Raw genomic sequence first — 139,494 nt, forward strand, 5'->3', positions numbered from 1 at the left:
CTGCCTGTGTGTGTGTCTCTCTCTGCCTGTGTTTCTCTCTCTGCCTGTGTCTCTCTCTGCCTGTGTGTCTCTCTCTCTCTCTCTCTGCCTGTGTCTCTCTCTCTCTGCCTATGTGTGTCTCTCTCTCTCTGCCTGTGTGTGTCTCTTTCTCTGCCTGTCTCTCTCTGCCTGTCTCTCTCTCTCTCTGCCTGTCTCTTTATCTTTGCCTGTCTCTCTCTGCCTGTGTCTCTCTCTCTGCCTGTGTCTCTCTCTCTCTCTGCCTGTGTGTGTGTCTCTCTCTCTCTGTTTCTCTCTGTCTCTGCCTGTGTGTCTCTCTCTCTCTCTCTGCCTGTGTGTGTCTCTCTTTCTCTTTGCCTGTCTCTTTCTCCTTTGCCTGTCTCTCTCTCTCTGTATGTCTGTCTCGCCCTCCCCATCCCTAGCAGGCTAAAGCACGTGGTGAAAATGGTGTTTCTCCCATATCTTACATGTTCCTCCTAAGCGTTCCAGAAGGCGAGACTTGAGGCACTCTCTCCCCATCCCTAATTTACAATATTTATGAGCCTATATGGCCTGGGAAGAAGGGGGGCAAGTCGCATGTTCCCCCTTACTTGTAATTACTGGGCCCTTCACTCCCAGAAACAGAACAGAGCAGTAGAATAGGCAAAGGAAGACTAGTAGGCATTGATTCTCACTTTCCTGGTAATATAACTCCACATGTATCTGACTTCCATCTTCTTTCTACAGCAGGTGGGGAATGTGTCTGAAGAGTGGACTTTTTATCGAGTTCCTGGATCTCAGAACCGCCTAACGCTCACCAAACTGGACCCAGGAAGCTTATATGAAGTGGAGATGGCAGCTTACAACTGTGCCGGGGAAGGACAGACCGCCATGATGACTTTCCGGACAGGTAAGGAGTACATGCTAAGTTGACCTGAACGATCAGCTGTGATTTTCTGGCCAATGGAGGTATATCAGGTATACATTCTTTTTGTTGTATATTGCAGGGCGACGTCCGAAACCTGACATCATAGCCAGCAAAGAGGTGCAGATTCAGAGGGACGACCCAGGGACCAGCACGCAAAGCAGCAACCAGTCCGACAATAACCGGCTGTCCCGTAAGTGCCCCAGTTTTGTCAGATCTACTGGTCTATAGATTTTTATTTTCAGGAATTTAGATAGCGCCAACAACTTATACAGCACTTTATATATTGTACAGTTCATTCACGTGAGCCCATGCCCTCAAGGAGTTTACAATCTAAGGTCCCTACCGCAAACACGCATATTAGTGCCAATTCATACAGGAGGCTTCTGTAGGGTTAGGGTTTCCCCTTTGAAGAATAAGGCTAGGACTCTTTCCCTGACTTGTTCATTCCCCAACTTGTTCATTCACCGACTTAGTTGGGGTAGGCTGTACACTTTGGTGGGGGTGGGTAAGCCACGCCTCGTGACCATTGACTGGTGGCAACCCGCTTTCTGACCTTTGACCTCTGGGGGAGGTCCCTATTCCAATTCCTGAGTCCTAGCCTTATTCTTCAAGGGGAAACCCTAACCCTACAGGAGCCAATAATCTAACGGCATGTCTTTGGAATGTGGGAGGAAACCCAGGCAGGCACAGGGAGAACATGCAAATCCCATCATATAGAGTTCTGGAGAAGGCAAAATATAAGAATTTTAAACCCGTACATTTAAGTAATTGGGACACTAATGTAATAATGACGTCTGTTATCTTTACAGCTCCGGAGGCTCCGGACCGACCTACCATCTCCGCAGCCTCGGAAACCTCTGTTTACGTGACCTGGATCCCTCGAGGAAATGGTGGATTCCCCATCCAGTCTTTCCGGGTGGAGTACAAGAAACTGAAGCAGCAGGGCGACTGGATCTTGGTGACCAGAGACATCCCGCCATCACGTCTGTCTGTAGAGATCACTGAGCTCGAGAAAGGTGAGCGAAGGCGCATTGGCTTGGTAGTTGTGGACAAAAATTCAAATGAAAAGGATTGGCACAATTGAGTTTAGACCAGGTTTATGTTTTGTAGGCCCAGGTTCAGGCCCTCAAGCAAATAAACCCTTCTTCTTTAGACCCAGGTTTCAGTCCCTCCTGAGAAAAGAAACCCCTTATTTTTTAGGTCCAGGTTCAGGCCCTCAAGAGAACAAACCCCTATTTTTTTTAGACCAAGATTCTGGTCCTCAGGAAAAAAAAACGTATATTTAAGGTCCAGGTTTAGGTCCTTGGGAAAACAATACCTTCTTTCTTAGGTCAAGGTTCAGTCCCTCAGGAGATCAAACCCTTCTTTCTTAGGTCCAAGTTCAGGCCCTCAGGAGAACAAACCCTTTAGGCCCAGGTTTTAGTCCCTCATGAGAAAAAAAACCCTTCTTTTTTAGGTCCAACAACAGGCCCTTAGGAGAACAATCCCTTCTTTCTTAGATCCAGGTTCAGATTCTCAGGAGAACGACCCCTTCTTCTTTAGACCCAGGTTCAGGACCTGAGGAAAATAAACCCTTTTATATTAAATTCAGGTTCAGGCCCTCAAAAGAACAAACCCTTATTTTTTAGATCAAGATTCAGGCCCTTAGAAAAAAAAACATATTTTTTAGGTCCAGGTTTAGGCACTTTTTTCGAGAACAATCCCTTCTTTCTTAGGTCAAGCCCTCAGGAGATCAAACCCCTCTTTCTTAGGTCGAAGTTCAGGCCCTCAAGAGAACAAACCCTTCTTCTTTAGACCCAGGTTTTAGACCCCTGTGAGAGAAAAAAACTCTTCTTTTTTAGGTCCAGGTTCAGGCCCTCAAGAGAACAAACCCTTATTTTTTAGACCAAGATTCAGGCTCTCAGGAAAAAAAAACGTATTTTTTAGGTCCAGGTTTAGGTCCTCGGGAGAACAATCCCTTTTTTCTTAGGTCCAAGTTCAGGTCCTTAGGAGAACAAGCCCTTCTTTTTTACACCCAGGTACAGGTCCTCAGAAAACCAACCCCTTCTTCTTTAAGTCTAGGTTCATGCCCCCAAAAGAACAATAATTTTTTTTTTTTAGCCCCAGGTTCAACCAGAAGAACAGCCCTTTATTCTCTTTGGCTTCCTATCCCCAGGTAATAGCCGGGAAGACAAAAAGGTGGAGAGACATTCAATCCAGGCCGCAGCCTGGGGGGTAAAGAGCTTTCTAGAAGCCCACCCTGAATATTTGTCTTCTTTCTCAGCACCCTTCACTGAAATAAACCTCTGAAAAAATATTCATAATCCAATGCATTGTAACTTCGCACTCGATCTACTGGAAAACACTTCCCAGCAGCAGTCAGAAGCAATCAATGTCCTGGGTTTAGGAGAAACCTAACAAGCACAGATAACATGAAGCTCAGGCTGACTACAGCCTAGTTTCCAACACACTAAGGCTCGGATTCTCAGAGGACTTACAACGGCGTAGCGCCATGTACGCCGTCGTAAGTCCGAATCCGACCCGTTGTATCTATGCGCCTGATTCTTAGAATCAGTTACGCATAGATATCCATTAGATCCGACAGGCGTAAGTCTTTTACGCCGTCGGATCTAAACTGCATTTTTTTTTTGACTGCTAGGTGGCGCTTCCGTCGAATTCCGCGTTGAGTATGCAAATTAGCTAGATACGCAAATTCCCGAACGTATAGTTGCCCCTGCTATATGAGGCGCAGCCAATGTTAAGTATGGCCGCCGTTCCCGCAAAAGTTACGTCGTTTGCGTAAGTCGTCCGTGAATGGGGCTGGACGTCATTTACGTTCACGTCGAAACCAATGACGTACTTGCGGCGTACTTTGGAGCAATGCACACTGGGAAATTCCACGGACGGCGCATGCGCCGTTCCGCAAAAACGTCAATCACGTCGGGTCACAGTAGTTTTACATAAAACACGCCCCCCTGATCCAAATTTGAATTAGGCGGGCTTACGCTGGCCGATTTACGCTACGCCGCCGCAACTTACGGAGCAAGTGCTTTGAGAATACAGCACTTGCCCGTGTAAGTTGCGGAGGCGTAACGTAAATCAGATACGTTACGCCTGCCCAAAATTGCGCGGAGGTACGACGATCTGGCCCTAAATTTACATGACGAAAGTCAAATTCAAGGCAACGCAACCCTCCCTGGTCTAGTGTAAGCATGCTATGGGGTGAAAACGGAGGGTATGAACAAAGAAGCGAGGCTGCTGGGTCCGGGGGGGGGGGGGGGGGGGGGCATGTTTTTACTTTTCCATGAAAAAGAGGGGAGATTTCTGATGCGTAATCTCAAAAGATCAGATTAAAACAAATTGCAGACAAATCTAATTCATTGTCTCATTTTTTTTGCCCCCCAGGGATGTCATACAAGTTCCGGGTCAGGGCTCTTAACATCCTGGGCGAAAGTCAGCCAAGTGCGGCTTCTAAACTGTATATGGTGTCTGGATACACAAACCGCATCAACGATCGTCCAGTCACGGGACCGTACATCACCTTCACTGAGGCCCTCAACGAGACCACCATAATGCTGAAATGGATGGTGAGATTACGATCCTACTCTGTAGTATATGGCAATAATACCTTTTATTAAAAGACCACTTAGGAGGGAGCTGCGGTGGCTCAACGCGATTGGCACTGCGCTGACAAGCCATTCACCTCTAAAGCTAGAGGTTCGGATCCCGGTCTCGGCTACATGTGAATTGAGTTTGGTGGTCTCAGCCCGGCTCCCGGTGGGTGTGCTATGCGAGGTAAGCCTGTGCTTAGTACGCCCACCCCCCTCCCACAAAAACCACCACACTTACACACGCACTCGAAATTGGGTTAACACACGCACTTTGACCACTCGGTCTCTAAAGAGAGGCGAAGGACTAATGGGGCTGGTTGAGCGGGCTAATCCTCTCACTCCCTCTGCCCCGTTGGGCTTCAAAGCGGAGCAGGTAGGGCAGGCTGTGTGGGAGGACCCCCTCACACACCCGCCATTGCCACCCGGGGCATGGAGAAAGGTGGCAGATTGCCTCTGGGGGAGGCCTGCCTACTCCCAACTCCTGCAGTCCGGCTCCTCTCTCGAGTACACGCACAAAATACACTTTAAAAAAAAAAAAAGACCCCTTAGGCTTCTGCCTATGGGCATCTGGAGGCCGAAGAATGCAACCAGGTGTGATGTTTCAAAATGTACATATTGTTTTAGTGACCCCTAGTGGCACCAGCCTCTAATTACAAGCTCCAATGTCCCCAACTAGCATGCAGTACCTAGGTTCACTTAAAGTGAACCTAACATCAGACACATTTTTCCTGTACACGCATGCTTAGTAAAACTTTTAGGTATTGATTACCTCTTACATAGATCTGTCTTTAATGTTGATTGGACCATGGGCAAAAAAAATCTTGCCCCCCCCCCCCCTCCCTATGCAATTTTGCTCTCCACCTGCTCTGAGACATACAATAAATATCAGCTAGACTTAAAATCAGTTTACTGTATCAGATCAGGCAGCGATTACGATTGGTTGCCAGAGGTTGCAGCATATCATTACCACTTACTGACTGGTTGCTAGAGGTTGCAATACACATTACTGCTCACTGATTAGTTGCTAGAGGTTACAGCACATGATTTCTTCTTGTTGATTGGTTGCTTTGCGTTAACTGTACAGTGATACTGCTCACTGATTGATTGCCAGGGGTTCCAGCATATCATTACCACTTACTGACTGGTTGCTAGAGGTTACAGCACACATTACGGCTCACTGATTGGTTGCTAAAGGTTACAGCACACATTACGGCTCACTGATTGGTTGCTAGAGGTTACAGCACATGATTTCTTCACTGCAGAGGGGCATGATAGACATATGAATGCTCCCGTTATTTACATATGAATGACGGTTATTTACATGTAAACACAGGGTCTGCAGGTGAGTCACCCAGCGGAAACCCACTGTAATCATTATAAAAAATAGGGGCTCACCTCCAGACAGCAGTCATGGTGTTCCACTGCCCTTCACTGTAAGCAACCCAGTGGGACCATTTGCCTCAAACTCCACCTACATCTCTACAGTGATGGGCAGCAGGACTATGCCCCTGGAATACAGGACTGTTGGGGGAGGTCTGTTATTTAAAGAAATGGGAGGGGAGAGGGGTTACTACACAGATATCTTCATATCTTAAAATGCCCTACTCCTGCTATTAGTCACTGTGTGGCCTAAAGTCTGACCAATGAAATGCGCTGGCTCCCAAAGAAATCCATTTAATGTCATGGGTCAAGCTGCAATACTCTATTTCACCAGCTGGTGGCAAATTTTTAATTGGGGCAACACTGTGGGCCCTGGACACATGGGTTATTTCCATTTTCTCCTAAAATACCCCTTTATTGTCTTCTTTTTTTATTATATTGCTTTATTTATTTCAATATGGTGGCCCCCTGCCCGCCTCTGACAATGCAGCCCTGTGTTTCTGCCTACTATAGATGGATATATATATACGCTTTCCAGGGCGTTTTTTCAGGGGGAACTTGGGGGAACTCAGTTCCACCACTTTTGGCTCAGACCCTTTGGTGCCTGCTCACCACAATCACTTGTAAACACAGAAGTCTGGTTTCTGTGTTTACAAGTGACAGCTATGCACTCTGTGTGTAACCCCTCTGAACTCTGCCCCTTTAAGACCCTTCTACTGTTTGTGAAATCTGAACGGGGTTGTGGTTGAGTTCCTGCACCTATTTTCTGAGAAAAAAAGCTCTGACGCTTACTATGATACTCAAAGATGATTTTTTTTTTGCAGTACATTTCAGCGAGTAACAACAACACTCCAATTCATGGCTTCTACATCTACTACCGACCAACAGACAGTGACAACGACAGCGATTATAAGAAGGACGTAGTGGAAGGTAAGTGGTGACCACCTGTACTGTGATAATCCCAGAGGGTCATTCCTCATATTGGCTCATCTTAGCCAAATTTCTAGTACATATAAAGCAGCTAAAGGGTTCCTCCACCCAAAAGTCACATGTCAGAGGTGGTGGCTTTCAGTATGGTTTGGGTGTTCTACTCAACTTGGCATGTTCACACTCAATGTTGGGAATTCTTACTTAATTGTGGGTGCTTCTACTAAATTTTGGGCGTTTCTACAAAATTTTACAACATTTTGAGTGTTCCTACTTAATTTTGGGTGCTTCCTCTCAATTTTGAGTGTTCCTACTCAATTTTACTCACAATGTTCTGTTCCTACTAAATTTTGGGTGTTCCTACTCAATTTTACTCACAATGTTGTGTTCCTACTAAATTTTGGGTGTTCCTAATCAATTTTGAATGTTCATACTCAATTTTGGGTGTTCCTACTCAAATGTATTCTATTTTGAGTGATCACACTAAATTTTGCGTGTTACTACTCAATTTTTTGTGTTTCTACTGAATTTTGGGTATTCACATTTAAGACATTTCCAGGTCCCCTTGGCAGGTAGTCATGTGGCCAGTGAAAACATTCTTAGGTGGCCAGCTAAGAAATTGGTTCCATGGTGTACATTGACAGTTACGTTATCTCTTCCTCCTCAATTTTGGGTGTTTCTACAAAATTTTACAAAATTTTGAGTGTTCCTACTAAATTTTTGTTGCTTCTTCTCAATTGTGAGTGTTCCTGCTCAATTGTGGGTGTTCCTACTGAAAATTGAGTGTTCCTACTCAATTTTGAATGTAAATACTCAATTTTGGGTGTTCCTACTCAATTTTGAGTGTTTCTACTCAATTGTATTCAGTTGTGAGTGATCACGCTCAATTTTGCACGTTACTACTCAATTTTGGGTGCTCCTACTCTATTTTGAATGTTCATACTGAATTGTGGGTGTTCCTACTTAATTTTGGGTGTTCCTCTCAATTTTGAGTGTTCCTACTCAATTTTACTCACAATGTTGTGTTCCTACTAAATTTTGAATGTTCATACTCAATTTTTGGTGTTCCTACTCAATTTTGAATGTTCATACTCAATTTTGGGTGTTCCTACTCAATTTTATTCAATTTTGAGTGATCACACAACATTTTGCGTGTTACTACTCAATTTTTTGTGTTTCTACTGAATTTTGGGTATTCACATTTAAGACATTTCCAGGTCCCCTTGGCAGGTAGTCATGTGGCCAGTGAAAACATTCTTAGATGGCCAGCAAAGAAATTGGTTCCATGGTGTACATTGACAGTTACATTATCTCTTCCTCCTCAATTTTGGGTGTTTCTACAAAATTTTGAGTGTTCCTACTAAATTTTTGGTGCTTCTTCTCAATTGTGAGTGTTCCTGCTCAATTTTGGGTGTTCCTACTGAAAATTGAGTGTTCCTACTCTATTTTGAATGTAAATACTCAATTTTGGGTGTTCTTACTAAATTTTGGGTGTTCCTACTCAATTTTGAATGTTCATACTCAATTGTGGGTGTTCCTACTCAATTTTGGGTGTTCCTACTCAATTTTGAATGTTCCTACTCTATTTTGAATGTTCATACTCAATTGTGGGTGTTTCTACAACATTTTGGGTGCTCCTACTCTATTTTGAATGTTCCTACTCAATTGTGGATGTTCCTACTCAATTTTGGGTGTTCCTACTCAATTTTGAGTGTTTCTGCTAAATTTTACAAAATTCTGAGTGTTCCTACTCAATTTTGTGTGCTCCTACTTTATTTTGAATGTTCCTACTCAATTTTGAGTGTTTATACTCAATTGTATTCAATTTTGCATGTTCATACTCAATTTTGGGTGTTTCTACAAAATGTTATTCAATTTTGAGTGATCACACTCAATTTTGAGTGTTCCTACTCAATTTTATTCCGTTTGGGTGATCACACTCCATTATGGGTGTTTCTACTAAACTTTGGGTATTCACATTTAAGACATTTTCAGGTCCCCTTAGCAGGTAGTCATGTGGCCAGTGAAAACATTCTTAGATGGCCAGCTATGAAAATGGTTCCATGGTGTACATTGACAGTTACGTTATCTCTTCCTCCTCAATTTTGGGTGTTTCTACTAAATTGTACTACATTTTGAGTGTTCCTGCTCAATTGTGGGTGTTCCTACTCAACATTTAGTGTTTCTATTCAATTTTGTGTGTTGCTACTCAATTTTGTCTGTTTCTTCAAAAATTTACAAAGTGTTCCTACTCAATTTTGGGTGCTTTTTCTCAATTTTGAGTGTTCGCGCTCAATTTTGGGTGTTCCTATTCAATTTTACTCAAAATTGAATGTTCCTACAAAATTTTGAGTGTTTCTACTCAATTTTATTCCATTTTGGGTGATCACACTCAATTATGGGTGTTTCTACTGAACCTTGGGTATTCACATTTAAGACATTTTCAGGTCCCCTTAGCAGGTAGTCATGTGGCCAGTGAAAACACTTAGGTGGCCAGCTAAGGAATTGGTTCCATGGTGTACATTGACAGTTACGTTATCTCTTCCTCCTCAATTTGGGTGTTTCTACTAAATTGTACTAAATTTTGAATGTTCCTACTAAATTTTGGGTGTTTCTACTCAATTGTATTCAATTTTGCATGTTCATACTCAATTGTGGGTGTTTCTACAAAATGTTATTCAATTTTGAGTGATCACACTCAATTTTGCGTGTTACTACTACATTTCGAGTGTTTCTACTCAATTTTATTCCATTTTGGGTGATCACACTCAATTATGGGTGTTTCTACTGAACCTTGGGTATTCACAGACATTTTCAGGTCAGTGAAAACATTCTTAGGTGGCCAGCTAAGGAATTGGTTTCATGGTGTACATTTACGTTATCTCTTCCTCCTCAATTTTGGGTGTTTCTACTAAATTGTACTACATTTTGAGTGTTCCTGCTCAATTGTGGGTGCTTCTTCTCAAATTTTGAGTGTTCCTGCTCAATTTTGGGTGTTCCTACTCAATTTTGAATGTTCATACTCAATTCTGGGTGTTCCTACAACATTTTGTGTGTTTCTACAAAATTTTACAAAATTTGGAGTGTTCCTACTCAATTTTGGGGGCTTCTTTTCAATTTTGAGTGTTTCTACTCAATTTTACTCAAAATTGGGTGCTCCTACTCTATTTTGAATGTTCATACTCAATATTATTACATTTTGAGTGATCAGTGCACACAGTTCACACTCAATTTTGCATGTTACTACTCAATTTTGAGTGTTTCTACACAATTTTTTTTTGTTCAATTTTGAGTGATCACACTCAATTTTGGGTGTTCCTACTGAATTATGGGTGTTTCTACTGAATTATGGGTGTTTCTACTGAACTTTTGGTATTCACATTTAAGACATTTCCAGATCCCCTTGGCAGTTGGTCATGTGGCCAGCTAAGGAATTGGTTCCGTGGTGTACATTGACAGTTACATTATCTCTTCCTCCTCCAGGTGACCGACATTGGCACTCCATCAGTCATCTGCAGCCGGAGACCTCATACGATATCAAGATGCGGTGTTATAACGAAGGAGGGGAGAGCGAATTTAGCAATGTCATGATCTGTGAGACAAAAGGTGAGTCTGGCTTTACCCGGCCTATTGGATTATGATCCTAGATTTGTTGTAAAATACCCCAGCATACCGTGAGGTTTTTTTTTTAAATGTTTAACACCTGTCCTTTTCTGATGTTTTCCCTTATCTGCAGCTCGAAAGTCATCCTCCCAGCCAGGCCGGCCTCCCCAGTCCATGGTACCGACACCCCCTCCTCCCCCAGGCAGGGGCGGGGCATTGGGTACAGCCACCGTTGCCCGATCCAGCGACTTGCCTTACCTGATAGTTGGCGTGGTCCTAGGATCCATCGTCCTTCTCATTGTGGCGTTCACCCCCATCTGCCTGTGGAGGGCGCTGTCCAAGCAGAGTAAGTCCTGGTTCTTAATCCCAATAAATTGCTAAAATGGATTTAATAGAATTAAATCTATATTAAATTGATCAGAAGCTGCCAAACAATCTGATAGAAAGTGATTGGACTTGTTTGATCGGTTTCTTCAACTTGATTGGCCACAGGTTGGTAGTGGATTATTCATAGAGGATGATCCATCCATTATAATAATAGTGAATTATTTTTCAATTATTTTCTGTATGGTCCAATGAGGGACACAGCTTTGATAGTAAGCAGACAATGGTTATACTGCCACCTATAGGAGAAATGGGCACTAGGCAGTATAACCCTAGGTTGCTTACCATCAGGTTGTGCCCCTCAATGGACTCCCGAGAAAAGGATTTTACAGAAATCGTATTTTTCAATTTTGGAAATTAAAATTGAGAATGAATGAACGGATTTCCACAAAATTGTGTTTAACTTGATAGAGCATGTAGTTTATTTTTTTACCTGCTCTTTATACACTCTGATTCACTTTTTATTTTATTTTTTGTTTTTTGCATTATTTTTTACTTTATTTTATTACTATAATTTATTTATACATTTTATTTTACCTTATTACTATGTATTATTAATAATAATAATAATAATAATAATAATAATAATAATAATAATACATAGTAATAAGGTAAAATGTAATTAATCATTGTAATAAAATAAAGCAAAAAAATAATGCAAAAAACAAAACAAAAAAAAACCTAATGCTGCGTACACATGATCGGAATTTCCGACAACAAATGTGAGCTTTTGGCTGGATATTCCGACCGTGTGTAGGCTCCATCGGACGCTTGCTGTCGGAATTTCCGACCACAAATATTTGACAGCCGGTTCTCAAATTTTCCGACCACATAAGTTGTGGTCGGAAATTCCGATCGTGTGTATCCGATGCACACAAAAATCCTACGCATGCTCGGAATCATTGTACTTCAACTTTCTCGGCTCGTCGTACGTGTTGCACATCCCCGCGTTCTTGAAGTTCAGGAATTTCCGAGCAACATTTGTGCGACCGTGTGTATGCAAGACAAGTTTGAGCCAACATTCTGTCAGAAAAAAAAAAAAAAATCAACGATTTTCTTTCGGAATGTCCAATCGTGTGTACGCGGCATAAATGTGAAAAAAAAGTAAAAAAAATTAATAATAAAATAAATACATATTATTATTATTATTAATAATAATAATAATAATAATAATAATAAATAGGTAAAATAAAATAATAGCAATTAAATAAAATTAAATAAATATAACTATTGTTATTTATATTTATTTGATTTTATTTTATTTTATTACTATCATTTTATTTTACCTATTTATTAATAAAATAAAATCAAATAAATATAAATTACAATAGTTATATTTATTTCATTTTATTTTATTACTATTATTTTATTTGACCATAAAAATAATACATAATAAATGGGTAAAATAAAATAATAGTAATTAAATTAAATTAAATAAATATAATTATTATTTATATTTATTTCATTTTATTTTATTACTATTATTTTATTTTACCTATTTATTAATAAAATAAAATCAAATATAAATAACAATAGTTATATTTATTTCATTTTATTTTATTACTATTTTATTTTACCTATTTATTAATACAATTAAATTAAATACATAATAATAATAATTATATTTATTTCATTTTATTTTATTACTATTATTTTATTTGACCATAAAAATAATAATAATAATAATAATAATAATAATAATAATAATACATAATAAATAGGTAAAATAAAATAATAGTAATTAAATAAATCTAATTCTTATTTATATTTATTTAATTTAATTTTATTACTATCATTTTATTTTACCTATTTATTAATAAAATAAAATGAAATAAATATAAATAACAATAGTTATATTTATTTTATTTTATTTTATTACCAATATTTTATTTTACCTATTTATTAATAAAATAAAATAAAATGAAATAAATAATAATAATTATATTTATTTCATTGTATTACTATTATTTTATTTGACCTGTTTATTAATAAAATAAAATGAAATAAATAATAATAATTATATTTATTTCATTTTATTACTAATATTTTATTTTACCTATTTATTATGTATTATTAATAATATGTATTTATTTTATTATTGTTTTTTTTTTTACTTTTTTTTCACGTTTAGTTTATTTTATTTATTTATTTTTGCTCTATATACACTCTAATGCACATTTTGCTTACCTGCAGAGCAAACCACGGACATCACATTTCCAAGTACCGGCATCCTGAACTCTTCCTGCCAGTACACGATGGTTCCACTAAGGGGGACCCCCGCTGTCAGCACCATTCCGTATTCCAACGGCGCCTTTGTAAACGGAACCTGTCCACCCGCCAAGCTGATTTATTCTGGAGGGAAAGAGCGAGATTATTGCGCCAAGGCTCTACACCAGGTACGGCTCTGTTCTTCCCAGCGGCTCACCTGACCCTTTGTGGTATGGCTTAACCTTTCGGTGGATCCTCATATATCAGTTTATTTTACCGAATTTTATATTGAGTAACGATACGATTAGGATACAGGTTGGGGACGTGGTTACAATGTTGACTGATACAAGGTTTACATGCAAAAGCAATGTTGGCCATCGCATATCATTTCATGGTAAGTCCATGAATGTTTAGTAACTTGTCAAGGTTACAATGTTACAGTTTGATCTTTGGGGGTGGTAGACTGAGGAAATGCTTCCTCCTGCCTGCAGCAGACTAGGTAACAAGTCTATAGACTTTAGAGTAGGCATCCTCAACTAGGGTTCCATGGAACCCTAGAGTTCCTTCACAGGTGGCTAGGAGTTCCTTGAGCTGTGGCTAATTAACCTCCCATTTAATGGTGCCTACTTAGTTCCGGATCCAATGCCAATTGGAAGAGCCAGCTTTTTGGCACCAATTACCCAATTTCGTTGTCTATAGCAGTGGTGGTCAAAATACCACTATAAGGGTATTCCTTTGACTGACCACCAATGTAAGGGACATTCTTATGACTGGCCACCAATGTAGGGGGCATTCTTATGACTGGCCACCAATGTAAGGGGCATTTTTATGCCACCAAAGTTAAGATCAGTCTTATGACTGGCCACCAATGTAGGGGCATTCTTAGGTCTAGCCATCAATGTAAGGGGCATTCTTATGACTGGCCACCAATGTAGGGCCATTCCTTTGACTGACCACCAATGTTAAGGGCATTCTCATGACTGGCCACCAATGTAAGGGGCATTTTTATGACTGGCCACCAATGTAGGGGCATTGTTATGACTGGCCATTAATATAAGGGACATTCTTAAGACTTACCACCAATGTAAGGGCATGCTTATGACTGGCCACCAATGTAAGGGACATTCTTATGACTGGCCACCAATGTAAGGGGCATTGTTATGACTGGCCATTAATATAAGGGACATTCTTAAGACTTACCACCAATGTAAGGGCATGCTTATGACTGGCCACCAATGTAAGGAACATTCTTCCCACTGACCACCAATGTAAGGAACATTCTTCTCACTGATCACCAATGTAAGGAACATTCTTCTCACTGATCACCAATGTAAGGATCATTCTTCTCACTGATCACCAATGTAAGTAACATTCTTCCCACTGATCACCAATGTAAGGGACATTCTTCTCACTGGTCACCAATGTAAGGAACATTCTTCCCACTGATCACCAATGTAAGGAACATTCTTCTCACTGATCACCAATGTAAGGAACATTCTTCTCACTGATCACCAATGTAAGGAACATTCTTCTCACTGATCACCAATGTAAGGAGCATTCTTCTCACTGATCACCAATGTAAGGGACATTCTTCCCACTGATCACCAATGTAAGGGACATTCTTATGACTGGCCACCAATGTAAGGGACATTCTTATGACTGGCCACCAATGTAAGGGGCATTCTTATGACTGGCCACCAATGTAAGGGGCATTCTTATGACTGGCCACCTTCATGCAAAGTTATGCGCACATTCTACAGCAAACAATAAATATCTAATTTTATGGAGTCATTGTAAACCTATTGACAGGTCAATGAGCATTGTTGGGGGGGTAATGAGATACATTATCATGGCGCGGTACAATAATAACGTCCTGCCGTGCGTACAAATATTATGCTGAATTCTTCTTGTGTTTGGACGCAGGATGAGGCCAGCACTCTGCTCTCGGGAAGTGAAGCCGGACCCCCAGAACCAGCAGACCATCAACAGCCCTGCGAGTAAGTTTCCCTGATGTCATCTGTGATTACAATGGGGGTGTTAGGAAAAGCAATGACGCATGATAGCGACTATGGAGGGCGCAGGATCTTCTAATAATAATAATGACCAGTTTAGTGTCTTATTACTCGGCTTATTAGAAAAGCTTTTTGGTGAGGCTGCTGCACACATGTACCCCCCAAAAAAAGGGAGAGGGTCTTCTGAGAAATCAGAATATGTAGAAAGCAATGAGGGCAGCAGACCAATGGTAGGAGAGTTCAGAGTGCGTCACATACTGGTGATAATACATAATGTGGCACTTATAATGTGCCTGTTAGCCACCTTCTGTAAAGTGATCCACCACGGCTCCCTTTTCAGAGGGGTGGCAAGGCCTACTGCCCTTGTGAACGAGCCCTAGTTACAAGATATATAAGCCCTGATTAAGGCGGAATGTGAACCCTCGAAACATGTTAACTCTTTTATACTATTGATTATATAATTTAAAAAAACTTTAGATTCTATCATATCTATCTATCTATCTATCTATCTATCTATCTATCTATCTATCTATCTATCTATCTATCTATCTATCTATCTATCTATCTATCTATTTATATTAGTGCCAATAATATTAATAATACACAATAATTTAATATAATAATAATAATAATAATAATAATAATAATAATAAGAAGAACATTATTATATTTAATAAAAAAAATATTATTCATTTAAAATAAATCTAATTTAAAATGAAATCAGAATGGAAGATTTGCTAATACACAATAATAAATTATTATAATTAATAAAAATACAATCAATGCTTAAATATGATTCAAAATCAAATAGGTGTGAAAGATGTGCTAATGTACATCACTAATGTTAATAATAATAATAATATAATAATAATAATGATAATAATAATACACATTTAAAATCATATTTATTAATAATAGATTGTATTTTTTATTAATAAAATTATTATTGTGTAATATTAATATTATTGACATTATTATAAAAAATACACACATACATATACAATAATTATTATTGTCATTAGCACAGCTTACACTATTTGATTTAAAATCATATTTATAATTAATAGATTATATTTTGTTTGTGTAATATTATTGACATTATTATAAAAAATACACACAAACACATATATATATATATATATATATATATATATATATATATATATATATATATATATATATATATATATATATATATATTTATATTATAATTATTATTGTCATTAGCATAGCTTACACTATTTCATTTAAAATCACATTTATTATTAATAGATAGTAATTTTAGTAATACAATTATTTGTTATTGTGTAATATTATTGACATTATTATAAAAAATACACACATACACATATATATATATATATATATATATATATATATATATATATATATATATATATTTATATATATATTATTATGGTCATTAGCACAGCTTACGCTATTTAATTTAAAATCATATTTTTTATTTTTTTATTAATAGATTGTATTTTTTAAGAATAAAATCATTTATTATTGCTTAATATTATGTATATATATTATAAAATTATAATTATTATTGTCATTAGTGATGTACATTAGCACATCCTCTACTCCTATTTAGTTTAAAATCATATTTATTAATAAATTGTATTTTTACACACATATACATTAATAAATATGAATAGAAGATGTGCTAATGTACATCACTAATGACAATAATAATTATAATTTTATAATATATATACATAATATTAATATTACGCAATAATAAATGATTTTATTCATAAAAAAATACAATCTATTAATAAAAAATATGATTTTAAATTAAATAGCGTAAGCTGTGCTAATGACAATAATACAATAATAATTATAATATATATATATATATATATATATATATATATATATATATATATATATATATATATATATATATATATATATATATATATATATATATATATATATATATATAATATGTATGTATGTGTGTATTTTTTTATAATAATGTCAATAATATTACACAATAACAAATAGTTGTATTAATAAAATTACTATCTATTAATAATAAATGTGATTTTAAATTAAATAGTGTAAGCTGTGCTAATGACAATAATAATTATAATATAAATAAATATATATATATGTTTGTGTGTATTTTTTATAATAATGTCAATAATATTACACAAACAAAATACCATCTATTAATAATAAATATGATTTTAAATCAAATACTGTACATTAGCACATCTTCTACTCATATTTATTAATGTATATGTGTGTAAAAATACAATTTATTAATAAATATGATTTTAAACTAAATAGGAGTAGAAGATGTGCTAATGTACATCACAGATGACAATAATAATTATAATTTTATAATATATATACATAATATTAATATTACGCAATAATAAATGATTTTATTCATAAAAAATACAATCTATTAATAAAAAAATGATTTTAAATTAAATAGCGTAAGCTGTGCTAATGACCATAATAATTATAATATAAATATATATATATATATATGTGTTTGTGTGTATTTTTTATAATAATGTCAATAATATTACACAAACAAAATATAATCTATTAATTATAAATATGATTTTAAATCAAATAGTGTAAGCTGTGCTAATGACAATAATAATTATTGTATATGTATATGTGTATTTTTTATAATAATGTCAATAATATTAATATTACACAATAATAATTTTATTAATAAATACAATCTATTATTAATAAATATGATTTTAAATTAAATAGTGTAAGCTGTGCTAATGTACATTGCTAATGCCAATAACAATTATAATGATAGATTCATGGCTATATATATATATACACACACACACATTATACATGTATCTAATAATATCAATAATAATTATAATGATAGATCTATGTCTATATATCGGTAGATTTATATATATATATATATATATATATATATATATATATATATATAAATATATATACACACACATTATACATGTATCTAGTATCTAATAATATCAATAATGGTTGAGCTCCAGAAGAATTTTTTAGCGCCCCCCCCCCCCCCCCCACCAATGTGATGGTAGTGATTGGCTGTAGACGTGTAGCATGTTTCTCCTCCCATGTAACGTGTTTTCCTGTGTATTGCAGGCTTCGCCGGGCGCAATCTTGCGAGATGACCGTATTGTATGAGGACGAGACAACCCACCCCTACATCCAGGTCTCCCACCCCGAGGACCCCACCCACGTCCTAGATGGCACCCGGTTCCCCATCCTCTCGGTGCCCACTGAGAAGCCGTATTCTCCAGGTAGGACACCAAACATAAAGTGGGATGGTTTTTGGTTACTGTTTACTTTTTTTTTCGTCAGTTTATACAAAAATATTTACATTGTATCCATTATTATTTATAGAAAATGTTACCAATAAACATTTTGTTGCGAGGTGCCATGACACTCACAGAGAGTCCGCTACTGCCGGTGATCTGCCAATATGGTTCCGGCTATCGAGATGGTTCCTGTAAGGACTGCGCAGGCGCAATCCTTGCCGACAGAAATCTCCGAACCTTGACTGGCATCCAGGGCGACGTGGAATTTAACTGCTTCCCGACCGCCGCATGTAGATATATGTCGGCAGAATGGCACGTACAGGCACATTGGCGTACATGTACGTCCCTGCCTTTCCGCGGCTCCGATCGGGACCCCCCCCGCTACATGCGGCGGTCGGATTCCCTCGGGGAGCGATCCGGGACGACGGCGCGGCTATTCCTTTATAGCCGCTCCGTCGCGATCGCTCCCCGGAGCTGAAGAACGGGGAGAGCCGTATGTAAACACAGCTTTCCCGTGCTTCACTGTGGCGGCTGCATCGATCGAGTCATCCCTTCTATTAGGGAGACTCGATCGGTGACTTCAGCCCTACAGCCACACCCCCCTACAGTTGTAAACACACACTAAGTGAACCCTAACTCCTTCAGGGCCCCCTGTGGTTAACTCCCAAACTGCAACTGTCATTTTCACAATAAACAATGCAATTTAAATGCATTTTTTGCTGTGAAAATGACAATGGTCCCAAAAATGTGTCAAAATGTTCCGAAGTGTCCGCCATAATGTCGCAGTCACGGAAAAAAAACGCTGATCGCCGCAATTAGTAGTAAAAAAAAAAAAAAATTATAAAAATGCAATAAAACTATCCCCTATTTTGTAAACGCTATAAATTTTGCGCAAACCAATCGATAAACGTTTATTGCGATTTTGTTTACCAAAAATAGGTAGAAGAATACGTATCGGTCTAAACTGAGGAAATTTTTTTTTATATATATATGTTTTTGGGGGATATTTATTAGAGCAAAAAGTAAAAAATATTGCATTTTTTTCAAAATTGTCGCTCTATTTTTGTTTATAGCGCAAAAAATAAAAACCGCAGAGGTGATCAAATACCACCAAATAAAAGCTCTATTTGTGGGGAAAAAAGGACGCCAATTTTGTTTGGGAGCCGCGTCGTACGACCGCGCAATTGTCTGTTAAAGCGACGCAGTGCCGAATTGTAAAAACCCCTTGGGTCATTTAGCAGCATATTGGTCCGGTCCTTAAGTGGTTAAGGAAAGTTGCCAGTCGGCCTCACGTCCTCGCTCCGCCTCCTGGCTCTTTTTCCAACATCCTCCAATCCACGGGGATGTTAAAGAATGAGCCTGGATGCCCCCCGAGGTTCGGAGATTTCCGTCGGCAAGGATTGCGCCTGCGCAGTCCTTACAGGAACCATCTGGATAGGGGAACCATACCGACAAGTCACCGGCACACTTGGTAGCGCCCTGTGCTGCATTTATTGGGGCGGGCTGTTCCATTTCTGCTGAAGGTGGGGGGGAGTCAGTACAAGACTGAGGGGAAGGCCGTGTACATGTATGATGGGGAGATTGTCTAACTTTATCTCCCCCCCCCCCGCAGGTTCTTCATGTCATCTCCCTCCGGTGGAGTCCATGGACACCAGCGATGGTCCGGATCCTCCTGTGGACCCCGAACTTCATCAGAACTCCCTTCAGGGCGGAAATACGGACACAAGTCCTTCTGACTACACCAGGCCGGCAACCTAAAGGACGAAAGACTGAATATAAAGGACTTTCTATGGGGAGACTGTGCTGCGCCACAGAATAATGCTGAGTGTTACTGGACAGCAACGGGCCAATGTTCTACCCTCCCAGGGTCAGCAATGGGCCAATGTTCTTCACCCACAGGGGCAGCGACAGGCCAATATTCTACCCACTCCAGGGTCAGCGATGTGCCAATGTTGTACACCCCCCCCCATGGTCAGTGATGGACCAGTGTTTTAACCCGTAGGGTCAAAGAAGGGGCCAAAGTTTTACCCCCAGGGTCAGCAATGGGCCAATGTTCCACACCCCCAGGGTCAGAAATGGGCCAATGTTCTATCTTCCCAAGGTCAGCGACGGGCCAATGTTCTACACCTCCAGGGTTGGCGATAGGACAATATTCTACCCCCCTAGGGACAGTGATGGGCCAATATTCTACCCCGCCCCCACAGGGACAGTGGTGTGCCAATATTCTACACCCCCTTAGGGACGGTGAAGGGCCGATGTTCTACACCCCCTGGGTCATCAATGGGACAATATTCTACCCTCTCAGGGTCATCAATGGGTCAATATTTTAACCCCTAGTGTCAGCGATGGGCCAATGTTCTACGCCCACATGTTTAGCTGGGCCAATATACCCCCACAGAGTTAGCGATGGGCCTATGTATTAACGCCGCCCATGGTCAATGATGGGCCAATATTCTTCACTGCCATGTTCAGCGATGGGCCAGTGTTATTTTTTATTCTACACCCCCAGGGACAGTGATGGGCCAATATTCTATCTCCACTTAGGGTCAGCAATGGGCCAATATTCTACCTTCCCAGAGTCAGGGATGGGACAATATTTTACCCCCTCCTAGGGACAGTGATGGGCCAATGTTCTACAGCCCCTGGGTCAGTGTTCTACACCTCCAGGGTCAACGATGGGACAATATTCTACCCCCCCCAGGGACAGTGATGGGCCAATGTTCTATACCACGAGGGTCAGCAATGGGTCAATATTCTACCCCCCCTAGGGACAGTGATGGGCCAATGTTCTACAGCCCCTGGGTCAGTGTTCTACACCTCCAGGGTCAACGATGGGACAATATTCTTCCCCCCCCCAGGGACAGTGATGGGCCAATGTTCTATACCACGAGGGTCAGCAATGGGTCAATATTCTACCCCCCAGGGACAGCGATGGGCCAATATTCTACCCCCCAGGGACAGTGATGGGCCAATATTCTATCTCCCCTTAGGGTCAGCAATGGGCCAATATTCTACCTTCCCAGAGTCAGGGATGGGACAATATTCTACCCCCCTAGGGACAGTGATGGGCCAATGTTCTACATCCCCTGGGTCAGTGTTCTACACCTCCAGGGTCAACGATGGGACAATATTCTACCCCCCCCAGGGACAGTAATGGGCCAATGTTCTATACCACGAGGGTCAGCAATGGGTCAATATTCTACCCCCCCTAGGGACAGTGATGGGCCAATGTTCTACAACCCCTGGGTCAGTGTTCTACACCTTCAGGGTCAACGATGGGACAATATTCTACTCCCCCAGGGACAGTGATGGGCCAATGTTCTATACCACGAGGGTCAGCAATGGGTCAATATTCTACCCCCCAGGGACAGCGATGGGCCAATATTCTACCCCCCAGGGACAGTGATGGGCCAATATTCTATGTCCCCTTAGGGTCAGCAATGGGCCAATATTCTACCCCCCAGAGACAGTAATGGGCCAATATTCCACAGCCCCTGGCTCAGAGTTCTACACTTCCAGGGTCAACGATGGGACAATATTCTACCCCCCCCCCCGGGACAGTGATGGGCCAATGTTCTATACCCTCAGGGTCAGCAATGGCCCAATATTTTAACCCCTAGAGTCAATGATGAGCCAATGTCCCACACTTTGTATGAATGCAACGATTCTGGAGAACGCTAGAAGGAATTAGCAGATGAATGAAACCAATCTAATCTGCAAATAATTTTTACATGTATTTGCCAATTCCCTCTAGCGTTCTCTAAAACTGTTACAGTATGTACTTCCTCCTTTCCTCAGCTCCATTTAGTGGCCATAAAGCATAAAACCAGACCCCCTTAGGATTGTGTTTTTCCCGCTTTGCCATCCCCCCTCAGCAGTATTTTGTCTTGCAGCACTTTTGGCCCATTTTTTTTATTTTATTTTTTTGCTAAAGAAGAGAGAGAAATTTTTATTTTTATACAATAGATATATTTATATATTTATGCACTTGTACATAGATTATTTTCTTTATCAAGAAAGTTTTGTACGGTATGAACCCGAGGGACCAGTATACTCCGCCCACCAGATCTCCCGCTAATGTTTCCGCTCGCCGGCGTGCGAACGCAACAGCATAGCTTTCCGCTGACACGCGAGGATTACGCGTTTTCACCGACGCCGCTTTTTTTCCGAAGAAGAGAGCGGTTTCAGGCTCGGACTCTCTCCACATTGAACCTGCTACATTCCTGCCCGCCGCGACCGCTCCAAGTCAATGGACGCACATCGCACGTGCCGCGACGAATGTACATATGCACTATGTATGCGCCTTCAATATGAGACATTGGCTGCTTTCAGTATATTTGTAACAAAAAGGAAATAAACGTCTTTAAAGAAAAACGACTGTGGTTTTTTTTTTTTTTTAACTTGTACAAAAATATTAATTTGATGTTATAAAATAGAAAAATAAAAATGCAAATGAATAATTGCTTTGGCCATGCTTTTTTTCACTTGTACAAAAATATCAGCTTGATGTGATAAAGTATAAAAATAGAAAAAAAAAACAAAAACAAAAAAAAATATTATTATTTTTTTTTTTACAAAAAAGTAAAAATAGAAAAACGTAAAAATAGAAAAAAATACAAATAATAAAAATAAAAAAAAGTATTGTTTTGACCATGCTTTTTTTTTTTTCCACTTGTGCAAAAATATCAGTTAGATATTATAAAATAGAAAAATTTAAATAGAAACCAAAAAAAAACATAAAAATACAAAAAACTATTGTTTTGACCAAGCTTTTTTTTTTTAATTGTACAAAAATATTAATTTGATGTTATAAAATAGAAAAATAAAAATGCAAATGAATAATTGCTTTGACCATGCTTTTTTCACTTGTATTTTTGTCTTTTTACAAAAAAGTAAAAATAGAAAAACGTAAAAATAGAAAAAAATACAAATAATAAAAATGCAAAAAACTATTGTTTTGACCAAGCTTTTTTTTTTTTTTTTTAATTGTACAAAAATATTAATTTGATGTTATAAAATAGAAAAATAAAAATGCAAATGAATAATTGCTTTGACCATGTTTTTTTTCACTTGTACAAAAATATCAGCTTGATGTGATAAAGTACAAAAAAATAATAGAAAAAAACAAAAAAAAAATTATTATTATTATTGTTTTTTTTTTTTACAAAAAAGTAAAAATAGAAAAACGTAAAAGTAGAAAAAAATACAAATAATAAAAATGCAAAAAAAGTATTGCTTTGACCATGCTTTTTTTATTTCTTTTTTCACTTGTGCAAAAATAACAGCTTGATGTGATAAAGTACAAATATAAAAATAGAAAAAAAAACAAAAACAAACAAAAAAAACTATTATTACTATTTATTAATTGTTGTTTTTTTGTTTTTGTTTTTACAAAAAAGTAAAAATAAAAAAACGTAAAAATAGAAAAAAATACAAATAATAAAAATGCAAAAAAAGTATTGCTTTGACCATGCTTTTTTTATTTCTTTTTTCAATTGTGCAAAAATATCAGTTAGATTATAAAATAGAAACATTTTTCTAGGAAAAAAAAACATAAAAATGCAAAAAACAATTGTTTTGACCAAGCTTTTTTTTTTTTTTTATTGTACAAAACTATCAGTTTGATGTTATAAAATATATGAATGGGGTGCAGTGCTGCACCCCATTTATATACTTTCTATATTGCCATGTCTTCAATATTGTGCTAGCTGCTGTTTAAATATAGTCATCTGATTATAAATTGTGGATAGTCATTTTATATAAGATGTTATAAAATACTAAAATAAAAATAGAAAAATCAAACTACAAAAACTAAAAATAGAAAAAAAAAAAGCATACAATTTTAAATTAGAATAAAAAATTGTTTTGACCATGCTTTTATTTTTTACTTGTACAAAAAAAACAGTTTCATGTTATAAAATATATAAATGGGGTGGAGCGCTGAACCCCATTTATATAATTTCTATATTTCCGTTTCTTCAAAATTTGTGTTAGCTGCTGTTTATATATAATCATCTGATATAAATTGTGGATACAAGCGCAGCAGTCATTTATATATGATGTTATAAAATACTAAAATAAAAATAGAAAAATTAAACTACAAAAACTAACAATAGAAAACAAAACAATTGTTTTGACTTTGTTTTTTTTTTTACTGTACAAAAATATCAGTTTCATGTTATAAAATAGAACAATTTAAATAGAAAAATAAAAATGGAAAAAATAAAATTGCAAAAAAATAATTGTTTTGACCATGGTTTTTTTTCTTGTACAAAAATAATTGTTTTGACTGTACAAAAATATTAGTTTGATGTTATAAAATACAAAATAAAAAAATAGAAAAAAATAGAAAATACAAAAAATAAAATACATAAAAGTATTGTAATTTTTACTTGACAATAACAGTTTGATGTTATAAAATAAAATTACAAAAAAAAATACAAATAAAATATTATTTTTTCTCTTTTGTTTTACTAGTACAAAAATATTAGTTTGATGTTATAAAATACAAAAAATAAAAAGCGAAGAAAATAAAACATGTTATAAAATAGAACAATTTAAATAGAAAAATAAAAATAGAAAAAATGAAACTGCAAAAAAATAAAATTGTTTTGACCATGTTTTTTTTCTTGTACAAAAATAATTGTTTTGACTGTACAAAAATATTAGTTAGATGTTATAAAATACAAAAATAAAAAATAGAAAAAAATATAAAATACAAAAAATAAAAATACATAAAAGTATTGTAATTTTTACTTGTACAAAAATAACAGTTTGATGTTATAAAATAAAATTACAAAAAAATAAAAAAAAATACAAATAAAATATTATTTTTACTAGTACAAAAATATTAGTTTGATGTTATAAAATACAAAAAATAAAAAGAGAAGAAAATAAAACTACAAATAATTATAATAGAAAAAAAACATAAAAATACAAATCATTTACTTGTACAAAAACAATTGTTTTGATGTTATTAAATGCAAAAATACAATTAGAAGAAAAGAAAAATTGAAAAAAAAAAAAATACAATCACTTTTTTTTACTGTGCTTTTGTTATTTTAACTAGTACAAAATAATAGTTTGATGTTATAATATACAAACATTTTAAATAAAAATGAAAAAATAAAAAAAAATAAAAATAAAAAAATAAACAAATGGTAAGAAATAAAAAATACAAAAATTAGAAATGCAAAAAAATAACATTTGAAAATAAAAGCTACAGTTTATTTCCAGGATGTCATATTTTAAAGCGGACCCAGCAAGTTTGAATAAATTCCAAATCACAGTAGACAGCAACAGTTTTCCTAGGTTGAGACAATGTCATCAGTCTGCTGCAGGCAGGAGGAAACATTTCCTCAGTCTCCTCTCCCCCAGTTATCAGACTCTACATCATTGCAACATTGTAGCAAGTCACAAAGGGAGAGGTTGCAATAAGGGTGGATCTGTGTCAGACATTTGTGAACACGATGAGGACCAGGGTTTTCCTGATGGAGTCGTTTCTGAGTTGGGATCTCAGCCCAGGAGGAAGATGGTGACTCTGGATGATGCCCGGGCAAAGATGGTGCCGGAGAGAATAGCAGATGAATGTTGGGCTGAATGTTGGGATTTTTATGATGACAGGTACTCTTGAATATAAGTCAATTAGTTACAGAAGGTGAAACAATATCCATCATTTTCCAGTGGTGGTTAAGAAAAAGTTTCAAATGTAACAATCACAACGCAAATCTGCTACAAACTTCACCGGAAACTGACTGCATGGTGTGAACCAGAGCCATTGGAATACACATGGAATACACTGTGCATGCATTTATAGTGCAGACAAAATGCACACAAAACTGTACGGAACTGCGTCTGGTGTGAACTGGCCCTTAGGAAAGTAAAAGACATATATATTATAATTATTATTATTATTATTATTATTAAATATTCTATTTTTTATAATTGATATTCTATTCTATTATATATTATTATTATTAAATATTATATTATATTTTATGTATTAATATTATATTTTATTTGTTATTATTTTAATATTTTTTATAATTTATTATGTTATATATTAAATATTATATTTTATTTTTATTATATTTTATTTATTATTTTATTTATATTATATTAAATTAAATTATATTATATATTATTAAATATTCTATTATATTCTATTTTCAAATTAAATTATATAGTGATGGTGGGAACCCCTCATAATGGGCACAGCGGGTGTACAGACCCCGGGAACTCAGCACAGGGATGGTGGGAACCCCTCATAATGGGTACAGACCCGGGAACTCTGCACAGGGATGGTGGGAACCCCTCATAATGGGCACAGCGGGTGTGAAGACCCGGGAACTCTGCACAGGGATGGTGGGAACCCCTCATAATGGGCACAGCGGGTGTGAAGACCCGGGAACTCAGCACAGGGATGGTGGGAACCCCTCATAATGGGCACAGCGGGTTTACAGACCCAGGAACTCAGCACAGGGATGGTGGGAACCCCTCATAATGGGTACAGACCCGGGAACTCTGCACAGGGATGGTGGAAACCCCTCATAATGGGCACAGCGGGTGTGAAGACCCGGGAACTCTGCACAGGGATGGTGGGAACCCCTCATAATGGGCACAGCGGGTGTGAAGACCCGGGAACTCAGCACAGGGATGGTGGGAACCCCTCATAATGGGCACAGCAGGTGTACAGACCCCGGGAACTCAGCACAGGGATGGTGGGAACCCCTCATAATGGGCACAGCAGGTGTACAGACCCCGGGAACTCAGCACAGGGATGGTGGGAACCCCTCATAATGGGCACAGCAGGTGTACAGACCCGGGAACTCTGCACAGGGATGGTGGGAACCCCTCATAATGGGCACAGCGGGGGGTACAGACCCGGGAACTCAGCACAGGGATGGTGGGAACCCCTCATAATGGGCACAGCGGGTGTGAAGACCCGGGAACTCAGCACAGGGATGGTGGGAACCCCTCATAATGGGCACATCGGGCGTACAGACCCGGGAACTCAGCGTGGGAATCGTTGTGTTTTTGGCCACCGAAAGACTCAATCAGCAGGGGGCAGCACATTGATCAGAGCCGATATCACTGCTGTTTTATTGTCCAGTCAGCAGGGGGCGGTGAGGTGGCACCATTGTATGAAGAGGTGTCACCCTCCTGACTGCGCTGTCTGGCAGAGGTCTGCGCAGCATAAAAGGCACGGAAGGGGTGTGTCCCCCGCAACGCATTTCGCAGTTTTACTCAAACTCTGCTGTCACGGCTCTTGGAGGGTTAACGCTTTTCCCTAAGTATAGCGATTGTGTAAGCGGCCGGCGTTGTTGTTGGTGCGGCGCGACATCTGCTCCACGCCTGCTGCGCTCACCTCTATGTATATATATATATACTGTATATACGTATAAATCTCCGCATGTCACATGCTCAGCGCTGTCAGCCGCCACCTGCTCTATATCATTTTATTTTACTGCTCTTCAGACTGGGCCGCCGTCCCCGCCCCCCCCCCCCTAGGCCCGGCACTGCGGGGGGAGAGGGGCTGCAAGCAAAACAGCCTCCTGAATGGGCCGCTTCTTGCGTTGTGAGCGAGGCCTGTGTGCACAAATCCCTCTGAAGGGGGAGCGGGAAGGTGCGATACTTACTTTGGCAGAGCCGCGAATTTCTGCTCCGGGTTTTGGCATTCGAAAAAGGAGCGTTTAATGCGAAAAGAGCGAGATTTATTCATGATTCGGCCAATGGGCTGACTTAAAGGAACAGTCCACCTTCTGGGGGGGGGGGGAAGCAAATGTGCCAAGAATGATCTCATGACCAATGTGCATTTACTAGTTTTTTTTTTGCATCGAAGCCTGCAGAGCATTGCATCCATTGGAGCCTGCAGAGCATTGCATCCATTAAAGCCTGCAGAGCATTGCATCCATTGAAGCCTGCAGAGCATTGCATCCATTGAAGCCTGCAGAGCATTGCATCCATTGAAGCCTGCAGAGCATTGCATCCATTGAAGATTGCATCCATTGAAGCCTGCAGAGCATTGAAGCTTGCAGAGCATTGCACCCATTGAAGCCTACAGAGCATTGCATCCATTGAAGCCTGCAGAGCATTGCATCCATTGAATCCTACAGAGCATTGCATCCATTAAAGCCTGCAGAGCATTGCATCCATTGAAGCCTGTAGAGCATTGCATCCATTGAAAACTGCAGGGCATTGCATCCATTGAAGCCTGCAGAGCATTGCATCCATTAAAGCCTGCAGAGCTTTGCATCCATTGAAGCCTGCAGAGCTTTGCATCCATTGAAGCCTGCAGAGCATTGCATCCATTGAAGCCTGCAGAGCTTTGCATCCATTGAAGATTGCATCCATTGAAGCCAGCAGAGCACTGCATCCATTGAAGGCTGCAGAGCATTGCATCCATTGAAGCCTGCAGAGCTTTGCATCCATTGAAGCCTGCAGAGCTTTGCATTCATTGAAGCCTGCAGAGCATTGCATTCATTGAAAATGGCAGAGCATTGCATCCATTGAAGCCTGCAGAGCATTGCATCCATTAAAGCATGCAGAGCTTTGCATACATTAAAGCCTGCAGAGCTTTGCATCCATTGAAGCCTGCAGAGCTTTGCATCCATTGAAGCCTGCAGAGCTTTGCATCCATTGAAGCCTCCAGAGCTTTGCATCCATTGAAGCCTGCAGAGCATTGCATTCATTGAAAACGGCAGAGCATTGCATCCATTGAAGCCTGCAGAGCATTGCATCCATTAAAGCATGCAGAGATTTGCATACATTAAAGCCTGCAGAGCTTTGCATCCATTGAAGCCTGCAGAGCACTGCATCCATTGGAGCATGCAGAGCATTGCATCCATTAAAGCCTACAGAGCATTGCATCCATTGGAGCCTGCAGAGCATTGCATCCATTGAAGCCTGCAGAGCATTGCATCCATTGAAGCCTGCAGAGCATTACCTGGATACAGGGCTGGTGGAAGGATTTTGGTGTACACAGGCGAAGGTGCATTCTGCTAGCCCTCCACCACCATCCTCCCGAGTCCCACCAAACCCACCACACATAGTAACACACCTCCTGTATTAGAGTGCCCCCACTCTGGATGAAGGAGAACAGGGGGCACCTTCAGTCTGGGGGGGAGGGGAGTGTTAAATGTAGTAGCAGATTTAGATACACTAATAGGTAGATTCAGTAAGAGTTAGGCCGGCTTATCAGTAGATAAGCCGACCTAACTCAGAATCTACGCCGACTTATATTTAAGTGTATTCTCAAACAGAGATACACTTAAACATATCTAAGATACGATGGCTTGCGCCGTCCTATCTTAGATTGCAATATTTCGGATGGCCGCTAGGTGGCGCTTCCATTGCGGTCGGCGTAGAATATGTAAATGAGGAGATGCGCCGATTCACGAACGTACGCCCGGCCGACGCAGTACATTTACGCCATTTACATAAGAAATAGGCCGCGTAAAGTTAGAGCTGGGCCCTATTGGAATAGTAATGTCAAGTATGGCCGCCGTTCCCGCGTCGAAATTCAAATTTTTTACGTCGTTTGCGTAAGTCATCCGTTAAACGGGATTTACGTCGTTTACGCCCACGTCGAAACCAATAGGCCCGTACGGCGTACTTAGCCGCAATGCACACTGGGAATTGTAGGCGCCCGGCGCATGCGCAGTTCTATAAAATGTAAAAAATGTGAGGTCAAGCCTCATTAACATAAAACACGCCCCCTCAAACACATTTGAATTAGGCGCCCTTACGCCCGCCCGCTTTAGGCTACGCCGCCGTAAGATAGCAGGCAAGTACTTTGTGAATCATGTACTTGCCTAGCTGACTTACGGCGGCGTAGCCTAAACACACTAAGCTACACCACCGCAAGTTGGCTCCATTGTACCTGAATCTAGCTATAAGAATCTAAAGACAACCTCCAGCTCACACTATTACAGCAGTTTTGTTCCTTTTAGAATAAAGATTTTACATCAATAAATAAAAGCTGGTCATTGCAAGCACCCCTGTCAGTGGGACAAGGCTTGTCATATCCCTCTAACTGCTACATCTGCAGGAGGGCGTGTTCTGTTGAAAAACAACAGACTTACTGGCCGGTGTGACAAGAGGGGTTTCTATGTGACAGAAGGGGGATAGTATGATAGGGGCGCAGTATGACAGGTGGGGGCAGTGTGATAAGAGGGGGGCAGTGTGACAGGAGGGCAGTATGATGGGGGGCACAGTATGACAAGAGGGGGTATTGTGACAGGAGGGGGCAGTATGATGGGGGGTGCAGTATGACTGGGGGGTATTGTGATAGGAGGGGGGCAGTGTGACAAGAGGGGGGGGGAGTGTGACAGGAGGGGGCTCTGTGAAAGGAGGGGAGAAGTGTGACCCGAGCGGGCAGTATGACAGGGGGTATCGTAACAGGAGGGGGGGCAGTGTGATAACAGGGGGGACAGTATGATGGGAGGGGTGGCACTATGGCAGGTGGTGGAGGTATGACAGTATTGGTGGGCATTATGATGGGGGGGGGGGTGTTGTGACAGGAGGGGGAAATGTGATAGAAAGGGGGCACTGTGAAAGGAGGGGGGCAGTTTGATGGGGCAGCGTGACAGGGGGGCAGTATGACAGGGGGGTATTGTGACAGGAGGGGGCAGTGTGATAACAGGGGGGGTGGTATGATGGGGTATAGTATGACAGGAGGGGGCAGTATGATAGGGGGGCAGACTGGGCAGTATGACAGGGGGGTATTTGGACCAGTGGGGAGGGGGGAGTGTGATATCAGGGGGAAAAGTATGATGGTGGGGGTGGAAGAATGACAGGAGGGGGCAGTATGATGTGGGGCAGTATGACAGGGGGTATTGTGAGAGGAGGGGGGCAGTGGGATAACATGGGGGATGGTATGACGGGGGTCAGTATGACAGGAGGGGGGCAGTATGATGGGGGGCAGTATGACAGAAGGGGGGCATTGTGACCGATATGGAGGGGGGGTGTGATAACAGGGAGAACAGCATGATTGTGAAGGGAGCACTATGGCAGGGGGTGGAAGTATGACAGAAGGGGGTAGTATGACAAGAGAGGGGCAGTGTGAAAAGAGGGAAGCAGTGTGACGGGGGCAGTGTAACAGGAGGGGGGGCAGTGTGACAGGAGGGGGCAGTGTGACAGGAGGGGGCAGTGTGATAGGAAGGGGCAGTATGACGGGAGGGGACAGTGTGACAGGAGGGGGGCAGTGTGACAAGAGGGGGGCAGTGTGACAGGAGGGGGGCAGTGTGACAGTAGGGGGACAGTGTGACAGGAGGGGGGCAGTGTGATAGGAAGGGGCAGTATGACGGGAGGGGACAGTGTGACAGGGGGCAGTGTGACAGGAGGGGGCAGTGTGATAGCAAGGGGCAATATGACAGGGGGCAGTATGACAGTAGGGGGGCAGTGTGATAGGAAGGGGCAGTATGACAGGAGGGGGCAGTGTGACAGTAGGGGGGCAGTGTGATAGGAAGGGGCAGTATGACGGGAGGGGACAGTGTGACAGGAGGGGGGCAGTGTGATAGCAAGGGGCAATATGACAGGGGGGTAGTGTGACAGTAGGGGGGCAGTGTAATAGGAAGGGGCAGTATGACAGGAGGGGGGTAGTGTGACAGTAGGGGGACAGTGTGATAGGAAGGGGCAGTATGACAGGAGGGGGGTAGTGTGACAGGAGGACACACAATATACTCAGGCGCCGGGCACTGCTGTGGCAGAGGATATATTTTCTAGGCTACCAGGCGGGAGCGTCCCTCGGGGAGGCAACTCTCTTACCTTAGGTATCAGGGGCAGCCTATGAGCCGGAGTTGGGGGCAGAGCTGGGTGGCAAAGCCGGTGGTCCTAGCATCTGATGACTGCCAGAAACATCTAGCACCAGGCTGGATTGAAGGGGTGGCGGGGGTGGCATATAAGGGAACCAATGCCCTGTATTTTACTCTTGGCAGACGCTAAATGCCCGCTTCTCCACCTCTCTCACCTGCAGGCAATCCGCGTCTACAAGAGCAAAATGCAGGGCATTGTTTCCCCCCTATGCCACCCCTCTCCATCTAGGCTGCATGGGCCCCCCGAAACATGGGGTCGGGTCGCAATTGAGACCCCCTATAATTGACCACAGCTTTGTCCTGCAGAATCTGCTCGCCCCATGAGATGGGTACAACTTCTGCCTCTCCATTTAGGCCTGCATTAAGTTCATGGCAGATCTGGCACTGGGGCATCTTTGCCCGTTTCAGCAACACATAGCCATCCATGGTGAACCTCGAAATATATATAAAAAAAGAAGTCTGTGGTGCCACCTAGTGGTGGTTATTGATGAGCCTGTTCCTGTGTCATGGAGCCTACTGTGGATAAGTGGACATGAGAGGTTGGAAGCAAACCAAAATTTCTCCCCAATACAGATACATTGTTCCCCCCTCCCCTCCCCCGATCAATGACTACATTGTACCCTCTCTGACACACCCTCACCGGACACTTTATTAGGTCCCCCTTGCTAGTCCCGGGTTGGACCCCCTTTGGCCTTCATTCTTGGTGGAATAGATACAACAAGGTGTTGGGAACGTTCCTCAGAGATTTTCCTCCATAGTGACATCACATGATGACATCACACAGTTCCTGCAGATTTATCGGCTGCACATCCACGATGCTCTATCTATTGGATGAGATGTGGGGAGTGTGGAGGCCATTGGAGGGCAGTGACCTCATTGTCCAGTGGTGAGATGATTGGAGGACAGGGACCTCATTGTCCAGTGGTGAGATGATTGGAGGACAGGGACCTCATTGTCCAGTGGTGAGATGATTGGAGGACAGGGACCTCATTGTCCAGTGGTGAGATGATTGGAGGGCAGGGACCTCATTGTCCAGTGATGAGATGATTGGAGGACAGTGACCTCATTGTCCAGTGGTGAGATGATTGGAGGACAGGGACCTCATTGTCCAGTGGTAAGATGATTGGAGTGCAGTGACCTCATTGTCCAGTGGTGAGATGATTGGAGGACAGTGACCTCATTGTCCAGTGGTGAGATGATTGGAGGGCAGTGACCTCATTGTCCAGTGGTGAGATGATTGGAGGACAGTGACCTCATTGTCCAGTGGTGAGACGATTGGAGGGCAGGGACCTCATTGTCCAGTGATGAGATGATTGGAGGACAGTGACCTCATTGTCCAGTGGTGAGATGATTGGAGGACAGGGACCTCATTGTCCAGTGGTGAGATGATTGGAGGACAGGGACCTCATTGTCCAGTGGTGCGATGATTGGAGGACAGGGACCTCATTGTCCAGTGGTGAGATGATTGGAGGACAGTGACCTCATTGTCCAGTGGTGAGATGATTGGAGGACAGTGACCTCATTGTCCAGTGGTGAGATGATTGGAGGACAGGGACCTCATTGTCCAGTGGTGAGATGATTGGAGGACAGGGACCTCATTGTCCAGTGGTGAGATGATTGGAGGACAGGGACCTCATTGTCCAGTGGTGAGATGATTGGAGGACAGGGACCTCATTGTCCAGTGGTGAGGTGATTGGAGGACAGTGACCTCATTGTCCAGTGGTGAGATGATTGGAGGACAGTGACCTCATTGTCCAGTGGTGAGATGATTGGAGGGCAGTGACCTCATTGTCCAGTGGTGAGATGATTGGAGGACAGTGACCTCATTGTCCAGTGGTGAGACGATTGGAGGGCAGGGACCTCATTGTCCAGTGGTGAGATGATTGGAGGACAGGGACCCCATTGTCCAGTGGTGCGATGATTGGAGGACAGGGACCTCATTGTCCAGTGGTGAGATGATTGGAGGACAGGGACCTCATTGTCCAGTGGTGAGATGATTGGAGGACAGTGACCTCATTGTCCAGTGGTGAGATGATTGGAGTCCAGGGACCTCATTGTCCAGTGGTGAGATGATTGGAGGACAGGGACCTCATTGTCCAGTGGTGAGATGATTGGAGGACAGTGACCTCATTGTCCAGTGGTGAGATGATTGGAGGACAGTGACCTCATTGTCCAGTGGTGAGATGATTGGAGGACAGTGACCTCATTGTCCAGTGGTGAGATGATTGGAGGACAGTGACCTCATTGTCCAGTGTGAAGATGATTGGAGTACAGGGACCTCATTGTCCAGTGGTGAGATGATCGGATCTTTGTGACATGGTGACATTATCCTGCTGGGAGGAGTCATCAGAAGATGGGGACACTGTAGCCATAAAGGGATGGACATGGTCACCAACAATACTCAGGGGGGCCGTGGTGTATAAACGATGCGCTATTGGTACTAAGGGGCCCAAAGTGTGCCAAGAAAATATCCCCTCCCCCCCATTACACCCCCACCACCAGCCTGACCCGGTGATACAAGGCAGGATGGATCCAATGCGCCAAATTCTGACCCCACCCTCTGAATGTCGCAGCTGAAATCGAGACTGATCAGACCAGGCAACGTTCCTCCAATCTTCTATTGTCCAATGTTGGTGATCCTGTGCCAATTGTAGCCTCAGTTTCCTGTTCTTAGCTGGCAAGAGTGGCACCCGGTGTGGTCTTCTGCTGCTGTAGCCCATCTGCTCCAAGGTTCGATGTGTTGTGCGTTCAGAGATGGTATTCTGCATACCTTGGATGTAACGAGTGGTTATTTGAGTTACTGTTGCCTTTCTATCATCTGGAACCAGTCTGCCCATTCTCCTCTGACCTCAACAAGGCATTTTCCTCCACACAACTGCCGCTCACTGGAGATTTTCTCTTTTCCCACCATTCTCTGTAAACCTGAGAGATGGTTGTGTGTGAAAATCCCAGAAATACTCAGACCAGCCTGTCTGCCACCAACAACCATGCCACGTTCAAAGCCACTTAAATCCCCTTTCTTCCCCATTCTGATGCTCGGGTTTGAACTTAAGCAAGTCGTCTTCACCACATCTAGATGCCCTAAATGCATTGAGTTGCTGCCGTGTGATTGGCTGATTAGCAATTTGTGTTACCGAGCAACGGAACAGGTGTACCTAATAAAGTGGCCGGTGAATATATGGCTACGTTGTATGCTTTTTGAAACATGGATACAAATGTATACTCTTTGATACATTGTTTCTTCTTTGAAAAACATATTCTAAAACCCTAAAATTAGTGTAATAAAATATAAGCAGCGCTGTAAACAATGTAAGATGAAATATCCGTATTCACAGGTATTCAAAAATAATGCTAATGTTCATAAACTTCACCATGTGACAAAAGTGAATATGTGCGCAAGTTCCACTGAATTTTGTCAACTGATCGCTCACCACCTCCCCGCTGTTCCTTCCTGGATCTCTGCTTCCTTGATCGGCCTTGATACGTCACAAGTTCACTTCAGATGGTTGCCACACAGCCACGCCCCGACATGTTTCGTCATAAAAGACTATGGGCCAGATTCTCGTACATCCGCGTATCTTTGTGCGGGGGCGTAACGTATCCGATTTACATTACGCCTCCGCAACTTAGACGGGCAAGTGCTGTATTCTCAAAGCACTTGCTCCGTAAGTTGCGGCGGCGTAACGTAAATCGGCCAGCGTAAGCCCGTCTAATTCAAATGTGGGACAGGGGGGAGTGTTTTATGTTAAGTTTCTGTGACCCGACGTGATTGACGTTTTTCAGGAACGGCGCATGCGCCGTCCGTGGAAATCTCCCAGTGTGCATTGCTCCTAATACGCCGCAAGGACGTATTGGTTTTGACGTGAACGGAAATTACGTCCAGCCCCATTCACGGACGAGTTATGCAAACAACGTACATTTTTAAAAATTCGATGCGGGAACGACGTCCATACTTAACATTGGTACGCCGCATGTACGCCTCATATAGCAGGGGTAACTTTACTCCGGGAAAAGGCTAATGTAAACGGCGTATCTGTACTGCGTCGGGCGCACGTACGTTTGTGAATCGGCGTATCTAGGCATTTACATATTCTACGCCGAACTCAACGGAGGCGCCACCTAGAGGCCAGCCTAAATATTGCACCCTAAGATACGACGGCGTAGGAGACTTACGCTGCTCGTATCTTAGCCTAATTTAAGCGTATCTGGTTTCCAGAATACGCCTAAATTTACGACGGCGCAGATTCAGAGTTACGTCGGCGTATCTACTGATACGCCGACTTAACTCTCTCTGAATCTGGCTATTAGTCATGGGATTGATGGCGAAACATGTCGGGGCGTGGCTGTGCGACAACCATCTGAAGTGAACATGTGACGTATCAAGGCCGATTAAGGAAGCAGAGATCCAGGAAGGAACAGCGGGGAGGTGGTGAGCGATCAGTTGACACCTTGGGTCTGCTGTGACCAATATACTCGGTTTTCAGTTCATCTCTGAACGAGTGTTTTCTGTGCAGTGTATTGCTCTATTTTTTTAGATTAATGTGAGTGCTAGATTTGAAGATGCAAGTGTGTTATTAACCACTTCTGGACCGCCGCATGTATATGTATGTCGGCAGAATGCCACGTACAGGCACATTGGCGTACCTGTACGTCCCTGCCTAGACGTGGGTCGGGGGTCCGATCGGGACCCCCCCCCCCGCTACACGCGGCGGTCGGGTTCCCTCGGGGAGCGATCCGGGATGACGGCGCGGCTATTTGTTTATAGCCGCTCCGTCGCGATCGCTCCCCGGAGCTGAAGAACGGGGAGAGCCGTATGTAAACACTGCTTCCCCGTGCTTCACTGTGGCGGCGCATCGATCGAGTGATCCCTTTTATAGGGGAGACTCGATCGATGACGTCATTCCTACAGCCACACCCCCCTACAGTTGTAAACACACACTAGGTGAACCCTAACTCCTACAGCGCCCCCTGTGGTTAACTCCCAAAGTGCAACTGTCATTTTCACAATAAACAATGCAATTTAAATGCCTTTTTTGCTGTGAAAATGACAATGGTCCCAAAAATGTGTCAAAATTGTCCGATGTGTCCGCCATAATGTCGCAGTCACGAAAAAAATCGCTGATCGCCGCCATTAGTAGTAAAAAAAAAAAATTAATAAAAATGCAATAAAACTATCCCCTATTTTGTAAACGCTATAAATTTTGTGCAAACCAATCGATAAACGCTTATTGCGATTTTTTTTACCAAAAATAGGTAGAAGAATACGTATCGGCCTAAACTGAGGAAAAAAACATTTTTATATATGTTTTTGGGGGATATTTATTATGGCAAAAAGTAAAAAATATTGATTTGTTTTCAAAATTGTCGCTCTATTTTTGTTTATAGCGCAAAAAATTAAAACCGCAGAGGTGATCAAATACCACCAAAAGAAAGCTCTATTTGTGGGAAAAAAAGGATGCCAATTTTGTTTGGGAGCCACGTCGCACGACCGCGCAATTGTCTGTTAAAGTGACGCAGTCCCGAACTGTAAAAACACCTTGGGTCTTTAGGCAGCATATTGGTCCGGTCCTTAAAGCGGTCCTCCACCCTAAAGTGGAGTCCCGCTGATCGGAACCCTCCCCCCCTCCGGTGTCACTTTTGACACCTTTCAGGGGGGAGGGGGGTGCAGACACCTGTCTAAAGACAGGTATTTGCACCCACTTCCGGCCACACGATACGGGCGAAAGACGGGCATTCCGTCACATCCCGTCTGTCGCCCGTTGTGTGCTGGGAACACTCGGCTCCCAGCACACAGCGTGTGAGCCAATCGGCGGGCGCAGCGCGACTCGCGCATGCGCCGTAGGGAACCGGGCAGTGAAGCCGCAGCGCTTCACTTCCTGGTTCCCTCAGCGTGGATGGCGGGGGGAGCAGCAGAGTGACGAGCGATCGCTCGTGCTCTGCTGCGATCGGCGCTGGACTCCAGGACAGGTAAGTGTCCTATTATTAAAAGTCAGCAGCTGCAGTATTTGTAGCTGCTGACTTTTAATATTTTGTTCCCATGGCACATCCGCTTTAAGTGGTTAAACGTATTTTACGCTATCACGCTATTTTGAGCACTTATTTACATGCGGAGCTTTTCTGGCAGTGAATTGGTTGGAACTGGAATCATCTGCTATACCTACCAGTGAGGTCTTTTTGTACACGTTTACACGCCGAACACGAGACTGTAAGGCAATTAGAGTTGGTGCGTTTTGCATCTGACGGGAGAGGATTCACCGACACCGGGTGTGGGGGAAGATTGGTGTACAGTCACAAACGGCAATGGAAAGAACGCGGGTGACGTCACAAAGCTCCCCCTACCGGGGAGGAGCTTTGTGACGTCTCCCGCGTTCTTTCCATTGCCGTTTGCGGCTGTACACCACGGCTACATGCCATGCTTTTTTATGGTTTTAATCTCATTCGCTATACCAGACGGTAGTCCTCCAGTGGATTTCCCTGTGTCTATTGTCCAGTCCAGGATTTTTGCTGTATAGTGAACTTTTTTACCCTTGGAAAAAAATACAAAGGGCCAGATCCACGTACCCTGGCGCATATTTGCGTCGGGCGTAGCGTATCTAAGATACACTACTCCGCCGTAACTTACATTTTTTTTGTATCCTCAAAGAATGCGCGCCGTAAATTACGGCGGCGTAGTGTATCTTTGGCGTCGTAAGGGCGCACAATTCATATCGATGTGATGGGGGCGTGTTTTTTATGTAAATACGTCGTGACCCGACGTAAATGACGTTTTTTTTAACGGCGCATGCGCCGTCCGTGGGGGTGTCCCAGTGCGCATGCTCGAAATTAAACCGGAACAAGCCAATGCTTACGACGGTGACGTCATTCTACGCAAATCCCTATTCGCGAACGACTTACGCAAACGACGTAAAAAATTACTTTCGTTTGAAGAGTTTTCGCTGTATCACTGGGTGTCATCTTCAGTTACTTTTATATGGACTTTCATTGCGCTGCACTTACATATTTTTTTCATTTGCTGCATTTGAGGTCGTGATTACCTTTTTTTGTGTTCAGCTTGCAATATTTTTAGTTTAACTGTATTATTTGTGCGCTGATTGTTGCTTTTATTATATATTAAATATTACCGTATTTATCGCGGTATAACGCGCTCCCACGTATACCGCGCACCCCTAAAGTGACCCCCAATCCTGTGGAAAAAAAGTTATTTTTGTACTTACAGTTTTGGTGTCTTGCGTGGCGTCCATCGGCGGCCTCGTCGGGTCCGGCGTCCTTCTGCGGCTTCTGGTGTCCTCTTCGGCGGGTCCGGCGTCCTTCTGCGACTTCGGGTGTCCTTCTGCGGCGGCTCCGGTGTCCTCTTCGGCGGGTCCGGCGTCCTTGTGCGGCGTCCTCGCGTCCTCCCCGCTCGTTTCCCGCGCCGAGTTTTGAATATTGCGCCAGCATATACCGAGCGCAGTACACTCGGGCAGGCTCGGCAACTGTCGCGCTCACGTCCTGTACGTCCAGGACGTGACCGCGGCCTCGTCGGGTCCGGCGTCCTTCTGCGGCTTCAGGTGTCCTCTTCGGCGGGTCCGGCGTCCTTCTGCGGCTTCGGGTGCCCTTCTGCAGCTTAGGGTGTCCTTCTGCGGCGGGTCCGGCGTCCTTCTGCGGCATCCTTGCGGCGTCCTCGCGTCCTCCCTGCTCGTTTCTCGCGCCGAGTTTTGAATACTGCGCCAGCATATACCGAGCGCAGTACACTCGGGCAGGCTCGGCAACTGTCGCGCTCACGTCCTGTACGTCCAGGACGTGACCGCGGAAGAAGCCGAGACTGGCCGACTATACCTGAGTGTACTGCGCTCGGTATATGTCGGCGCAGTATTCAAAACTCGGCGCGGGAAAGCGGGTATCGGCGTATATCGCGCACCCACGATTTTGCCCTGATTTTCAGGGCAAAAAAGTGCGCGGTATACGCCGATAAATACGGTATATTTTATTTGTATTATATTTTATTAATTTGTTATTTTATTTATATTATATTAAATTAAATTATATATAATCATTAAATATTCTATTATAATGTATTTTGCACAGTGAGGTCAGACTATAGGGAGGTTTTTCCACTTCTCACTCCTCTGCAGATTTCATTTGTCACTTTTCTCTAATCTGGAGAGACTTTCACATTTTCCTTTATGGAAAAAAATAAAAATAAGAAAAGATTTTCTGAGTTTGTAAAATGTAAAGAGTGACTCACAGATCAGACTCAGGACACCTCAACCTTCCTCTGTGTTCCGTCTTTTCACTGCTTTCCCTTCATATACACTATATTATTGTCAAAAGTATTGGGACGCCGGCCTTTACACACATGGGGCCAGATTCACAAAGGTTAGCGGATCTTTAGATCCGTGTAACCTATGTGAATTAAGATCCGCCCTCGCAAGTTTGTGAGGAAAGTGTCAAATTCACAAAACACTTACCTCCAAACTTGCGACGGCGGATCCTAACTCCCCCAGCGGAATTCAAATTCCGCGGCTAGGGGAGTGTCATATTTAAATCAGGCGCGCTCCCGCGCCGATTTAAATACGCATGCGTCGTCCGGGGAATTTCCCGGCGTGCATTGCTCCCACTGACGTCAATAGGACGTCAGTGGTTGCGACGTGAGCGGGACTTGCGACGCGCGTGTTCGTGAATCGGCGTACGCAAACGACGTAGGGAATTTCAAAATCGACGCGGGAACGACGGCCATACTTAACAATACTTACCCCTGCTTTTAGCAGGGGTAAGTATACGACGGGTATCGCGCTATGGAAACGACGTAAGAACACCGCGTCGGGTCCGCGTACGGTCGTGAATTTCGCGTATCTCGCTGATTTACATATTATTCAGTGTAAATCAGCGGGAACGCCCCCGGCGCCATTTTTAAATCAAAAAAAAGATCCGACAGTGTAACACAGTGTGACACTGTCGGATCTCGGCCCTATCTATGCGTATCTGATTCTATGAATCAGGCGCATAGATAGGACTAGAAAAAATCCGAGATACGATGGTGTATCTGAGATACTCCATCGTATCTCTTCTGTGAATCTGGCCCATGAACTTTAATGGCATCCAAGTCTTAGACCCCTTTCACGCTGAGGAGTTTTTCAGGCGGTACAGCGCTAAAAATAGCGCTGCTATACCGCCTGAAAAACTCCTTCACTGCATACTGCATACTCAATGTGAAAGCCCGAGGGCTACTACTACTAAATAATAATAATAATAATAATAATAATAATAATAATAATAAAAAAAAATAAAAACAATACAAATATTTAAATAATAAATAAATATTTATATGCTACTACTACTACTACTACTACTACTAATAATAATAATAATAATAATAATAATAATAATAATAATAATAATAATAAATACAAATATTTAAATAATAATATAATAATAAAAATACTTAAATACTCAACATCATCATAATAAAATCTACCTCCAGGTAAGTGTGGATCATTTTTATTTCCATATTTGCCCCCCATCCCTTTCTCTATACGACTATTTAGCTTCCATACACACACGTCAGCCTACAAACTAGGAAAAAATGAAAGAGCTCTGTCGCCATCTGGTGTCCAATTATCTGTAAGACAATGTAGTAAAATGTATAACAATGTAAGAAAATAACTGTATCCTTTTCTTTTTTATATCCTCTAGGCTCAGTTCACATTAGGCGATTCGGAATTGCGGGCAGACTCGTGGCGGCCATTCCAAATTGTGGCTAATCACACATAACGGCACGTCAAACGTGGTGATTTTGCCACGTCTGTAGCACCAAAAAATTACGCAGCAATCATGGCAAAATGCGCATTTAAAAATCGCGCAAAGCTTGTCGCCCAAAAAAAGGAGCAGGAGCTTCTTTTGTGGGGGGCAACCACCATGCATAGGGCAGCGCATTATGGGCTGGGCGTATGCGCGGCACGTGGAAACGCACGTCAATCACAATAATATGATTATTTCTTATGATCATCAGCTCCATCTAGTGGTCATAATGCAGTATTTTTTCGGAGTGAGGAATTTAGGAAAGTTCCATATTATGTCTACTAGATGGCGCTAATGATCATTCACCCAGCTGGGAGCAAACAAGCACGGGCATAATAAATTCTGGCCATGTTATGTCTACTATGGTCATCCACCCAGGTAAAGCTATCAAGCGTTCATCCAGCTGTGATGAATCTTGCCCGAAATTTGGCTATGATGATTATTTTCAATGGTTGTCAGCTCCCTCTAGTGGCCATAATGCAGTACTTCTTTTTTTATTGAGTTATTTCAGGAAAATGTCAGATTATAGCCACTAGATGGCGCTAACGATCACTTGCCTGGCTAGAGCCAACAAGCATTCGCTCAGTCATAAATGATCGTCAGCTCCATCCAGTGGCCATAATGCAGTACTTGTCTAATATGATGCTACGCCCAGATGGAGCTAACGAGCGTTTGCTCAGTCGTAACACAGTTTAGCTGTAATTTGCCTAATGAGATGATTTCCTACATCAACGCCATCTAGTGGTCATAACAGATAGTAGATTTTTTGACTGAGGTACTTCAGGAAAATTCTGCATTATGGCCACTAGATGGAGCTAACAATCATAGAAAATAATGGTTTTAGACAAAACGTGGCCAGCATTCGTTATGGCTGGGTGGATGGTTGTGACATTCGTCCAGCAACATTTTTTTTTTATTTTTAAAAAGAAAATTTGTCCTAGTGACACACCCACTAACACACCACCCCCACCCTTATCTACCCAGTTCTTACATGTCAGCTCTATTAATGCCCATACACTCTAAGCCTAGAGAATCACAGAGACCCAGTGATGGCATTGCCTGGTCTGCATCAAGGTTATGTAATGAAAACATAAAGAAGATGGGGGGGGGGGGGGGGGGGGGGGGGGGGCAAAAAAATAAGCAGATTATGCTTCAGCTTTAAAAATATTTTAAATATTAAATATATTTAATATAATAATATATATTATTAAATATCTATCTATCTATCTATCTATCTATCTATCTATCTATCTATCTATCTATCTATCTATCTATCTATCTCTATATCTATATCTATATATTAAAATTATAATAATATTTAATGATATATATATATTATATTAATTAATACATAAACTGTTTAGCTATATTTTATATAAAATATATTCAAATATTATATCCATTAATTATATTATTTAATATTATATATATATATATATATATAATTTTTTATTATTAGTTATATATAAATCTATGTTTTATATATAATATTTTTTTATTTCTTTATTAGTTATAAATAATAAATAAATAAAAATAATAATAAATAATAATAATTTTATATAGATAGATAGAGAGAGATAAAACAAATAATTTATATATATATATATATATATATATATATAATATTATTTATTATTATTTTTATTTATTTATTTATAACTAATAAAGAAATCAAAAAAATATTATATATATATATATATATATATATATATATATATATATATATATATATATATATATTAGTGCTGTCAAGTAAACGCGTTATTGACGGCGTTAACGCAGACCCGTTTTAACGCCGTCAATAACTTTATCGCGCGATTAAGACGTTTGAAAATTAAATCGTTATATTTTATATTGGACAAAGTCGCGCCATCCTACCGACACTGCCTGTTATTTTTTTTTTGTCAGCACTCGGCACGTACCTCTTAATCTTCTTCACCCGATGGCGTTCCCGCGGGAGTGGGCGTTCCCAAGCACTGCCTGTGATTGACAGGCTTCCGAACGGCGCATACTGCGCGTCACAGGTTGCCGGAAAAACCCGAACGTCGGTGCGCATGCGCCGTATAGAGCCGCACCGACGTTCGGGTTTTTCCGGCAACCTGTGACGCGCAGTATGCGCCGTTCGGAAGCCTGTCAATCACAGGCAGTGCTTGGGAACGCCCACTCCCGCGGGAACGCCATCGGGTGAAGAAGATTTAAGAGGTACGTGCCGAGTGCTGACAAAAAAAAAATCACAGGCAGTGTCGGTAGGATGAAACTCAAAAAAATGCAGCGCTGAAAAATAAATGGTGAATAGACAATGATGTCTATCTGGAACCCACATAAATAAAAATGTGTAAGTCCATGGATTAATACAATAATCTTAGGATTAAATGATGTGATGAGGACACTATAGACGTGTGTGTCTAAGTCTCAATGAATACAAAAATATAAGTCTATAGAAGTGAACATAAAGCCGGAAGTTGAGATGGTCAATCAAATGACAGTGACAAGACACCCACGGTGATCCTAAGTGAACTAGAATATTGGTGTAAACGCCCGCCACCAGAAAGGGAGGCTTACCGGATGCGGTGGACCGATTCACTTTTCAATTTGATTAAATGCGATTAATCGTGAGTTAACTATGACATTAATGCGATTAATCGCGATTAGAAATTTTAATCGCTTGACAGCACTAATATATATATATAGTTTTATATATAACTTATATATATATATATATATATATATATAATAAAATATAATATTAATTATTTGTTTTCTCTCTATAATATTTTTTTATTTCTTTATTAGTTATAAATAAATACAAATAATAATAAATAATAAATAATGAGAGGGAGAGAGAGAAAACAAATAATTAATATTATATATATATATATATATATATATATATATATATATATATATATATATATAATGTATATATGTATATATTTATTAGTTATATATAAAACTATATATATATATATAATATTTTTTTATTTCTTTATTAGTTATAAATAATAAATAAATAAATAAAAATAATAATAAATAATTATACAATATATATATATATATAGAGAGAGAGAGAGAGAGAGAGAGAGAGAGAGAGAGAGAGAGAGATAGAGAGAGAAAAAACGAATATCTCTCTCTATATATATAGTTATAGTATTATTATTATTATTATTATTATTATTATTATTATTATTATTATTATTAAATATTATCATGTAAATATAATTAATGTATGTAATATTTAAATATATCTAAACTTTTTTTTTTTTTGCTTTGGATAGAGAAGTAAATAGTCCTATCCCCTTGTCAGGTTATTATTGCTTTCTGTGTCCCAATGGGAAGATTTCCCCTCGTTTCCAGTTGCGTCTCTGGGACAGGAAGTGAACAAAAATCTCCCTAATGTCAAAAGAAATTATCTTCTCAGTTGTCACTGAAACACGTGTTTCCCTGTTGAATTATTTTCCCTCACTTCCTGTGCTGGTGACAACTGTATGATTTTAGATTTCCGATCATTTCCGATCATTTCTGGAGATCACTGTAAATATGATCAGTTCCATGCAAAAATCCGGGAATATTTCTGCACTCCTTGGTATCTTTATTGAAGCATTAAAATCACATCGCGGGTATGACAGGGACATAAAAGGTGACGCGTTTTGCGCTACAGACAGCGCTTACTCAAACCTCATATACACATACATTGCATGAAATATCTATACCGTGTTTCCCCGAAAATAAGACCTAGCGTTATTTTCCAGGAGGGCTGCAATATAAGCCCTACCCCCGAAAATAAGCCCTAGTTTAAAATGTTTGTAAAATCCTCGAATCCACTATGATACAGCATTATATAATGTACAATGTGTGTGTTTCTGTAATATAATTGCGGGGAAGAGAGCTCCGGGGCGGGTCACAGAAGCGCAGAGCGGCGCTATAACGAAGGTATTTGGCACAATTATATTACAGAAGCGCACAAATTGTACATTATATAATACTGTAATAGAGTTGCTTATAGGATTTTACAAACATTTTAACTCAGTTCACACTGGAGATTCCTGACAGGCAGGGAGGGAGAGAAGACGGCACATTACATGGTAAGACCTACCCCGAAAATAAGCCCTACTGTGTCTTTTGTTGCAGAGACACAGGCATCAGTTAAAATCTGGCAGGGGTTCTAACCCCTCCCCACTCCACCCAAAACTAACAAAAAAAACAACCCTTGGTTTTAAAAATACTTTAATGATCTGCCGCATAGTTGGGCGTTTGGTGTCGGTTTCTCTTTTTTTTTTTTTTTGTAAATCGCGGCGTCGGCACCTTCTCTGGCGAGAGATATTTTAGGACTTTATGTCTAAAATTATTCCAGGAAACAAAAGTCACAAGTGACGTCACCGGAGGAGGAGGCGGCTGGCGGACGGTTCCTTCATTTCTTTTACTGTTTGTGTTATTTTTATCTTTTTCTTAAGTTGAACATTCGCAACAAGAGCAGAGATATTTATATATATTACACAGAACCTCACAAAAGTAAGTACACCCCCCTCTCACATTTGTGTGCATCTTTTCTTGTATCTTTTCATGTGACAACACTGAAGAAATTACACTTTGGGGCAGATTCACGTACATCGGCGCATAATTGCGTCGGACGTAGCGTATCGAAGATACACTATGCCGCCGCAACTTACTTTTTTTTTCGAATCCTCAAAGAAAGCGCGCCGTAAGTTACGGCGGCGTAGTGTATCTTTGGCGGCGTAAGGGCGCAACATTCAAATGTAAGTGATGGGGGCGTGTTTTATGTAAATACGTCTTGACCCGACGTAAATGACGTTTTTTTTAAACTGCGCATTCGCCGTCCGTGGGGGTATCCCAGTGCGCATGCTCCAAATTAAACCGGAACAAGCCAATGTTTACGACGGTGACATCATTCTACGCAAAGCCCTATTCGCAAACGACTTACGCAAAAGACGTATCATTTTTAAAATTCGACACGGGAACGACGGCCATACTTAACATTGAGTACGCTTCATAATAGCAGGGGTAACTATACGCCGGAAAAAGCCAAACGCAAACGACGTAAAAAAATGCGCCGGCCGGACGTACGTTCGTGGATCGCCGTATCTAGCTAATTTGCATACTCGACACGGATTTCGACAGAAACGCCACCTAGCGGCCAGCGGAAAAATGCACCTTAGATCCGACAGCGTACTAAGACGTACGCCTGTCTGATCTAGCCGAGATGCCGTCGTATCTTGTTTTGTGGATACAAAACAAAGATACGACGCGGGAACTTTAAAAATTACGCGGCGTATCAATAGATACGACGGCGTAATTCGTTTGTGGATCTGGGCCTTTGTATCTACAATGTTGTGTAGTGAGTGTGCAGCTTGTATAACAGTGTAAATTTGCCGTCCCCTCAAAATAACTCAACACACAGCCATTAATGTCTAAACCGCCGGCAACAAAAGTGAGTACACCCCTAAGTGAAAATGTCCAAATTGGGGGCCCGAAGTGTCGATATTTTGTGTGGCCGCCATTATTTTCCAGCACTGCCTTAACCCCTCTTGGGCATGGAGGTCACCAGAGCTCCGGATCCTCCTATTGGTCTCTTCTGCCTGTCAGCTGTCATGTTCACTAAGCCGCGCAGGCGCGGCTCAACGAACATTTACAGCCCCAATTCGTGCTGCGGCGGTGATGGGACTCCCTTTGCGCATGCGCAGGATTGGCGCCATCGCGGCCTGGCATATCCTATGGCAGCAGGCATGGGACCCAGAAAGAAGAGCGGGCAAAGATGGAAGACCCGGGGGGTTTGGGTTAGTCCCAACGCTGCGCTGGAGGACACCCTATGACTAGGGCCGTCTTAATAGCATCATGGGCCCCTGGGCAAAGTAATGCTCTGGGGCCCCTACAATGATGACAGGGAAGGTAAACAGACATCAAGTAGGTAGGAGGCAGACTGCCCCCCCTGTGTATCTATCACTCTCAGTGCCATCATGGGGTTCCCAATTTCGGGGGAAGCGTGGGCTCAAGGACCAGCTGCTTTGGGGAAAGTGCAGGGGCCCCCCATTCAGCTGGGGTCCCTGGGTAGTGCCCAGGTGTGCCCTCTCATTAAGACAGCCCCGCCTATGACAGGTAAGTCTGCCACAATGTATTAATAAGCTATGTCTACTAGAATATTATGACAGAACCCACCTGGGGGGGGCTTAAAATAAATAAATAAATTATAGTGGACTCTACTTCCATCTTTTTACGGCGGCAGGTCGGCTCCCCTGTGCGAATCGCCATAGCTGTATAGCGGCCACTTTAAGGGGTATAGGGGGCGCACACGTGCCCCCTGCGCGACCCTGGAGCCGACGCGCGTGGCCGGCGCCCGCGATCACTCCACAGAGAGCCAGAACGGGGATCCCTGTTATGACAGGGGAGGAGAGGGAGATCTGCTGTTCCTAGTGATCAGGAACAACGATCAGGAACAACGATCTCTCTCCTCCTCCAGTCAGTCCCCTCCCCCCCGCAGTTAGAAACCTCCCTAGGGAACACATTTAACCCCTTGATCGCCCCCCAGTGTTAACGCCTTCCCTGCCAGTGACAATCAGGGGCTTTTTATAGCGTTGATCGCTGTATAAATGTCACTGGTCCCAAAAAAGGGTCAAAAGTTTCTGATCTGTCCGCCGCAATATCGCAGTCCCACAAAAAATCGCCACCATTATTAGTAAAAAAAGAAAGACAATTATAATAAAAATGCCATAAAACTATCCCCTATTTTGTAGATGCTATAAATGTGGCGCAAACCGATCAATATACGCTTATTGCGTTTTTTTTTTCTATTTACCAAAAATACAGTGAAACCTTGGATTGCGAGTAACGTGGTTAACGAGCGTTTCGCAATACGGACATTTTTTTTTTAAACCCTGACTCGATTTGTGAGTGTTGTCTCGCATAACGAGCAGAATTCAAGCCACAGCGTGTTTGGCCGGAGCCGATCGGAGCCATTCAGAAATACTCAGAAATACTCAGTTGCCAAGTCTTTCCGAGGGTTTCCGAGTTCAGCCGAGCTGTCCCGAGTATTTCTGAGGCTCTCCGGTGCCGCCCCCCGCCTCTGGCCGCATGCGGTATTGCATGCCATAGAAGTCAATGCGGAACAAATTATCTTAGTTTCCATTGACTTCTACAGGGAAACTCGCTTTGATATGCGAGTGCTTTGGATTACAAGCATTCTCCTGGAACGGATGATGCTCGTAATCCGAGGTTCCTCTGTATGTAGAAGAATATATATCGGCCTAAACTGACGAAGACACTGGGCTAGATTCAGCAAGCATTTACGGCGGCGTATCTCCAGATACGCCGCCGTAATTTTAAATCTGCGTCGGCGTATCGTTACGCCGATTCTCCAAGGCAGATACGTCTAAAAAATAGGCTTCCTCTGCCGACGTAACTTGAATGCGGCGGCGTATAATGGTGTGCAATATTACGTTGGCCGCTAGGGGCGCTTCCGTTGTTTTCGGCGCAAATTACCTAGGTACGTCGATTCACAAATGTACGTGCGCCCGGCGGTAGTTTTTTACGTCGTTTGCGTTAGGCGTTTTCGGCGTAACGTTGCTCCTGCTATTAGGAGGCGCAGCCAATGTTAAGTATGGACGTCGTTCCCGCTTTCGAAATTTGAATTTTTTACGTCGTTTGCGTAAGTCGCTCGCGAATAGGGCTGGACGTAATTTACGTTCACGTCGAAACCAATACGTCGTTGCGGCGTATTCGGGAGCAATGCACACTGGGATATGTACACGGACGGCGCATGCGCCGTTCGTAAAACACGTCAATGATGTCAGGTCATCACATATTAGCATAAAACACGCCCCCCTTCCACATTTGAATTACGCGCGCTTACGCCGGCCCCATTTACGCTACGCCGCCGCAACTTACGAAGCAAGTGCTTTGTGAATACTGCACTTGCTCGCGGCGTATCGTATTTACACTACGCCGCCGCCGTAATATCAAGCGCAGCTACCTGAATCTAGCCCATTTATTTTTATTTTTTTGGGGGATATTTATTATAGTAAAAAGTAAAAAATATTGCTTTTTTTTTTTCAAAATTGTCGCTCTATTTTTGTTTATAGCGCAAAAAATTAAAACCGCAGAGGTGATCAAATACCACCAAAATAAAGCTCTATTTGTGGGGAAAAAAGGACGCCGATTTCGTTTGGGAGCCACGTCGCACGACCGCGCAATTGTCAGTTAAAGCGACGCAAAAAAATGGCCCAGTCATTAAAGTGGGAAATCCTGCAGTGGTTAAGCCGGGAGGTTGAATGAGGCCGAGTATAGCACACAGCTCCCTCTAGTGGTCTCCTTATTAAATGTAAAAGTCACATTAAAAATGACTTCATCGGGGTTCAGTCACCAGATATTTTTGCAGCATGCTGAGTAATGTGTCAGAGTAACACTTCCAGGTATTTGTTACTTCTTTTTTATTTTGTAAAGATAATAAAATGTATACAGGTTGGGTACATAGTTATAATGTTGAATGATTTAAAGGTCAGTACATGCAGAAGCTCCGCAGTCAGGGCCACCATCAGGGGGGTACAGGCATTACACCTGTAAGGGGCCCGATGGTCCCCAAGGCCCCTTATAGGCCTGGCTGGCCCCCTCCCGTTTTTTTTTTTGCATTACATCTGTAAGGGGCCCGATGGTCCCCAGGGGCCCGGCTGCCCCCCCCCCTCCCATTTATTTTATTTTTTATTTATTTATTTCTTGCATTACACCTGTAAGGGGCCCAATGGTTCCCAGCCCCCCGCTTATCATCTCACATCAGGAGAGAGGCGAGAAGAGATTACACTTGTTTAACCACTTAAGACCCGGACCTTTCGGCAGCTAAAGGACCCGGACAGTTTTTGCGATTTCGGCACTGCGTCGCTTTAACTGACAATTGCGCGGTCGTGCGACGCGGCTGCCAAACAAAATTGGCGTCTTTTTTCCCCCACAAATAGAGCTTTCTTTTGGTGGTATTTGATCACCTCTGCGGTTTTTAGTTTTTGCGCTATAAACAAAAATAGAGCGACAATTTTGAAAAAAAATTCAATATTTTTTACTTTTTGCTATAATAAATATCCCCCAAAAATATCTAAAAAAAAAAATATGTTTTCCTCAGTTTAGGCCGATACGTATTCTTCTACCTATTTTTGGTAAAAAAAATACGCAATAAGCGTTTATCGGTTGGTTTGCGTAAAATTTATAGTGTTTACAAAATTGGGGATAGTTTTATTGCATTTTTATTATTTTTTATTTTTTTTACTATTAATGGCGGCGATCAGCGATTTTTTTTTTAGTGACTGCGACATTATGGCGGACACTTCGGACAATTTTGACACATTTTTGGGACCATTGTAATTTTCACAGCAAAAAATGCATTTAAATTGCATTGTTTACTGTGGAAATGACAGTTGCAGTTTGGGAGTTAACCACAAGGGGGCGCTAAAGGGGTTAAGTGTGACCTCATCTGTGTTTCTAACTGTAGGGGGTGTGGCTGTAGGTGTGACGTCATTGATTGTGGTTCACTATATCAGGGAACACACGATCGATGACGGCGCCACAGTGAAGAACGGGGAAGCTGTGTTTACACTCACCTCTCCCCGTTCTTCAGCTCCGGGGGGACCGATCGCGGGACTCCGGCGGCGATTGGGTCTGCGGGTCCCCCGGGTCACGCTCACGGAGCTTCGGACCGGGTCGCGACCCACGGCTGGGCACTTAAAGAGGACGTACCTGTACGTGCTTGTGCCCTGCCGTGCTATTCTGCCGACGTATATGTGCAGGAGGCGGTCCTTAAGTGGTTAAAGGCGCCGATGTAAGGCGCTCCAAACCTGCGAACAGACCAAAAGTTTGTGTGAACTTTAGAACCCTGTTAAAGTCTATGGGACTCGAACGTTTGAAATCTAACGTGCTAATTTTAAAGGCTAATATGCAAGTTATTGTCCTAAAAAGTGTTTGGGGACCCGGGTCCTGCCCCAGGGGACATGTATCACTGCAAAAAAAGTTTTAAAAATGGCCGTTTTTCGGGAGCAGTGAATTTAATAATGCTTAAAGTGAAACAATAAAAGTGAAATATTACTTTAAATTTCGTACCTGGGGGGTGTCTATAGTATGCCTGTGAAATAGTGCATGTTTCCCGTACTTAGAACTGTCTCTGCACAAAGTGCCATTTCTGAAGGAAAAAAAGTCATTTAAAATCACTTACGGCTATAATGAATTGTCGGCTCCCGGCAATACAGAGAAAAGTCATTTTTTTTTTTTCAAGCACAATTTAGGCATACTTGAAAGAGAAAAGTCATTAATGAAAAAAAAAAAATGACATGGGGGTCCCCCCAAATTCAAATACCAGGCCCTTCAGGTTTGGATTTTAAGGGGAACTCCACCCCAATTTTTTTTAAAAAAAATGGCGTGGAGTTCCCCCCAAAAATCCATACCAGACCCTTGATCCGAGCAGGCAACCTGGCCGGCCGCAGGAAAAGAGAGAGCGCCCCCCCCTCCTGAACCGTACCAGGCCACATGCCCTCAACATTGGGAGGATGCTTTGGGGGTCTGTGACCCCTCAAATCACCATGTCCCCATGTTGATGGGGACAAGGGCCTCATTCATCCTCACAACCCTTGCCCGGTGGTTGTGGGGGTCTGCGGGCGGGGGGCTTATCGGAATCTGGAAGACCCCTTTAACAAAGGGGACCCCCAGATCCCGGCCCCCCCCATGTGAATTGGTAACGGGGTACTTGTACCTCTACCATTTCACTAAGAAAGTGTAAATAATTGTAAAAAAAACACACACATTGTGGAGAAAGTCCTTTATTAAGGACTTAGGAAGTGGAGACTGAGGAAATGCTCCCCGATGCCTGCAGCAGACTGACGACATCGTCTCAGCCTAGGGCAAAGCCAGTGGACTACTGGAGCTCAGGTGGAACTTATATAATGACTGAGGTACAGAAGTAACCATTATGTTTTGTAACACGAAAATGTCGAAGTTCTTATTGGTTGGTGACCTTTACAGCACGCCGTGGTCGCCGCCCCCGTCATTATTTTCTCTTGAAAACAGGAACGTTTTTTTGTCTAGACATGAATATATGTATATATACGGGGCGGCTGCTCTACATCGAGGTCTGACACATCCGTCCATGGAGGAGGTGACAACAGAGACGGATGTTTGCTCAGCCACAAACTCTCACAGAGGGTCCCCCCCCCCTCCTCCTCCTCCTCTGCAGTAAAACAGGAAGCACACCGGCAGGCACCGTGGTATACAGCCAAAAAAACAAACACCACCGGTACACAGATCAGGTAGAGGCTGCCAAAGGAATTTTACGTCTGTCCATCCAGTCCTGATGGGGGGGCAGAAGGGACGGCTGCCCCGGGCGCAGAGAAGCAAAGGGGCAAATAATAGACCATTCCACGGCATGTAGTAACAGAGGGGGGGGCGCAATTTAGGATCCTTGCCCTGGGCATTGGATGACTCTGTCCCGGTACTGGTGAAGGAGCAGCAGCAGCAACGGACCAATGCAGCCACCTCTCTGCTCTCTCCTTCTGCCAGCATATTCCATGTCAGCACATGTGAATGCAGGACACCGGATTGGCCCCAAGTGAGGCCCCTCCCTCTCACAGACAGTGCACTCACTGCACTGTGTGTGTCACGCAGCTGGGGAGAGATGCAGAGTGGAGTGGAGCTTGCGGCGTCGGGGAATGGAGACACCCTGCACAAGCCGTGGGCATTGCCGCGGGACTCTGATTTCGCCAGGACTCTGGATCATTTTGCAGGACGGTCCCAGGGGAATCATCAAGGTTGCGGTATGGGCAAAAGTAGGCGGCCGCGAGGCCCCTTTTGGGGGCGAGGCCTAAGGCGACCGCCTAATTAGAGAGCTGCCTCTGCTGACATCAGAAGAAGCTGGAATCAAGCCAGATTCAGGCATTTATACCTTGTAGGCAGTGGCAGCTGGAGGTAAAAAAAAAAATTGGGGGCACCCACAGCCCCCATTGGTCCTTTTTGGTTACCCACACCACCACCACCTCTCTGGCCTGGTTGGTCAAGTCATCCGGAGGTACTAACCTCATCTATGGCGGGCAGCACTTCACCTGGGTGGCTTCCCCTTCCCTTGCTCTCCCCCTCAGGCAGCTTCCGTCTCCTCCCTCCTCGGCGGCCAATGAGAACGCTTCTCCTTTCGGGCCAATCGGGAAACGGGTCTTGGACCCACTTCCTGATTGGCCAGGGAGGAGAATAAGTGTGAAAATAGCAGTGCTTTGCGCCCCAAGCCCACCCTATTTTGAAGCTTAGATGAGCCTCTGGCTCTAATCACGTGCTTCAAAAAAATGAGCCCCTCCCCCCCATTGGAATCCATGCGTCCGGCGTCCAGAATGGGGGCATGTATAGAGGGGGGGAGGGGGCGGCGCTCATGCGCCCCTAATGGACGGGTCACCCCTGCTTATAGGACTTTATACCAACTGCAGTAATATTTTTTATACATTTAAAAAAAATATGTTTTGTCCAGCAGAGGGCGGTGCTCCTCAGAAAAGCCCGGGAAAACCTGGCCAGGCGAAGATTATGCGGAGTGGGTGGAGCTTCGGAGAAGTCAGTGTGGTAATTAATTAATAGCTGTGCTGCAAAGTGTCCCTGGAAATTTTTTTAAAATGTTGGCAACTATGCGATCGCTCCCCGGAGCTGAAGAACGGGGAGAGCTGTATGTAAACACGGCTTCCCCGTGCTTCACTGTGGCGGCTGCATCGATCGAGTGATCCCTTTTATAGGGAGACTCGATCGATGACGTCAGTCCTACAGCCACACCCCCCTACAGTTGTAAACACACACTAGGTGAACCCTAACTCATACAGCGCCCCCCTGTGGTTAACTCCCAAACTGCAACTGTCATTTTCACAATAAACAATGCAATTTAAATGCATTTTTTGCTGTGAAAATGACAATGGTCCCAAAAATGTGTCAAAATTGTCCGAAGTGTCCGCCATAATGTCGCAGTCACGAAAAAATTTGCTGATCGCCGCCATTAGTAGTAAAAAAAAAATAATAAATAAAAATGCAATAAAACTATCCCCTATTTTGTAAACGCTATACATTTTGCGCAAACCAACCGATAAACGCTTATTGCTATTTTTTTACCAAAAATAGGTAGAAGAATACGTATCGGCCTAAACTGAGGAAAAAAATAAATGTTATATATGTTTTTGGGGCATATTTATTATAGCAAAAAGTAAAAAATATTGCATTTTTTTCTTTTTTTTTTTCAAAATTTCAAAAAATAAAAACTGCAGAGGTGATCAAATACCACCAAAAGAAAGCTCTATTTGTGGGAAAAAAAGGACGCCAATTTTGTTTGGGAGCCACGTCGCACGACCGTGCAATTGTCTGTTAAAGCGACGCAGTGCCGAATCGCAAAACCTGGCCTGGGCATTTAGCTGCAAAATAGTCCGGGGCTTAAGTGGTTAAGGAAGTAGACTATGACCCTCAGGGTTGGTATGCCATCTTTGACCCTAAGGGGCCCTTACATGCCAAGCAGAGAGATAACAAATATCTGGAAGTGTTAAAAAAAAAAAATATATATATGAGGCCCCATACTCACGACCAAACATGTCTGCTGAAACTGGTCCACGGGCCAGTTTCAGCATACATGTTCGGTCGTGTGTGGGCGCGAGCGGGCCGAATTCCAGCAAACATTTGCCCGCCGGGCCTTTTCCCAGCAGACAAATATTCCTGGACGTGTTTTAAAACCGTCCGCTGGAATCCTGCCCGCTCGGACATGTACGGTCGTCAGTACAGACCTACCGTACATGTCCAGGCGCCCGCCGTCCCTCGCATGCGTCGAATGACTTCGACGCATGCGTGGAAGCATTTTAAAGGCGGGCCGCCCACATCGCTGCGTCATCGACGCGGCGACACCGCGGACACGCCCCGCGTATTGTTTACGCGCGGACTTCTGTACGATGGTGTGTACAACCATCGTACAGAAGCCCTCTGGCAGACATGTATGGTGAAAACGGTCCGACGGACCGCTTTCACCATACATGTTTGTTCGTGTGTACCCGGCCTAAAAGTTGTAAGTAAAAGTAAAAAAAATATATCTGAAGATGGCACCACTATAAAGATTTGTATATTTACCACTAGAGGGAGCTGTGTGCTATACTCAGCCTCATTCAACCTCGCTGCTTAACAGCTGCTAAGATATCAGCCACATGGGGTGAGTGTGGTTTTTTTAGAGAGTCAACCTACCCATAGGTTTACATCTAAAAGACACTCAAGCTGAAGCCTCCATCCAATGACAAAATCTGCCCCCCACATGTGTAAATAATACATTATATATAGAAATAGGTTTTATTTTTTTGTAATTAAACAAATAACACATATTGATAAATGAATTAACATTCTGCTGCTCTTTATGTGAATGGACATCAAAAAAAAAAAGAAGAAAAATTAAGAAAAACAGTACATTCCCTTAAAAATAAAATAAGGAACTGTCACCCAACATGATTCTACCCATCACTTGTGACTTTCAGTTCCGGATTAATTTTAGACTTAAAGTCCCAAAATATCCCAAAGAGGATGCTGAGTCAGTGATATTTATTTAAATAGAAACAAAAACACCCATCAATGCAGGAACTCATGACACTAAATCTAAGGGCAAATCCTTTCTTTTTTAGCTTTGTGTGGAGTAGGGGTTAGAACCTCTTGTTTTTAGATTCGTAGAGCTGGGAAAAGTTTTGATATATTTAAATATTATATAAATCAATTATTTATTATTTAAATTATAATATTTATTACTTAATAAAAATAAGTGTGTGTGTGTGTATATATATATATATTTAAAAGTTTAGATATATTTAAATATTATAGAAATTAATTATATTTAAATTATAATATTAACACTGGTGGCACTGGGTAGCGTGGCTCTCTCTGGTGGCACTGGGTAGCATGTCTCTCTCTGGTGGCACTGGGTAGCGTGGCTCTCTCTGGTGGCACTGGGTAGCGTGGCTCTCTCTGGTGGCACTGGGTAGCATGGCTCTCTCTGGTGGCACTGGGTAGCATGGCTCTCTCTGGTGGCACTGGGTAGCGTGGCTCTCTCTGGTGGCACTGGGTAGCGTGGCTCTCTCTGGTGGCACTGGGTAGCATGGCTCTCTCTGGTGGCACTGGGTAGCATTGGCTCTCTCTGGTGGCACTGGGTAGCGTGGCTCTCTCTCTGGTAGTGCTGGGCAGTGTGTCTCTCTCTGGTGGCACTGGGCAGCGTGGCTCTCTCTCTGGTGGCTCTGGGCAGCATGTCTCTCTCTGGTGGCGCTGAGCAGCGTGGCTCACTCTCTAGTGGCTCTGGGCAGCATGTCTCTCTCTGGTGGCGCTGAGCAGCGTGGTTCTCTCTCTGGTGGCTCTGGGCAGCATGTCTCTCTCTGATGGCGCTGAGCAGCGTGGCTCACTCTCTAGTGGCTCTGGGCAAAGTCGCAGTCATGATAAAAATCGCAGATCCCCGCCATTACTAATGAAAAAAATAATAATAATAAAAATGCCATAAATCTATCCCCTATTTTGTAGACGCTATAACTTTTGCGCAAACCAATCAATATACGCTTATTGCGATTTTTTTTTTTACCAAAAATATGTAGAAGAATACGTATCGGCCTAAACTTGTTTTTTTATATATTTTTGGGGGATATTTATTATAGCAAAAAGTAAAAGATATTGGGCCAGATTCAGATACATTATCGTATCTATCGGCGGGCGTAGCGTATCGCAGATAAACTACGCCGCCGTAACTTAGGGCGCAAGTTCCGTATTCAGAAAGAACTTGCGCCCTAAATTACGGGGGCATAGTGTAAATGTGTCGGCATAAGCCCGCCTAATTCAAATTTGGCTGGTAGTGGGCGTGTTTTATGTTAACCTATCATGACCCCACGTAATTGACGCTGTTTTCGAACGGCGCATGCGCCGTCCGTGGACATATCCCAGTGCGCATGCTCCCAATTACGCCGCAAATAGTCAATGCTTTCGACGTGAACGTAACTTACGTACAGTCCCATTCACGGACGACTTACGCAAACAACGTAAAATACAACGCTGTTCGTACGTTTCCGACGTCCATACCTAACATGACTTACCCCCGGCTTTATGAGGGGTAACTTTACGCCGGAAAAAGCCTTACGTAAACAACGTAAAAAAATGCGCCGGGCGTATGTACGTTTGTGAATCGGCGTATCTACCTAATCTGCATATTCCTTGCGTAAATCTTCGGAAGCGCCACCTAGCGGCCAGTGTAAATATGCAACTAAGATACGATGGCGTAAGAGGCTTACGCCAGTCAGATCTCAGCAAAATTCCGGCGTATCTTGTTTTCTGAATACAGAAAAAAGATACGCCGGCGCATCCTAGAAGTTACAATAGATATGCCAGCGTAACTTCTTTCTGAATCCGGGCCACTGTGGTTTTTTTCAAAATAGTCGCTATTTTTTGTGTTTATAGCGCAAAAAATAAAAATGGCAGAGGTGATCAAATACCACCAAAAGAAAGCTCTATTTGTGGGGAAAAAAGGACCTAAATTTTGTTTGGGTACAACGTCGCACGACCGCGCAATTGTTAGTTAAAATGACGCAGTGCCAAATCGCAAAAAGGGCTCTGGCCAGGAAGGGGGTAAATTCTTCTGGGGATGAAGTAGTTAAAATGCAAAACGGTGCATTTTTAATTCAATAGACTTCAGAGAGAGAGACTACAAACCAGAATGTGGTGCATTTTTGATGCATTTTTGACATATTTATGATGCGTTTTCAATTTTTAAATCTGCCCAACAATAAATTGGCCAAAAGATGCATAAAAGACGCAAAAATGCATAAAAAAATTGTCAAAAGCAAAAAGCACTGCAGAAACGATTTTGAGGCAAACTGCGTAGATGCGAACCAGGCCGTGAGGTTGTTATGGGAACGATAGGAGTCTACATCCTTAGCAACCAGTGACATCCTCCTGCCCCATTCATTTACTGGCCAGGGGTCCCCAGAGATGTAAACAAAGTGATCAGGATAGATTTAAAAAATAAAATAAAAAATGGTCGTACAAACACAATTGTACACATCGTTACATTACATAATGTTATACGGTGTGCTCGTCCCGACGCGTTTCGACCTGCGTAGGTCTTCTTCAGGGGATTAATTCAAATTTCTTCATAATTAAAGGAGCATATCATCATGCATCACATTTAAATAAGCCAGAGTGGTATATTTATCGCTGAGGAATGGAGTAAATGATCGCATGACCAGAAAGATTAAAAGCCGTTGAGTGATCCGGAGTATCATTTATCCTACATTTTGTACCTTGTTGCTGCTAAAAAAAAAGACATCGGGGAAACTTTTCCATATTATATATTCCCCATAGGAGGATTTCCTCTCACATCTGTGACAACAGTAACATTTTAGACTTCCATTCGCTACCAGTCCCTACCAGTCCCAGGGACAATGGTCACCTCACCGGGGCAAGAGAGGGGGAACCTCCTCACAGATAACAATAAAAACCCTGGAAGGTAAAGGAGAAGCTGGTGGCGCTTGAATTATTTGGTTTTAGCAATCAACCCCAATTTGGAATTTAAGTCTGATACAGAAAAGGGTTTCAAGTCATTGCTGTGTAGTCCACACAGTTGCTATGGGGCCCGAGGGTGGGAAGGGGGCCCCATTAGCGAGGTTGTCTGATGTCTCCATTCCAGAAGAGCTGGAATTCATTTTTTTACTTCTGTTGCTGTTGGAAAGGTGCGAAATCTCTCTAATGAAGCCAGCAGGAAAATCCTGACCCTTCTCCACTTCTCCTTCCTCTACTCTTTTCATTCTCCACTCTTCTCCCTCTCTGCTCTTCTCCTTCTCCGCTCTTCTCCTTTTCTGCTCTTCTCCTTCTCCGCTCTTCTCCTTCTCCGCTCTTCTCCCTCTCCGCTCTTTTCCCTCTCCGCTCTTTTCCCTCTCCGCTCTTCTCCCTCTCCGCTCTTCTCTTTCTCCACTGTTCTTCTTCTCCACTCTTCTCTTACTCCACTCTTCTCCTTCTCCACCCTTCCCCTTCTCCACCCTTCCCTTTCTCCACCCATCTCCTTCTCCACTCTTCTGCTTCTCCACCATTTCCTTCTCCACCCTTCTCCTTCTCCACCCTTCTCCTTCCTCCACTCTTCTCCTTCCTCCACTTTTCTCCTTCTTCGCTTTTCTCCTTCTCCGCTTTTCTCCGTCTCCGCTCTACTCCGTCTCCGCTCTTCTCCCTCTCCGCTCTTCTCACCTCTCCGCTCTTCTCCTTCTCCGCTCTTCTCCCTCTCCGCTCTTTTCCCTCTCCGCTCTTTTCCCTCTCCGCTCTTTTCCCTCTCCGCTCTTTTCCCTCTCCGCTCTTCTCCCTCTCCATTCTTCTCCCTCTCCATTCTTCTCCTTCTCCACTCTTCTCCTTCTCCACTCTTCTCCTTCTCCACTCTTCTCCTTCTCCACCCTTCTCCTTCCTCCACTCTTCTCCTTCCTCCACTTTTCTCCTTCTTCGCTTTTCTCCTTCTCCGCTTTTCTCCGTCTCCGCTCTACTCCGTCTCCGCTCTTCTCCCTCTCCGCTCTTCTCACCTCTCCGCTCTTCTCCTTCTCCGCTCTTCTCCCTCTCCGCTCTTTTCCCTCTCCGCTCTTTTCCCTCTCCGCTCTTTTCCCTCTCCGCTCTTTTCCCTCTCCGCTCTTCTCCCTCTCCATTCTTCTCCCTCTCCATTCTTCTCCTTCTCCACTCTTCTCCTTCTCCACTCTTCTCCTTCTCCACTCTTCTCCTTCTCCACCCTTCTCCTCCACTATTCTCCTTCTCCACTCTTCACCCTTCCCCTTCTCAACCCTTCTTCTCCACTGTTCTCCTTCTCCACTCTTCTCCCTCTCCACTCTTCTCTTTCTCCACTGTTCTCCTTCTCCACTGTTCTCCTTCTCCACTGTTCTCCTTCTCCACTCTTCTCTTACTCCACCCTTCTCCTTCTCCACCCTTCCCCTTCTCCACCCTTCCCCTTCTCCACCCTTCCTTTTTTCCACCCTTCCTTTTCTCCACCCTTCTCCTTCTCCACCCTTCTCCTTCCCCACCTTTCTCCTTCTCCACCCTTCTCCTTCTCCACTCTTCTCCTTCTCCACCATTTCGTTCTCCACCCTTCTCCTTCTCGACCCTTCTCCTTCTCCACTCTTCTTCTCCACTCTTCTCCTTCTCCTTCTCGACCCTTCTCCTTCTCGACCCTTCTCCTTCTCCACTCTTCTCCTTCCCCAGTCTTCTCCTTCTCCACCCTTCTCCTTCTCGACCCTTCTCCTTCTCCACTCTTCTTCTCCACTCTTCTCCTTCTCGACCCTTCTCCTTCTCGACCCTTCTCCTTCTCCACTCTTCTCCTTCTCCACTCTTCTCCTTCTCCACTCTTCTCCACCCTTCTCCTTCTCCACCCTTCTCCTCCACTATTCTCCTTCTCCACTCTTCACTCTTCCCCCTTCTCCACCCTTCCCCACTCTTCTCCTTCTCCACCCTTCTCCTTCTCCAATCTTCTCCTTCCCCGCTCTTCTCCCTTTCCTGCTCTTCTCCCTTCTCTGCTCTTCTCCCTTCTCTGCTCTTCTCCCTTTTCCGCTCTTCTCCCTCTCCACCCTTCTCCTTCTCCACCCTTCTCCTTCTCTTCTCCGCTCTTCTCCTTCCCCGCTCTTCTCCCTTTTCTGCTCTTCTCCCTTCACCACTCTTCTCCCTTCTCCGCTCTTCTTTCTTCTCTGCTCTTCTCCCTCTCCACTCTTCTCCTTCTCCACCCTTCTCCTCCCTTCTCCTTCTCCACCCTTCTCCGCTCTTCTCCTTCTCCGCTCTTCTCCTTCTTGGCTCTTCTCCTTCTCTGCTCTTCTCCTTCCCCGCTCTTCTCCCTTTTCTTCTTTTCTCCCTTCTCCGCTCTTCTCCCTTCTCCGCTCTTCTTCCTTCTCCGCTCTTCTCCCTTCTCCGCTCTTCTTCCTTCTCCGCTCTTCTCCCTCTCCACTCTTCTCCTTCTCCACTCTTCTCCTTCTCCACTCTATTCTTTGGGATTTTATTGCTAAATTTTGAATCCCTTGGAAAATGTAAAAAAAAAAAAAATGTAATAATAATAAATTGCTCACCATACAGTGGAACCTCGGATTACGAGCATAATCCGTTCCAGGAGAATGCTTGTAATCCAAAGCACTCGCATATCAAAGCGAGTTTCCCCATAGAAGTCAATGGAAACAAAGATAAATTGTTCCGCATTGACTTCAATTGCATGCAATACCGCATGTGGCCAGAGGAGGTGGGGGGGGCTGCCGGAGAGCCTTGGGAATACTCGGGGACAGCTCGGCTGAACTCGGAAAGGCTCGGCAACACTCAGGAACGGAATATTTCCGAACGGCTCCGAACCGTTCCGAGTGTCACCGGCACCCCCCTGCAACTCTGGCCAAATGCGGTACTGCACACCCCATTTGCTTGAATTCTGCTGGTTTTGCGAGACAACACTCGCAAACCGAGTCAGGATTAAAAAAAAAAAAAAAAAGTTGTTCGTTTTTTTAAAACGCTCGTTAACCGCGTTACTCTTTAACCAAGGTTGCACTGTACTAAATATGAGCGTGAACAGGGTGGTGAAAGAGTTAATCCGAGCCATCTACTGTAGCTGGGTTATATGCGGTTCCATGGAAGATATTTGCGATTTCACTTCCCCTTGTGGGAATGTTTCACAAACTAGCCGAGTTGAGTCGCCCTAGATGTCATTCTACGATAACATCAGCGGTGAAAAAAATTTAGCAGAAGAAAAAAAAAAAAAAAAACACCTGCCCACTTCCTCCCTGAGATTGCTTTAGAATTAGAGCTGCCGCGTGAAGTTCTTAGATGCCAACCGAGCCGTACAACGATGAGGTAGCGATGGTGCTCGGCGCTCGGCCTCCACTGAGGATCAGCATCGTCCTGCATCTACTTCTCCTGGCAGGTAAGGCCAACCTAGGGGGACAAATGGGGGCCGAGATCTGGATGGGCCACGCTCTTTTTTTTGTGTAAGATTTTTATTCTTATTATGCAATGCTGTATCAGTGTCACCGGCCCACAAAAAAGTGTTCATTTAGGCCCTTCCCACACTTGTCCTACGACTTGGGACTGCAAAGTCGCATGACGAGTTGTACCCAATGCATAGGTGTGCGCAGCCTATTGCATTAGGGTGTGCACCAGTGGCGGCCCGTCCATAGGGGGCGCATGGGCGCCGCCCCCCTCCCCCCAAAGCCAGTAAAAAAAAAAAAAAAAATGAAAAAATAATATTTTTTTTTTTGGGCCCTTTAAGGAAAAAAAAGGTCCTTTAAGACAGTGCATGTTCAGGGTGGGCGCCGGTCACAGACTAAGTTCACTGCTATAGCATGATTGAAGCGTCATGCCAATGCAGCAGGCAAGACGCTTCATTTGCAGTTTTTTTTTAAGCTCTGTGGCTATGTGCTGTGCGCCACGAGCCAATCACTCTCCAGTGTCTCCACTCTCCTCTCTAATTGGGTCCTGCTGCTTCCTCACTGCAGAAGGAAATGGGCGGTGCTTTCCCCAGGGCAGTGTTACTTCGGTTTTGGCTCCAGGAGGACTCTAAGGTAAGTAACTTTATTAAAAACACTTTATTTGTCTCATTGTCTGTCCTGTCCAGTGTCCCTGTCCACCCATCATGTCCAGGCAGCAGCTTGTGCTGTATGCTCAGCCTGTACTGTGATCGGACTGAGTGTGGACAGGAGGGAGGGGGGAGGGTGCCGTGCTTCACATCTCCTGTATGTGTGTGAGGGCGCCATAGAGTACTGCGTCCTGCAGCTGTGCATCTCTTATCTCTGTCTGTCTATCTATCTGACTGTCCCCCCCCTCTCTCTATCTATCTACCTATCTATCAGCTACCTCTGTCTAATTATCTATTTATCTATCTATCTATCTATCTATCTATCTATCTATCTATCTATCTATAGCTATCTGCCTAATTATCTGTTTATCTATCTAATTATCTATATATATCTACCTGTCTGTCTATCTATCTCTCTATCTAATTATCTATCTATATCTATCTGTCTGTTTATCTATCTATCTAATTATCTATCTATCTCTCTATCTATTTACAGCTCTATCTCTCTATCTATAGCTTTATCTATCTATCTATCTATCTATCTATCTATCTATCTATCTATCTATCTATCTATCTATCTATCTATCTATCTATCTATCTATCTATCTATATATCTTTCTATCTATCTATCTATCTATCTATCTATCTATCTATCTATCTATCTATCTATCTATCTATCTATTAGCTACCTCTGTCTGATTATCCATCTATCTATCCATCTATCTATCTATCTATCTATAGCTATCTAATTATCTATCCATCTATCTATCTATCTATAGCTATCTAATTATCTATCTATATCTACCTGTCTGTCTAATTATCTATCTATCTATCTCTCTATCTATAGCTCTATCTATCTATCTATCTATCTATCTATCTATCTATCTATCTATCTATCTATCTATCTATCTATCTATCTATCTATAGCTATCTGCCTAATTATCTGTTTATCTATCTAATTATCTATATATATCTACCTGTCTGTCTAATTATCTCTCTATCTCTCTATCTAATTATCTATCTATCTATATATATCTGTCTGTCTATCTATCTGTCTGTTTATCTATCTATCTAATTATCTATCTATCTATCTATCTATCTATCTATCTATCTATCTATCTATCTATCTATCTATCTATCTATCTATCTATCTATCTATCTATCTCTCTATCTATTTACAGCTCTATCTCTCTATCTATAGCTCTATCTGTCTGTCTGTCTGTTTGTCTGTCTGTCTGTCTATCTATCTCTCTATCTATAGCTATCTGCCTAATTATCTATTTATCTATCTAATTATCTATATATATATATATACCTGTCTGTCTAATTATCTATCTATCTAATTATCTATCTATATCTATCTGTCTGTCTATCTATCTGTCTGTTTATCTATCTATCTATCTCTCTATCTATTTACAGCTCTATCTCTCTATCTATAGCTTTATCTATCTATCTATCTATCTGTCTATCTATCTATCTATCTATCTATCTATCTATCTATCTATCTATCTATCTATCTATCTATCTATCTATCTATCTATCTATCTATCTATCTATCTATCTAATTATCTATCTATCTATCTATCTATCTATCTATCTATCTATCTATCTATCTATCTATCTATCTATCTATCTATCGGAATATCTGTCTCTCTGTCTATCTGCAGGTCCCATTGTCTGCGAGTGGCGCGGACGGGGGGGGGGGGGATTGACTGGGGTTTTGTTTGCGCCCCCCCAAAAAAATGGAGCACCAGCCGCCACTGGTGTGCACCCCAAAGATCAAACATATTTGCATGTGTATATACCGTATACTGATGGTGTCAGCAGAGCCGTGGACAGTGGCCCAGATTCAAGTAGAATTGCGCTTTATTTGCGCAGGCACAGGGCAACGATTTTGCCCTGCGCCCACGCAAATATTTTGCGCTGCCCTCGATTCACGGAGCAGTAGCTCCGTAAATTGCGAGGGCGCGCCGGCAAAATTGCCCGGCGTAAGCGCGCGCAATGTAAATGATCCCGCCGGGAGCGGGAATCTTTTAAATTAGGCGCGTTCCCGCGCCGATCGTAAAGCGCATGCACCGTCGGGAAACTTTCCCGACGTGCATTGCGGCAAATGACGCGGGAAGGACGTCATTTGCTTCAAAGTGAACGTGAATGGCGTCCAGCGCCATTCGCGATCCACTTACGCAAACGACGTAAAATTTGAACGTCGCGACACGGGAACGTGGCTATCCTATAGCATTGGCTGCGCCTGCTATTAGGATGTGTAACGTTACGCGAAACCCGACGTACGCAAACTACGTAATTTGCGTACGCTGGGCTCGCGCAACGTTGTGAATCGGCGTAAGTATGCAATTTGCATACTATACACAGATCACAATGGGAGCGCCCCCTAGCGGTCATTGCTAGAATGCAGCCTAAAATCTGCGTGGCATAGGAGCCTTATGCCACGCAGATTTTAGGCTGCAGTCGGCGTGGCGATGTTCCTGAATCAGGAGCATTCGCTACGCCGGAGCAAGTAAGCAATTGCGCCGTGTAACCTATGGTTACACGGGCGCAATTGCTTCTTGAATCTGGCCCATTGTCAGTAGGGCAGTGTCAGTAGTTTTTATTTTTTTATTTTAGAAAACCCCATTAGGGAGCTTTGGTTAAATATCAGGGGTCTATTTCTGTGCGTTACTGCACGTTTAACGCAGTATGTTTCTGTGCGTTAGTGCATGTTTAACGTAGTATATTCCAGTGCGTTACTGCACGTTTAATGCAGCATATTTCTGTGTGTTACGTGCCATTTAATGCTGTGTTTTTCTGTGCGTTAGTGCACGTTTGACACAGTATAGTTCGGTGCAATCTGCACAAACACTGGGTGATTAGGGTGTGCCTAGGCACACCTGGCACACCCTGTGCGCACGCCTATGACCCAATGGTTTCCAATGGGTACCGTTCATAGCTGTTGCGACTTCACAGTAGTCCCCGCACTACTTTGATCCATAGACCTCAAGATTGCACAGGCATTGCTTTAAGTCGTGGCAAAGTCGCGGGAAAAATCGTGCAACTTTTCAGGTCGTACAAGTGTGAAAGGGGCCCTTAAATCGAAGAAAAGACTGGACGGCCGCACTCTGTTGACACCTTTTATTGAAGACGGTTTACAAATTCTTCTGGTACAAAGACATCAGAGGCACGGGATCAATGGAAAGCTGATATGTTCCACACCACTATGGGGTGCTTAGTCCAAAGGGGCGTTAGTGTCCGATTTTTCCGTCGCAAAATATCGCGGTTTACGCTATATGTCGCTGATCGCTGCCATTACTAGTAAAAATCCAGGGGTTGTAAATGTATGCCTCCCCCCTTTTTTGGGGGGGGGGGGGGTTGGGGATTGGGCCTGTTCCCCATTCTTCTCCTTTTCTCTCTTCTTTTGTTTTTTAGATGGTCCAGGAGAATTTAAGTGTATGTTAGAGGATAGATCCATTTGTGTACTAATGTGGATTTTTTATTATTATTATACACGATTTATATAGCACCAACAGTTTACGCAGCGCTTTACAATGTATAGGTGGGGGCAACACAATTACAGTACAGTTCAATACAAAAGGTGCAAGAGGGCCTTTTATTTATTTATTTATTTATTATTATTTATTTATTTATTTATTTATTTATTTATTATTATTTATTTATTTATTTATTTAATTATTTATTATGTATTTATTTATTTATTATTATTAATTTATTATTATTAATTTATTATTATTTATTTATTTAATTATTTATTATTATTTATTTATTTATTTAATTATTTATTATTTATTTATTATTATTTATTTATTATTATTTTTTCTTATGTCATTATGTGTATTTTGAGATTGTTTTGTGTCTTTTTGAATGACTTGCAAACTGTTTTTTTTTTTTTGCAAAGTATGTAAGATTTTATATTTGTATAAACTCAATAAAAAAATTATTAAAACATTACTGGTAAAAAAAATCCATAAATCCATCCCACTTTTTGTAGATACTACAACTTTTGCGTAAACCAATCAATATACGCTTTTTGCGATTTTTTTTAAAATTTTTTATATATTTTATTTTATTTTATTTTTTTTAAGAAAAACATGTAGCATTATTTTTATTTTTTATATATTTTTTTTATTTTATTTTTTATGAAAAACATGTAGCATACAGTAATACATATTGGCCTAAATTGATGAAGAAATTCGATTTTTTCTAAATATTTTTATTTATTTATGATGTTTTTTTACTTGGTTATTTTTGATGTTTAATATATTTTTAGCAGGAAGTAAAAAAAAAAAAAAATATATAGATTTTTTTATAGCGCAAAGAATAAAAACCGCAGAGGTGATCAAATACCACCAAAATAACGTTCTATTTGTGGGAAAAAAGAGACATATTTTTTTTTTAGAAAAACATGGAGCAGAACACATATTGGCCTAAATCGATGAAGAAATTAGATTTTTTTAAAAAAAAATTTATTTATTATGTTTTATAGCTTTTTAGCAGAAATTTAAAAATATTGTTATATTTTTTTTTGTTTCTAGCGCAAAGAATAAAAAAGAGAACTGATCAAATACCACCAAAAGAAAGCTATATTTGTGGCAAATAAGAGAATTTATTTTTTATTTTTTTTCTTACGAAAAACATGTAGCACAATACATATTGGCCTAACTTTATGAAGAAATTCAATTTTTTAAAAAATTTTTTATTTATTATGTTTTATAGCTTATTAGCATAAAGTAAAAAAAAAAATATATATATATGCGCTGCAATGCGGTACTTTAACTGACAATTGCGCGGTCGTGCGACGTGGTACCCAAATAAAAATAAATATTTTTCCCCCCACAAATAGAGCTTTCTTTTGGTGGTATTTGATCACCTCTGCGGTTTTTATTTTTTGCGCTATAAACAAAAATAGAGCGACAATTTTGAAAAAAATTCTATATTTTTTACTTTTTTTTCTATAATAAATATCCCCCAAAAATATATAAAACATTTTTTTTCCTCAGTTTAGGCCGATACGTATTCTTCTACCTATTTTTGGTAAAAAACATTGCAATAAGCGTTTGGTTTGCGCAAAACGTATAGCGTTTACAAAAAAGGGGATAGTTTTATTGCATTTTTATTAATTTTTTTTTTTACTACTAATGGCGGCGATCACCGATTTTTTTTTTTCGTGACTGCGACATTATGGCGGACACTTTCGGACAATTTTGACTCATTTTTGGGACCATTGTCATTTTCACAGCAAAAAATGCATTTAAATTGCATTGTTTATTGTGAAAATGACAGTTGCAGTTTGGGAGTTAACCACAGGGGGCGCTGTAGGAGTTAGGGTTCACCTAGTGTGTGTTTACAAATGTAGGGGGGTGTGGCTGTAGGTCTGACGTCATCGATCGAGTCTCCCTATAAAAGGGATCACTCGATCGATACGCCGCCACAGTGAAGCACGGGGAAGCCGTGTTTACATACGGCTCTCCCCGTTCTTCAGCTCCGGGTAGCGATTGCGACGGAGCGGCTATAAACGAATAGCCGCGCCGTCGTCCCGGATCGCTCCCCGAGGGAACCCGACCGCCGCATGTAGCGGGGGGGTCCTGATCGGACCCCCGACCCACGTCTAGGCAGGCACGTACAGGTACGTTGATGTGCCTGTCCGTGCCATTCTGCCGACGTATATCTACATGAGGCGGTCGGGAAGTGGTTAAAGCTTCCAGTCTAACTCAATCAGCATTATAGAGTGATTTCCAGCCTTGTCCTCATCGTGTCGATGAGGACAAGGCTGGAAATCACTCTATAATGCTGATAGGCGATCAGCGAGTGTCTGTCAGCTGGTCCTTTTGTGGCCGGGGCTGAAATTAATGTTTTTTTTGGGGGGGGGGGGGGATTAAGTTCATTTTCATGGCAAAGAGAGACTTCACAATTAGTTGCAATTCATCTGATCGCTCTTCATAACACATTCCGGAGTGTATGCAAATTACCGCCATAAAAACTGGAGCAGAAGACTTTGTGAAAATTAATATTTGTGTCATTCTCAAAACTTTTGGACCCCGGCCGGCTGTACTGTACATAAGACGGAACCCACATGCCCACATCCTACCCATCACAGCTCACACTGACCTCCTTCTCACGCCTAGAACCCAACACTTTCAGACTGGCACACTTTAAACAGACTGAAGTAGACTTCATTTCCAACCACACACACACAGAGTTGTGTCATCTGATAGCGGCTTTAACCCCTTCCCGACCAGCCGCCGGGAGGTTGGCTCGCATGGGCTGTACGTCGGTTTCGCCTTTTGACCGCTAGGGTGCCCGCGTGCACGCCACAACGCCGAAGCGCGTGCACGGCAGTCTCATTGACTGCAGGGCACCCCCCCCAATTGCTCCACACAGAATGAAGATCTGTCAATGTAAACATTAATTATGAACAACGATTGCTCTCCTCACCCAGGCAGTCCCCCCCCCCCCACAGTTAGAACCACTCCCTGCTTCAAGTGACAAAACGCTCAGATGTAAACAGGTGCCATTGAAATTAGTGGGCTAGATTCAGGTACCGCTGTGCACTTCTTACGGAGGCGCAGCGTACCGTTTTTGCCCTGCGCCCCCGCAAATTATCTGCGCTACGCTTCATTCACGAAGCAGTAGCCACGTAATTTGCGTGGGCGCTCCTCAAAAATGCCCGGCGTAAGGGCGCGTAATTTAAATGATACCGTAGGGGGCGTGGATCATTTAAATTAGGCGCGTTCCCGCGCCGAACGTAGTGCGCATGCTCCGTCGGAAAACTTTCCCGACGTGCATTGCGGCAAATATATAGAGAAGGAAAGGGGTTCATATAATCCTGAGATTGGGGAGTGGCCACATCCCTGGTAGTTTGAACAAAAAGAAAACGATTACCCCCAGATGGGACTTTTAAGGCCAGACTCCAATAAGTATGTAAAATTTATTTTATTAGGTGTTATCACCAAAATTGGATAAACATTGATTTACAGAATAATTCTGGATGTTAAATTACAGAAATCTTCTGGAACAGTCAGCAAATATATAATAAGAATAAAAAACACACATATAAGAAATAGTGATAGAGTGACACCTGGGGCACACGTCCCATGTGTGGACCCAGGAAAAATAAGAAACAAAAAATAGTCATAAAATAAAACCTCGTGACAACACAATACAGATAGATTAAAAAACACTCTGTAGAGAGCAGTGGAGAGATGCCCGACGCGTTTCTGGTCTATTGGTAGAACAACAGACCTTCATCAGGGGCCACAGGAGTGTATGGTTACAAACTTTTTTTCTCTCTAAAGACAAAACACACATCATTATATTATGTCATATCATCAGGTGTATATAGATCCATTATTTTACAATTATTGTTAGAGATGCCTCTAATGTGATGTATATGATCAACATACTGTTTGTGGTGAGCACAGGTTTGGAAATTGACCCTCAAGGTTTCGGTCTAAGATATCTCCAGAACCGACTTATGGGGTCCCATGAGTAAGGAAAGAAAGGGGAGGGATGGCTCCGACTGACCCCAAACACACGGTGTCCTATTAGAGTTTATGGATACAAGAAACAGACAGAAGAGAGAAAGAAAAAGAAAAAGAATAAAAGGAAAAGAAAAAGAAAAAGAAAAAAGAAGAAAAAGGAAAAAGAAAAAAGAAGAAAAAGAAAGGGGAAAAGAAGAAAAAGAAAGAAGAAAGAAGGCAAGAGGGGGAAAAAAAGGAAAGAAAAAACGAGAAAGAAGAAGGAAAAAGAGAAAGAAAAAGAAAAGCATGATAACTGATTTAGTGCATAGGTGCCTGGTCCTACATCAGGGATACCACACATCTGTTACAGAATCTTGAGAATCTGGTGGTCCCTGACAAAGTGCTCCTGGTAACCGTAGACGTAGAAGCTCTTTATAGCTCTATACCCCATCAGAAGGGGCTACAGGTGATAGAACACTTTATTAGTCAATCCCATCGTGACGACAAACCACTACATAAGTTCATTGTTCAAGCTCTGGACTTTATCCTTCATCACAATGCCTTCACCTTTGATGGCTCCCACTTCCTCCAGATACAGGGGGTAGCGATGGGGACTTGCTGTGCCCCATCGTACGCCAACCTGTATCTGGGGGAGTGGGAGAACCTCTTCTTAACCCCTGATGAAGCTAGACCGCATGTAGCAAATATTTTAATTTGGCATAGATATATCGACGATATCTTTATGGTCTGGGATGGAACACAGGATGATCTCGAGCTCTGTATGAAAGACATGGGCGCGAATGATTTTAATCTAAAATTCACAAAAGTGTGTAGTGAAACCACAATCACCTTTTTAGATGTCACCATCTCAAAAACAGAGGATGGACGCCTATCGAGCAATCTTTTCCGTAAAGAAACTGCGGGAAACACCATACTACAAGCAGACAGCTTCCACCCAATACCATTAATTCGATCGATACCATATTCACAATACCTCCGCTTAAGGAGAAATTGCTCGGAAGAAACAGCTTTCCTAGGGGAGGCGAAAAAACTAAAAGAGAGGCTTCTGCAACGAGGTTATTCTATAACATGCCTCAAGAAGGCATTTAAAAGAGCCAAAAACCAATCCAGAGCGAACATTCTCTTTCGCAAAAAAGAGGTATCAAATGATCAAAAGAACTTAAGGACACCAATAAGGATAATTACAACATATAATAAACAGCATAAATCAATTAAGAAAATAATTGAAAAAAATTGGCATGTCCTTCAAATTGACCCTATTATGGGCCAATTCGTCTCTGATCGTCCACTCATCACGTATAGGAGAACTAGGTCTGTAAAAGACATACTGGTCACCAGTGAATATACAGGGGCCTTTAGGGGAGATCCTTGCAAGCGTTGGGGTACTTTCACCTGCGGCGGATGCCCGCAATGCCAATACTTAAATATCAGCAAGACTATACATCTCCCAAACGGCCAACCATACAAAGCAAAACATTTTGCAAATTGTAGTACCGCTGGAATTGTATACCTTATGACCTGTTCATGCGGGTGCTTCTATGTGGGAAAAACGAAACTAGAATGGAAAAAAAGAATAAGCAGGCATGTGCATAGTATGAAAATTGCCAATCCTGACCTCCCTCTCGGAAGACATACAAGAGATGTGCACCAGGGGGTCTTCCCTAAAATCACCTTTTTGGCACTTGATAGAATTCACCCGAACCCAAGAGGTGGGGATTGGGACAAACTATTACTGCAGCGAGAAACCCGCTGGATAGTAGCCTTGAATGCCACCTTTCCTCCGGGGTTGAACAACAACATCAGCTACAGACCTTTCCTTGAGGGATACAAATCGGGTGTATGGGAGGGGGAGGGCTAACCAATATACTAACATCTCTACCTGCACCCGAATTCACCGGGTGTAGGAGGAGAGGGGAAAAAAACGTCAATTGCCCCGTCTCCCTCCCCTGCTCCCACTACCCTATCTTATTTCACTCTAGCACGAACCATTTATCATGATGTACTAAATGTCTGACTTTTGTTGAATCTAATCAATGTTGTGCTCTTTGACTATATAGATATAAATGTGGATAAGGATATTTTCATATATACTGATCCATCAGGATACTTTCTGCACTGATCCATTATTATAACTACTACTTAATTGATCTACCTCGATAAACCCGAAAAATGCAATCTTTTTTACTTGCATAATTTTCTTTTTTAAAACAAACTTTATGATCAACAGACCCTTTTTTTGCTAATTTTTAATTGTGGCTAAGATTTGGGTGTTGTGGCTCCTCCTGTTTACCCTGCACCCCGATTTCCTCTGCTTCTTTTTCTGTCTATCCACCACCCTTTTTTCTTTTCTTTCTTGTTTATCTTTCTCTCTTTCCATACATTTTCTATCTATTTTTATTTTTATTATCACTTCTATATACTTCTTCTTTCCTTTTTCTTTTTCTTCTTCTTCTTCTTTTATATTTTATTTTTTTCTATTTCAATTTTATTTTTATTTTATTATTTTTATTTCATTTTTCATCTATTACATTCGAATTTTCATCTTACCCCTACCTGCCTACATCTAACTCCCCACCCCCGTTGTAAAAGGGGTGCCATGAGCTCTCTCTGCCACTTGGCATTTTGTGCACCACGATTAGGGTGGACACTCTGTCCATGCGAGGACCTATGCAATGGCACTTGCACGATATTCCCCGCCGTGCCTAATTCGTTATGACACGCTGGGCGTGACGCCTCCAACAGGGGGATGTGGCCACACTCGTCAGAGGGCTTCCCTGCTTCTTGCGATGTGACGCGGCTACGCCGGGTCACGGGGCTTTGATTTCAGCGTCATCACCATGGTGACGCGTCCGGGCTCGCCAGAGGGTTTCCCCGTTGTTCATGGTGTGACGCGAGGCGCAGGGTCATGTGGCCCGTGACGCCAGCGTCATCACCATAACAACAAGAGAATGCCGATACGAAGGCACTGCTCCCCATCTAGGGGCGTATTGCCGCGCCCACTAGCTTTGCCCCGCCCCCCTAGCATAACGAATGCACACAGCTGATGGCCATCCTATCTGATCCAAGCCCCTGGGAGGTGCCGAGTTACACGACCCTCCCAGGTCCATGTCCACCCTATAAATAGAGCTACTCTATCACCAGTTCCCTCAGCACCCTGTGAGCTGAAGGGAGTAACGCTGGCATTTCAATACCTCAAGCACGGTGAGTGTCATTTTCACCTCACACCTATACGATACTTTTTGCAATTAGCCTGATTTTACTCTAGCATGTTTTTTTCATCTACTATGCATACTTCATCTTCAACCCATACATGTCTGCTCTCCAGGCACTTGGCACCAGGTTCCTCTTCATATACCCAGTTCGGGATTCCCCCGAGCAACGATAAGAGGATTGTCCGCATTGGACTCAGTGAACCCCCTGACCTGCTGCACTTTTTGCCTTAATAAACCCCATACTTGGGTAATTATTATTTTTCTATTATGAATATGAGCAGTATGACCAGGCACCTATGCACTAAATCAGTTATCATGCTTTTCTTTTTCTTTCTCTTTTTCCTTCTTCTTTCTCGTTTTTTCTTTCCTTTTTTTCCCCCTCTTGCCTTCTTTCTTCTTTCTTTTTCTTCTTTTCCCCTTTCTTTTTCTTCTTTTTTCTTTTTCCTTTTTCTTCTTTTTTCTTTTTCTTTTTCTTTTCCTTTTATTCTTTTTCTTTTTCTTTCTCTCTTCTGTCTGTTTCTTGTATCCATAAACTCTAATAGGACACCGTGTGTTTGGGGTCAGTCGGAGCCATCCCTCCCCTTTCTTTCCTTACTCATGGGACCCCATAAGTCGGTTCTGGAGATATCTTAGACCGAAACCTTGAGGGTCAATTTCCAAACCTGTGCTCACCACAAACAGTATGTTGATCATATACATCACATTAGAGGCATCTCTAACAATAATTGTAAAATAATGGATCTATATACACCTGATGATATGACATAATATAATGATGTGTGTTTTGTCTTTAGAGAGAAAAAAAGTTTGTAACCATACACTCCTGTGGCCCCTGATGAAGGTCTGTTGTTCTACCAATAGACCAGAAACGCGTCGGGCATCTCTCCACTGCTCTCTACAGAGTGTTTTTTAATCTATCTGTATTGTGTTGTCACGAGGTTTTATTTTATGACTATTTTTTGTTTCTTATTTTTCCTGGGTCCACACATGGGACGTGTGCCCCAGGTGTCACTCTATCACTATTTCTTATATGTGTGTTTTTTATTCTTATTATATATTTGCTGACTGTTCCAGAAGATTTCTGTAATTTAACATCCAGAATTATTCTGTAAATCAATGTTTATCCAATTTTGGTGATAACACCTAATAAAATAAATTTTACATACTTATTGGAGTCTGGCCTTAAAAGTCCCGTCTGGGGGTAATCGTTTTCTTTTTGCATTGCGGCAAATGACGTCGCAAGGACGTCATTTGCTTCAAAGTGAACGGAAATGGCGTCCAGCGCCATTCACGATTCACTTACGCAAACGACGTAAAATTTAAACTTCGCGACGCGGGAACGACGGGTATACGTAGCATTGGCTGCCCCTGCTAATAGCAGGAGCAGCCTTACGCGAAACCCGACGAACGCAAACGACGTAAACTGCGTACGCAGGGCTCGCGTAGGGTTGTGAATCGGCGTTAGTATGCAATTTGCATACTATACGCTGACCACAACGGGAACGCCACCTAGCGGCCTGCGTAAGAATGCAGCCTACGATATGACTGGCGTAAGAGCCTTATGCCAGTCATATCTTAGGCTGCAGTCGGCGTATCGAGGTTCCTGAATCAGGAGCATTCGAAACGCCGGCGCAAGTAAGCAATTGCGCTGCGTAACTATGGTTACGCAGACGCAATTGCTCTCTGAATCTGGGCCACTGATGTTTTGCTTGTTGGGGCGTTTTACGAGGTGAAAACGCTGAGGTGTAAATGCAGCCTTACCTAAAATTTAAAGGACATTTTCTTCATTGTATACAAGGTACAGATGTGCCGGGGGGGGGGGGGGGCCCCCCACAGACTTGTTATTTAACCACTTAAGACCCGGACCTTTAGGCAGGTAAAGGACCTGGCCAGTTTTTGCGATTCGGCACTGCGTCGCTTTAATTGACAATTGCGCGGTCATGCGACGTGGCTCCCAAACAAAATTGGTGTCCTTTTTTTCCCACAGATAGAGCTTTCTTTTGGTGGTATTTGATCACCTCTGCGGTTTTTATTTTTTGCCCTATAAACAAAAATAAAGCGACAATTTAAAAAAAATTCAATATTTTTTACTTTTTGCTATAATAAATATCCCCAAAAAATATATATAAAAAAAATGTTTTCCTCAGTTTAGGCCGATACGTATTCTTCTACATATTTTTGGTAAAAAAAAAATCGCAATAAGCGTTTATCGGTTGGTTTGCGCAAAATTTATAGGGCCAGATTCACATAGAATTGCCCAGGCGCAGCGTATCAGAGATACGCTACGCCGCCGTATCTTACCTGGCTCTAAGTCGAATCCAGGAAGATTTTGCGCCGTGAGTTACGGCGGCGTAGTGTATTTCTCGGCGCGTATTTCAAATTGGGCGGGTAGGGGGCGTGATTCATTTAAATGAAGCGCGTCCCCGCGCCGATTGAAATGCGAATGCTCCATTTCGAAATTTCCCGCCGTGCTTTGCGCAAAATGACGTCGCACCGACGTCATTTTTTGAACTTAGACGTGAGTTACGTCCTTTCCTATTCACGGACGACTTACGCAAAAAAAAAATTCAAAATTCGACGCAGGAACAACGGCCATACTTTAACATGGCAAGTCTATCTATACGCGACGAAATAGCAGCTTTAACTATACGCCGGGAAAAGCCGACTAGCGACGATGTAAGAGAATGCGACGGCCGCGCGTACCTTCGTGGATCGACGGAAAAAGCTAATTTGCATACCCGACTCGGAAAACGACGCGAACTCCACCCAGCGGGCGCCGAAGTATAACACCTACGATCAGAAGGCGTACGAAGCCTTCGTACACCTGTCGGATCGAAGCCAAAAGCCGTCGTATCTTGGTTTGAGGATTCAAACTAAAGATACGACGCGGCAAATTTGAAAGTACGCCGGCGTATCAGTAGATCAGCTCTGTGAATCTGGCCCAAAGTGTTTACAAAATAGGGGATAGTTTTATTGCATTTTTATTAATTTTTTTTTTTTTACTACTAATGGCGGCGATCAGCGATTTTTTTCGTGACTGCGACATTATGGCGGACACATCGGACAATTTTGACACATTTTTGGGACCATTGTCGTTTTCACAGAAAAAAATGCATTAAAAATCAATAGGCCCATACGGCGTACTTAGCCGCAATGCGCACTGGGAAATGTAGGCGCCCGGCGCATGCGCAGTAGCAAAAAATGTAAAAAAACTTGAGGTCAAGCCTCATTTCCATACAACACGCCCCCCTCCAAGCAAGTTGAATTAGGCGCCCTTACGCCCGCTCGTTTGAGGCTACGCCGCCGTAGATTAGCAGGTAAGTAGATTGAAAATCAATACTAGCCTAGTTAATTTACGGCGGTGTAGCCTAAACAGGCTAGGCTACGCCGCCCTAAAGTTATTCCAATGTACCTGAATCTACCTATCAGTTCCCAAGTGTTTCTGAGCCTTTTCGAGGGTTTCCCGAGATCAGCCGAGGCTCTCTGTCGCCCCCACCGACCTCTGGCCACATGCGGTATTGCATGCCATAGAAGTCAATGCGGAACGAATTATCTTTGTTTCCATTGACTTCTATGGGGAAACTTGCTTTGATAGGCGAGTGTTTTGGATTACGAGCGTTCTCCTGGAACGGATTATACTCGTAATCTGAGGTTCCACTGTACATTCCACCTCCAGGCGGCCATATTGTATTTGACAGAAAATGACAGTGGCTGCAGATGGAAAAGGAAAGGTCATTTCTTTTAATAACATTCAATTACAATATGACTTGTGTTGCAATTGTTTATGCTAGATTATTATTATTTTTATTTACAATTTCCCCCCCCCCCCCCCCATGAAAGTGGAGTTACTCTTTAGGTTTCTGAACTTGACCCCCGAGTATTTAGTAAGATTGTAGAATGATGGGGGGGGGGGGGGGTTTCCTGAACGCCATTAGTCAGTTCCTCTGCTTTTCTCAGGAACTCGGAATTATCTACAAGCATTGCATTATAAGGATGTTGTATGAACTTCTGCCATATGATTATGACATCATAGTGTACACAAAACAAAAATAAAAACCCACATTTACCCCTTTGCTTTCATTTTAACCACTTGACCTCCGGAAGGTTGTACCCCAGGGAATTTTTTTGCTTTTCAGCACTGCGCTACTTTAATTTGCAATTGCGCGCTCATGCAACACTGTACACAAGTGACATTTTTATCATTTTCTAGAGCTTTCTTTTGGTGGTATTTAACCACTTCAGCCCCGGAAAGGATTTACCCCCCTTAACCACTTAAGGACCGCCTCCTGCAGAATGGCGCGGCTGGGCACACGCACGTACCTGCACGTCCTCTTTAAGTGCCCAGCCGTGGGTCCCAAAAATGTGTGTGTAAACACAGCTTCCCCGTTCTTCACTGTGGCGCTGTCATCGATCGTGTGTTCCCTGATATAGGGAAGCGCGATCAATGACGTCACGCGTCCAGCTCCGCCCCCCTACAGTTAAAAAACACATATGAGGTCACACTTAACCCCTTTAGCGCCCCCTAGTGGTTAACTCCCAAACTGCAATTGTCATTTTCACAGTAATCAGTGCATTTTTATAGAATTTTTTGCTGTGAAAATGACAATTGTCCCAAAAATTTCTCAAAACTGTTCGAAGTGTCCGCCATAATGTCGCAGTCGCGAAAAAAATCACTGATCGCCGCCATTAGTAGTAAAAAAATAACTATTAATAAAAATGCAATAAAACTATCCCCTATTTTGTAAACACCCTGGCCCAGATTCTCGTATATGGGCGTAAAACTGTGCGGGCGTAACGTATCTGCTTTACGTTACGCCGCCGCAAGTTTTACAGGCAAGTGCTTTATTCACAAAGAACTTGCCTGTAAAGTTGCGGCGTATCGTTAATCACCCGGCGCAAGCCCGCCTAATTCAAATTAGCCGGGTAGGGGGCGTGGAGCATTTAAATTAGGCGCGTTCCCGCGCCGTCCGAACAAAAATCCCAGGGTGCATTGCTCCAAATGACGTCGCAAGGACGTCATTGGTTTCGACGTGAACGTAAATGGTGTCCAGCCCCATTCACGGACGACTTGCGCAAACAACGTAAATTTTAAAATTTCGACACGGGAACGACGGCCATACTTAACATTGGTTGCCCCTCATATAGCAGGGGCAACTTTACGCGGCGCAAATGTAACGTAAACGTCGTAACTTCACTGCGTCGACCGCGCGTACGTTCGGGAATTCACTTATTTTGCTAATTTGCATACTCGACGGGGAAAACGACAGAGGCGACACCTAGCGGCAAAAAAAAATATTGCATTTAAGATCCGACAGCGTAAGAGCCTTACGCCTGTCGGATCTAATGCATATCTATGCGTAACTGATTCTATGAATCAGTCGCATAGATACGACGGCCCAGATTAGGACTTACGACGACGTACATGGCGTTGCGCCGTCGTAAGCCCTTTGAGAATCTGGGCCCCTAAATTTTGCGCAAACCAATCGATAAACGCTTATTGTGATTTCTTTTACCAAAAATAGGTAGAAGAATACGTATCGGCCTAAACTGAGAAAAAAAAATGTTTTTTTATATATTTTTGGGGGATATATATTATAGCAAAAAGGAAAAAATATAGAATTTTTTTTCAAAATTGTCGCTCTATTTTTGTTTATAGCGCAACAAAAAAAAAAACGCAGAGGTGATCATCAAAAGAAACAAAAAAACAAATTTCTTCATCGGTTTAGGCCGATATGTATTCTTCTACTGGCCGGTAACGGCTTCACAAAGAGACCGGTAAAACCAAAATATGTACCGGCAGAAATTTGGATTCAACACTAGCGTCAATGGGGTGGGTTGGCCAGCTTTGGACTGGATATCTCGGGCCCCATTAACGCTAGGAGATAGTGATGGACGAACATCCGACTGGCCGGTTCGCGAACGCTAACCGCAAACTTTCGCAAATTATATATATATATATAGCGTATATTACACCTATATACTGCCGTGCACAGCAAGTAGCACACCTATACCAGTGCTTGAAAGGACTTTTGTGGACCTGTTATGTAGCGATTTGTGTCGATAAACTCTGTCCCTGCTGGAAACGCCAACCTCTCCCTACACTGACAACAAATATATATTAGATACCTATATACTGCACAGCAAGTAGCACACCTATACCAGTCCTTAAAATGACTTTTGTGGACCTTTTAGATAGCTATTTGAATGAATGCAGCTTGTCCCTGCTCCAAACACCAACCTCTCCCTACACTGACAAACAGCAGAATGCAAGATGGCCGCCAGATCAGGTCTATTTCTAAGGTTGGGGGTATGTCCATGTGCTGAAATGTCTCAATTGACTGTCCTGCACCACCTGATGGATGTGTCATAGGTCAAAGTTCTTACCCATGTAACATTGCGGACCGCCGCGAACATCGCCAGATGTCCGGCGGTTTGGTGGACCGCGAACGACCAAAGTTCTCCGCAAAACGACCGCCGGGCAAACCGGCAGGCCATCTCTACTAGGAGACTCTAGGGTACATATGGTCAAAGTTTGGGGTCCGGGGGAGCTATGGCCAGCCAGATACCGAGCCCGCAATTTAGCCAGAGTGTTTTAGCTTCAGTTGGGTGACTTTGGGGCCCTGTATCTCGGGGCCCATGGGACCTAGCACTACAACATTTAGTTAAAGCCTTAAGCCCGGTACCGTTGGGCCCTTCACCCCCCTCGGTCCGCCACCCAAGCTGGCAAACGACTATTAAGCTTGGTGGGGGGTACACGGTGGCCCTACCCAAGCTGGCCGGCAACTATTAAGCTGGGAGGGACTTGTTCGGAGGGGTCAAAGTAAGGAGAAAGAGATAAAAAGTTGGTTAATGGCGCCAGGGAGCGGCTGGCGAGCAGCAACAAAATAAATTTGGCCAGCTTGGCGTGCAGGATTCGATCAAAGTGACCGAATTTGAGCTCCAGTTTCGGTCGAAAACCTGAAAAACATGAGCGTCAAGGGTTGGGGAGTACTACAAGCAGCCAGAATTTGGGGCCCAGGGACCCACAGGAAGTGCCCGTACTCGCTTGCATAAACCGTCAAGATTTCAAGCAAAACCGTTAAGAAAAAAACGGTTCCGGTGCCTGAATCCAGTCATTTCCGGTCTAGGCCAAGCCTCCAAAGCAGGGCACATCCGGTTTAGGCCACTCCCCCCCAGTAGAAATCGACTTGGTTCTTTCAGTGGGCGGCCCGGCCCAACCCTACGTCGCAGGAACTCCAAGCTTGGCGTGGTAGTAAGGGCTAAGGAACATTCAGGAGCCGAGTTAGGGGCCACGTGTTTGCAGGGCCATAGCGCGGAGGCTGAGGGCCGAGGTCCCCTGGGCCCCAAACTTGCCATGCTTGTAGCTGAGACCCTGCTCTACAAGGGGAAAGAAAGTAAATTGATACAACTTAGGGTTCGGGAGTTACATGCATTCAAAATGGGGGTGTTTATCTTTATCACTGGTGGTGCAGACATGGAGGCCCGGATAGACCGTTTACGGTTAATAACTTCCAAAGGGAATGTGCTACCAACTCCACATTTTTACCCAATCCTCCCGAATAGCCCAAGTACCCCTGATACAATTTGGGGGTTCGGGAACCTTCCCCCCCGGTTTGTACCGGTTACACCGGAGTGCCCCCTTTCACAGTACCGGTGCTCCCGGGCTATGTGTCACAGAGACACCAACCTACATGGTGCTGTAGGGGGCATCTAGGGGTACCCCCACACTGAGTTTGGGCCCAGTACCCAAACCGGAATATTCCGGTAACCGGGGAAAATCACACTTTGAAACGGTATAGCTCAGACCCGGTACACAGCTCGGGGGGGGGGTCTCTTTAATTTGCCCCAATGGTTTCCAACAAAATGAGACCCCCCCCCACTTAATTTTACGACCGATATTCGGTTTCTGACACCTTGGTAAAAACATTCACACCGACCTCCGTGCCCAAGGGTCCTAAAAATACACCGACACCAGGGGGCTGTAGGGACAGTGTTTTATGGATTTAGGTGCAAAATTTGGGATCTATGGCCGGCTGGTACAGGGTCCCCAGTCACTGGGGATATTACGGTTTAACATGGGAGTCTATGGGAGGGGATCTCATATTTAAAGTGGAGCTCCACCCAAAAATGGAGCTTACGCTTTTCAGAACCCTCCCCCCCTTCCGGTGTAACATTTGGCACCTTTCAAGGGGGTGCAGATACCTGTCTAAGAAAGGTATTTGCACCCACTTCCGGGAACAACTCGTGCGGAAAACACGCCCCTACCCGAACCCCCCCCCCCCCCCGCTGTTTCCTGGGAATAACACTGTTCCCAGGAGAGAACGGGGACCAGTGACGGCGCAGCACGCTACTCGTGCATGTGCAGTAGGGAACCGGGAAATGAAGCCGCAACTTTTAACTTCCCTAACCGAGAATGGCGGCGGGTGCCGCCGAGGGATGAGTGATTGCTCGTCCTCGGCTGACGACAACATCGCGCGCGCCCCAGTATCTCTGAGTCCGGCCGGTCGTATCTATGCACCTGATTCTTAGAATCAGTTACGCATAGATTTCCATTAGATCCGACTGGCGTAAGTCTCTTACGCCGTCGGATCGAAACTGCATATTTACGCTGGCCGCTAGGGGCGTGTACGCTGATTTACGCCTAGAAATATGTAAATCAGCTAGATTCCTGAATTCACAAATGTACGCCCGGTCGACGCAGTACAGATACGCCGTTTACGTTAGGCTTAGCAAGTTACCCCTGCTATATGGCGGCGTAAGTGCGGCGTACCAATGTTAAGTATGGCTGTCGTTCCCGCGTCGATTTTTGCATTTTTTACGTTGTTTGCGTAACTCGTCCGTGAATGGGGCTGGACGTTCACGTCAAAACCAATACGTCCTTGCGGTGTATTAGGAGCAATGCACACTGGGAGATTTCCACGGACGGCGCATGCACCGTTCGTGAAAAACGTCAATCACGTCGGGTCACAGAACATTAACATAAAACACGCCCCCCTGTCCCACATTTGAATTAGGCGGGCTTACGCCGGCCGATTTACGCTACGCCGCCGCAACTTACGCTGCAAGTGCTTTGAGAATGCAGCACTCGCCCGTCTAAGTTGCGGAGGCGTAACGTAAATCGGATACGTTACACCGCCACAAAGATACGCGCTCCTACAGGAATCTGGCCCTAAGTGTTCATTTTCAAGTCAGCAGCTGCAGTATTTATAGCTGCTGGCTTTTAAAAAAAGGCGGAACCTCCACTTTAAGAGGACCTGTCATGCTTTTTTTTCTATTACAAGGGATGTTTACATTCCTTGTAATAGTAATAAAAGTGACACATTTTTTTTTTTTTAAAGAACAGTGTAAAAAAAAAATTAAAAAAAAAAGGTAAAATAATAGGATTTTTTTTTATAAACGCGCCCGTCCCGCCGAGCTCGCGTGCAGAAGCAAACGCATACGTCAGCAGCGCCCACATATGAAAACGGTGTTCAAACCACACATGTGAGATATCGCCGCAATTTTTTTTAACTTGTAAACACCAAATCTCAGAAAGAGGCTCGGTCCTTAAGAATGAAAAAAAAAGTCATCCAGGCAATGATCGTCATCAGGGTGTCACTTGGTCACCCGGCCTAATGTCCTCCAGCAACACCCTGATGGAGAACAGAACCCATCATGACGTTTGGTGACATTTAACTTTGGCGCTTTGCTTTAGTGGTGGAGATCTTGTTCCATAGAAGTAAATGGTAAGTAGACAAGTCGTAGGACGATGGCGGTTCACCAGACACAAGACGTGAACTTGTACGATACGTGAGTCAGTTTCCTCTGCCTTTCTGAAGAACTCTTGTTTTCCTCCACAAACAGTTACATTGTATGGATGTTGTAATTTCTGCCGCATGATTGTGACGACATATTGTGTGAGAAAATCCCCTTTATTTTACAGTGTAATTACACACACACAACTTTGTACAGTGGGACCTTGGATTACGAGCATAATCTGTTCCAGGAGAATGCTTGTAATCCAAAGCACTCGCATATCACAGCGAGTTTCCCCATAGAAGTCTATGGAAAGGAAGATAATTCGTCCTGCATTGACTTCTATGGCATGCAATATTGCATGTGGCGTCGGAGAGCCTTGGAAATGCTCTGCTGATCTCGGAAACACCCGGGTTTGGAGTGTTTCCTTTTTTTATGAATATTTCCTGCATGGCTCCAAACCGTTCCGAGTGTCACCGGTGCCCCCCGCACCTCTGGCCAAATGCGGTACTGCACACCCCACTAGCTTGAATTCTGCTTGTTTTGCGAGACAACACTCGCAAAACCGAGTCAGGATTTTTTTTTTTTTAAATAGTTCGTCTTTCAAAACGCTTGTTAACCGCGTTACTCGTAAACTAAGGGGGCTCAGAAAAGCTTAAACTGATGTGTGAATGTGAATGACAGACTGCATTATATATAGAATGTCATTATTTATTTTCCAAGAGTTACACTTTGGGATTCGCCACGGGATCACTTTATAAGCAGCGGAAGAGGCCCCCCCTCCCGCCGCTTACCACAGCCGTCAGAAAAAGGGGGAAACGATCTGATCCCCTGGAGCGATGGGCACAGGAAGTCAAGTGAGGGCAAGATGGCCCCCCTCGACTCTATGCCCTTGGAGGACCGGAGTGACGTCTGACGTCACTCCCGCCTAACGGCCTTAAAGGGACAGTATATTTCTTTTCTAGTAAATGACATTGTAATGGTGAGATCTGAGGTCTTTTTGATCCCAGATCTCGTAATAAAGAGGACCTGTCATGCTTATTTCTATTACAAGGAATGTTTACATAGAAGCCATGATTGCCCTTACATTGTAACTCCACTCCTAGACCTGACCTCTACTATTAGAAGCCATGGTTGTCCTTACATTTTGTTTCCACTCCTAGACCTGACCTCTACTTATAGAAGCCATGATTGTCCTTACATCATATCTCCACTCCTAGACCTGACCTCTACTTATAGAAGCCATGATTGGCCTTACATTGTATCTCCACTCCTAGACCTGACCTCTACTATTAGAAGCCATGATTGTCCTTACATTGTATTTCTACTCCTAGACCTGACCTCTACTTATAGAAGCCATGATTGTCCTTACATCATATCTCCACTCCTAGACCTGACCTCTACTTATAGAAGCCATGATTGTCCTTACATCATATCTCCACTCCTAGACCTGACCTCTACTATTCGAAGCCTTAAACGTCATTACATTGTAACTCCACTCCTAGACCTGACCTCTACTATTAGAAGCCATGATTATCCTTTCATTTTATCTCCACTCCTGCTAGACCTGACCTCTACTATTAGAATCCATGTTTGCCCTTACATTGTATCTCCACTCCTAGACCTCTACTGTTAGAAGCCATAAATGTCCTTACAGTGTATCTCTACTCCTAGACCTGACCTCTGCTATTGAAAGTCATGACTGTCTCTGCATATCATCTCTGCTCCAAGACCTGACCTCTGTTATTAGACATCATGATTGTCCCTACTTAGTCCTTCTATTCCTAAGCCTGAGCTCTGGTTTTAGAAACCACTACTGTTCCTACACCGTACCTGCACTCCCAGACTTGGCCTCTGCTGTTGAAATCCACGACGATTCTTACGTCGTCCCTCAAATCCAAGACATGACCTCTGCAATTGGAAACCTTATGTCTCTATATTGTACCTCTGCCCCTAGACCTGGCCTCTGCTTTTAGAAACTGTGATTGTCCCTACATCGTAGCCCCACTTAGACCCAATCTTTGCTTTTAGAAATCAGGACTTCCCCTACACCAACCTACATGCCTAGACTTGACCTACATGCCTAGACTTGACCTTTTGCTTTTGGTAACCATGACTGTTCTTACATCGTACCTCCACTTCTAGAAGTGGCCATTGCTGTTAGAAACCATATTTGTCCCTATATTGTACCTCTGCTCCTAAACTTGAATTCTGCTATTAGAAACTATGAATATTCTTACATTTTACCTCTGCTCTTAGAACTGACCTCTGTTAGACACCTTGGCTGTGCCTACATCGTACCTCCACTCCTAGACTTGACCTCTGGCTATTGGAAACCACTTCTGTCCCTACATTGTACTCCACTCTTAGACTTGACCTCTGCTATTGGAACCCATATCTGTCCCTACATCGTACCTTAGCTCCTAGACTTGACCTTTGCTATTGGAATCCATATCTGTCCCTACATTGTACAGTACCTCCGCTCTTAGACTTGACCTGTGCTATTGGAACCCATATCTGTCCCTACATCGTACCTCCACTCCTAGACTTGACCTCTGCTATTGGAACCCATATCTGTCCCTACATCGCACCTCCGCTCCTAGACTTGACCTCTGCTATTGGAACCCATATCTGTCCCTACATCGCACCTCCGCTCCTAGACTTGACCTCTGCTATTGGAAACCATATCTGTCCCTACATCGTACCTTCGCTCCTACTTGACCTCTGCTATTGGAACCCTTAGCTGTCCTTATATCATACCTCCGCTTCTTGACTTGACCTCTGCTATTGGAACCCTTAGTTGTCCTTACATCATACCTCTGCTCACAGACTTAGGTTCCGCTATTAGAAACCACGACTGTTCCTATATCCTACTTCTGTTCTTAGATCTGACCTCGGCTATTAGGAACCATAAATTTCCCTACATCATACCTCTGTAACGCATCTCCCATAGGAGCTGATAGTGAATAGGTATGCCCCAACCTGCACAGCCAGGCACACCAACTTTCCATAGGTCACTTGAGACAGAAAGTTGTTTTTGTATTCAATTAGGGTTTAATAAGCTTGAATGGGGATGGGATGATTATGGGATGCCCACTTGACTGGAACAAACTTCTTCAGGGACACTTTAACGATGAACATTATCTGTATACATTCCTCTTCCTCCAGCTCATCACTTGCTTGCAGAAACAACACAGACCCAGCTGGAACACTGTTTGACGAACAGGGCCAGATCAAGCCAAAGCCCTTTACAGGCAGGGACCGTGGGCCCCTTTGGTGTGTAGAGAAAAGTCCAGCATCCAGCTACATTCCTGCCGCTACTGATCCCAGCACCATCTCTTCAGGAACAGCTGCCCCATTCACTAGCCCCCTGGGCTGCTTACCACAATCCTCCCAGACTGTCTCACTCACCAGCCACCCAGCTGTCTCCCCCATGAATATCTCCCAGACATGCTAGTTGGCTCCTGCTGCCCTCACTCTTGCTCCTGTACCTCTGGACAGGACTCCTCTGTTTGTTTTGAGAGGATCCCTCCAGCACCCCAGCCACAGGCCCGAGATCACTTTCCCTCAGACTAGGGGGCTACCCTCAAGGGCCTCCAACAGCCTCATCTGCACTCCATCTACAGCTTCCATTTGAACTCCACACTGCCCCTGCTGGCCTGACTCTAAGGGGCAGATCCACATACCTTTCCGCCGGGTGCAGCGTATCTAAGATACGCTACGCCGCCGTAACTTATCTTTTTTTTTTTAATCCTGAAAGAATTTGCGCCGTAAGTTACGGCGGCATAGTGTATCTCTCGCAGAATTCAAATGGATGTAATGGGGGCGTGTTTTATGTAAATACGTTGTGACCCGACGTAAACAACGTTTTTTTTAAACTGCGCATGCGCCGTCCCTGGGGGTATCCCAGTGCGCATGCTCAAAATTAAACCGTAACCAGCCAATGCTTACGACGGTGACGTCATTCTACGCAAATTCCTATTCGCACACGACTTACGCAAACGACGTAAAAAATTCAAAATTGTACGCAGGAACGACGGCCATACTTAACATTGAGTACGCCTCATAATAGCAGCTTTAACTATACGCCGGAAAAAGCAGAACGCAAACGACGTAAAAAATGCGCCGGCCGGACGTACGTTCGTGGATCGCCGTACATAGCTAATTTGCATACTCGATGCGGAATTCGACGGTAACACCACCTACCGGCCGCCGAAATATTGCACCTTAAGATCCGACGACGTACTAAGGCATGCGCCTGTCGGATCCCTCCGAGATGCCGTCGTATCTTGTTTTGTAGATACAAAACAAAGATACGACGCAGGAATTCTAAAATTACGCCGGCGTATCAATAGATACGCCGGCGTAATCCTTTTGTGGATCTGCCCCTAAGTATTTAAGAGAAGACTACCCAATGCCAGCCTATTTGCTGGGATTAGCTGGGTTCCCCCATAATACTTCAGGCAGCTCCTCCCAACTTCCATCTCATTCTTCTGGAAGCTTCTCCAAGGTTTCAGCAAGTAGGGAGAGGTACCAGAGGTGCTGCCTGTTGAGTCATCCAGCCTCCCTGAGTCACTCACCCTGACCCAGACTCAACACTTGCTTGGCAGCCAGCCAAGCCAAACAATTTACCTACACTACACAAATAAAACTATTTACACTTCTAGAACACTAGAGGGTGCTACACTTCCTATCCTAGACCTGACCTCTGCTATTAGAACCATGACTGTGCCTACATTGTACCTCCAATCTTAGATCTGACCTCTGACCTATGCTATTAGGAGCCATGACTGTGCCTACATTGTACCTCCAATCTTAGATCTGACCTCTTCTATTAGAAGCCATGACTGTGCCTACATTGTACCTCCACTCCTAAACTTGACCTCTTCTATTGAAAGTTATGACTATCTCTGCTAATAGACTTGACCTCTGCTTTTAGAAACTATGATTGTTCCTACATTGTACTTCTACTCCTAGACCTGACCTCTGCTGTTAGAAACCATGACTGTCCCTACATTGTACCTGGCTGCAACCATTTTAACTGTGGGCAGCTGAAGCTGCTGCCTGTTCACTTCCTGGATTTACACAGAGGCACACCTCCAGCTCTGCAGCTCTCATTGGCCCTCTTATGACGCACCCCCCTCCCATCCTGGCAAACTCTCAAGAGAGTAAGGGAGAGCTGTGGGTGATGTCATAAGCCTAGGCTAATGTCCAGACAAGAAACAGAAAAGATGAAAAAATTACTGAAGTTCCGCTTAAAGCCCCTTAACGTGGCCAAATCAAGCATCATGTATGTAGCAAAGAGGGTTGTAGAATGGTAGTAGGGTAGTGTTCAGGCTGGCCCAAGACATTGTGCTGCCTGAGTCCAAGAATAAAATGCTGCCCCCCCACAAAATAAAAAAAAAACACGTCCGTCCGAATCATGTGTCCCTGTGCAGATTGTAATGTGTGCAGACCGACCGATCCTCCCCGTCACAGGATTCCTGGACTCCTCGTGCAGACGGATCTTCCCCCATCGCTGGACAACACCAGCACCCTGAGCAGACTCTGCACAGCTGGGGTGAAAACACAAAACGTGGGGGGCGGGGCTGCATCACAGGAGGTGGGCAGAGGGACAGGAGGGGGCAGCAGGACACGAGGGGGGGGAGAGGGACAGGAGGTGGGCAGAGGGACAGGAGGGGGGCAGATTTACAGGAGGAGGCAGAGGGACAGGAGGGGGCAGAGTCACAGGAGGAGGCAGAGGGACAGAAGGGGGGCAGAGTCACAGGAGGAGGCAGAGGGACAGGAGGGGGGCAGAGTCACAGTAGGAGACAGAGGGACAGGAGGGGGGCAGCGTCACAGGAGGGGCAGAGGGACAGAAGGGGCCGCATCACAGGAGAGGGGCAGCATCACAGGAGGAGGGCAGCATCACAGGAGAGGGACAGGTGGGATGGCAGCGTCACAGGATGGGGCAGAGGGACAGGTGGGAGCAGTGTCACAGGGAGGGGGCACAAGGACAGGTGGGGGAGCATCACAGGAAGTGGGCAGAGGCACAGGTGGGGGGCATTGTCACAGGAGGTTGGCAGAGGGACAATTGGGAGGCAGTGTCACAGGAGGTGGGCAGAGGGACAGACAGGGTCAGTGTCACAGGAGGTGGACAGAGGGACGAGTGGGGGCAGCATCACAGGAAGTGGGCAGTAGGATGGGTGGGGAGCAGCGTCACAGGAGGTGGACAGAGGGACAGGCGGGGAGCAGTGTCACAGGAGGTGGGTAGAGGGACAGGTGAGGAGCAGCATTACAGGGGGTGGGCAGAGGAACGGGTGGGGAGCAGCCACACACAAGTTTGGCAGAGGGACAGGTGGGAGCAGGGATACAGGAGGTGGGCAGACGGACAGGTGGGGGCAGCATCACAGGAGGTTAGTAGAGGGGCAGGTGGGGGCAGTGTCACAGGAGGTTGGTAGAGGGGCAGGTGGGGGCAGTGTCACAGGAGGTTGGTAGAGGGGCAGGTGGGGGCAGAGTCACAGGAGGTTGGTAGAGGGGCAGGTGAGGGCAGCGTCACAGGAGGTTAGTAGAGGGGCAGGTGGGGGCAGCGTCACAGGAGGTGGGAAGAGAGACGGGTGGGGAGCAGTGTCACAGGAGGCGGGCAGAGGGACAGGTGGGTAGCAGCATCACTTGATGTGGCAAGAGGGACGGGTGGGGGCAGCATCACAGGAAGTGGGCAGAGGGATGGGTGGGGAGCAGTGTCACATTAGGTGGGCAGAGGAACAGTTAAGGGCAGCATCACAGGAGGTGGGTAGAGGGACAGTTAAGGGCAGCATCACAGGAGGTGGGCAGAGGGACTAGTGGGGAAGACCGTCACAGGAGATAGACAGAGGGACAGGTGGGGGGCAGTGTCACAGAACGTGGGCAGAGGGACGGGTGGGAGGTGGGTCATATACAAGTTGTAAGGTTGTGTATGGGATACACAGAGGATGAAGAGAAGTATTTTTTAGGTCCCTGGAAGACACCGGCACGATTATAGATCTCCCCATTTTACTGTAATGCTGACCCTATACTTTCTTTCTTAGAAATGTTTAACACTTTTAATTCCTGAAATGACTGATCGGTTTAACAACCGCTACCAATCACAGTTTCTCTCTAAACCACAAAACAATCAAAATGGTTAGTGGTAACTGTACTTACTACTTGGATTCTGACTCCTGCTGCTGACTGTGATCCTCCTCCTGACAAGAACGAACGGCTACTCAGCGGTGGTGCATTTAAGTCAATGGGATGTCATTTTTGCATTGAAGTCAAAAGGGACGCGATTTTGCATTGAAGTCAATGGAACGCGATTTCGCATTGCAGTCAATGGGACACAATTTTGCTTTGAAGTCAATGGGATGCGATGCAGTATGCAATTATCAGCACTTTTTTTTTTTCTATCGGCAAAAACTCCAATAACCCTTATTTTCGTCCAATAGTTTTAAGTGGTCGTTCTAGGAGGCCGTCATATGATGGTGGGTGGGCGGCAAGTGGTTAAAGCTCAAATCCACTCTTGTGGTAGGTTCCCACTACAAGAGTGGATTTCATTTCTAAATTGATGACCTACAAGGTTTTTGAAATGTGGCCTATAGACAATATAGGTTACTATAAAGCCCTGTACACACGATCAGTCCATCCGATGAGAACGGACCGATGGACCGTTGTCATAGGTTATCCGATGAGAAGCTGACTGATGGTCCGTCGCGCCTACACACCTTCGGTTAAAAAAACGATCGTGTCAGAACGCGGTGACGTAAAACACAACGACGTGCTGAAAAAAAACTAAGTTCAATGCTTCCAAGCATGCGTCGACTTGATTCTGAGCATGCGTGGATTTTTAACCGATGGTCGTGCCTACTAACGATCGTTTTTTTTCCCATCAGTTAGGAATCCATCGGTTAAATTTAAAGCAAGTTGGCTTTTTTTTAACCGATGGATAAATAACCTATGGGGCCCACACACGATCGGTTTTGACCGAAGAAAACGGTCCATCAGATCGTTGTCCTCTGTTTAACCGATCGTGTGTACGAGGCCTTAGGGATGCACAATACCATTTTTTTTTTTTTTTTAACATTTATGAGTACCGTTACTTTTTTTTAGTACTCGCCGATACCAATTACCGATACCTACCGCAACTGTTTTGTGTACACTTCAGCTGTCAGCAATGGTACAAAGCATTGAAAAGTTATTTACAAATTAAATAAAAAAAAATATTTTTTTAATTGTGTGCTTTTTTTTCCTTTTTTCTTTTTTTTTTACAAATAATTGTGTGCTTTTTTCAATGTGAAATGTGTGAATATGTGTTAAAGGTGTGGAAAATTATAGCAAACAAAGAAAAAAAGTTAATAGTTTATAAAATAAATGTGAACAAAATAAAAAAGTCAGCAACAGGAAAAAAAAAAAAATTATAATAAAATGGAGAATAAGGAGGTAATTAAAGTGGAGGTTCACCCAAAAACGTAGGGCCAGATTCACAGAAAAAGTACGCCAGAGTATCTGCTGATACTCCGGCGTATTTTCAAATTTGCCGCATCATATCTTTATTTGTAATTCACAAACAAAGATACGACGGCTTTTGGCTAAGATCCGACAGGCGTACGGCTTCGTACACCTTCGGATCATAGGTGTAATTTTCCGGCAGGCGCTGGGTGGAGTTCGCGTCGTTTTCCAGCGTCGGGTATGCAAATTAGCTTTTACGGCGATCCACGAAGGTACACGCGTTCGTTACGTCGTCGCTAGTAGGTTTTTCCCGTCGCAAACTTAGGCCTGCTTTTTCATGGCTTCGATTTAGAACAGCCATGTTAAAGTATGGCCGTCGTTCCCGCGTCGAATTTCAATTTTTTTTTTTTTTTGCGTAAGACGTCCGGGAATACGAAATTACATTACGCACGTCGCCTTTCAAAAAACACGTCGGGGCGTCGTAATTTCGCGCAAAGCATGTCGGGAAATTTTCACACGGAGCATGTGCAGAACGTTTGGCGCGGGAACACGCCTAATTTAAATGGTACACGCCCCATTTGAATTAGGCGGGCTTGCGCCGGATGGCTTTACGTTACACCGCTGTAAGTTTACACGCAAGTGCTTGGTGAATCAGGCACTTGCGCTGAAAACTTGCGGCGGTGTAACGTAAAGACGATACGTTACGCCGCCGCAGATAACTGTGAATCTGGCCCTTAATTTTTAACATTAGATTGAGGCTCATTTTTTGAAGGGGAATCGGGTGTTTTTTTTTTTAAATCTAAGCAGTACTTACCGTTTTAGAGATAGATCTTCTCCGCCGCTTCCGGGTATGGTCTTCGGGACTGGGCGTTCCTATTTGATTGACAGGCTTCCGACAGGCTTCCGACGGTCGCATACATCGCGTCACGATTTTCCGAAAGTAGCCGAACGTCGGTGCGCAGGCGCCGTATAGAGCCGCACCAACGTTCGGCTTCTTTCAGCTACTCATGACGCGCTGTATGCGACCGTCGGAAGCCTGTCAATCAAATAGGAACACCCACTCCCGCAGCCCATACCCGGAAGCGGCGGAGAAGATCTAAAACGGTAAGTACGGCTTTGATTGTTTTTCGGGTGAACTCCCGCTTTAAGGCTGATTAGAGTAAATTAAGGGTTAATAAAGGATTAAGCAGAGGAACATTTAATAATAAAAAACACATTTCTGCAGATTGAAGTACATCCCTTTAATCTGTAGATTTAAAAAGATAAAAGAAACAATGTTTCTTTTTATCTTTTTGTTTCAGGCTGAGCAATGCTGTTGATAAACATTGTCTGTTTTTTTTTTGTTGTTTTCTTTGACAGATCCAATTGCCAGGACTTAGTTTAAAGGGGTTGTAAAGGTACAATTTTTTTTCCTAAATAGCTTCCTTTACCTTAGTGCATTCCTCCTTCACTTACCTCATCCTTCCATTTTGCTTTTAAATGTCCTTATTTCTTCTGAGAAATCCTCACTTCCTGTTCTTCTGTCTGTAACTCCACACAGTAATGCGAGGCTTTCTCCCTGGTGTGGAGTGTCATGCTCGCCCTCTCCCTTGGACTACAGGAGAGTCAGGACGCCCACTAACACACAACTACTTTTTCTATCTGCAACGTAGAGAGCGTCCTGACTCTCCTGTAGTCCAAGGGAGGGGGGCGAGCACGACACTCCACACCAGGGAGAAAGCCTCGCATTACTGTGTGGAGTTACAGACAGAAGAACAGGAAGTGAGGATTTCTCAGAAGAAATAAGGACATATAAAAGCAAAATGGAAGGATGAGGTAAGTGAAGAAGGACTGCACTAAGGTAAAGGAAGCTATTTAGGGGGAAAAAAAAATTGTACCTTTACAATCCCTTTAAACTTCAGCTGTCAACAGGGGAACCCCACTAATAGCTGAATGAGTCATCAGTTGTTTAGGAAATGGCAGCCACGTTCCTTAACAACTAATAATTGTCGGCTTTTTAAAATGTATTTTATTTCAGCTGTCAGTGGGGGAATCCCGCTGACAGCTAAAAGAACGGAGCCTGAAAGTATCAGTTTCAGGTATCAGAGCATTTTCACGAGTACTGATACTCATGAAAATGCTTAGTATTTGCTGGACGAGCTCCAACACATTACATACAGGAGAATCCGTTTTCTCGTCAGCCTCTTTAATACAAAGTCCTGCCTCCTATGATGGGACAGAACAGTCGTCCAATGGCAGAGCAGGAGACGGGACTTCCTATTACAGGAAATACTCCTGTATGTACGACACTCGTTCTGCCCCCTCCCTGTCCCCTCAAAGGCAGACAGAGGGCCAGATTCAGATAGATCAGCGGATCTTTAGATTCGCGTAATCTATCTGATTTAAGATCCGCAAGTTTTAGAGGCAAGTGGGTAATTCACAAAACACTTACCTCCAAACGTGCGGCGGCGGATCGTAATTCCTCCGGCGGAATTCAAATTCCGCGGCTAGGGCAAGCGTGCTATTCAAATCAGGCACGTCCCCGCGCCGATCGAATAGCGCATGCGCCGTCCAGAAATTTTTCCAGCGTGTATTGCTCCAAATGACATCACAACGACGTCATTGGTTTCAACGCTTACGTAAATTACGTCCATCCGTATTCGCGAACGACTTACGCAAACGACGTAAAAAATTCAAATTTCGACGCGGGAACGACGGCCATACTTAACATTGGCTGCGCCTCATAGAAGCTTGGCTGCGCCTCATAGAAGCAGGGGTAACTATGCGCCGGGAAAACCCTTACGTAAACGGCATAAATTGACTGCGTCGGGCCCGCGTACGTTCGTGAATTGGCGTATCTCGCTGATTTACATATTCTCTGCTTAATCAGCGAGAACGCCCCCAGCGGCCATTTTTAAATTGCAGTTAAGATCCGACGGTATAACACAGTTACACCTGTCGGATCTTAGGCATATCTATGCGTAACTGATTCTATGAATCAGGCGCATAGATACGACCGGCGGAACTCAGAGATACGACGGCGTATCAGGAGATACACCGTCGTATCTCTTTGAGAATCTGGCCCAGAATATATATATTTTCTGGCCCTTGGAGATTCGTTTGGGGGCCACAAAAGATACAAATGTCCAAAATACCAGGCGGGCCGTTCAAAACTGGAGCGCGGGCCGCAATTGGCCCATGGGCCAGACTTTGGACATGCCTGCCCTGCTCTATGGTTTCCTAGGTCACTGGGGAAGCTCTCCTATTTAACCGCTTAAGGACCAGCGCACGACGATATACATCGACAAAATGGCACGGCTGGGCAGATGGCCGTACCTGTACGTCCCCCCTTTAAGATGCGGCATTGTGGGCGCGCGCACCCGCCACAAGCTCTGCAGTGCCTCTTTATTGTGCTAAAATATCAACATCTGATAATGTTTGTTTCCTTTTCAGATCTGGAGTCCGTCATCATTGTTAAGGAAATTTATTTGGGAGGCACGGTGACCTTATCCTGCCTGGAGGGATGCAACAAACCAGTGACCAGAGACGACATAACTCAGATTACATGGAGAAAAACCAACAATTCTCACATTCTGAGTTTCGCTACAACACTAAAAACGAATCGGACAACGTCCAACTTCTCAGAGCCCAGATACTCCTTCCAGGATCCGTCCAACCTCCGGATTACGGACACTCAGCCCAGCGACTCCGGGAATTACTCCTGTGATTTATCAACAAGCATCGGAAACTGTAAGAACATTTTCCCCCTTCATGTATCAGGTAAGTGTATGTATGGCTTTGCTGAGAACATTGGACTAATGATGTTTTAATAATAAATATGGCACAACGGTAATGAAGAGGGTTAAAAACCAAACTACACCAAAACCATTGTACTATGATGAATGCAGATTCAGTATTTGCCTTCTTAAACTAGCCACTTGACCTCCGGAAGATTTACGCCCCCCCCCCCCAGGCCATTTTTTGCATTATACGGCACTGTGTTACTTTAACCACTTAAGACCGGGATCAATATGCAGCTAAAGGACCTGGCCAGTTTTTGCGATTCGGCACTGCGTCGCTTTAACTGACAATTGCGCGGTCGTGCGACGTGGCTCCCAAACAAAATTGGCGTCCTTTTTTCCCCACAAATAGAGCTTTCTTTTGGTGGTATTTGATCACCTCTGCGGTTTTTATTTTTTGCGCTATAAACAAAAATAAAGCGACAATTTTGAAAAAAAATCAATATTTTTTCCTTTTTGCTATAATAAATATCCCTCAAAAATATATAAAAAAAACATTTTTTTTTCCTCAGTTTAGGCCGATACGTATTCTTCTACATATTTTTGGTAAAAAAAAAATCGCAATAAGCATTTATCGATTGGTTTGCGCAAAATTTATAGCGTTTACAAAATAGGAGATAGTTTTATTGCATTTTTATTAATAATTTTTTTTTACTACTAATGGCGGTGATCAGCGATTTTTTTTTTCATGACTGCGACATTATGGTGGACACATCGGACACTTTTGACACATTTTTGGGACCATTGTCATTTTCACAGCAAAAAGTGCTATACAAATGCACTGATTACTGTGAAAATGACAATTGCAGTTTAGGAGTTAACCACTAGGGGGCACTGAAGGGGTTAAGTGTGACCTCATATGTGTTTCTAACTGTAGGGGGGAGGGGCTGGACGTGTGACGTCATTGATCGTCTTTCCCTATATCAGGGAACAGACGATCAATGACAGCGCCACAGTGAAGAACGGGGAAGCTGTGTTTACACTCACCTCTCCCCGTTCTTCAGCTCCTGTGACCGATCGCAGGACTCCAGCGGCGATCGAGTCTGTGGGTCCCGCGGCCGCGGTCACGGAGCTTTGGACCGGGTCGCCCAAGCGGCGTGCGCGACCCACGGCTGGGCACTTAAAGAGGACGTACAGGTACGTGCTTGTGCCCAGCCGTGCCATTCTGCCGACGTATATCGCCGTTAGGCGGTCCTTAAGTGGTTAACTGACAATTGCGCGGTCATGCAACGCTGTACCCAAATACAAATTATGTGCTTTTTTCCCCAGGAAATAGAGCTTTCTTTTTTTTTTCTGGTCACCACTGGGTTTTTTTTTGTTTTGTTTTTTGCACCATAAACAAAAAAAGACAGACGATTAAAAAAACAAAACAAAAAAAACAATATTTTTTACTTTCTGCTAAAAAAAATATCCCATTAAAAATATCAAATAATCACAATAAGCGTATATTGATTGGTTTGGTTTGTGCAAATGTTATAGCGTCTAAAAACTATGGGCTATATGCTGGAATTTTTATTTTTACAATTTTTTTGTACTAGTAATGGCGGCGATCAGCTACTTATAGTGGGAATCTGATATTGCAGCGTACAATCTGACACTAACTGACACTTTGAGACTCGGTGACACTAATACAGTGATAAGTGCTAACAATATGCACTGTCACTGTACTAATGACACTGGCTGGGAAGGGGTTAATCATCTAGGACAATCAAAGGGTTAAATGTGTGCTTAACCAGCGTTTGTGTGTAATATGTGCGGTGCTTTTACTAAGGGAAGTGATGGATTTTCTCTCGCTGGTTCTTGCAGCCAGCCTCCTAATGATGTGCCACTCCACTCCTCATCAGGGGGCCAACTGAAAGAACCAGGAGGAGACAGACAGTTCCCAATGACGTCAGTAGGAGATGGTAGTGAGGGACGGGTGTGCAGCAGCAGATTGGCAGATAACCACAGAATGCCGCTGGATGAGTAAGTATGGGTTTTTTAACGTAACCCATCAAGCCAGTTAAGAGTGTAGGCAGGTGCAGTCTGCTCTCTCCACCCTAGGTGGCGCTCTCCCTCAGCAGCGCTGCAGTTGGAGAGGAAGCAAAGAGGAACCTCTATGGTTTCCTGGGTCACTGGGGAAGCTATCTCATTGGATGCTGCCACCACATGTGACTCTATCAGCCATCTTGGGTCAGACAGAGCCTTTTTAAGGCCCTGGCTCCAGGTTTGGCATGCATTTTGCGAGTTGGTAGTATAGGGACAGGAAACCCGGCCTGGTAGGGACACGTCACCGCGGATGAATTCCGCGCGGATTTTGATCCGATGGTGAGTACAAGCCATCGGATCCAAATCCGGAGGAGGAATCTCCGCTGGAAACGGTCCGGCGGACCGTTTCCAGCGGAGATCCCCTCGTGTGTACGGGGCCTTAGGCATATCTATGCGTAACCTGATTCTATGAATCAGTCGCATAGATACGACCGGCCGTACTCAGAGATACGACGGCGTATCTCTATGTGAATCTGGCCCTTAGTGTCTCCCACCAAAGACAGAGATTCAGATAACACTCTATGGCAGTGGTCTCCAAACTGTGGACCCCGGGGTGCCAGATGCTGCCCTTTGCTTGCCTTTATCTGTACCTTGGGGCACTTTTTCCCCCACTGATACAGACAGTATTCCTCCCACTGATACCAATGATGGGACACTATTCCTCCCACTGTCACCAATGATGGGACACTATTCCTCCCACTGACACCAATGATGGGACACTATTCCTCCCACTGTCACCAATGATGGGACACTATTCCTCCCACTGACACCAAAGATGGGACACGATTCCTCCCACTGACACCAATGATAGGACACTATTCCTCCCACTGATACCAATGATGGGACACTATTCCTCCCACTGATACTAATGATGGGGCACTATTCCTCCCACTGACACCAATGATGGGACACTATTCCTCCCACTGACACCAATGATGGGACACTATTCCTCCCACTGACACCAATGATGGGACACAATTCCTCCCACTGATACCAATGATGGGACACTATTCCTCCCACTGACACCAATGATGGGACACTATTCCTCCCACTGACACCAATGATGGGACACTATTCATCCCACTGACACCAATGATAGGACACTATTCCTCCCACTGATACCAATGATGGGACACTATTCCTCCCACTGACACCAATGATGGGACACTATTCCTTCCACTGATACCAATGATAGGTCACTTATCCTTTCACTGATACCAATGATGGGACACTATTCCTCCAAATGACACCAATGATGGGACACTATTCCTCATAGGAGCAGCTGGTTAGAACGGGTCCTTTGTTCTTTGCCTCGACCTCCTCAAGAACTTCAGCCCCTCTGATATATTAGGTTTGAATACACAAAGCATGCAATATCACTGAAGGCAATACCTGATACCCAATAGTGTGTTAGCGAAATACAGTTGCGAGAAAAAGTATGTGAACCCCTTTTGGAATGATAGGGATTTCTGCACAAATTGGTCATAAAATGTGATCTGATCTTCACCTAAGTCACAACAATAGACAATCACAGTCTGCTTACACTAATAACACACAAAGAATTAAATTTTACCATGTTTTTATTGAACACACCATGTAAACATCCACATTGCAGGTGGAAAAAGTATGTGAACCCTTGGATTTAATAACTGGTTGAACCTCCTTTGGCAGCAATAACTTTAACCGAACATTTCCTGTAGTTGCAGATCAGACAGGCACAACGGTCAGGAGTAATTCTTCACCATTCCTCTTTACAGAACTGTTTCAGTTCAGCAATATTCTTGGGATGTTTGGTGTGAATCGCTTTCTTGAGGCCACAGCATCTCAATGGGGTTGAGGTCAGGACTCTGACTGGGCCACTCCAGAAGGCGTATTTTCTTCTGTTTAAGCCATTCTGTTGTTGATTTACTTCTATGCTTTGGGTCGTTGTCCTGTTGCAACACCCATCTTCTGTTGAGCTTCAGCTGGTGGACAGATGGCCTTAAAGCGGGGGTTCACCCTTAGAGAGAACTTTTTCCCCTTAGATTCCTGCTCGTTTTGTCTAGGGGAATCGGCTATTTGTTTTAAAATATGTGCATTACTTACCCGTTTACGAGATGCATCCTCTCCGTCGCTTCCGGGTATGGGCTGCGGGAATGGGCGTTCCTTCTTGATTGACAGTCTTCCGAGAGGCTTCCGACGGTCGCATCCATCGCGTCACGATTTTCCGAAAGAAGCCGAACGTTGGTGCGCAGGCGCAGTATAGAGCCGCACCGACGTTCGGCTTCTTTCGGCTACGAGTGACGCGATGGATGCGACCGTCGGAAGCCTCTCGGAAGACTGTCAATCAAGAAGGAACGCCCGCTCCCGAAGACCCATACCTGGAAGCGACGGAGAAGATGCATCTCGAAAACGGGTAAGTACTGCACATATTTTAATACAAATAGCCGATTCCCCTAGACCGAACGAGCAGGAATCTAAGGGGAAAAGGGGAAAATTTTTATAAATGGGTGAACTCCCGCTTTAAGTTCTCCTGCAAAATGTCTTGATAAACTTGGGAATTCATTTTTCCTTCGATGATAGCAATCCGTCCAAGCCCTGACGCAGCAAAGCAGCCCCAAACCATGATGCCCCCACCACCATACTTCACAGTTGGGATGATGTTTTGATGTTGGTGTGCTGTGCCTCTTTTTCTCCACACATAGGGCCCGATTTAACTTTTGCACAAACCAGTCAACAAACGCTTATTGCGATTTTTTTTTTTACCAAAAATATGTAGAAGACTACGTATCGGCCTAAACTGAGGAAAACATTTGTTTTTTTATATATTTTTGGGGGATATTTATTATAGCAAAAAGGAAAAAATATTGCATTTTTTTTTCAAAATTGACGCTCTATTTTTGTTTATAGAGCAAAAAATAAAAACCGCAGAGGTGATCAAATACCACCAAAAGAAAGCTCTATTTGTTGGAAATAAAAGGACGCCAATTTTGTTTGGGAGCCACGTCGCACGTCCTCGCAATTGTCAGTTAAACCGACTCAGTGCCGAATCGCAAGAGACCCGTTGGGGAGTCACATGACTTCACAGACAACAGTAATATGCAGCTGCGTTTACTATCATCTGTATCATAATATCTTCTTCTTTAATATTTTCTTTTAGAAAACAATTTGAATAATGCCAGTGAGGCGCACAGAACACTGATATATGCATCAAGCTCAGTAGCAGCCGGAGCCGTCATTATAATAATTATCATCATAGCGATCGTATATTGGAGGACGCGTCCAAAGACTGAGTAAGTGATCTTCTGCAGACAACATACCAAATATGTTTGTGTTGGTCAGGGCCTTGCTTAGATATCATGCTATCATAGGTGCACTTGAATGGTGGTGTCCTTTTGTACAATCCCCCCCCCCCCCCCCAATACTACTAGTGTACCACAGACCCCACACAAGCCTTGCGGTTTTGCCCCCAGGTTCTAATCCCAATTGGGTGCACGGCGGCCAGGCACTAAGCAGTTCCTCAGCCTCCCAACACAATAACTAGGGCAGCGAGTGTCTTTTTGAAGTTTAGTTCTGCTTAAACTTGGTTGGGGTGAAGGGTGAGGCTCGGGATACTCCAAATTTAGTGCAAAGAGTAGCGGAGGAGACTCTCTGGTAATAACTAGACACTTCAGGTTGGGCCAGCAATTCTAGAACAGTCACTCAAAGGGTGAACAGCAACAGTCACTAGTATCTCTCTCTTTCTCTCTCTCTCACCCCCTCTCTCTCTCTCCCCCTCTCTTCCTTTCCGTCTCTTTCTCTCCCTCCCCCTCTCTCTCTCCCTCCCCCTCTCTCTCTCCCTCTCTTCCTTTCCCTCCCTCTCTTCCTTTCCCTCTCTCTCTCTCTCCCTCCCCCCTCTCTCTCTCCCCCTTTCTCTCTCTCTCTCCCCCTTTCCCTCTCTCTCTCCCTCCCTCTCTCTTCTTTTCCCCCTCTCTCTCCCCCTCTCCCTCCCTCTCTCCCTCCCTCTCTCCCTCCCTCTCTCCCTTTCCCTCTCTCTCTCCCTTTCCCTCTCTCTCTCTCTCTCCCTTTCCCTCTCTCTCTCTCTCTCTCCCTCCCTCCCTCTCCGTCTCTCTCTCTCCATTTCCCTCTCTCTCTCCCTCTCCCTCCCCCCTCTCTCTCTCCCTCTCTTCCTTTTCCTCCCTCTCTTCCTTTCCCTCTCTCTCTCGCTCCCCCCTCTCTCTCTCCCCCTTTCTCTCTCTCTCCCCCTTTCCCTCTCTCTCTCCCTCCCTCTCTATTCTTTTCCCCCTCTCTCTCCCCCTCCCTCCCTCTCTCTTCTTTTCCCCCTCTCTCTCCCCCTCTCCCTTTCCCTCTCTTTCTCCCTCTCTCTCTCCCTCCCTCTCTCCCTTTCCCTCTCTCTCTTCCTCTCTCTCTCTCCATCTCCCTCCCTCCCTCCCTCCCTCTCCCTCTCTCTCCCTCTCTCTCTCCCTCTCTCTCTCCCTCTCTCTCTCTACCCTCTCTCTCTCCCCCGCTCTATCTTTCCCCCGCCCTCCCTCCCTCTCCCTTTTCCTTTCCCTCTCTCCCTCTCCAGTTCCCCCTCTCCCCCTCCCTCTATCTCTCCCTTTCCCTCCCTCTCTCCCTCTCCCCCTCTCTCTCTCTCCCTCCCTCTCTCTCTCTCCCTCTCTCTCTCTCTCTCTCTCTCCCTCCCTCTCTCTCTCTCCTTCTCCCTCCCTCTCTCCCTCCCCCTCCCTCTCCATTTCACTCTCTCTCTCCCTGTCACCCTCTCTCTCTCTCTCTCCACCTTCTTTCTCTCCCACGCTCTCCCTCCCTCTCCCTTTTCCTTTCTCTCTCTCCCCTCTCTCTCCCTCTCCCTCCCTCTCTATTTCTCTCTCTCTCTCTCTCTCTCTCTCTCTCCCTCTCTCTCTCCACCCTCTTTCTCTCCCACGCTCTCCCTTTTCCTTTCCCTCTCTCTCTCCCTCTCTCTCTCTCTCCCCTCCCTCTCTCTCTCTCCCTCTATCTCTCCCTCTCCCTCTCTCTCTCCCTCTATCTCTCCCTCTCCCTCCCTCTCCATTTCACTCTCTCTCTCCCTCTCACCCTCTCTCTCTCCCCACCCTCTTTCTCTCCCACACTATCCCTCCCTCTCCCTTTCCCTCTCTCCCCCTCTCTCTCCCCCTTTGCCTCTCTCTCTCTCTCCCTCTCTCTCCCCCTTTTCCTCTCTCTCTCCATTTCCCCCTCTCTCTCCCTCCCCCCCTCTCTCTCCCTCTCTCGCCCCCTCTCTCCCCCTCTCTCTCTCTCTTTTCCTCTCCCTTTCCCCCCTCCTCTCTCTCTCTCTTTCCATCTCCCTTTCCCCCTCCCTTTCCCCCCCTCTCTCTCTCTCCCTCTCTCTCGCAGGCCTTTACTCACTATGTCCCTGTGTACTTTGATGTCTCCTTCCAATACCAGCCAGACCCCTGAACCCTGAGGCTCCAGGCCAGATCCTCAATGGACTCCCTCCAAACTGATTTCAGTAACTTTAGGGATAGGCTCCCCAGCTCTCCCTGAGCTTGGACCTTGATGATCTCCTTTGAGAAAAGTAGGCCCCCCAGCTCTTCCAAAGCTGAGACCTCGGAGAAACTTCTGTAGTCTTCAGCTAATCTGCCCAGAAGGGCAGGAGCCCATCAAGCTGGGCCTTATCCTCCTGGACAGGATCTCCAAACTATGGTCCTCCAGCTGTTGCGGAACTACACGTCCCACAAGTCATTTGTAAAACTCTGACATTCACAGACATGACTCGGCATGATGGGAATTGTAGTTCCTGAACTACTGGAGGGACACAGTTTGGAGACCTCTGCTCCAGGACAAGAACCCTGCTGTTCCAGGCCCCAGACTATTTATACACCCCCTCAGCCCCCCTACTGGTAATTATTTTCTCTTGGGATTGGCTGAGGCTGTGTGACTATTCAGGCTCATGGTCTGCATCTTCTAGCCCATTACATTGTAGAAGCCACCAGAAGCAGGGGGAAGTAGGTGAGCCTGCAACCAGCCAAAAGTAATCAACTCTGCTCCACCGACTAAAGAGGAGCTAAAAAGACTACATTTACCTTAATCCTACTAGCAATCTAACCAGGAGGGTGCCGGGCTACACTAGAATCCATTGTTGCTGACAACACAAATCTTCACTATATGAGCTGCTTGTCTAATGTACAGACTACCAAACAAGAAAAAGGAGACCTTTTCACCAGACTCCATTTTTTAGATGAAACCCTTGCAACAGTAGAGGCTAAAAAAGCACCTGAATTTTTCCTACTTTTTTTTTTCATTAAGCTTTATTTTGTTTTGTTGTCAACTGTGTAATTTTAATAGAGATCTGATCTCATGGAAGTGTCAATTTCTGTCCGTACCAAGCCCTGCTCCTGCCATCTTCCTGTGCTTCTGCTTATACTCCTGCCTCTGTGTTTGCTTCTGCCCCTACTCCTGTCCCTGTTTTCTTTTCCCCAATACTCCTGCCCTCCTCTCTGCTCCTGCTCATACTTCTGCTCATACTTGTGTCCCCCCCCCCCATTAGCTCCTAATCGTACTCCTGCCTCCTCCTCCTACTTCTGCTCCCTCCAATTGATTCTACTGCTCCTGCTCATACTCATTCCTGTCCACCTGCTTCTGCTTATACTCCTGCCCCCTCCCCTTTTCTCCTGCCCATTCTTCTGTCCCCCCTGTACTCCTGCTCATTCTCTTTCCTCCTCTCTTCTCCCTACCTCTGTTTATGCTCTTGCCCCCCCCCCATTGCTTATGATCATACTTCTGCTCCTTCACCTGCTTCTGCTCATACTCCTACTCTACTCTGCCCCTGCCCATACTCCTGCCCCTCTCTTCTCCTGGTCATACTTCATCCTCCTCTTCCAAATTCTGCTTATGCTCCTGCCCCCTCCCATTGGTCTTCTCACACTCATGCTTCCTTTCCTTACTTCTGCTTATGCTCCTGCCCCCTCCCATTGGTCTGCTCATACTCCTGCTTCCTTTCCTTCTGCTTCTGCTCCTGCTCCCTCCTATTGGTCTTCTCACACTCATGCTTCCTTTCCTTACTTCTGCTTATGCTCCTGCCCCCTCCCATTGGTCTTCTCACACTCCTGCTTCCTTTCCTTACTTCTGCTTATGCTCCTGCCCCCTCCCATTGGTCTTCTCACACTCCTGCTTCCTTTCCTTACTTCTGCTTATGCTCCTGCCCCCTCCCATTGGTCTTCTCACACTTCTGCTTCCTTTCCTTACTTCTGCTTATGCTCATGCCCCCTCCCATTGGTCTTCTCACACTCCTGCTTCCTTTCCTTCTGCTTATGCTCCTGCCCCCTCCCATTGGTCTTCTCACACTCCTGCTTCCTTTCCTTACTTCTGCTTATGCTCCTGCCCCCTCCCATTGGTTTTTTCACACTCCTGCTTCCTCTCCTTACTTCTGCTTATGCTCCAGCCCCTCCCATTGCTCCTGCTCATACTCCTGCTCCTGACCCCTTTCCTCCACTGCTATTTAGGCAAACAGCAGGAGCCTTCACAGGTAATTAGTAGCAAATGTTAGAATTTCTGCCAGGATCAATGATTTATTATCTTTGTACCCATAAAGTAATAAAACAGATGTGCCAACTGGAGCAGAGTGGTTAGTTCACCAAAATAATACAGAATGGAGGAGGGGTGACTTCTAGCATTATCCAGTGATTTACTCTGTCACCCTTATACATACACGATTAAAAACTGACATTTTTGATTAAGCTTTATTTTGTTTTGTTGTCAACTGTATCATTTTAGTAGAAATCTGATCTCATCCTGGAAGCGTCAATTCCTGTTTATACCAGGCCCTGCTCCTGCCATCTTCCCCTGCTTCTGCTCATACTCCTGCCCCTGTCTTTACTCCTGTCCCTACTCCTGTCCCTGTTTTCTTTCCCCCAATACTCCTGCCCTCCTCTCTGCTACTGCTCATACTCCTGACCCCCTTTGTTCTTGCCTATACTCTTGTCCCCCTCTGCCGCTACTCATACTCCTGCCTCCTCCCCTTACTTCTGCTCCCTCCAATTGATTCTACTGCTTCCTGTCCACTTGCTTCTGCTTATACTCCTGCCCCTCCCCTTTGCTCCTGCCCATACTCCTATCTCCCCTCTACTCCTGCTTATTCTCTTTCCTCCTCTCCCTACCTCTGTTTATGCTCTTGCCCCTTCCCCAATTGCTTATGATCATACTTCTGCTCCTTCATCTGCTTCTGTTCATACTCCTACCCCACTCTGCTCCTGCACATACTCCTGTGCCTCTCTGCTCCTGCTCATACTCCTGCCCCCTCTCACTGCTTCTGTTCATACCTCATCCTCCTCTTCCTAATTCTGCTCATACTTCGTCCTCCTCTTCCTAATTCTGCTCATACTTCATCCTCCTCTTCCTAATTCTGCTTATGCTCCTGCCCCTCCCACTGCTCTTGCTCATACTCCTGCCTCCTCTTCTTACTTCTGCTTCTGCTCCTGCCATCTCCCATTGATTTGCTCATACTCCTGCCTCCTCTCCTTACTTCTGCATAGGCTCCTGCCCCTTCCCATTGGTCTGCTCACACTCCTGCCTCCTCTCCTTACTTCTGCTTATGCTCCAGTCCCTCCCATTGCTCCTGCTCATACTCCTGACCCCTTTCCTCCACTGCTATTTAGGCAAACAGCTGGAGTCTTCACATTGTAATTAGTAGCAAATGTTAGAATTTCTGCCAAGATTAAGGATTTATTATCTTTGTACCCATAAAGTAATAAAACAGATGTGCCAGCTGGAGCAGAGTGGTTAGTTCACCAAAATAATGCAGAATGGAGGAAGGGTGACTTCTAGCATTATCCAGTGATTTACTCTGTCACACTTATACATACTCTATTGAAAACTGACATTTTGAAGGTCGTAGAAAAGCCCAAAATTGTTTTTTTGTTGCATGTGCATGAACTGAAGCTGACCTTTCTCACATCTTTTTTTATACCTTCAGAAAACCACCAGATAAAATTCACCAAACCAGCCCGGAGCCCCCACAGAGAGAAGAGGTGAGACTCTATAAAATGGTTGAGATTACTGACCTTTATGTCTGTACACGTCAATAAAAGGCCTACGGTTGGTTGGGGGGTTGTGGTTGTTCCTTCCATGCTGACAGGGCCGCCATCAGGGGGGTACAGGCAGTACACCTGTAAGGAGCCTGGAGGTCCCCAGGGGCCCGGATGGCAACCCCCCTTTTTTTTTTAGGTCCCCAGGGGCCCGTACCCACAGAGTTGTGCTTTTCTACAATATTACTTCATTGCCTGACTTGGATTCTCTGTGTTTACTACCCAGCACACCACCCTGCACCTTGCTCACAACTTGTTCACTCCCTAGAATGAGTATCAACAAAGACCATACTCTATATGGCCAAACATTTTTTTGGATAACAATAGAGATTGTTGTACATACCATGCCGAAACCATGGCCATTAATATGAAGTTGACCCCCTTTGTGGTAGTGACAACCTCCACTATTCTAGGAAGGCTTTCTACAAGATATTGGAGGTTGTCTGTGGGAATTTGTGCCCTTTCAGTCAAAAGAACATTGGTAAGGTTGGGTGTTGAGTTTGGATGAGAAGACTTGGATTGCTATCAGTATTCTAACTCATCTCAAACGTGTTCAGTAGAGTTGAAGTCAGGGCTCTATTAAGGACAGTAATGTTACACCACGCCAAACTCATAAAACCATGTCTTTATGAATGGTGTTCAGTAGGGTTGAGGTCAGGACTCTAGGAAGGAAAATAATGTTACACCATACCAAACTCATCAAACCATGTCTTTATAAATGGTGTTAAGTAGGGTCGAGGTCAGGGCTCTGTGCAGAACATCCGAGTTCCTCCACACCCAACTGGTCAAACCATGTCTTTGGAAATGGTGTCCAGTAGGGTTGAGGTCAGGGCTCTGTGCAGAACATCCGAGTTCCTCCACACCCAACTGGTCAAACCATGTCTTTGGAACTGGTGTCCAGTAGGGTTGAGGTCAGGGCTCTGTGCAGAACATCCGAGTTCCTCCGCACCCAACTGGTCAAACCATGTCTTTAGAAATGGTGTCCAGTAGGGTTGAGGTTTGGGCTTTGTGCAGGACACCTGCGTTCCTCCACACCCAACTGGTCAAACCATGTCTTTAGAAATGGTGTCCAGTAGGGTTGAGGTTGGGGCTCTGTGCAGAACATCCAAGTTCCTCCGCACCCAACTGGTCAAACCATGTCTTTAGAAATGGTGTCCAGTAGGGTTGAGGTTGGGGCTCTGTGCAGAACATCCAAGTTCCTCCGCACCCAACTGGTCAAACCATGTCTTTAGAAATGGTGTCCAGTAGGGTTGAGGTTGGGGCTCTGTGCAGAACATCCGAGTTCCTCCACACCCAACTGGTCAAACCATGTCTTTAGAAATGGTGTCCAGTAGGGTTCAGGTTGGGGCTCTGTGCAGAACACCTGCGTTGCTCCACACCCAACTGGTCAAACCATGTCTTTATGAATGGTGCTCAGTAGGGTAAAGGTCAGGGCTCTGCAGGACACCCCAGTTCCTCCACACCCAACTGGTCAAACCATGTCTTTATAAATGGTGCTCAGTAGGGTAAAGGTCAGGGCTCAGCAGGACAACCGAGATCCGTCACACCCGACTGGTCAAACCATGTCTTTATGGATGTTGTTCAGAAGGGTTGAGGTCAGAGCTCTGTGCAGGACACCCAAGTTCCTCCACACCCAACTGGTCAAACCATGTCTTTATGAATGGTGCTTAGAAGGGTAAAGGTCAGAGCTCTGTGCAGGACACCCAAGTTCCTCCACACCCAACTGGTCAAACCATGTCTTTAGAAATGGTGTCCAGTAGGGTTGAGGTTGGGGCTCTGTGCAGAACATCCAAGTTCCTCCGCACCCAACTGGTCAAACCATGTCTTTAGAAATGGTGTCCAGTAGGGTTGAGGTTGGGGCTCTGTGCAGAACATCCGAGTTCCTCCACACCCAACTGGTCAAACCATGTCTTTAGAAATGGTGTCCAGTAGGGTTCAGGTTGGGGCTCTGTGCAGAACACCTGCGTTGCTCCACACCCAACTGGTCAAACCATGTCTTTATGAATGGTGCTCAGTAGGGTAAAGGTCAGGGCTCTGCAGGACACCCCAGTTCCTCCACACCCAACTGGTCAAACCATGTCTTTATAAATGGTGCTCAGTAGGGTAAAGGTCAGGGCTCAGCAGGACAACCGAGATCCGTCACACCCGACTGGTCAAACCATGTCTTTATGGATGTTGTTCAGAAGGGTTGAGGTCAGAGCTCTGTGCAGGACACCCAAGTTCCTCCACACCCAACTGGTCAAACCATGTCTTTATGAATGGTGCTTAGAAGGTTAAAGGTCAGGGCTCGGCAGGACACCCAAGTTCCTCCACACCCAACTGGTCAAACCATGTCTTTATGAATGGTGCTTAGAAGGGTAAAGGTCAGAGCTCTGTGCAGGACACCCAAGTTCCTCCACACCCAACTGGTCAAACCATGTCTTTATGGAACTGGCCTGGTACACAGACTGACCCCAAACTGTTACTACAAGGTTGGAAGGTTTTAATTGTCCATCATGTCTTTGTCTGCAGTACTACCCTTCACTGCAATCACCAGAACCTATTATTTGGAGGTGTACCCACATTCTTGTAGACATTGGGGTTGATTTACTAAAACTGGAGGGATCGGTCTATATCTACAATTGTCATGATAGATTCTTCTATCTCCCAGGAGCTCCGATGAAGGCTTGATTCTTGAGCTCCAAAAATCAATGCCACTACAAAGAGGTCTACCACCCTGATGGAGTTTTAATCTATTCTGATTCGGTGTGCAGGGGAGATAAACTTGATGTGTTAATTCATTTTTGTCATAAAAAAGGTCAACATGTAGGAACGCCACTAGCTGGTTGGGAGCCTAGCCAGGAACTATGTCAGAGCGTTTTCACCACTTCCTTTAGACGAGATAAGAGGACCACTTTGGTTCCTGTTTTGCTCTACTCTTAGATTAGATCTGATTAGATTAGATCTGAGGAATTCAAGAAATACTGTAGTGTGACTTTTGCAAAACTTATGTTGCGCACACAAAAAAATGACTGACCTCTAATGCTATCTCAGTTACTGTGCAAGAGACTTTACCTGGTATCATCCTCCTGTACAGCGGTACTCAGACATGGACAGGGAGGGGCAGTATTGGGGCTAGGGTTGTCCCGATACCACTTTTTTAAGACCGAGTACAAGTACCGATACTTTTTTCCAAGTACTTGCCGATACCGATTACCAATACTTTTATTTAATCTCATGTGACAGTGGCACATGTGTCAGTATTTTTTTTTTTTTCCAATTTATTATTATTATTTTTTTTACAATGCTTTCCTTTTTAAAGGGGGGGGGGGGGTGTTGGGACAGTGTCATTGTGTTTTTTTTTTATTATTATTTTTATTATTATTTATTGCAATTTTTTTATCAGCCCTGTTGGGGGTCTGTGGTGAGATATCAGGGGTCTTAACAGACCTCTGACATCTCCCCTTCATCTCCATCTGCGCTCTCCATCCTGAGATATCGAGGGGGACGGCAGCACGGAGGGGGAGAAGAGAGGGGGACAGATGCACGGAGGAGAAGAGAGGGTGACAGATGCATGGAGGGGGACACGGAGGAGAGAGGGGGACAGATGCATGGAGGGGGACACGGAGGAGAGAGGGGGACAGATGCATGGAGGGGGACACGGAGGAGAGAGGGTGACAGATGCATGGAGGGGGACACGGAGGAGAGAGGGGGACAGATGCACAGAGGGGGACACGGAGGAGAGAGGGGGACAGATGCACGGAGGAGAAGAGAGGGTGACAGATGCACGGAGGGGGACACGGAGGAGAGAGGGGGACAGATGCACGGAGGAGAAGAGAGGGTGACAGATGCACAGAGGGGGACACGGAGGAGAGAGGGGGACAGATGCACGGAGGAGAAGAGAGGGTGACAGATGCACAGAGGGGGACACGGAGGAGAGAGGGGGACAGATGCATGGAGGAGGACACGGAGGAGAGAGGGTGACAGATGCACGGAGGGGGACATGGAGGAGAGAGGGGGACAGATGCACGGAGGGGGACACAGAGGAGAGAGGGGGACATGAAATCAGCATGGAGGGGGACACGGAAGAGAATGGAGGGGGACAGCAGCATGGAGAAGGACGGAGGGGGACTGGAGGAGGATAGGGGACAGTCAGCGGTGATCGTGTGTGGGAGAGAAGCACCGATCACCGCTGAAAGCCGCAGCGGGGGGTTTGAGAGAGAGGATGTCTGTCAGACTTTTAAATCTATACAGAGTGATCAGTGCTTGTAACTCCCCCACCGCACTGATTACCCTGACTGCCCAGGTATCGGGTGAAGCATCGGAGCACAAGTAATCGGGCAAATGCTCGGTATTGGTACCGATACTAGTATCGGTATCGGGACAACCCTAATTGGGGCCAATCAGATGAGCTGCAGGCACATGTGCTGGCTGAAGGGTAACATGACTGGTGCACTACTAGAGTCCTAGCTCATTACCCCTTAACTAAAACCACCTTACATACCCCTTAACCTAAATTAACAACACAACACCTTCTGGATTAAATGGCCACTAAAGGCCCCTTTATTAATTCCAAAAGGTAACATAAAATAAACTATAAAATAACTTTTTTAATAAATATATATAATCCTTTAAATAAATATATATATTTAAACACAACAACCTTTTTTTAACCCAAATAACTTTTTCCAAATATTACGTAAGAGGTTCCTGAGAGAAGGTAAACAAGGCTATGTCATGGGCTGACACCATCTCCAAAGTATTCTGGCCTCCAGCCGTGTTCCTACCAGCTCCGAGACTTGATAGATTCCTTCACTGTTCAGCCCGATTGACCACTAGCCCACTTAACCCGATAGGGAAGGTGCACTGCCCATCCCGAGAACAGGCCCCAAACCCTACCAACAATCTTTGATATATACCACCAATATATATCTACCCACCACCAACCAACCCTCAGGAACCCCATACCCCTGCCAATACCACCTGAAACATTAAAAACACATACCCATACCAGACAGACTTCCACTAGGGAGGGAGGGAGGGAAAAACAATCTGTGTGTTACCCCTTCTTGTCCTTGGCGCTGAATGCCTAGCTCCGCCCCCCTCTGCACTTATAGAGAGCTGCCTCGTGTAGCCAGCCCCACCACCTTAACAAATGCTGACCCACCTCACATCCTCTTCCTGGAGCAACCTCCTCAGCGTTCCCCCAGTCATGCGCCCCTCTGCCTAGGTTCCCTTTACCCCGGCCCCCCGGGGCATTCTTCAGTCTCCTGCTTCTCCTTCCATGTCCAGTCATAGGCTGGAGGTGGAGAGGTGACCAGTTTGTATTGAATAACTTTACCACTCAATGCCCCCAGATCAAAACAAGCAGGCCTAGCATGCAGCATAGGCCTGCCCAAATTTACCTGCCTGTCAGCTACCATAAAAAAAACTCACCTCTAACACCTACCTATGGTAGCGGGCGCTACACTTGCTTTGTGCACTGGTGCGCAGTCATGTTGGAACAGGAAGGGGCCGTCCCCAAACTGTTCCCGCAAAGTTGGGAGCATGAAATTGTCTAAAAAGACAGGCCCAAAGCAAAAATAAATAAATAAGCGCAGGGCCTCATGATTGGGGGGGGGGGGGGGGGGAGTTATGCAGGGCAGTACAGGGTTAATAGTTTAGTATCATGGGGAGGTCACAGACCAGGATTGGTTAGTTGGTTGGGATGGATGTGGCTGTGAATGGGGAGGATGCAAAGGATAGTTCCGATAATGCAGCAGACCCCCTTTGGGACAACAGGCGAGCAGGTATCCCTGCCCTGGTTCATTTGTGTTTAATTGTTGTTTTATTTTGTTTTGTTAAAAAAAAAAAAAAAGAGAGAGGTTTGGTGGATTAACGAGGAAGTGGTAACAAGTGAAGTATCGGTGGTAAAGTGTGTTTGTCCCCAAACCGGTGTTGTGTGGCTTGGGATCGTATTAACGCTGATACACAATCTGAATTTGGTCCTTTGGTGCCTCCCAAGACCAGCAACCTTTATATTACGGGGACTGAATTATGAATTGTTTCTGTTATAAGAAATTGTAATGTTCATTTTGTTAATAAATGGCCAACCTGGGAAGATTTTCTCCAGACTGGTGTCATTCGTTATCTGTTCATAGTTACATGTGTGGGAGGTTTGGGGTAGAATATGGTGGGTATCTGTGGTACCCTAATCCTGTCTTGGTATGCTGGCGCCTTAAGAGTTCTTCTTCACTGGAACTAAGGGGCAAGCCCAACCCCTTGAAAAAACAACCCCACACCATAATCCCTCCTCCACCAAATGATTTGGACCGGTGCGCAAAGCAAGGTCCATAAAGACATGGAGGAGCGAGTTTGGGGTGGAGGAACTTGACTGGCCTTAACTGGATAGAACACCTTTGGGATGAATTAGAGTGGAGACTGCGAGGGAGGCCTTCGCATCCCAACATCAGTGCCTGACCTCACAAATGCGCTATTTGGAAGAATGGTGAAACATTCCCATAGACACACTACTAAACCTTGTGGATGGCCTTCCCAGAAGAGTTAAAGCTGTTGTAGCTGCAAAGGGCGGGGGCGCGGGGCCAACTCAATATTGAACCCTACGGACTAAAGCCTCGTACACACGATCCAACTTTCTGCCCATAATTGTCTGATGGACGTGTTGTGTTGGATAATCCGACTGTGTGTACGCTCCATCAGACAATTGTTGGCTAAATTAACCACAACAAAAGTTGGCTGTTCATGCTCATCAACTGTTGGGCAATAAATCTGTTACATCGGTTTATCCGATCGCGTGTACGCAAGTTGGTCCAACTAAAATCTGATGTACAAACACGCATTCTCAGAACCAATGTTGAACCGATGTTAAACATCAGCCAACAATGGCAGAAGTTGCCTAAAGGGTGGCAGTAAAGACCGTTAAAACCACGTGGTTTGGTGAACCAAAAAAAAAAAACAAAAAAAAAAAAATAAATAAAAAAAATAAAATCCCATTTCCCTTGAGCTAGGATTCTTGAATCCTCTCTCACCCTACGCCCGCACCCCAGCCCTTGGTGACTGGCAACAATGGTTAAGTTGCGTTACTCTGCAGAAACCATTTGGGGTCTGAGACAATTCGCTACTACATTGCCTGCCGCCACCACAATAACCTTAAAATCAGATCAACTTTTGAGGTTCGATCATCGATCGATCATCAAATATTTCAATCATTCAACACAGCTCAAGCACATATCATGTGCTTTGCTTAACACTAGATCAGCAGTTAAACACCGATCAGAAATCCATGATTTCTTACTACAATACGATCTAGACTGCCTCTTTATCACGGAAAGTTGGCTGTCAGACGATTGCAACACCATTGTCGGAGAACTGGTGCCAGCAAACTATCGCATCTTAACGAAAAATAGAATAGGGCAAAGGGGAGGAGGACTGGCGGTGATTCATAAATCGCATATTGCAAGCACTAAACCGGTCCTTCAAAATCCTCTTCCTTTCATGGAAACCCTTACGCTTCAACTTCAAGCTCATTCTCAGGAGACCGTTCATATTCTCCTCTGCTATAGGCCCCCTGGGCCCAAATCGCAGTTGATATCAGCATTAACGGAGTTCATCTCCACCTACACCCTTAGCGGTAATCATCTTTTGCTGCTCGGGGATTTCAATTTGTGGGCTAACTCCTCACAGGATCCCATCGCGGATGCCTGCATCAACCACCTGGAAGGATTTGGACTTCAACAACTTATACGCGGACCAACGCATGCTTCAGGTCACACACTCGACCTAATTTTCAGACAAAATCTGAAAATTAATATTGTGGGAAATGAACCTTTGCCATGGACAGACCACCATGCAATCAGCTTCATAATCCCCAGAACTCCATTAGTCATGAAAGTACCCAAGCCGGTGACAATACACTGGGCTAGATCTCAGAGGAAGCTCCACTCGGAACTCTTCAGATCTACCCTGGGAAACCGAATTGGGGCTATTCCTCCTCAGTTAGCAGCCTCAGATACTTTGGATGCCATTAATGCAGCTCTGCTACAGTCAGCCGACTTAGCAGCACCAAAGCGCAAACTTCGCAGCCGGGAAAATAAGTCCAGCTGGTTCAATAACCAACTGTCGCTATTGAAGCAAGAGCGCAGAAGGGCGGAAGCCTCCTGGAAAAGAAGTCCGTCAGAAGACCACCTCAACATCTACAAAGCAGTAACTACGCGCTATCACAAGGAAATTTTCAAAGCCAAAAAACTTCACTTCTCCAGGGTGATTAACAGCGCACTGAATCGCCCACGCGAACTCTTCAGGATGGTCACCCAGACCATGAATCCTGGATGTCTAGAAGTCCCCACTTCAGACACCCAAGAGTTCTGCAATGAACTATCGGATTTCTTCATCGACAAAATTGAGAAAATTCGGGTAAGTATTCGGCAAAACAATACTCCACTCAGCCCCGTCTTCAATCAAAACAACGACCGAACGCCTCTACAATCAACTAAGTTCACTTTGGAACCCATCTCCATCGATACAACAAAAAAATTCATTGGCCTGCTGCGCGACAGCACAGCACCGAATGACATCATTCCCACCAAGCTACTGAAGGAATGTGCCGACATCCTGGCGCCTCCGATCACGCAGCTTATAAATCAGTCATTTAAGGAAGGCATAGTGCCTTCCCTGCTGAAAGAGGGCACAATCCTGCCGATCTTGAAAAAACCTAATTTGGATCCTATGGACCCAACTCACCGCCGTCCCATAACAAGTCTAAATGCTCTGTCCAAGATAATGGAGAAAGTGGTGGTAAATCAGCTGCAACAGCATCTGGACACCCACAACCTACTCGATCCATTTCAATCCGGGTTCCGTCCCGGACACGGGACAGAAACGGCCTTACTGAAAATATGGGACGATGCGCTCGAGGCCGCAGACGAAAGAGAATCATCTCTCCTGGTTCTGCTGGACCTAAGCGCTGCTTTTGACACAGTAGACCATGGACTGCTACTGAGACGACTAACAGAAGTCGCCGGAGTCTCAGAAGATGCCTTACCATGGTTCTCCTCTTTTCTAGGAAACCGATCACAAACAGTGAAACTGGGATCCTTCACGTCAGAAAAACGCACGGTGACATGTGGGGTCCCCCAAGGATCCCCCTTATCACCAGTGCTGTTTAATATCTATCTTCGTCCTCTCTTTGATATTATCAGTAGCCATGAACTACTTTATCACTCTTATGCAGACGACACGCAGTTGTATTTTCGCATCTGCCACAAAAAGGATCATCATCTAAGTTTAGAGAACTGTCTCTCTTCAATAGAAAACTGGATGACTAAGAGTTATCTCAAACTCAATAGTGCTAAAACAGAACTCTTTATCTTCGATGCCAGTCGGAAGAAAACACCGACAACAAACTGGACACCATCTCCCATCCTGGGACAAATCATCGCCCCTAGCTCCAAAGTCAAAAGTCTGGGAGTCACGTTTGACACCTTCATGACAATGGACGCACAAATAGGGTCAGTAGTCAGCGGGGCGCACCATTTGATGCGCCTACTACGCAGACTGATTCCATTTATTCCCAAAGAAGACGTAGCAGTCGTGGTGGGATCTATCGTGAATTCCAGACTGGACTATGCAAATGCCCTTTACCTCGGGCTACCCAAGTACCAAATCGCTCGTCTCCAAGTCGTACAGAATACGGTCGCTAGACTGGTGACTGGGAAAAAATCTTGGGAATCAATCTCACCTTCACTGAGATCCCTTCACTGGCTGCCAGTGAAAGACAGAATTGCATTTAAAGCACTCTGCCTGACACATAAGTGCATCCATGGGAAGGCTCCTAGATATCTATGCGACAAGATCAAACCGCACAATTGCAGCCGCATTCTGCGTTCCACCGACCAAAATCTGGTCAAGGTTCCTATAACCAAATACAAGTCCAAAGGAGAAAGAAGGTTTGCTTTCCAGGGCCCCAGGCTTTGGAATGCTTTACCAACCAGCATTCGGTTGGAGCAAAACCACCTGTCTTTCAGAAGGCAGATCAAAACCCTGCTTTTCTGAAAGGCATGAGATACTAACAACAAGCGCCCAGAGGCGATTCAGTTCGCATGTGCCGCGCTATATAAGTTTTTCATTCATTCATTCATTCAACGTTGGTTAAAAATGTTGTGCCGTGTGTATGCAGAACAAGTTCACGTCCAATGCCCGTCGGACCAAAATCCACGGAAAAGTCGGTTGGAAGTCCGATCGCGTGTACGAGGCATAAGACTGGGATGCCATTAAAGTTCATGTGTGTGTAAAGGCAGGTGCCCCAATACTTTTGGTAAAAAAGAACTGGCTCCAGGGAAACCCATTGGGTTCACGTATATTTGAGTCGGATGTGGTTCAAAACTCATCTAATTCGTATGTATATGTGAACCGATCCTAACTAACCTGATCCTCCGCTCCTCCATGCTGCTAGACTGGTTCCCGAAGTGTTTTATCCCCCATGCTCCAGTGGTCAAAGGTCCTGACATCATAAAGACCAAGGACGAGGGCTATGGACCCTTCCTCAGACATGAAGGCATTGAAGAACAGTCTGGGAGAGTGGGGCCCCGGCAGAGAAGAAGACTCCGTCTGACATGAGACTTTGACAGAGATGAGGCTGCGGGGAGCAATTACAGGAACCATACTCTGTATCTGTGTCCGCGTCCAGCGGGGAAGGGAGGTGGCCGACAGTGGCAAGGCTTTCAGCTGCTGGACGGACCACAGATACAGAGTATGGTTCCTGTAATCGCTCCCCGCTGCAGCGATCCCCCTCACTGTTCAATGTAGGCAGCGCTGTCACTCCCGCAGGCCGCGGCTGGCTGGGGCATCGGACCCAGGGACAGCGCGGGTCCACCAGCTGCCCACGCTACGCCAGTGCTCCTCTTCCTTCAGTAGGCAAATTAGGAGGTCGTGGGGCCCCTGTGAGCGCGAGGCCTTAGGCCAGGGTTTCTCAACTCCAGTCCTCAAGGCGCCCCAACAGGTCATGTTTTCAGGCTTCCCATTATTTTGCATCAGTGATTTGATCAGTTTCACTGCCTTCGTAATTACCACAGCTGTTTCAACTGAGGGAAATCCTGAAAATATGACCTGTTGGGGCGCCTTGAGGACTGGAGTTGAGAAACACTGCCTATAGCCCCATACACACCATCAGATTATCTGCAGATTTTTGTCTTCAGATTTACCAAAACCATGTAGTACAAGGGCCTGCCTGATTGCATACAAATTGAAACTCTTAAGGTTTGACCTCATATTATATGGTTTTGGTAAATCTGAAGACAAAAATCTGCAGATAATCTGATGGTGTGTATGGGGCTTTAGGTGACCGCCTTATTTGCCTAATTAAAGAGCCGCCTCTGAGTGGGGGGTCGGGTAAGTTAACCCTAGACCTACACAAGCTGTCAATCCTAGCATTGCGAGGCTTTGAAAACCCAACGGAGGTTCTAACCTGTAAAGTCAAATGTTTAAAAAAAAAAAATGCTGTGAATGTTAGAATTTAATTAAATTTGTATTAATATTATTTTAATTTCCCACAGCCGATCTACGATAATGCCGATCAGAATTACTGCCTTCGTTTTAACACTCTCTACGATGGTTTACCCCTCGGTGGGACGATGCAAAGCCAGGTGTGAGCCGAGGACAGACGCCAGACAAAAACTTTCCTGCCTGCAATGGCCAGAACAGCCAATGGGGATGGAGGACGGGATGTTGGTGCCACCTTCCTGGGGCAATGGCTTTCCTAAAACTGCCATTGCGTCGTCCCCGGCGCAGGCGCTACAACTATTTTGTACCATCAATTAAAGAATGTTGAATGCATTAAAGACAATCTGTGAATTCTGAGCCATGCAGAGAAGTTCACCAACTGGACTTTCCACCAGGGGACCATAAATGGATGGAGACCAGTATGGAATGAGCCAGAGATAGACATCCGTTGTTGATTTAATGTTATATGTCATATATGTGAATATATATTTGCTAAATGTAAATAATGTGAATAAACCTATAACAGCTTGTTAAAGCTTTGAAAGGCTTTGCCAGCAGCAGTGTTGCTCCTTCATTGGCCAAAACCAAAATCGCAGTTGCCGACCAGAGGGCACAGTGGATTGCACGAAAGTGATATCAAGTCCAATTCATGTAAAAAAAAACATAATTCTGCAAAATGTAGAACAAAGCTGTATAATATATATATATACTGGCCCAGATTCTCGTACATCCGCGTAAAATTGTGCAGGCGTAACATATCTGATTTACGTTACGCCTCCGCAACTTACACGGGCAAGTGCTGTATCGTACATCCGCGTAAAATTGTGCAGGCGTAACATATCTGATTTACGTTACGCCTCCGCAACTTACACGGGCAAGTGCTGTATTCTCAAAGCACTTGCTCCGTAAGTTGCGGCGGCGTACCGTAAATCGGCCGGCGTAAGCCCGCCTAATTCAAATTTGGATCAGGGGGGCGTGTTTTATGTAAATGTAATGTGACCCGATGTGATTGACGTTTTTCCCGAATGGCGCATGCGCCGTCCGTGGAATTTCCCAGTGTGCATTGCTCCAAAGTACGCCGCAAGGATGTCATTGCTTTTGACGTGAACGTAAATGACGTCCAGCCCCATTCACGGACGACTTACGCAAACGACGTAAATTTTTCAAATTTCGACGCGGGAACGACGGCCATACTTAACATTGTTACGCCGCACTTATGCCACCATATAGCAGGGGCAACTATACGCTGGGAAAAGCCTAACGTAAACGGCGTAACTTTACTGCGTCGGCCGGGCGTACGTTCGGGAATTCGCGTATCTACCTAATTTGCATACTCAACGCGGAATTCGACAGAAGCGCCACCTAGCGGCCAGCGTAAATATGCATTTACGATACGACGGTGTAACACAGTTACGCCTGTCGGATCTAAGGGAAATCTATGCTTAACTGATTCTAAGAATCAGGCGCATAGATACGACCGCGCAATTTAGAGATACGACGGCGTATCTGGAGATACGCCGTCGTATCTCGTTTAAGAATCTGGGCCACTGTGATATATATATATATATATATATATATATATATATATATAATCTCCCCCACTCCTCCTTTATCTCTATGATAAAGAACACTTCCTGGACGAAACGCGTTCAGCTCGAAGACTCAATCACAGGTGCCTGAGGGCCTGGTCCACATATTACCTTTAAAGTGTAACTATTGGCAAAATAAAAGGATGTAGTCTAATAACATTGGAGCAACAATTTTCGTTCTTCCCCACTTGTTACATCTTTTTATTATCTATTGATCCTGATAGTAAATCCATTATTTTTCCCACTTCTTTAACCAGCCTAGCTGTTCCGTATAAGTGGCAGTTATAGTTACAGTTTAGTTGGCAAAGTGGAAGTTCCACGAAAGTGATGCCAAGTCCAATTCATGTAAAAAAAAACATAGGGCCAGATTCACATAGAATTGCGGCGGCGTAACGTATCGCATTTACGTTACACCGCCGCAAGTTTTACGGGCAAGTGCTTGATTCACAAAGCACTTGCCTGTAAACTTGCCGCGGCGTAGCGTAAATCTGTCCGGCGCAAGCCCGCCTAATTCAAATGGGGCGTGTATCATTTAAATTAGGCGCGTTCCGAACGTACTGCGCATGCTCCGTTTTGAAGTTTCCCGCCATGCTTTGCGCGAAATGACGTTGCATCAACGTAATTTTTTGAACGGCGACGTGCGTTACGTCCTTTGCTATTCACGGACGACTTACGCAAAAAAAAACTTAAAAATTTGACGCGGGAACGACGGCCATACTTTAACATGGCAAGTCTAAATATAAGCCAAGAAATAGCAGCCGTAACTATACGCCGGGCAAAGCCGACTAGCGACGACGTAAGAGAATGCGACGAACGCGCATACCTTCGTGGATCGCCGTAAAAAGCTAATTAGCATACCCGACGCGGAAAGCGACGCAAACTCCACCCAGCGGGCGACAAAGTATAACACCTAAGATCCGAAGGCGTACGAAGCCGTACGCCTGTCGGATCGAAGGCAGAAGCCGTCGTATCTTGGTTTGAGAATTCAAACTAAAGATACGACGCAGCAAATTTGAAAGTACGCCGGAGTATCAGCAGATACTCTGGTGTACTTTTTCTGTGAATCTGGCCCATAGTTCTGCAAAATGTAGAACAAAATACAGCTTTGTTCTACATTTGGTAGAATTATGATAAAAAACACTGGTTGGACGAAACGCGTTCAGCATTAAGACTCAATCACAGGTGCCTGAGGGTGTGTGGCCTGGTCCACATATTACCTTTAAAGTGTAACTATTTGGCGAAATAAAAGGATGTAGTCTAATAACATTGGCACAACAGTTTTCGTTCTTCCCCACTTGTTACATCTTTTTTATTATCTATTGATCCTGATAGTAAATCCATTATTTTCCCACTTCTTTAACCGGCCTAGCTGTTCCGTATAAGTAGCAGTTATAGTTACAGTTTAGTTGGCAAAGTGGGAAGTTCCACGAAAGTGATGCCAAGTCCAATTCATGTAAAAAAAAAAACATAGGGCCAGATTCACATAGAATTGCGGCGGTGTAACGTATCGCATTTACGTTACACCGCCGCAAGTTTTACGGGCAAGTGCTTGATTCACAAAGCACTTGCCTGTAAACTTGCGGCGGCGTAGCGTAAATCCGTCCATGGCAAGCCCACCTAATTCAAATGGGGCGTGTATCATTTAAATTAGGCGCGTTCCCGCGCCGAACGTACTGCGCATGCTCCGTTTTGAAATTTCCCGCCGTGCTTTGCGCGAAATGACGTCGCACCGACGTAATTTTTTGAACGGCGGCGTGCGTTACGTCCTTTCCTATTCACGGACGACTTACGCAATTTTTTTTTTTAAATTTGACGCGGGAACGACGGCCATACTTTAACATGGCAAGTCTAAATATAAGCCAAGCGATAGCAGCCATAACTACACGCCGGGAAAAGCCGACTAGCGACGACGTAAGAGAATGCGACGAACACGCGTACCTTCGTGGATCGCCGTAAACAGCTAATTAGCATACCCGACGCGGAAAACGACGCAAACTCCACCCAGCGGGCGCCGAAGTATTACACCTACGATCCGAAGGCGTACAAAGCCGTACGCCTGTCGGATCGAAGGCAGAAGCCGTCGTATTTTGGGTGGAGAATTCAAACTAAAGATACGACGCAGCAAATTTGAAAGTACGCCGGAGTATCAGCAGATACTCCGGCGTACTTTTTCTGTGAATCTGGCCCATAGTTCTGCAAAATGTAGAACAAAATACAGCTTTGTTCTACATTTGGTAGAATTATGATAAAAAACACTGGTTGGACGAAACGCGTTCAGCATTAAGACTGAATCACAGGTGCCTGAGGGTGTAGGGCCTGGTCCACATATTACCTTTAAAGTGGAACTATTGGCGAAATAAAAGGATGTAATCTAATAACATTTGCACAACAGTTTTCATTTTTCTCCACTTGTTACATCTTTTTTATTATCTATTGATCCTGATAGTAAATCCATTATTTTCCCCACTTCTTTAACCGGCCCTAGCTGTTCCGTATAAGTGGCAGTTATAGTTACAGTTTAGTTGGCAAAGTGGAAGTTCCACGAAAGTGATGCCAAGTCCAATTCATGTAAAAAAAACATAGGGCCAGATTCACAGAAGAGATACGACGGCGTTTCTCTGAAACGCCGTCGTATCTCTCAGAGTATCTATGCGGCTGATTCATAGAATCAGTTACGCATAGATAGCCCTTAGATCCGACAGGTGTAATTGTTTTACTAGGTCGGATCGTAGGATGCAATACCGCGGCCGCCGCTGGGTGGAGTTTGCGTTGTATTCCAGCGTCGGGTATGCAAATGAGCAGTTACGGCGATCCACAAAGGTTTTTCCCGTCGTTACGTCGGCACAAGTCTTAGTTTCTCGTCGCAAAGTTAAGCAATGTTTTTCATTGCTTAACTTTACACAAGCCATGTTAAAGTATGGCCGTCGATCCCGCGTCGATTTTGAAATTTTTTTTTTCGGCGTAAGTACGTTACGGAAGTCGCGATTCACAAACACATCGCGCCGCCGTAATTTTGCACAAAGCATGTCGGGAAAATTGCGAACAGAGCATGCGCAGAACGTCCGGCGCGGGAGCGCGCCTAATTTAAATGGTACACGCCCCATTTGAATTGGCCCGCCTTGCGCCGGACGTGTTTACGATACACCGCCGCAAGTTTACAGGTAAGTGCTTTGTGGATCGGGCACTAAAACTGAAAACTTGCGGTGGTGTAACGTAAACGGGTTATGTTACACGGCCGCAATTGTACCTGAATCTGGCCCATAGTTCTGCAAAATGTAGAAAGAAATACAGCTTTGTTCTACATTTTGCAGAATTATGATAAAAATCACTGGTTGGACGCAACGCGTTCAGCATTAAGACTCAATCACAGGTGCCTGAGGGTGTGTGGCCTGGTCCACATATTACCTTTAAAGTGTAACTATTGGCACAATAAAAGGATGCGGTCTAATAACATTGGCACAACAGTTTTCATTCTTCCCCACTTGTTACATCTTTTTTTATTATCTATTGATCCTGCCAGTAGATCCATTATTTTTCCCACTTCTTTAACCGGCCTAGATGTTCTGGCAGTGGCAGTTATAATTAGTGTTGAGCGGAATATGCCATATTAGATTTCGCGATATATCACGAATATATAGACGAATATTCGTGAAATATTCTCTAAAATCGAATATTCGTGATATTTTATCAAAAAAAAATTTTCGCAAAATTTCACTAATGCGAATGCAAAATTAATTGCGAAATTTTGACAACTGTGGTAGGAGAACTCTGATTGGCTCTGATGCAAAAGAAGGGCGGAGAAAGTATTCGCGAATATTCGGAAATCGAATATTCGTGATATTTTATCGAAATTTCGCTAATGCGAATGCGAAATGGATTGCGAAATTTTGACAACTGTGGTAGGAGAACTCTGATTGGCTCTGATGCAAAAGAAGGGCGGAGAAAGTATTCGCGAATATTCGGAAATCGAATATTCGTGATATTTTATCGAAATTTCGCTAATGCGAATGCAAAATGGATAGCGAAATTTTGACAACTGTGGTAGGAGAACTCTGATTGGCTCTGATGCAAAAGAAGGGCGGAGAAAGTATTCGCGAATATTCGGAAATCGAATATTCGTGATATTTTAACGAAATTTCGCTAATGCGAATGCAAAATGGATAGCGAAATTTTGACAACTGTGGTAGGAGAACTCTGATTGGCTCTGATGCAAAAGAAGGGCGGAGAAAGTATTCGCGAATATTCGGAAATCGAATATTCGTGATATTTTATCGAAATTTCGCTAATGCGAATGCAAAATGGATAGCGAAATTTTGACAACTGTGGTAGGAGAACTCTGGTTGGCTCTGATGCAAAAGAAGGGCGGAGAAAGTATTCGCGAATATTCGGAAATCGAATATTCGCGATTGCGAATATTCGGCAACATAAAAGGATCGCCTCAGCTTAGCTACTCGGCCCAGGGTCTCTAATCATACCAGCAATGCTTTTAGACGTCGATAGGATGTGATCTGTTTTAAAAATAAATTTGAAAAAATACGAATATTCGGAATAGCGAATTTTGGCCGCGAAATTCGAGTTATTCACGAATATTCGAATATGCCATATTCGTAACGAATATTCGAAATGCGAATATTCGTGAGCAACACTAGTTACAATTACAGTTTTACTTAAAGTGGTTGTGAGCCCTTACATATACCCAGTGAAGTGACTGGCCCCAGGTGATACACAGAGTTGAAACAAATCCTCCTACATAAGCTGTTCCTGTTTATCTGCAGCCATCTGTCCTCTACATCCATTGAAAGTGCAGATTTTACACAGAATCTCTCAGCTCTGAATAGCAGGGGGGCTGGGGGCTAAAATGATACTCTACAGAGGACAAGGCCATCCAGTGCCATGGGGCATAGATGCCAAACTGTGCCCCTCCCTTCCCTTAGGGTTAGGGTCAGGGCGCCCACATCCCAGTAATAAAACATTGCAACAAGGGCAATCGCCTCTCCTGCCCAACCCTTGTCCTGACCCTGGACACACCCCCCCCTTCACACAGCACACAGGGACAGAGCTCAGGCTGTTAATCACAGGCTGTGTGCTGGAGGTCCCTCCCATGTCACCATTTTTCTCTTGGTGTCAGGAAAACTTGTCAGAAGGGACTCATGCCGAAAGTAGAGGAAGGAAGTAGCAGACAGAAATGACACTTAGTGCTCTGGACTGAGAGAAGTACAAATAAATTGAATTTGCGTACATTTGTGTTGCATGACTGCGCAATCGCCAGTTAAAGTAGCGCAGTGCTGGATAGCAAAAAAAAAATGCCCTGGTCATAAGGGGGGTAAAACCATCCGGAGGTCAAGTGGTTAACACACTTCCTGTCCTAGGGTGACAACGCACACCGTTCTGTATCTATGAAGGATCAGCGTTGTCACTCTAGGCTAATTTCCTGATTTGGACAGCAGACGCCTCCCCCCCCCTTTTCCTCCTCAACAGGGAGGAGATGTTTTGTAGTTCACAGTAGATAGCTGATAACATTGAGATTTCAGTTTGGCCCATGGGCAGTGACAAGGACACGAGATTTCCGAGAAAATCAGCTGGTATTGAACTGTCCTTGTAGAATAAAAAAAATGCAGCCACCACATCAGGACTGATAAGCTGCCAATTTGTATTATAGATTTTTATAAATACACATATATATTATTTAGATACATTTAGATTAGACATGTGCACTGCTGACAAATTGGTTGTTTTTGTTTTCGTTTTATTAGTTTATTTGCTTTTTTCGTAAATTTTGAAATTCGCAGATTCGGAAATTCAGAAATTCGAAAATTCAGAATTCGGAAATTTCCAAATTTCCAAAATTCCGAATTTGCAAATTTACAGAATTCCGAATTTACGATATTCCAAATTTCCGAATTTCCAAAATTCCGAATTTCCAAATTTACGGAATTCCGAATTTACGATATTCCGAATTTCCAAATTTATGAAATTCAGAATTTACGAATTTCCAAATTTACGAAATTCTGAATTTCCGAATTTACGAAATTCTGAATTTCCGAATTTCCAAAATTCAGAATTTCCGAATTTCCAAAATTCAGAATTTCCAAAATTCTGAATTTCCGAATTTCCAAAATTCTGAATTTCCAAAATTCTGAATTTCCGAATTTCCAAAATTCTGAATTTCCGAATTTCCAAAATTCTGAATTTCCAAATTTATGGAATTCCGAATTTACGATATTCTGAATTTCCAAATTTCCAAATTTCCGAAATTCTGAATTTCCAAATTTCCGAAATTCTGAATTTCCAAATTTCCGAAATTCTGAATTTTCAAATTTCCGAAATTCTGAATTTCCAAATTTCCGAAATTCCGAATTTCCAAATTTCCGAAATTCCGAATTTCCAAATTTCCGAAATTCTGAACTTCCAAATTTACGAAATTCCGAATTTGCAAATTTACGAAATTACGGAATTACGAATTTACGAAATTACGAATTTACGAAATTACGAATTTACGAAATTACGAATATCCAAAATTAGGAAATTCAGAATTTACAAAATTCCAAATCTACGAAATTACGAATTTATAAATTCATAATTCTAAAATTCGGAAATTTGAGATTTCGTATATCCAAAAATTTGGAAATGGAAAAATTCGGAAATTTGGAAATTTCAGAATTAACTAATTTGTCAAAATTCGTTAAAAACTAATTCGGAAATTTTAGAAATTCAGAAAATCAGAATTCGTAAATTTCCAAATTTACGAATTTCCAAATTTACGAATTTATGAAATTACGAACTTATGAATTCGTAATTCTAAAATTCGGAAATTCAAGATTTCGGATATCCGAAAATCCCAAAATTCGGAAATTTTGGAATGAAATAATTTCTCAAAATTCATTAAAAACTAATTCGGAACTAAACGAATTGCACACGTCTAATTTAGATATATTTAAGTCATGTGACACCTATATTGCACAGAATTGTTACATCTACCTCTTATGACAAAATAAAGTTGTACATTTGTTTGAATGAATTGAATACAACACAAAGAGGATGTAGCCTACTCGTTCAGTGTAGCTCCCCCCTCTTCAGTGCAGCCCCCCCTTCAGTACCTCAGATCAGTGCAGCCCCCCCTTCAGTACCTCAGATCAGTGCAGCCCCCCCTTCAGTACCTCAGATCAGTGCAGCCCCCCCTTCAGTACCTCAGATCAGTGTGGCAGCACATGCATGGCAGGTCCACTCCCCCTGTTTACACATAAACAGAGAGGAGGGGGAGGCAGCTTCACTCGGCTGTGCCTGTGTGACATCTGGGATCGTATAGAGAGGCAGCCCGTGGCTGCAAGAGGAGGGGATGGTAGGTGCAGCAGTGTCACCCTGCACCCCCTCCCCCCGCACACCCCCTACCCTTCGCCACTGTAGCTAGCTCGCCTCTCCCTGCCTGTGCCAGTGTGCCGCTGCCTAAGCCCGCGGCACTGCCACCGCGGGTGTAATACAATCGAAGAGGGGAGTGCTGGTCTGACACCCCCCCAGTGTGTGGTACCCGGGGGCAGCTGCCCCCCCCTTAGTACGCCTCTGGATGGCGGCACGGCGCCCCTGTTGCCCATGGTGCCCTGTATGACCGCACAGCTCGCACACCCCAAAGGCCGGCCCTGTACACAGAGACACAGTATACACACACACACACAATATACACACAGTATACACACACATACAGTATGAATACACAATATACAGTACATACACACAGAATACACACACAGACACACAGTATACACAAACACAGTATACACATACACAGAGACACGGTACACACACACACACACAGTATACACACACAATATACACACCCAGTATACACACACACAGTATACACACACACACATACAGTATACATACACACAGAATACACACACAGACACACAGTATACACATACACACATACAGTATACACACACAATATACACACACAGTATACACACACAATATACACACCCAGTATACACACACACAGTATACACACACATACAGTATACATACACACAGAATACACACACAGACACACAGTATACACATACACAGAGACACGGTACACACACACACACACACACAGTATACATACACACAGACACAAACACAGTATACATGTACAGTATACACACACACACACAGTATACATACACACAGAATACACAGTATACCTAGTGGCATGGGGCCCTCGGGCAGTGCCCGCATGGTCACTCCGCCCCTGATCCTGAGTAATTTGCTTACCACAATTAGTAGTTATGAGTAACTTCAGAGGCCAAATATCTCTAGAAATATATTTAGCTTGTTGTCAACAATTTATTTTTATTTATTTTTTATTTATAAAAAAAGATCTATGTACCGTGTATTATCTAGAAAAAACAATATAATTTTTCCGTAGCGTCTGGTGAGACGCCTTTGTGGGTGGAAGAAAACTAGTTCTCTGTACACAGAATTCTCTTCTCATCACCTACTTGGAAACTTTATTCATCGCCCTCCACAAACAGCCGACACACAGAGATGTGTATCAGGCAGGTTGTCACCTCACACCCAGGATGGGAGACATTTCCTGTGCCGGGGACGTCTATCACACAGGAAGGACTGTCTGTCTGTAAGACTCTTTGGTAAAGCAGAGAAACTCTCCATTTTCCTGCCGTGCTTCATGTGGGTCACCCTGGCAACCAGAAACGGCAGTACCGGGGAATAATAACCACTTGCCCACCGGACACTTTCACCCCCTTCCTGTCCCAGGCCAATTGGCAGCGTTCAGCGTCAGCGCCGTCACACTCTGAATGACAATTACTACATTCTGAGACAGAAAGAGATTTATTTTGGTGATATTTATTCACCACTCAGGGTTTTATTTTTTGCAAAATAAATGAAAAAAGATTGACATTTTTGAAAAAAAAAAAAATCCCTGTGTCTTTATTTGTTTCTGTTATAAAATGTTGCAAATAAATCATCACTGATGAGGCAGGACTTGTGTGCACTGATGAGGCTGCACTGATGGGCACTGATAGGCTGCCCTGATGTGAACTGATGAGGCTGCACTGATGTGAACTGATGAGGCTGCACTGATGGGCACTGGTTAGGCTGCACTAATAAGGCTGCACTGATGGGTAAAGGTGAGGCTGCACTGATGTGCACTGATGAGGCTGCACTGATAAGCACTGGTGAGGCAGCACTGATGAGGCTGTACTGATGGGCAAAGGTGATATTGCACTAATGCGCACTGATGAGACTGCACTGATGGGCACTATTAAGGCAGCACTGATGTGAACTGATGAGGCTGCACTGATGGGCACTGGTTAGGCTGCACTAATAAGGCTGCACTGATGGGTAAAGGTGAGGCTGCATTAATGTGCACTGGTGAGGCAGCACTGATGGGCAAAGGTGATGTTGCACTAATGCGCACTGATGAGACTGCACTGATGGGCACTATTGAGACTGCACTGATGGGCACTGGTTAGGCTGCATTATTAAGGCTGCACTGATGGGTAAAGGTGAGGCTGCGCCGATCTGAACTGATGAGGCTGCACTGATGGGTAAAGGTGAGGCTGCACTAAAACGCACTGTTGAGACTGCACTGATGGGCACTAATGAGGTGGCACTGATGGACACTGGTGAGGCAGCACTGATGTGAACTGATGAGGCTGCACTGATGTTCACTGATAAGGCTGCACTGATGGGTAAAGGTGAGGCTGCACCAATGTGCACTGATGGGCACTGGTGAGGCGGCACTGATGTGAACTGGTAAGACTGCACTGTGAGGCTGCACTGATGAGCACTAATAAGGCTGCACTGATGTTAAAAGGTGAGGCTACACTGATGTGCACTGATGAGGCTGCGCAGATGTGTGTTGATGAGGCTGCACTGATGGGCACTGGTGAGGCTGCACCAATGTATAAAATCTTGCAAACAAATAATCTTTCTTCATAACTTTAGGCCAAAATTCATCCTGCTACGTTTCACCATCTATGGTATATATTCCAATATTGATCAATCCTGATGTTTTCTTCCAAAAGCAATTTGCTGTTCTATTCATGGACAGCAATATAGTCTGGTGAGTGTGCAATCTTCCTATATGGTGAAGGCATCTCACAGCACTCCATCTTCCACCTGACTCCACTGCTGGCCAGGCCCCATCATATTTAATGGCTGACTCAACCACCCTTCCAGGACATTCTGCCTCGGGATTGGCTAAGTACCTTCGTTAATGCTGATCAGCCCTCCTGGCCTTCGACCACTAACTTCTAGAAGCTTCTCCAAAGCGCATTTTGCTGTTCTATTCATGGACAGCAATACATTCTGGTGAGTGGACAATCTTCCTATATGGTGAAGGCACCTCACAGCACTCCATCTTCCACCTGACTCCACTGCTGGCCAGGCCCCACCATATTTAATGGCTGACTCAACCACCCTTCCAGGACATTCTGCCTCGGGATTGGCTAAGTACCTTCGTTAATGCTGATCAGCCCTCCTCGCCTCCACCCACTAACTTCTAGAAGCTTCTCCAAAGCACATTCTGCTGTTCAATCTATTCATGGACAGCAATACATTCTGGTGAGTAGGTAATCTTCCTATATGATGAAGGCACCTCACAGCACTCCATCTTCCACTTAACTCCCCTGCTGGCCAGGCCCCACCATTTTTAAGGGCTGACTCAATCACCCTTCCAGGACATTCTGCCTGGGGATTGGCCAAGTTCCCTCAAGTGTGCAGATCAGCCATCCTGGCCTCTGCCCACTAAATTCTGGAATCTTCTTCAAAAAGCAATTTGCTATTCTATTTTTGGACAGAAATATAGTCTGGTGAGTGTGCAATCTTCCTATATGGTGAAGGCACCTCACAGCACTCCATCTTCCACCTGACTCCACTGCTGGCCAGGCCCCATCATATTTAATGGCTAACTCAACCATCCTTCCAGGACATTCTGCCTCGGGATTGGCTAAGTACCTTCAATAATGCTGATCAGCCCTCCTGGCCTTCGACCACTAACTTCTAGAAGCTTCTCCAAAGTGCATTTTGCTGTTTTATTCATGGACAGCAATACATTTTGGTGAGTGGACAATCTTCCTATATGGTGAAGGCATCTCACAGCACTTCATCTTCCACCTGACTCCACTGCTGGCCAGGCCCCACCATATTTAATGGCTGACTCAACCACCCTTCCAGGACATTCTGCCTCGGGATTGGCTAAGTACCTTTCTTAATGCTGATCAGCTCTCCTGGCCTCCACCCACTAACTTCTGGAATCTTCTTCAAAAAGCAATTTGCTGTTCTATTCATGGACAGCAATACATTCTGGTGAGTGTGCAATCTTCCTATATGGTGAAGGCATCTCACAGCACTCCATCTTCCACTCAACTCCCCTGCTGGCCAGGCTCCACCATTTTTAATGGCTAACTCAACCACCCTTCCAGGACATTCTGCCTCGGGATTGGCTAAGTACCTTCGTTAATGCTGATCAGCTCTCCTGGCCTCCGCCCACTAACTTCTAGAAGCTTCTCCAAAGCACATTTTGCTGTTCAATCTATTCATGGACAGCAATACATTCTGGTGAGTGGGCAATTTTCCTATATGGTGAAGGCACCTCACAGCACTCCATCTTCCACTCAACTCCCCTGCTGGCCGGGCTCCATCATTTTTAAGGTTTGACTCAACCACCTTTCCAGGACATTCTGCCTGGGGATTGGCCAAGTTCCCTTAAGTACGCAGCTCATCCCTCCTAGACTCCGCCCACTAACTCCTAGAAGCTTCTCCAAACTTTTAGATCCACGGGGAGGTACCAGAGACCTGCCTCTGTGGAACCACCCAGCCTGACAATGCTGCATGACCGCGCCATTGTCATTCAAAGTGTGAGAGCGCTGAAAGCTGAAAATTGTCCTGGGCAGGAAGGGGGTGAAAGTGCCTTGTATTGAAGTGGTTAAAAGACAAAAGAGAATGGGGGAGGGGGGGCTATGGGGATTAGAATGGAGATTTACTAAGGGGGTTGAGTAGGGTTGCCACCTTTTCTTTAAGCCAAACCCAAACACTTTAGCGGACTGGGACACCTTTGGGTGCCCCAATGAGAGTAGTAATGCGGTGCCGCAGCAAAATATGGGTGTGGCCAAATTGCTCTTGCTGACATCTTCACTCTGCCTCCCCCCCAGTGGTGCCCAACCTGCCCACAGACAGCCGCCGGCAGCTTCCATACGGCAAAAGATTTGTGTGTGACTATCTTGGTAACTGTCTGAACAATGGCCCGGATTCACAAAGACTTACACCGACGTATCTCGATATACGCCGCGTAAGTGTAACTATGCGCCGTCGTATCTGTGCGCCGTGCCCACAGAACTAGATACGCCTGAAATTAGGCTTCTTCCGACCAACGTAACTTTCCTACGCCGGCGTATCTTGGGCGCATATTTACGCTGGCCGCAAAGGGGCGTTCCCATTGATTTACGGGTCGAATATGCAAATGGCTGAGATACGCCGATTCACGAACGTACTTGCGCCCGTCACAGTAATATACGCCGTTTAGGTAAGGCGTACGTCCGGCGGGAGGCGCAACCCATGCAAAGGTATGGACCACGGAACAGCCGTCGTCGTTTACGTAGTACTACCGTGAATAGGGCTGGGCGTAGGTTACGTTCAGTGATTCAACGTATCTTAGGCGTTCTTTCCGACGTGATTCTGAGCATGCGCACTAGGAAGCGTGGACGGCGCATGCGCCGTTCGTTCGGCCCATCATTTGCATGGGGTCACGGTTCATTTAAATGTATCACGACCACTTCCACCTACTTTGAATTAGGCCGACGTACGCCTAGGAATTTATGTTACGCCGGCGCAACGTTGGGAGCAAGTGCTTTGTGAATACTGTGCTCGCCTCTCTGCGCTACGTCACCGTAGCGTATATTCCATACGCTACGCCGGCATAACTATGCGCCGAGGTACGTGAATCCGGGCCAATGTGTCTGGGTTTCGGTTCGCCTGAAACCTGTACACATGATTCAAAACCCGGACTGTCTGGGTGAATCCTGGACAGGTGGCAACCCCAGGGTTGAGCTACACATTGAACATTAACCGCTTGCTGACCGGCTCACGCTGATATAAGTCGGCAGAAGGGCATATTAACATACCTGTACTTCGCCTTTGAGACGCGGCATTGTGGGCGCTCCCGCCGCGAGCTCTGTGAGTGTGATCATGGGTCCCGTGGACTCGATTGTCCGAGGGGATACCCGCGATCGTCTCACGGAGAGGAAGAACAGGGAGATGCTGATGTAAACAAGGCATCTCCCCAGTCTTCCTAGTGACAGGACACTGATCACAGCTCCCTTTAATCGACAGTGTCACACGTAGCCCCACCCCCCTACAGTTAGAACACATCCCTAGGACACTATTAACCCCTTCAGCGCCCCTCCTGGTTAACCCCTTCCCCTCCTGGTTAAACCCAGTCACATTTACGCAGTAATAAGTGCATTTTTATAGCACTGATCGCTGCGTAAATGTGAATGGTCCCAAAATAGCGCCAAAAGTGTCCGCCAGAGTCACACTAAAAATCGCTGATCGCCGCCATTTATAGTAAAAAAAATATTAATAAAAATGCCATAAAACTATTTCCCTATTTGGTAGACGCTATGGCCCGGATTCAGATACATTTTCGTATCTTTCGGCGGGCGTAATGTATCTCAGATACACTACGCCGCCGTAACTTAGGGCGCAAGTTCCGTATTCAGAAAGAATTTGCGCCCTAATTTACGGCGGCGTAGTGTAAATGTGTCGGCGTAAGCCCGCCTAATTCAAATGTGGATGATGTGGGCGTGTTTTATTTAAATTACTTGTGACCCCACGTATTTGACGTTTTTTACGAACGGCGCATGCGCCGTCCGTGAACGTTTCCAAGTGCGCATGCTCCAAATTACGCCGCAAACTGTCAATGCTTTCGACGTGAACGTTACTTTTGTACAGCCCTTTTCGCAAACAACGTAAAATACGGCCCTGTTCGTTCGTTTCCGACGTCCATACCTAACATGACTTACCCCTGCTTTATGAGGGGTAACTTTACGCCGGAAAAAGCCTTTACGTAAACGACGTACAAAAATGCGCCGGGCGGACGTACGTTTCTGAATCTGCGTATCTACCTAATTTGCATATTCCTCGCATAAATCTACGGAAGCGCCACCTAGCGTCCAGCGTAAATATGCAACTAAGATACGACGGCGTAAGAGACTTACGCTGGTCGGATCTTAGGGAAATCTATGCGTAACTGATTCTACGAATCAGGCGCATAGATACGACCCCGCACACTCAGAGTTACGACGGCGTATCCGGAGATACGCCGTCGTAATTCGTCTCTGAATCCGGGCCCATAACTTTTGCGGAAACCAATCAATAAACTCTTAGGACCAGATTCTCAAAAGGCTTACAAAGGCGCAACGCCATTTGCGCCGTCGTAAGTCCTAATCTGGCCCGGCGTATCTATGCGACTGATTCTTAGAATCAGTGACGCATAGATATCCCTTAGATCTGACAGGCGTAAGGCTCTTACGCTGTCAGATCTTAAATGCAATTTTTTTTTTCCCGCCGTTAGGTGTCGCCGACGTCGTTTTCCCCGTCGTCTATGCAAATTAGCTATTTACGCGAGATTCCCGAACGTACGCGCGGTCCACGCAGTGAATTTACAACGTTTCCGTAGCATTTGCGACGCGTAAAGTTGCCCCTGCTATATGATGGGCAACCAATGTTAAGTATGGCCGTCGTTCCCGCGTCGAAATTAAAAAATGTACGTCGTTTGCGTAAGTCGTCCGTGAATGGCGCTGGACGCCATTTACGTTAACGTCGAAAACCAATGACGTCCTTGCGACGTCATTTAGCGCAATGCACATCGGAAAATTTTAGGGACGGCGCATGCGCAGTACGATCGGCGCGGGAACGCGCCTAATTTAAATGATCCACGCCCCCTACCCGGATCATTTGAATTAGGCGGGCTTGCGCCGGAGAATTTACGCTACGCCGCCGCAACTTTACAGGCAAGTGCTTTGTGAATCAAGCACTTGCCCGTAAAACTTGCGGCCGCGTAACGTAAACGAGATACGTTACGCCGCCGGAGTTTTACTCCATTCTACGAGAATCTGGCCCTGAATTAAATAAAAAAATTAAAAAATTTAAATTAAAATTGTCGCCCTTTTTTTTGTTTATAGCGCAAAAAATAAAAACCGCAGAGGTGATCAAATACCGCCAAGAGAAATCTCTATTTGTGGGGGGAAAAGGACGTCAGTTTTGTTTGGGAGCCACGTCGCACGACCGCGCAATTGTCAGTTAAAGCGACGCAGCGCCAAAATTGCAAAAAGGGCTCTGGTCTTTGGCCAGCCAAATGGTCCGGGGCTGAAGGGGTTAATTGCTTATATCTTTGGAACCACCGATCATTTTCAACACGCGGATTTCACCAGAGGCGGCCTCTGCTTATGTATTTCTCCGTTCTACGCTCGGCTTACTTTGCCTGGGTTGGTGTGATTGGTTACTCCTACATCTGGGTGAGCTGATGACCCTCTTATCTTCTAATCCTCCTACTAACCTTTCCTGTAAGAACAGTACATATGGGTGTGAAAACCACAATCCACATTATAGATCCAAAAGCGCGCACATTTTTATTTTTTTTTATCTACGTCATTTAAGCCCGGGGCAGATAACATCGGACTGTATTTACCAAGACCAAGAATAGAACTCATCTTTTCCTTTCAAGATGATTATTAGAGATTAAAAGAAGACTTCTCTAAAAAAAAAATTCTGCATCAGCCGCTCGGTTGATTGTTATTACAAGCAACGGGACTGGACGTCCCCCTAATTCCCGCCCACCCTCCTACGACCAGCCGGCACGTCCACCCCAACGAAGCCGCAATCAGATTTGATCGGGTCATGGCATCACTTTCCGGTTTACTGGTGTTGTGACTTTATTTTATTTATTTATTTTATGTCAGATTTAAAAAAATTATACTGGGTCAGGCTGGCACCCCCCCCCCCCCCCCGCGCGAGCCGTCGTAGCTGTACGCCGGGTCTTTAAGATGCCTCCGGCTGGCGCGCGCGCACCCCGAAGCGTGTCTCAGGAGCCAATGCGAGTGCCCGGTGGTCGCGATGACTGCTGGGCACCCACCATTGCTCGTTACCAGGGGTTTTTTTTCTCAGAGAATAGGTGCAGGAACTCCTTCATTCCAAGTCACCCTTGAATCCACCCCCTACCCACCTCTGAGCACCGTTCCTTGGTGATACCCCTACCCACCTCCGAGCACCGTTCTTTGGTTCCACCCCCTACCCACCTTCAAGCACCGTTCCTTGGTTCCACCCCCTTACCCACCTCCGAGCACCATTCCTTGGTTCCACCCCCTACCCACCTTCGAGCACCGTTCCTTGGTTCCCCCCCTACCCACCTCCAAGCACCGTTCCTTGGTTCCACCCCCTACCCATCTCCGAGCACTGTTCCTTGGTTCCACCCCCTACCCACCTCCGAGCACTGTTCCTTGGTTCCACCCCCTTACCCACCTCCGAGCACTGTTCCTTGGTTCCACCCCCTTACCCACCTCCGAGCACCGTTCCTTGGTTCCACCCCCTACCCACCTTCGAGCACCGCTCCTTGGTTCCACCCCCTACCCACCTCCGAGCACCGTTCCTTGGTTCCCCCCTACCCACCTCCAAGCACCGTTCCTTGGTTCCACCCCCTACCCATCTCCGAGCACCGTTCCTTGGTTCCACCCCCTACCCACCTCCGAGCACCGTTCCTTGGTTCCACCCATTACCCACCTCCAAGCACCGTTCCTTGGTTCCACCCCCTTACCCACCTCCGAGCACCGTTCCTTGGTTCCATCCCCTTACCCACCTCCAAGCACCGTTCCATGGTTCCTTACCCACCTCCGAGCACCACAGCATCAATAGATCCCCCCACGAGCAACACTCCCCAGCAACAATAGACTCTCTTCCTTCGCAAAATAGATCCCCTCCAGCAACAATAGATCCCCCAGAAGCCAGCATCAATAGACTTTCCAGCACACACCAGAACCTCTTTTCTAATTACATTCAGTTCGGGAGATGCCGAAACTGCGTTCCCCTGCGTTCCTGCTGAAAAAAATCCTTGCTCGTTACAGAACGGGAACGGTGATGTGTGTGTGTGTGTGTACACATCCCGGGTTCTCTCAGGGGAGAGGAGACTGATTGATCATTGTTCATACATTCTATGAACATACAATCTCTTCCCCTAGTCAGTCCCATCCCCCCTACAGTTAGAACACACATTGGGGAACACAGTTAATCTCCTTGATCGCCCCCTAGTGGTTAACCCCTTCCCTGCCAGTGTCATTTACACAGTTACCAGTGCATTTTTATAGCACTGATCGCTGTATAAATGACACTGGTTCCAAAAATGTGTCAAAAGTCTCCGATTTGTCCACCGCAATATCGCAGTCCCCCCAAAAAATTGCTGATCGCCGCCATTACTAGTAAAAAAAAATAATAATAAAAATGCCATAAATCTATCCCCTATTTTGTAGACACTATGGGCCAGAATCACAGACGACTTACGCTGACGTATCTATTGATACGCGGCGTAAGTTCTGTGATGCGCCGTCGTATCTATGCGCCCAGGGAACAGGATACGCCTGAATTTTGCCAAGATACGACCGACGCAAGTCTCCTACGCCGTCGTATCTTGGGTGCATATTTACGCTGGCCGCTAGGGGCGCTTCCGTAGATTTACGCGTCGAATATGCAAATGACCTAGATACGCCGATTCACGAACGTACTTGCGCCCACTACGCCGTTTACGTAAGGCTTACGTCCGGCGTAAAGTTACCCCTGCTATATGAGGTGCAAGTAATGTAAAGTATGGACGTCGGAACAAGCGTATATTTTTACGTAAGTCGTACGTGAATGAGGCTGGGCGTAGGTTACGTTCACGTCATTGCCATTGAGTCGTCGTATCTTAGGGCGTAAATTAGACGTGATTCTGTGACCCCGCGTATTTGAAGTTTTTTTACGAACGGCGCATGCAAACGAAATACATTTTTTTAAATTATACGCGGGAACGACGGCCATACTTAACATTGCGTACGCCACCATAGCAGCTTTAACTATACGCCGAAAAAAGCCGACCAGAAACGACGTAACAGAATGCGACGGCCGCGCGTACGTTTGTGGATCGTCGGAAATAGCTAATTTGCATACTCAACGCGGAATACGACGGGAACGCCACCCAGCGGACGCTGAAGAATTGCATCTAAGATCCGAAGGCGTACGAAGACTTACACCTGTCGGATCTAACCCAGATGCCGTCGTATCTTGTTTTGAGGATTCAAAACAAAGATACAACGCTGGAAATTTGAAATTACGCCGGAGTATCAATAGATACGCCATAGTAATTTCTTTGTGGATCTGCCCCAGGGGCTGAAAAACAGGCAAGGTCCTTAAGTGGTTAAATACTTATTAAAATAGATACAGAATAGTTTTAAAACAACAACAATTCCATTGAACTCAATTCACTATAGTTTCCCTTTACTTATAGACCTGTATCCAGTCATTTAGGAGGGGTGCGGATACTTTGTCATATTCTGTATAGTGAATATACAAAAGGAATATGACTTCCAAGCAAATACTATTGTAACTAAAAGCTGCAAACTTCCTTATATGGGTAAATCATTTAGGCAATGTTCATCTGCTACATTGTTTTAAAAAGAGTGGACAAGATAAGAGAAATGATACATAAAAAGGAAGTTTATATTTGAAATGGCAAACCACATATAAAAAAAAGAACTGCGAAGGTGAGAAATGTTATGGGCCGCAGAAGACGCAATTAGCACTTATAGGACACATGAGTTTTTAAAGAGGCAACTAACAAAATACCAAAGAAGCCAAAAATAAAAGTCTAATTTGTCTTTGCATTGGTCAGAAAGCCTGCAATATATACATAATAAAAAATACAAATATGATGACTATTTGTTTCCCCCTTAGACCCGGTTCACACTGGGGCGACTCATCAGGCGGCACAGCCGCCTGGCAAGTCGCGTCCCATTGTAGTCAATAGAACCGTTCTAATAGGAGCGACGCAAGTCGCTCCGACTTAGAAAAAGGTTCCTGTACGACTTCAGGGGGCGACTCGGGGCGACTTGCATTGACTTCTATACAGAAGTCATTTTGCAAGTCGCCTTAGAAGTCGTCTTCAGGTCGCCTGGCCGAGTCGCCCCCGAAGTCGTGCCGCCCCTGTGTGAACCGGCTCTTA

General features: G+C 44.4%; 2 protein-coding genes across 2 annotated transcripts in view; both read left to right on the top strand.

The window, feature by feature from the left end:
• Positions 1-22,687, top strand: part of BOC (BOC cell adhesion associated, oncogene regulated) — a 117,347-nt gene extending 94,660 nt beyond the window's left edge. Inside the window, exons 9-19 of the mRNA XM_040339131.1 lie at positions 724-886; positions 984-1,094; positions 1,714-1,920; positions 4,289-4,470; positions 6,699-6,804; positions 10,285-10,407; positions 10,538-10,750; positions 12,982-13,184; positions 14,920-14,993; positions 18,135-18,292; positions 19,923-22,687. Of these exons, the coding sequence (XP_040195065.1) occupies positions 724-886; positions 984-1,094; positions 1,714-1,920; positions 4,289-4,470; positions 6,699-6,804; positions 10,285-10,407; positions 10,538-10,750; positions 12,982-13,184; positions 14,920-14,993; positions 18,135-18,292; positions 19,923-20,068 (1,686 nt within the window). The 3' untranslated portion in view covers positions 20,069-22,687. The remainder of the gene's footprint in view (positions 1-723; positions 887-983; positions 1,095-1,713; positions 1,921-4,288; positions 4,471-6,698; positions 6,805-10,284; positions 10,408-10,537; positions 10,751-12,981; positions 13,185-14,919; positions 14,994-18,134; positions 18,293-19,922) is intronic.
• Positions 22,688-62,524: 39,837 nt separating this feature from the next.
• Positions 62,525-119,203, top strand: LOC120928054. The gene is made up of 5 exons (XM_040339132.1): positions 62,525-62,809; positions 95,772-96,098; positions 101,286-101,418; positions 107,070-107,124; positions 118,710-119,203. The coding sequence occupies exons 1-5, from the start codon at positions 62,713-62,715 to the stop codon at positions 118,803-118,805; spliced, it is 708 nt and encodes a 235-aa protein (XP_040195066.1). The 5' UTR covers positions 62,525-62,712; the 3' UTR covers positions 118,806-119,203.
• The last annotated feature ends 20,291 nt before the right edge of the window (positions 119,204-139,494 follow it).

Source organism: Rana temporaria, chromosome 2, assembly GCF_905171775.1.
Source record: "Rana temporaria chromosome 2, aRanTem1.1, whole genome shotgun sequence".
Lineage (NCBI taxonomy): Eukaryota > Metazoa > Chordata > Amphibia > Anura > Ranidae > Rana > Rana temporaria.

Excerpts from the sequence above, each read along its gene's own strand:
- LOC120928054 (XM_040339132.1), top strand. The coding sequence starts at position 62,713 with ATGCCAACCGAGCCGTACAACGATGAGGTAGCGATGGTGCTCGGCGCT. Across the intron at positions 62,810-95,771 it reads GCATCTACTTCTCCTGGCAG|ATCTGGAGTCCGTCATCATT; the intron begins GTAAGGCCAACC and ends TTTCCTTTTCAG. Across the intron at positions 96,099-101,285 it reads TTTCCCCCTTCATGTATCAG|AAAACAATTTGAATAATGCC; the intron begins GTAAGTGTATGT and ends ATTTTCTTTTAG.